Here is a 140575-nt window from a genome sequence, read left to right on the forward strand (position 1 = left end):
CATCAAATGCTGTGATAAAAGGTGTTAAGAGCAGAAACTGCAGACGGCGAGCCCCACAAGCAGCAGACTGGGGCCTCTAGATAAGAGCAATCCAAGAAGGGTTCTAGATAAGGGCAATCTAAGAAGGGGTTCTGGATGTGTGCAATCTTTCAAAGGTTCTAGATAAGGGCAATCTAAGGTGGATTCCAGAGAGGAAATCTAACCAGGGTTCTAGATATGTGTGATCTTACATGGGTTCTAGATAAGGGCGATCTAAGAAGGGTTCTAGACAAAGGGACTCTAAGAAGGGTTCTAGATAAGGGCGATCTAAGAAGGGTTCCGGATTAGGACAATCTGAGCAAGTGTAGCAGACTGCAAACCACGGTTTTATAGCTGTTATTCATCAAAACCTGGAATACAAAGGCATTTTAAAAGGCTGCCTGGTAGAGCTATTCCCAACAGCTCCCACTTACAATGGGGAAAAAAAACAGGTGCGCAGCAGAAGAATGCAAATAAGATAGCCTTGAGTGATACACACCTGAGGACCTATTACACACACACACACACAAACACATATAGGCATCTCTCTCTCTACAGAAGAGAGAAGAACAAAAAGCCCCAGCTGACAGCAAATTTGCTTTCGTGTCAACACTGCCTAACTGTTCCATGCTAAGGCGCCTCCTTCCCCAGCTGATCTTCCCGCAGCTTGGACGCTGGGATGCGCGGATGGCGTTTGTGGCGTTTACCTGCTTCTCCTTCTTGCTCTGGTGAGCATTTTGCTAACACGTTACAAAGTTACTGTGTCATGGTTGTCTGGAGACCCACTCCAGGCCGTCCGGTACTGGAACCGACACCCGTTCCAGTCAATGCTCTTCACTAAGGACTTTTTACACCCAAAAACAAATTCCCTTTGAACAAATGAAGCCTGAAAATCGTTTTGACAATGCGAGAGAGCTGGCAGAGGTGTGGTCTTCTACAAGTGGGTGAGGTCATCGCAGGGTTCAGTGACCGTTAACCCTTTAAGTGTTGCACTGTGATTCTGTTTGCAAGGCTATCAGCAAGTAATGCACTGAAATTTTATTTTATTTTTTCAAGCAGCTACATGTGTGATGCTCACAAATGTTCAAAAACAGTTCTCATGATGATTTATGCCCTGGTAGAAACCTCAAATTTAATCTGTTTAATCTTCATTAAAAACCACTCGCTCTGGGTCTTTTCCACAGCATAGAAAAGCCCTCAGCAACTCCCCTCCGTCTCGCAAGATGACGACTTCATGTGATTTGCTAAGGTTAGCATCTACTTTGCCCTCAGACAAAGATATTACGGAGTAAGAAAAAGAGTTAAGTTACAGGATCGGGGGGATATGCCTGTTAGGATGTGTGATAATTACATACAGTACATCTGGGGTGGTATGTTTAATGAACACAGAATTTATATCGCTTTCCCGTGCAAGTGATGTGAATTATCATCGCGTGTTGAGATCTGTTATCACTGGTGGGACTAAGGTCTACAGCCGGTACATCTGGCAGGACAGGGGGGATGTTTTGACTGCGAGAGTGGCTGTTTTATCACTTATCGCGGATGCCAATGATGCTGACGAGGGGTATATCTTGATCTGCAGATCATCACTAGGTCTTGGCGAAATATGATAGGAAGGGGAAGCATCTTTGCCGAACACCAATCTTCACCTTTCCGGAAGATGCCACAAACTATCGGACTTTCTGGCAGCGAGAACTCCAGGGCGCCCTGACGGACAAATATCAGCACCACCCCACTGCATAAGAAGGTCCCACCATCTGTGGGCAGGGTTGAAGATGGAGCCTGTTACAGTCATACACTCATCCCTTGTGGACAAGCCTAGCCGCTGTAGACAGGAATCTAGTTCAGTGGAGAGCTGTGTGCTGTGGTCAGAAACAGGTCCATCGTTTGATTAACGGAGAACCATCAGTGGTGCGTGGGAAGCCCGGGAACACCTGAGGGTTTAGTCTGAGGTTTGGCGCACAGAGATCTGAGTGAGTGTTAACTTCACAATAGCCAGCAGAGGGCGCTAGTAGACAGCGAGCTAAGGCACAAAAGTACATTATTATAACAACTAGGTTTTGGAGGTTCTGTTGGTTTAGATGAAAATAGGTTTAGACGTCTGACTACTTACTGTTTTGTGCCATCATAGGATGTCACACCTAAAAATGGAAGAAAAAAAATAGATTAAATGCAGTCCTGATTTGTTTTGCAATTATATCTCACATCCAAAGTTTGATCATACTGATATGTAGGACATCCTAGAATGTGTACAGAAAGACAAGCTTTGAAAACACCCTTCCATGTCCAATATTAATCCTAAAGCACTCGAAGTGAAAATCACACTGTTTTAACTTTTTTGCTTTCGTTATCGCGGTGTCTGTGTTAGATGAACCAGCTTTTCTCCTCTTTGCTTATATTAAATATTGACAAAGGCTGATGTGTCCATCACACAAAGGAATGACTTGCATGATATCCTTATTCCACCTTCTCATCTGCAATGGTTCATATGAACTTTAACCACTGCTGAAAGGAAGCAGGATTCCTTAAAAATACGCTATATTGCCAAAAATATTCGCTCATCTGCCTTCGCATGCATATGAACTTGAGTGACATCCCAATCTTAACCCACGGGGTATAATATGATGTTGGTCCACCCTTTGCAGCTATAACAGCTTCAACTCTTCTAGGAAGGCTTTCCCCAAGGTTCAGCAGTGTGTTTATGGGAATTTTGGACCAGAAGTGCATTTGTGAGGTCAGACACTGATGTTGGCTCGCAGACTCTGCTCTAATTCATCCCGAAGGTGTTCTGTCGGGTTGAGGTCAGGACTCTGTGCAGGCCAGTCAAGTTTTTCCACACCAAACTCGCTTATCTACGTCTTTACGGACCTTGCTTTGTGCACTGGTCCTGTTGGAACAGGAAGGGGCCATCCCCAAACTGTTCCCACAAAGTTGGGAGCATGAAATTGTCCAAAATCTCTTGGTTCCTTTCACTGGAACTAAGGGGCCGAGCCCAACTCCTGAAAAACAACCCCACACCGTAATCCCCCTCCATCAAACTTTACACTTCCATTCTCCTGGCAACCGGCAAACACAGACTCGTGCCTCGCATTGCCAGACGGAGAAGCGTGATTCGTCACTCCAGAGATCACGTCTCCACTGCGCTAGTATCCAGTTGCGGCGTGCGTTACCCCACTGCATCCAACACTTTGCACAGCTTGGTGACGGAACGCTTGGATGCAGCTGCTCAGCCATTAAAAGCCATTCCAAGTAGCTCTACGCACTGTTCCTGAGCTAATCTGAAGGCCACATGAAGTTTGGCGGTCTGTAGCGATTCAAAGTTGGCAACCTCTGCGCACTGTGTGCCTCGCTGCTGTCATTCCCAATCGCTTCTATTTCGTTATAATTCCACTGACATTTGACAGGGGAATATTTAGTAAAGGGGAAATTTCACGACTGGCCTGGTTGCACAGGTGGCATCCTATCACGGTACCCCGCAGGAGTTCACTGAGCTCCTGAGAGTGACCCATTCTTTTACAAATGTTAGTAGAAGCAGTCTGCAGGCCTAGGCGCTTGGATTTATACACCTGTGGCCATGGAAGTGATTGCAGCACCTGAATACGGTGCCTTGGATGGGTGGGTGAATACCGTTGGCTATATAGTGTAATGCAGAAATGCTGTTTATGTTATTTAACTGTCATTTCAGTCCTCTTCATCTTGACTTATTTAACCTTTAATTACTCCATTGCAGTCTAAAAGGAAACTGACCACAGAAACTCTGTCGTGTTGTTTGTGTTAGGGATATAAACTCGCGTTGGTAGAGGGTCATATCTAAGTGGAAATAAGTCTTATTCACGCTAGTGTTGCGTAACAGGGTCAGAGGTGGCCGGGTACTGAGGCATGTCAATCACTAATCGTCTAATCCTCTACCCACAATCAAGACCAAATCTCCTTAGAAAAGGTTTTAATGAACCCTAGTTCAGCCTGTATCTCCACTAGCCAAAATCTTTTCACAGCTGTTAATCAAGATTTTCAACTTTTGCTCTGTTTTTTTTGTTAACAATCAAACCTGTAAGTGCAGTTGCGTGTTGTTTTATGTTCTTCTGAGGGTCACTGTCTGTGTCCAGGTGTGAAGCGGCCTCGGCTGGAGCAGATACGTGTGAAGCAGTCATGGGCGGAGCGGCCTCGGGCAGAGCGGTCTCAGGCGATGATCCGGCAGCGTGCAACGGCGGCGTGCTCTCGTCTTCCTCGCTGTCCTCAAACTCAAACTTCTCCCCTTGCTCCTCTTCCTCTGTTTCCGCATCCTTTACATCCCCTCCCGGTTGCCGGGGGGACGGCGGTACAGACATAGACCTAGCAGAACCAAAAGAAGGTGAAAGTTACACACCACCTGTGTTTCACTCTCTCCATCTCAGTGCTGCCTGACTGCACCAGCTGGAGAAAGGTCTGATAAATCATGAAGCCACTGCTATTTGTGGCTAGCGGCAAATCAGAATCGTCTAAAATCTAGTCATGGCTGGGTATAAACCGTGACTTGTTGGCATTGGAGGCGTCCTCTTTCCTTCCAAGAGACAACACTCCCTGGCAGGTTATTTTGTGAACAGCCCTGGAATGGAATGCAGTTAATTCTGTTTATTTTTTATCTTTCAATTATTGTTTTATCAACGTCTACTTTCCTTAAAATAATCATGTAGCGATACACTGGTTCTTTGCGACAAAGAAATGTACATTTTGGGGGCATCACGTTTGAAGAAAGGGAAAAAGTCATTTTCTTTCTTCTAACACCGTCTGTAAACACAGCAAAAAAAGTCAGCGGGGGCCATCCCACCATAATCTGACGCACAGCTGCAAAGAAGATATGACTAAGGAAATAAAACATTTCCGTCTGTTTTCTTACAGTCAAAGACATCACTAGCTACCATTAACAGGAATTAGCGACTGTCTGTCCAGTACAGTCCTGTATTAGTTAACTGTGTATTAGTAGCAGCTTGGTAAACTTGATGTGCTAATGGTGCATAAAACCTACGACGCAATAGTGAGGGTGAGGAATGAGGAAGAGCAGGTCTTTAGCTCTCCAAAAACAAAAAACCCCAGTATATGTGGCTGCATTCTGATTGGATAAAGCAAGTGCATTATCTGCAATTCAGGTGATGATTGGTCACAGCTCCTGTTGGCAGCAGATGTCTATTCTACAGCGGTGGAACACTTTGACCTCCTCAAGACAAACTGTTTTTTCATTGCACTGGCTAAATGGGTGCTGGAAGCAGAAACAAAGGGACAATGTGACCTGACCTGGGTTCCGCAGGAACTGGGCTGGGATCCGCTGGTCTGAAGCGCTGGAGAACAAGATGTTCTGATGATGGGTTGTCTTGATTTCCTAATTGATGCTGTTTTTCTTACTTGCACAGAGAGGTAATGAGCACTTAGAAATTGCCAAACTGTTGAACGGCTCTTTAACGTGTATTTTACCTCCCAGAAGGAATCAGGAGGAACTCAAGATTGTTTTCTAACTGTTGTTCAATTTAAGAAGCGCAGTGAAGCTATGCATTTTTATTCTGTACGAAATCAAAGCAGTAAAACGCGCATCCCTGTACAACATTCTTCATATTACTCCTTGTTATATCCATGCCACTGTGAAAGGAGAGAGATAATCCGGCCAGGTCAGAGTTTGCATGTCTGTAGGACTCTGAAAGGAACTTATTTATACATCTGCTTCTTATTTTAATTAACACTCAACTATTTCCTTTGCCAGAACATTCTTGGCTGCGCTAGTTCTAATCTCCCCCGGCCCCTTGGGGGCTGACCTCACGGCTATGATCAGGGGAGGTACCACAGGCAGAACGTGGAATTTATAGCCGAGGACACAAACAGAAGCAGGAAGTTCTCTCAAACTGGAACTGATCAGATAGTCAGTTTATTGATCAGACAAACATTCTTTTAGTTTAAGATGATGTTTGTCGAGTCGTCTTTATACCACTGTTCCTAACAAAGCTTTCTTTGTTGGATGTGCATTAGAAAACCCTGTGGGGGAATGCCCTGTGCAGTGAAAGTCCTAAACCGGCCACGTCCCCATGAACATTACATGTTCCTGTGGGATTCAATGGACACCCACGTAATGGGTTTGAAGAGCAGTCAAGCTAACTTAACCAAGCATTCTTTGAAAAATACATGACTGATATCAGCAAGCCATGTAAGTTTTACTTGTTTTCAATTCATCCACATCTAAAAACAGAAAAATGGCTGACACGTTTCAACTTCTTAAAGTCTACACTCACTATTTAGCTATTAAGGTTAAGACTCATTATACAGTAATTACTGAAGTAGGTCTTGGAGAGTAGCTATAATACTCATTATACAAATCAGTGCAAACATAATACAACAAACATTCTACCAAATCCAGCTTGTAATTTTATTTCTAGAGCAGACCTCTTGTAAACAAAGCCAGTAATACGTGTGTGGTGGAGTTCCAACCCATAATGCAATGGGCCTGGCCGTCATGCCCTTGCTCAGTAGCTCTTTCTGTGTGGCTCTTTGCCAAGGCTACTGGCCCAGTGTGACCAGTACAGCGGACCACAAACACAGTCAATCCCAGCTGCCCACTCCACACATGGCCACACACAATGGCGCTCTTGTGAACAAAATCTTGGGACACGTTCACAAGGCATTGTTTCAGCATTCGTCACTGGAAATGCCAGGCTGACCATTAGACCACAGGTCAGAGGCATGTAATGTGGGACGTGTGTTTAGCAGTGGACAGTGGATCAAATGTACTGTGTTGGCCGTTTAAATACCAACTAGTTTACATTGCGAATGCAGTATCACATCGATTCTTTGCCTGTACCCGTGTGTAATTGGCTGAACTTCCAGACATTAGTGCGAACACGGGCATATAGTTCACCTGTATTTATTCCAAGGGCCAGACATAGACTACTCAAGGTCAATAAACATTTCAAGGTCGTCAACATGGTAAAAGGCATACCTGATAATGGTGAATAAAGTAAAGTATACCTATAAAAATAAACCAGCGTTCATCGGCATTGCTTTGAGCAACGACTCTCGGAGGGATTATAGCTGTGGCCTATTGGCTGTACCAGAGCACACAGTCTCTGTTTTGTTTTGCTGCGTGGGGGGGTCTGATGCGGAAATATGGTAAAGACCCACATCCCCCATACAATACGAAGAGCCACTACAGTGTGCACACTGCGTGAACACGACGTAGCGATGGGAAACAGTGAAGGCCTGCAACTGTGGGGGGGGGGTGTTACGGCACAGGAATGTCTGGGGGGGGATAGACCCACTTACAGAGAATTCCTTATGTTCTGCTGAGAGGATCTGTGGGGGGGGGTCAACCATAATAAATGACAAAACGAATAAATTATGAAAGTTTCAATGCCACTTGCCTTCATTATGATGGTGAAATGCTAATGCTAATGGAGACCTCGTTTCAAGCGGAACCTTCTTGAAAACAAAAATGATCATGAACTGAATATTTTAAATAGCTGTAGAAGATTTATTTTAAGAACATTTTGGCTAAAATGTCTTCTCATACTGATAGTTATGGAATAACAGCATGTCCTGGGTTCTGTAATCATCAACGAACCATTTTAGCACAGCAGGGCATCGAGAAGAGTAGGCGTGTCTATGGAGGGAGGGGCGGGGTTTGAAGGAAGGGGCTGGACCCGAGAGGCTTGTCTGATTATATTAGCAGGAAGTGCAGAGATATACAGCAACTGCAGTCCAACTCCATGTGGTAGAGGTGAGAAGTGCAATACTCATCCTTTCCGCGATATCAGTGCCTGCTTCCATCACCCTGAGATAAACACAGCACACACGACACAAACACACACATGACCCAGACTCACCCAGTTTATGGCCCTGCTAAACCGATAACATTTTTTAACACTTATAAAGGCCTGCTTAATAAATGTTGACTATTTTATGCAACCGGAAAAGAAAGCAGACGTATGGGTTCGGATTACACAGCGGGTAGAGTACTGTGAAACTGTGACTCCATAGAAACAGTGATATATGCACATACGTGCACACACTCACTTACTCACTCTCTCTCTCTCTCACACACACACACACACACACACACACACACACACACACACAGAGAGAGATTCAGGCAAGCTGTGCTGTCTCAGTGCCGATGTTACTCTGCTCACACATGGACAGATGGTTTACTAAGGCAAGTCTTCCATAGCCATGGTGAGACACTGCATGCCAAAGTCCTGTATCTACAGGTAGGCTGTGCCTTAGTCTGTTTTACAAAACCTGGTGAATAACAGCTGCATCAGTGAAAACACTGGCCACCTCCTTTCCTGTACTTAGGCAGGTTAAGTGTAAAAGTATGAGAAAATGTCCTCTTGTGCAGTTATAACCAGCACGAATGAATGCAGCTCAGTAAGAACAACAAAAGCACCACCAGTACTGGCAGGTACGTCACACGCAACTGATCTTACCTTCTCGTCTCTCGTACCTTATTCCTGTGTGCTCAGGCTGCATTTGACTCAGCACTGACCTGAGATGCACTAAACATACGACCAGAATTTAGGTTAAAGGTTAAAGGTGAGACATCAATCTGGATCGTGACTCGATCACTAGTAGCCACAGATATAGCCTCCTGCTATAGAAATGTCTGCTCGATAGTGTCTGAAGGATAATTACTCTCACCCAGCTGGTTGAAACACAAAACCACTTTATGACAGGTTCAAAAAGAGGTGCATATCTGGGTCACGAACCTGTTTCTGCCTTATCCGAAACCTGAGGTAGCTAGACAGGTTGAAAGAACAGCCCATTTAAAACAATTTGTCAAGACACCCTACATGTTGAGCTGCAGGATGACCCATAGCTGTCACACTAACAATGCAAGCTCCAAAAAATATCCAATATCAAGTTTCACAGGAGGCTCCCCTGATCACAGCCAGGTTGTTACGCACTCTTACACGCAGAGCTGACCCTTATGTCCCAAGTCCAGGCCACATTACTGTATCCAAAATCCTAACCTTAACCGCTACAGGAGAATCTCTAAAACTGATCTGGGATCTTGGACTTCTTTCCGTAGCCACAACCGCTTGTTCTTCTTCCGCAGGAGTGGACTTGCCCAGGAGTAGCCCGTGGCCAGGGTGGGGTGCTGGGGGCTCAAGGAAAGGACCGACAGGCCACGTTTGTAACGGATCTCTACCCCAGACATGCACAGACTGCTAATGACGCAGGATGTTAACAGGAGAGAAGTAGGGGGGATTGAACAGTGCTTTTTATGTCGGAGTATGTTTATGTCGGTGCAATTCTTTAGGAAAACTTGATGAAAAGCAGCAGGGTTAGGAGAGGCAGACTAGAGTCACAGAGCAGGGTGTCCACACGTATACCGATGCCCAAGCAACATCAGCTCAGCTCCATCTGCACATTTAATATACAAAGACACACACATTTTATATATATATAAAACACCCAGATTCCTTTACTCTGGGCCAGTGAGGAGCACAAAACCTCTCCTCCCCTCTCTCTACCCCCCCCTTCATCTCCTGCTCCTTCCAAGAACCCTTTTCATGGTACCCTTTTGTTGCAAGCAGGCCATGCAAAGAGAGGCAGACTATAAGAGCGCGCGTGTGTGTGTGTGTATGTGTGTGTGTGTGGGGGGGGGAAAGTCACAGGACAGAGCAAAGCTCACCTTCCTATCTCCAGTGGTATTTCCAGATGAAAGGCTTCTGCACACACACACACCCCCCCCCCCTCCCCAAGAGAGACTTTAGCTCCAACCTCTCGTGGACTTCCTGCTACGGAACCGCCGGTCTCCCAGAACGCACGCGCTCATCCTGCACCTACCGCCGCACTCCTGCGAAAGTGAGCACGAGCTGTTTACTTTCCCACAGCCCCCCGAACTCCCTGCCGCGCCACACACCAGTCCCTGGCTCCTCCCCCGTGCGTCACACTCGCAGGCGGAGTGAATTGCCTCCCTCGCCTGCTGCTAAACACTTAACATTCCCACTGGGCTGAAGCAACAGCCTTCTGCTGGGTTCAACCAATAGCAAAGCTGCAGGAAGGGCTTTTGTCCAATAACAACAGAGTGTGGGGGCGGGGAGTACAGGGGCTAAAAGGAATACAGAACAAGGCAGCAGGGGGAGAGAGGGAGAGAGAGAGAGAGAGAGAGAGAGAGAAGGGGGGGGGGTTTGTTTGGCAAGCGTATGAGGCAGGGAAATAAGCAGAATTACTTACCTGAGTGACTAAAAAATGGACTGTTATGCCCATCTCCATAGACTGCAATTCAGCTTTAAGGGCAGTATAAAATACAACTGATTTCAGACCAGCAGTTCAGTAGGTAAATTTGGTAATATGGATTTTCCATTATTGTGATTTTAAAAGTATTGGTGTTGCAGTTTTACAACTTTCACTTATTGCTAGAGCCATGGGTAGCAGGCTTCTGTGTGCTTTTACTCTGTGGTCCCTGACCTGCCCTGACGCAAGACACAAGCAACATGGAACGAACCGCAAGAGTGTAGATTTGGTACATTCAGCAAAAGAGCATAAAATTTGACAAAATCTGTATGTGACATCTTCCAAGAGAGGGCATCTATTGATTCAGGACACAACAGTAAAAGCTCGTAATGACTCCCGAGGTTCGCTCTTATGGCTCAAGCCTTTCTCTGTGGGTCCACCTGTAAATTCAAAATCCATCAAGAAACCGACGTCGTTAGTTAATAAACTTCACAGCGGCCCAGTACATGGGGACGAACAGGGCTTTCTTATCGGAGAGAATTTATTAAAACACATTAAACAAATTACACTCAGTACAAAGTAAAATGATGACAATTCACCTCTCTCCTGTTCATTCCGTTATCTTAAACAAGACAGCAACACTGGTTAGATTTATGCTCTAGCTCGTAGCGAGCCCTCGCTAGACCAAAGCGAAGCACGGAGGCGCGCGAGTGCATGCTGGGGACTCACGGCAGCAGCGGCACCGCGAACCACTTCAGCCTTTTGGTAGCTTTTGAAGCCTAGTGTACACCAGTGGTATTAGACTGAAGCTTTGTTTTATATTCAGTACATTCATATTAGCTTCAGTTTGATTGCATTTTAACCAGAGCGCAATGTCAATATCTGCACTACATTTAAAGAGGAAAAAAAATGATGATTATTTAATAGAAACCGAAGCCCAGTTCGTCAAATACATACAGTCATCTTCATGAGCATCCTGCAAAGTTTGGATTTATCGTTATTTAATGGTTTGAGGCTGTCTTTCCTTACGTGATGCGATGTGTAAAATCTGAGGTTTTGTGTGTATGAATACTGAACTATGAGCCCTCGCCCCTCCCACTACCCTCCATGGCCCCTCCCCTGCCCCGCCCACATTCATTGTCTACACATATGAACACCATTCAAGTACTCAACTACACTTTGTGCGATGATCAAGTTTAGCATGTTAGCAACCACTTACACTGGTGGCGGGATGCAAAAGACACAACAGAAAAAAACCCAGACAAACAGTTTAACCTCCATTAGAGAAAGAAAGCCACACAATGGCTGAATACCAAATACTAGAACCAGAAGGTGCAGAGGACATCAGTAATTAAATTAGGTTTCACCTGGCTGTACGTCAGCGTGCCTGGAGACCCACTGAAATGATCGGGAAGTTACAGATTAAAAACACGTAGTAGATTATTTTAAAATTAGACCCAACCTTTTCCGCTTGCGTACTGGTAATGGTAGCAAAAGCAGGTCTGTTCACAGATCCAGTGGCCCACAGCTACAGACTGTTAATATCCTTCACACACTGACATACAGGGGAAAATGCACTATATATAATAAGCAAAACATACTGTTCCAGATTTTCAGGTCCGGAAAGGAGTCCAACGGTCAAAGAACGCCACTCTGGTCTTTGGAGAAAGCGCCTCTTCCGAGTTTCAGCCCAAAGATCGCGATGATACATTCAAAATGAGAATAAAAGTAATGCTATCATGGGAAAATAAAAAAAAAACCCAGAAATGTCCCCCTTACGGAGGAATACACAGCACACGCTATCTCCGTAAATTCAGACGCTCCCAGCTTAAATCAGATGCCAGGAGTCGGCACATTCACTCTTTCTGTATAATCAACAATGAAGAAACAAGGAGAACACTTGGTTTCTGCTCTATAACACACCCTCAGCCTCCTATAACGCCACGGACCCCCAATACCGTCTGCAAAGAGGCCGTCGGAGAGATAAACACCTTGGATCATACGCCGTGCTTGATTATCAACATTCAGATATTAAAGAAAGTGTTTCACAGACAATTCAAACTACATCTATCTGTAGTTGGTGGCTGTTAGGATACTTGTTTATGATCTCATATTTACTTATGTCCATCAAGCAAAGTTCCATTTATATTGTTAAGCAAAACAGAACAATAAAAACAAAAAACCTGACAAGGACCGTATATAACGGATCAGTAATTCCAGGATATGGCTAAATAACTTTCATGATACAGAACACTGTGTTTCTTAGTGCACGCAGCATGTGTTTACACCCATTCTTCCAGTGCTTAGCTAAGCAAATGCCTTTAATTCACTATACAGTGCATTCCAAACAAAAGATATCACATGAATCCGTAGCTAAAGCGTTCGGGTGTCTACTCTTCTCTCATATGCTTTTCACCACTGTGGCACTGCAAGTCCGTATTTCTCTTCTTCGGGATGCACTACAGAAAAAGAACCTCTAGGGGGCAGCAGTGGCACACCACATTCAAGCAGTGGCAAAAGAATGTGTTCGAGGTGCAAGAGGGGAAGATTGTACGTTACATCCAAACAGAAGTGGATACTAGTGCAGGAGATAGTCAGGGTGAGGCTGCGCCAGACCCCAAAGCCTGGGTCAAGCAGAGGCCAGAGAGTTTTCAACAAAACAGGAGACATGGGAGCAGAAGATCGTCCTCCATAAGCATGACACGGGGGGGGAGAGGAGGTTGTGGGGTGGGTTGGGGAAGCCGGCAGCCAGTGCTCGGTCCTCTCGGCTGACAGACCGTTTCATAATCACAGGAGTAAAGCGAGAAAGCAGGTGCCTACCGAACAAACTTAACCGGCGCGTACGCGAGACGAAAGTGCAATGGATACGGTGAGTTTATATCTGTATGGTAGCTAGTCATCTGCAGGACAGGGCGCACCCAAAACGGCGCCCGTTCGTCCCTGAACGGGGTGGAGGCCGGCGGTCAGGGTTAGTCTTCGATGCAGATGACGTCGGTGGGCTTGCCGGATTTCAGGTCGGGGGGAGACGCGTCTCTCAGAGCGTCGCACGGCTTCTTGTCCAGGTGGCTGTTGGGTGGCGGCGGACCGTTGGAGGAAACTGCGAGGAGAGCCAGAGACAGACACGCAGTCAAGCCGGCATCCGCGCTGGGAGGAAGACGAAGGCCGGAACTCGGCTTAAAGCTGAGAGGAGAACGTCGGGTTTGCCACGCTGGCGCCGCGCCATTATCGATGTAACAAGTTTAAAGCATTCTGTTAAGCTACAAACGCGGGCCCGTTGCCATGGGAGAGTTACGGTGCGAACCGGGGCCCGGAGAGTAGAGCTATAGACACGGGCCTACGACTTTCTCGTGCGAAGCGAGGTAGTAGCAGGTACTGCTCACCGCTGATGTACGGGCCGAGGGGCATCTGGCTGTAGTTCACCATGGGTGTGCCGCCAGGGCCTCTGAAACCCCCTCCAAAACTGTTACTGTACATCTGAGAACAGGCGAATGAGCCCTGGGGAAAAGACTACAGCCACAGAGAGAGAGAGAGAGAGAGAGAGAGAGAGAGAGAGAGAGAGAGAGAGAGAGAGAGAGAGAGACAAGACAGAGACAAAGAGGGAAGTAACTAGGCCTCTACGTACTACTGGAGCTGCTGTTAACTTGAAAATAATGACAACCCACACAGCGAGGGAATTAGATTAACGTATCCGTGCTAAAGCTGCCTACAGCTCGTAGTACTAAAGTCATAACTGTGTGCACTATGTGACGGGACGCTGTAGCTGCGACCGGTCCTGGAATCTGCAAATGTGAGATGAATTCTACAGGAAACCTCAGTGTGCTACAAGAAAGTGTCCGCAACCAACCAGGTTTGCTAGCAAAATCTCAGCTCCATGGTGTTGACGCCTTTATATGGAAATGCAGCCTGGGGCTCTGCAGGGTGGCAGTAAGCTGAAAGCGCAGGCGAGGGAGGGCCGGCGGCACAGACGCAGACCTGCTGGGGGGGCAGCTCGTTGCCCCGGCTGGTGAGACGACTGAGGATGCTCCTCTCGGACATCTGCAGGCGGGCGGAGACGGGTGGGATGCGAGACAGCATGGACGGCAGCCTCGTCACGTCGGCCTTCATGTCGCTCAACAGCTCCTCCAGCTGGTTCAGCACTGCAACGACACCCGGCGCGGCACCGCGTCAGCCAGAGGTGGCCAGAGGCGTGGGGAGGGGGCGTCGTAGGGGGTGGCGCAGCGGCAAACCTTTGTGCAGGACGGCGTTGGCGGGCTTGTTCCCGGCGAGCGACTCTTTGGACAGGTGCTGGTGTGACTCAGCCAGGCACTCCACCTCGGCGAAGCGGCTGTGCAGGGCCATAGCTGGGTGGCTGGCGTCCTGGCTCATGTTCAGGTAGGCTGCCCTGCGTAACTGCTCCTCGATCACCAGCGCCTGCTCCAGCAGCTACGACACACACACACACACACACACGCACGCACACAGAGTGAGGCAAGCCAAACGCATCAATACCAAACATGCATACGATTGGGAAGAACCTCATTCATTACAACATGCATATAATTATGAATTACTAACATACAAACGCATAGAATAATTTAAGAATGGGAAAATGCATGTAATGTAAGTGAATAATTTCACGACATAAAATATGTAATAATAAATAAGAAAATCCTGTATATAATTCTAAGCAGAGTGATGCACTTTGAAACGGCGAGCGAGGAACTTGTTCTTCATCTCCAAGTAGTTCCCTTTATTCATCTCCGTTTTGAAGGGCTCATTGAGGATGGCGTAGCGCGGGTCATTCTGGATGTCCTGCCAGCGCGCGTAGCCGTGTCTGGAGGCACGCAGCAGGTCAAGGGGCCAAACGTGGCTAACGGGGGAGCGAGGAGAGGGGAACCCCCTGACAGCAGCCTGCCCGTCTGTCTGACCGTCATCCCGCCTCCTTTTCTCTGATTCGCTCTGGTTCGCTCCTGTCACGGCGTGTGACAAAACGCAGACAGCCCAGTGTCTGGGGGGGGGCGTCTGCCAGAAGCTCCGCGGCAGGAGTTCAAAGGCAGCGGAAACCGTGATGGGGGCGTTAGAGCAGGATACGTTACTATGCCAGCCAGCAACCAGTAGTCATGGCGACGGTGCCAGATGTCGTACATCTTTCCAGATGACAGGGCCACCCGCTCTTCGTTCTGCCACAGAGTGTGTAGTTCTGTGAACACACACACACACACACACACACACACCACTGTGTCATTCTCCTGGCGTCCCGTGCGCGCGTTTTTGAGGCGGCACGTCCCGCGTCGCTGGCGGGTGGGGTGGGGGAATGTTAGGGCGTCGCTCGGCTCACCCGTGAAGCCCCCATCGGCGATGTTGAACATAAAGCGCGCCTTGCTGGTGCTCCTGTCGTCCTTGGCGCTCTCGTCCACCTCGTCCCTGGCCTCCTTCTCTCCGTTCAGCTGAGACTCCGCAGGGTCCTCGCACTGCGCCTCGCGGGTGGCCGCTGCAGAAATCAACACGCGCGGGGCGTCCAAGAGGTCAGCAGCCCCGAACGTGACGACTGCAGAGTAACATTAACGCCTGGTTTCATTATGGCTTACGGGCGTCTGCGGTACCAGAAATAACGCGATAATGAGCTTTAGATTGTACGGTTGATTCCGGAACAACTCGCGCCGGCTTTAATTTGGACCATAAGTCCAGCTTCACAGGACACTCACTGTTCCTCTCGATCCCTTTATACACACTAGTGAGTCTTACTCTCACCTGGTTTTTGCTCTTTGTCTTCTCCTTTCGGAGGAGCAGAGTCATTCTCTGTTTTCTCAGGCGAGTTCTCTGGATCTTTATTTTGCTCCCCTACAAAGCAGCAGAATTTGGTGTCCCACTGTTTTTCTATCAGCTAATATGAAAGGTGAAATGAACCGTGCTCGCACCTGTCGGCGTCATCTGATTGGCGGGCTGTTCCGTCTTTTTGGATGATGGCTGGGTTTGATTGGACGACGGCTCCAACTGGGAGGGCGGGTTGTCTTTTTTCTCGCTTTCCTCGCTGGACTTCTCCTCAGAGCTGGCTCTCTTTGGTTCTTCACTCTCATTGGTCGTCTCCGGCGTGGGGGAGGGCTCTGACTCTTTGGAAGGCTAAGGGCAGAGAGAAGGCCTTTCAGAAAAAAAGTACCCGAAGGAAGAAACACACCTAGGGGCTTGTGGGAGGTTTTTGCAATCACGTCACCTCGGAATCCACTGCTTTGGCGCCGTCCTGGTCAGCAGTCTCTTTGTCTTCTTGGGGACCAGGACCACAGTCAGTCTTGTCTGTCAGACACAAACTCCAGTCGGACACTGCTTTAAAAAAAATCACTGGTTCCCAGTCATTGGTTCCTGTGGCCAGTCCCTCTCTCTCACACACACTCACACACACACCCCCCCCCCCCCACAGACACACTCACACTCACACACACACTCACACACCCCCACAGACACACACACACTCACCACCCCCCCCAGACACACTCACACTCACACACACCCCCACAGACACACACACACTCACACACACACACCCCCCCCCCACACACTCACACTCACACACACACACACACTCACACACACACACACACACACACACACACACACACACACACACAGACACACTCACACTCACACACACCCCCACAGACACACACACACTCACACACACACTCACACACACCCCCACAGACACACACTCACACACACACCGGCACTCACCTGACGGAATGGGTGCACCACTCACACAGACCTCTACTCACCTGAAGGAACAGGTGTGCTCGGCTGTGTAGGGGCAGGACTGGCTAGAACAGGGGTGTTTGGGTCTGATGACAGACTTTCAGTGAGTTTCTTTAGTTCTAAGCCAGCAGGAATCAGATCTGGAGTGCTGTATTTCCCATTCACATGCTCAAACTCCTGCACCTACACACACACACACACACACACACATTGCTTTGTCAAATTGAACACTTGAATGCAGTTGTAGCAGATATGCTATTATCTTATCTCTAGGGCCCTACCAAATTCATGGCCGTCATAATTGCATCATGGACTATGAAATTGGCCTTTTCCCATGAAATATCCGATTTTTTGTGAAATGCAGGAAAACTGGGGGAAAAAGATCAGCTATGTCCCTTAAGCTAGTCTGCCAGAGCTTGTCACTTTTTTCTAGAGAGTCAAGAGAGACCATCACACCCTTTCTTTCCTAAAAGTCGTAACTTAAGGTTATGCATTTTCGAGTTTTCCTGATTTCTGAATTTAAATCCGTAAACAGTGACGTTCCCGATTTTGACCAACTCCTTTAGCTGGAATTGGAAACAAATGTGTCTGTTATGTTTTGGAAGTTGTTCGAGGCTCCAGCATTGTTATCATGCTTATACCTATCTAGGGGCAACAGTGTTAAAACGCCAACAAGTATTTTTACCTCAGGGACAGAGAATGATGCACAACACTGTCCCACGCAGCGAGTAAGGTAAGCTATTAGATTAGCATGGCAAGCTAGCCTGGTGAGGCTAAGCTTCCACCCTAGCTCTGTAGTTAAGTGTTTATTTAATAAATTATATATTTTAAAATGCTCTGAAATGTGCCGATTGACTTCTAATATCTGTGAAGTCTGCCATTTTTGAGAAACAAGGTCCATAAAATTAATAATTTTTTTCCCCCGTGAATTTAGTAGGGCCCTTACAATTCTTCGTACGTGGCTCTAGTGCCCTCGTCACTCGGAGGCTTTCCCAAAACGCCCTGGGTGCCGTACCTTTTTCCGAACCAGAGACATGACCCCAATCCTGGTGAGGACGTGCTGTCGGGACAGCCCCTCCCTCGGCACGCCGTCTGCAAACGTCTCAGCCCCGTCCGCTCCGGGTTCACACAGGTGCCGCATGAACAGGGATACGTACGCCCTGAGAGACACGCGCACGCGCACACACACATACACACACCGCTAGCTAGCGATGCCAGGTAAACTAAACGGCTGGACCGGGCATTGCGGCGTACCTGAACTCTTTCTCGCTTTTGCCTTTGAGGTCCCTGACGAGCCAGTGGGAGTTGAACGCGTCCTGCGGGGGCATGCCCCATCGCATGATGGCATTCAGGAAGGCCTTCCTCTGCCGTGCGTTAAAGCCAAGTACCTGGGTCAGCACCAGGCCCCACACACGCAGGCACGCACGCACACGCACACGCACACACACACACACACACGCATTCATACACACACACACACACACACACGCATTCATACACACACACACACACACACACACGCATTCATACACACACACACACACACACACACACACACTCACACACACGCATTCATACACACACACACACACACACACACACACACACACACACACACACAAAAAGCCTTGTGAATAACTTTTAGCCAGAGTACTGCGAAGAAACGACTCAGCTCATTGGTTATAAGATTCTCTTGAAATGCATATGACTGTTTTCCGAATCTCGCTGTTTGGAAACTACTAGCGTTGCAGACGAGGATGAGATGCCCACCTCAATGTTGCCCCCTACTCTGGCCAGCAGTGGTGGGAGCGGTTTATCCCGGTCACTCTTCAGCTGTCTGCGAGACTGCCGGCGCCCTCCTGGTGAAACAGACGCTCGGTCAGAACGGAGGATCCTGCAAAGAGCTTATGGAAACCATCAGAGATGCCGAGCCAGCACGAGTGGGTGGGGTTGGGTGGGTGAGGGAGATGGTAGGGTTGCGGGTGGTAAGGAGGTGGTGCCTACCTTCAGGTCTCTCCTCGAAATCTTCATCCTCATCCTCGGACCCCACTGAGTACTCGGACTGATTGTCTGAAAGGTCATCTTGCCACTCTGAGCCCCGGACCATAAGGAGACGGCGCGCACACACACACACACACACACACACACACATACATACACACACACACACGCACCCACAACCACGCACAAACACGCGTGCACACACCCACCCGCCGCTCGCCCGCCCACAAACACACACGCAAAGACAAGCACACACACACACACACATGCACACACGCATGCACACACACACACATGCACACAAGCACAGACACACACATGCAAACACAGACAGACAGACACAGACAAACACACACATAGACACAGACAGTACTGCAGGAAGCATCATGATTGCTTTCCACCATGCTTTGTGGCTATAAACAAAGGCTGTGTGTGTGTGTGTGCGCATGTGTGTGGTTGTTCATGAGTGTCTGTATTGCTGCAGGTGTGTGTGCATGTTTGTGGGCATGTGAATGTTTGCAGATTGTGTGTGTGTGCGCGTGCGTGTGTGCGTGTTTTTGTGTGCATGCATGTGTATCCGCGTGCGTGTGTGTATCCGCGTGCGTGTGTATCCGCGTGCGTGTTTGTGTGTATCCGCATGCGTGTTTGTGTGTATCCGCATGCGTGTTTGTGTGTATCCGCATGCGTGTATGTGTTTATCCGCATGCGTGTTTGTGTGTATCCGCGTGCGTATCCGCGTGCGTGCATGTTTGTATCTGCGTGCGTGCATATCCGCGTGCGTGCGTATCCGCGTGCGTGCGTATCCGCATGCGTGCGAGTGTATCTGTGTATCCGTGTGTGTATCCGCGTGCGTGCGTGTGTATCCATGTGCGTGCGTGCGAATCCGTGTGCGTGCGTATCCGCGTGTGTATCTGTGTATCCGCGTGCGTGCGTATCCGCGTGCGTGCGTGCGTATCCGCGTGTGTATCCATGTGCGTGCGTGTGTATCCATGTGCGTGCGTGTGTACCCTTGTGCGTGCGTGTGTACCCTTGTGCGTGCGTGTGTATCCGCGTGCGTGCGTGTATCCGTGTACGTGCATGTGTATCCAGGTGCGTACGTATATGTGCGCGCGTGTCTATGTATCTGTGTATCCGTGTGCATGCGTGCGTGTGAATCCGTGTGCGTGCGTGCGTATCCACGTGCGTGCGTGCGTATCCGTGTGCGTGTATCCGCGTGCGTGTATCCGCGTGCGTGTGTATCCGCGTGCGTGCGTGTGTATCCGCGTGCGTACGTGTGTGTGTGTATCCAGGTGCGTACGAGTGTGTGTATCCGCGTGCGTACGTGTGTGTGTATCCGCGTGCGTCTGTGTGTGTGTATCCGCGTGCGTGTCTGTGCGCGTGTATCCGCGTGCGTGCATGCGTGCCTATCCATGTGCATACGTGTGTATCCAGGTGCGTACGTGTGTATCCGCGTGCGTGCGTGTATCCAGGTGCGTGTGTATCCAGACGCGTACGTATGTATATGTGCGCGCGTGTCTGTGCGTGTGTATCCAGGTGCGTGTCTGTGCGTGTGTATCCGCGTGCGTGTCTGTGCGCGTGTATCCGTGTGCGTGCATGCGTGCCTATCCGTGTGCGTACGTGTGTATCCAGGTGCGTACATGTGTATCCGCGTGTGTGTGTATCCAGGTGCGTGTGTATCCAGACGCGTGCGCGCGTGTCTGTGCGTGTGTATCCAGGCGCGTGTGTATATGTGCGCACATGTCTGTGCGTGTGTATCCAGGTGCGTGTCTGTGCGTGTGTATCCAGGTGCGTGTCTGTGCGTGTGTATCCAGGTGCGTGTCTGTGCGTGTGTATCCGCGTGCGTGTCTGTGCGCGTGTATCCGTGTGCGTGCATGCGTGCCTATCCGTGTGCGTACGTGTGTATCCAGGTGCGTACATGTGTATCCGCGTGTGTGTGTATCCAGGTGCGTGTGTATCCAGACGCGTGCGCGCGTGTCTGTGCGTGTGTATCCAGGCGCGTGTGTATATGTGCGCACATGTCTGTGCGTGTGTATCCAGGTGCGTGTCTGTGCGTGTGTATCCAGGTGCGTGTCTGTGCGTGTGTATCCAGGTGCGTGTCTGTGCGTGTGTATCCAGGTGCGTGTCTGTGCGTGCGTATCCAGGTGCGTGTCTGTGCGTGCGTATCTAGGTGCGTGTCTGTGCATGTGTACCCTGGTCCTCCTGCGACGTGTCGTTGTAGTTGACCTGCTTGCGGATCCTCTTTCCCTTGCCCAGGTTGCGGGCCAGGTCCTCCTGCTGCTGCTCGTAGTGGTGGCGCAGCAGCTTCTCCCAGTAGTCTGGGTCCACGTTCTCCTCCTGCTTAATGATCTCCCTCTGCACCTCTTCCTGCAGGAGCAAGGGGCGGGGCCAGAGCCCAACCACACAGGAAGTTACTGGGATCAAAAACATGCATGACATTCTAAGCTAATTATCTGAGCAATACGTGTGTACAAAACAAAAATAAACAAATACTATAATGAAACTGTTAAAAATTAGCAACATAGCCGGAATTATTTGACAACTACCAATCTTTTCGGATCGGTAGAACAATACTTTAAATACACTGCGCACCCATAGACTGGGCAGGACAGAACGCTACCTTCAGTACGACAGAACCTGTGTGGGGTCAGTGGGACCGACAGAACAGACAGAAGAAACTTTATAAAATGTACCATGGGACCACTATTTTTTTTTGTGCAAGCATTTAAAAACTAAGTCCCGATTTGCGTAAATGCTTTCTTGGGTGCCATTAGACGTTTGCAAAGCAGTCCAGTTTTTAAACTTTCTTTGTGTTCACTCAAATTCATTCAAATTCAATTAATTGGCCCCTTTCTTCCCCTGATCCGCGAAACCCCAGGACCTGAAGGAGAGCAGGGCAGTGTGGCTGCTCACCTCACCATCTTCCTCACGCACCACGTACTGCGCCACCTTAAAGGAGCTGAGGTACTCGTTCATGTTCTGGATCTCTGTGTCCTCCGTGGCGTCCTGGCTACGGTCCAGCAGCTTGGAAATGGCGTCATCGTCGTAGTGGATCACGCTGCCCTCCTCACCGTCCTTGCTGTCTCCTGGAGGAGGGACACACCGGTCAGGACGGACGCCGGCGGGGCTCGGGGGGGGGGGGGGGGGCGCATTTTGACGTAACCCGGGCCGAACCCGGTGGGACGCACCGGGACTATACGTACAGGCGTGGCGGAGCTGTTGACGAGGGTAAAATGACCGTACTGGGACTGTATTGCTAGACGTTGCTACGGCAATATGCCTTACCCTGCGTATTCTAATAAAACCCATTACCCGGGATCAGCCTGTATCGTTGGTCGGATCATATTGAAGACATGAGTCACAAAAGCACGCACAGAGCACATTTACGTTTACGGCGTATAGCAGATGCTCTTGTCCAGAACACTCATCTGGAACGCCCGAGAACGGCCAGAGCACTCCGGAACGATCCGCGTCGGGCAGACTTTGCAGTATCGCTACGGCGATGGACAATATCGCCGACTGGATTAGCAGCGATGCGCCGAACCCGAGGGACGACGTGCAAAAGGGGCGCACGCAGGACAGGGACACACCGATGGCTTCTACGTCGTCTTTGAAGAGCTCCTCCGTGCCGAATTTCAGGATGTCGTCCAGCTCCTGCTTGGACATGGAGCCCGTCTTGGAGCCCAGGCCTGGACGCACCACCAGGTGGGTGAGCATCATCTTACGCTTGGCCACCTGCGTGATGCGCTCCTCCACGGACGCCCGCGTCACGAAGCGATAGATCATCACCTTCTTGTTCTGCCCGATGCGATGCGCTCGGCTGAAGGCCTGGTGTGGGCGGGGCAGGGGGGCGGAGCCAGATAAGGGGTGGGGGATGATGGAGAGAGACATCAGAGATGAGGGGCAAGATATGGCAGATTCTCTGATATGTATTTCACATTTCACAAATCGTGTGTGTGTGTGTGCGTATGCACGCGTATGTTATGGTTGTATGCACCTGAATGTCATTATGTGGGTTCCAGTCGGAGTCATAGATGATAACCGTATCGGCAGTTGCCAGGTTGATTCCCAAGCCCCCCGCACGCGTAGACAGCAGGAAGCAGAACTGCTGGGCCCCCGGAGCTTTTTGCACACAAACAGCCAACCGCCATTAACGTGTTAATGAGCTAATGAGCCGAACACCGCCCCCTAGTGGAGTTGCCCATGTTCCGATCTCACCATTGAAGCGATCGATGGCTTCCTGTCGCAGCCCCCCCGTGATGCCGCCGTCGATGCGCTCGTATTTGTAGCCTTCGTACTCCAGAAAGTCCTCCAACAGGTCCAGCATCTTGGTCATCTGAAACAGCAGGGAGCACCCGTTTAGCACGCCGGCACGGCCACTAACAGCCCTGTCGCGAGGGGCAGCCGGCACGCTAAAGGGTCCGCTGACGAGAACGCGTACGGTAGCAGGAGAAGAGAACAGCGGCGACAGAGAGCGACAGAACACCGCTGCCATCGGTCTGCGGATTTATGCAGAAGGGAAAGACGTGAGAGTCAAACGTGACGCTGCTGTTTTAAAACGCCGTCGCCTCCCTCGGAGGAACGCGCACGTGCAGCTCACTGAAAACTCGTCGGGGGTGCGGGTAAAACATTGAGGTGGGGACATATATATACATAGATAAATACATTATATATATATATATATATGCAGGGGCTTTTAATTTGTCAACATGCATTTAGAAAGACGAATGTGCTCCGTTCTGGTTTCCAATCTGAGCCCAGCTCGGTAATTAATCTTCTACTCCAAATAAGAGGCGTGCGTGTGGAGGATGGGCTGACGTAAACACTTTATTGTTAGTCGCGAGCTGGTTAATGACCTGCGAGAAAATGAGGACTCTGTGCCCTTCGTCTTTCAGCTTCTTTAGCATCTTCTGGAGCAGCGTGAGCTTGCCGGAGGACTTCACCAGCAGGTTGCCGTCGTAGGAGCCGTTGGGCGACACCGGGGCTTCCTGTAAACAGATCGGCCCGGCGGGGGGGCACGCACACCTCACTCCCATGTCTGTAAAGAGCTGCAAAGCTTATTACAAAGATCCGACAGGAAAGATTCACGGAATCACTGCGGAATACAGTGATTTTAAAAAGAGGCATGTCAGAAGGTCTCTGGTTCTTGACAGACGGACGTTAAGCTGTCGGTGACGTGTGTTTTTGATGTGCATGTCTGTATATAGCTGTATATGTTTACACAGGGTGAAAAATGGCACTATCCATTTTGAACGCATGCTTTAAAACAGTGTGCTTCAGACGTGTGGTTAAAGGAGCTTTAAACACGTGCTTTGCAATTCAGATTCATCACAAGCTAAAAATTCTCTAGAAAGGATTCTTTCCGCTCAGGTGCAAATTGAGGGCAATGCACCTGCATTCATCCATCCCACCTCCTTAACCTCCTCTGTACACCCCCCCAAACACACACACACACACACACACACACACTCACCACAGCAGCCACGGGGAACAGGTAAGGGTGATTGCAGCACTTCTTCAGGTCCATCATGATGTTGAGAAGAGAAACCTGGTTTCCTCCGCCCTTGGAATTCAGCGCCTCAAAGTTCCGTGTCAGGATGAACTTGTAGTACTTCCTGCGGAGAGATGCAGGGTGGTGGGGGCGGTGTGTGTGTGTGTGTGTGTGTGTGTGTGTGCGCGCGCGCGCGTGTGGGGGGAGTTTTTTAGGGGAGAGGTCAAGCCTGGCGCCAAACCTTGCGTTTTATGACGTAAAAACTTTCCACGCAAGTAGGTCACACAGACTCGCGGTTCTTTTTATAAAATGTTATCGGAGCACTACGACAACAAGCACCTCGACATTTGTTCACCTCTAGAGAGACCTAAAAATGTCGCGTTTAAAAGCGGCACTGCGGAGGAGCGCGCGGGGGCGAGGCGGACTCACTTCTGCATGGGACTCAGCTCCACCCGCACGATCAGCTCCGTCTTGGCGGGCATGTTCTTGAAGACGTCGGCTTTTAGCCGTCGCAGCATGTGCGGGCCCAGCAGGTCGTGTAGCTTCTTGATCTGGTCCTCCTTCGAGATGTCTGCAAACTCCTCGAGGAAGCCATCCAGGTTACTGCATGGTGGGGGGGGAGAGACGCGGAGGGATGACTCGGCGCACGCCGGCCCGTCTACGAAAGCCCTGCGCTCCCCGAAACAGGAGCTGCATCGCTCTGGTTTTTCCCGGGGAGGTGGGGGTGTGGGGGGGTGTCCATTTGCTGTGAATCAGCGTGTGAATCACTTTCTCTTACTTGAAGCGCTCCGGCGTGAGGAAGTTAAGTAGGTGGAATAACTCCTCGAGGTTGTTCTGGAGGGGGGTGCCGGTCAGGAGCAGTTTGTAATAGATCTTATAGCCGTTCAGGATCCGGAAAAACTGAGAAGAGATGGTACGCGATCAGTAGAAACCCATGCACTGATGTTCTCTTATCTGGAGGACCCGCAGACCACAGAATTCACACTACTGCTGCTTCACCACACAGCGCTAAAACTGTGTAAATACAATGTAAATAACACTATCGGTTTATTTAATAAAAAACTGTACCTTTATTAAAGAGTAAAGAAATCGTATCAGTCCTGTACCTTAGACTGATTGTTTTTGAGCCTGTGGGCTTCGTCTACCACCAAACACGCCCAGCTTATGGACCCCAGAATGGCCTGGTCGATGGTGATCAGCTCGTAGGAGGTCAGCAGCACGTGGAACTTCACCGGCGTGTCTTTCTGCGTAGGTGGAACAACCGCGTAAGGCGGACTGACGCGCACACGGGCAGCAGGCGGGTGTGGCCTCCGGTAAAGAAGGCCGCCTACCTTCATGCGGAAGACCTTGCGTCCAGGCTTGACGGCGCTGTCCTCGAAGGTGAACTCGTTCTCCCGTATCACACCACGACTCTCCTTGTCTCCAGTGTAGGTGACCACGTAGAAGTCGGGCGCCCACATCTCGAACTCCCTCTCCCAATTGATGATGGTGGACAGAGGAGCGCTGACCAGGAACGGGCCCTTGGAATGACCCTGGGGGCAGAGAGAGCTCCTTCAGCACGCGGCAGCGACATGCACTTCTCCTGCTTTTCTATTCTTTACTTTAAATCACTGGCATTTGTGCCTTTAGATTTGACTTGTTTCTTTCTTTTAAATCATCTCGCGTCCTTTATTCTTTTGTTCGTCTCTGTAAAGTGCCCCGAACCGCCTGCCTGCACAAAATTGCATGCGCGTATTTCCGCATGAACCCTTCGCTCCACCCAGGTGCGGGCTGGGGTCTGTTTCCCACGTTTGCATGCTCAAAACGAGTCCGCGCGATCGAGCGCTACATCCGTGCGTCCGGAGAGCGCTGGTGTGTGGAGGAGGGACGTCCAAAGTGGAGCGAGTGTGTTCTGCGTACCTCCTTGTAGAGCGAGTAGAGGAAGACGATGGTCTGCACGGTCTTGCCCAGGCCCATCTCGTCCGCCAGGATGGTGTCGGTGCCCTGCGCCCAGGAGAAGCGCAGCCAGTTCAGGCCCTCCAGTTGGTAGGGGTGCAGAGTGCCTCCTGTGGCACTGATGTACCAAGGCTGCTGGTCGAACTTGACCGTGGGCTGTGTGGTCAAAGCCACACACACACACACACACACACACACACACACAGGATATGAAAAGCAGAGTTTGGAGCTCTGCGGCAGTGAAACGATCAGATTGATTCTACTTCGTAAACTCCGGCGGATGCCGCGGAGATGTGGAGACCACGCTGGACGCACGTCCACCACTGGCGTTTCCAGAGGAGCCTCTCTCCTCTTCACTTCCTCTTTGGGGCGCTTGGATTTCCTCACCACCAGGGGGCGATGGTCCTCCCCGAGCGTCTGCTCTCTTAAATAAAACCGTCCCGATTGGTGATTGCGAGGAGTATTGTATATATGAAGGTCTGAGTGAAAGTATCTGTGGCAGGTGTGCTCTGCGTTGGTTAAAGGGAACTTACCTGTGGTCCCAGTAAGCTTGTTTAAAGTTCTCGTAGTCAGGGATGTCAAAGTCTTCTACCTCCCAGGTGCACTGGTCATATGGGAGATCTCTCCATTTGATCAGGTAATGTATGTCTCCATCCTTATCAAAACTACAACAGAGAGCAGAGCTAAAGTGTAAGGAACCCCACAACTGGCACCCAGGAGTCATATGTGACATATCGGTCAGAAAAAGCCCACTTAACTAAAGGCCCCCCCCCGGAGTGCGTTTCGTCTCTTGGCCGCGGCCCACCTGTGGTTGAGGATCCTGTGTATGATGAGCCACTCGGGCTTGATGCCGTAGCGGTAGAAGCGCTCCTCCATGGCGGCGTACTGCGGATCTTTGCTCTTCCTCTTCTCGTTGTTGAGCTCCTCCTCGCCGGAGCCGTAGTCGTACGGCGGTGGCTCCTCCATGTCGTTCTTGCGCTGGTAGTTGCGGTACATGACCGTGTGGTAGAGCTCCAGCTGGAGGGAATCAGGGGGTGGCGTGAGGAGGCGAGAGGAAAGCCCTCGGAAGGACGTCGTAAAACAGGGCAACCGATTGGGACAAGCTCTCTTCCCTGGTCACACCGGTTGGTTTGCATGCACGTACCACGTTTTAGCAAATTCGTTTTTGAGCCGCAAAATGTGCTGAAATCTAGTGATTGAAGAAATTCACCTCATAACATCTTAAAAAAAAAAAAAAATCACATCACACAAAACATTTCCCAGAATGCAGCTGTACCTGTAACTCGTTCACCCAGGAACAGTGCCAGTAGGACAGGCCGGCCCACTTGACAAACAGCAGCCTCTCCGGTCGGCCCTTGAGCGGGGGTTTGGCCACGCCCTCCGCCTTCTCTCCGTCGTGGGGGGGCGGGGCCTCCGGGGGTAAGGGCGGATCCCCCCACATCCAGTGCAAAATCTTCTGCACTTTCCCTTTAAGAGGAGGGCACTAGGAGAAGAAAAACGGAGTTATCCGGCAATGCCACCTGCCGCCGTCGTGAAAACAAATTACGATTCGAACGGAAAATCCCACAAACAGATCAATTCCAGTGTTTCCCTCAAGCGCTGGGCTGAGGGGTGTGCGCTTGCCCCTCACCATGCAGCGGGGGCAGAGCCACTCGCCGTTGGGGATGTCTGCCAGCGGCGGGTTCAGGCAGTGGATGTGGTAGGAGGAGGGGCAAGCGTCGCAGCACAGAAGCTCGCCACCGTCCTTGCACACGCGGCAGAACTCCATGTGGTCGTCCTCCTCTTCGCCCGCATCATCCTCCTCCTCTTCCTCGTCATCCTTGGCCTCCCACTGGATGCCCTCCTTCTCCTGGAAGAGGAACATCCCAGGAGGCGTGAGCGGCGGTGGGCAGCCGGCGCGGGAGCAAAGCAGCCCATCCGAGCTCCGCCGAGGGCGTCCACGAGCCGTCAATACACACAAAACCCGCGCGCTGCCGCACAACGTGATCCGGAGGTTGTCCCGAAATTTCACCACGCCGCGAAATCGGCCCTGCTGCCCCGGGAAGATAAAGAAGCGTCACGGGTTTGATAACCACGAAGACGTGACGGGGGCAGGATATGCCGTCGCCCCCCCTTCTGGGCTTGGTGCAACCCATCCGTCAGACCAGAGGTCTTCATTTCCACAGCGGAACGGCGGCGGAGTCGGCGGAAACGAGAGCCGGCCTGGAGGCTCTCATCCCCGAGCACACGCCTGGTTTGGACTACTTTTGTCAGACCCTCCGGGCAATAAATGGCAAGTGTGACAAGCAAGCAAGAGCCCAGTGATGGCGTCTGTCCAAGCATGTTGGAGAGAAGGAGTGCAGGTAAGTGCCTGCTGTGTGTGTGTGTGTGTGTGTGTGTGTCTGTTTGGAAAGCTAGAATTCATTAAGGGTCACTCAAACACAGTGGAGGTGTGTGTGTTGCTTATTCATGCTGTGTGTGTGGAGCTCTGTGTGTGGGTGTGTGAGGAGGGGTCATTCACACAGTGGGCATGTGTGGGGGTCACTCACGCAGTGGGGGCAACTCCATTTGCCCTCAGGAGCCTTCTCCAGCTCTGGGTCGAGGCACACCAGGTGGTAGGCTCTGGGGCAGGTGTCACACAGGATGATCTCCCCGCCCTGCTGACAGACCTCGCAGTAGTCCTGATGGTCTGTCTCATAGCCGTCCATGTCTTCTCCTATTCACACACACACACACGTTTGTAACCCGATTTTTGTCTACAAAGTGATGTGGCGGTGGTGTTAAATACGGCATCAAACATGAGGCATTCTTCTTCAAAACACACAGTCCACGAACTAATGCTTAGCTCATACTGACACACAAATGAGGAATTTAGCTAAACTCAAAGAGATTATTACACATTCAAACGAATAAAAAAACAAAACAAAAAAAACCACTCATGTAGAAAAAGGGGGAGGAGCCTGAAGAGAGGAGGAGGAGCTTGGCATGAGGGGGCGGAGCCTTGAGAGAAGGAGCCCTTTACTTTTCCTTTTTTTGCGGCCTCGTCTGGTTTTCTTCTTGGGTGCCCCTGAAGCGTCGGAACGGACGGAGGCACTGTGGATGCTGACATCATCAAAATCAGAGAAGTCATCCAGGAAGTCCTCCTCGCTCTGTTAGACGAAAAACAAGCATGCTACAACCGGCCCACCAGACAGACAACAAATGAATCGGCGAGTGCCTTGGGGCAGAGTGCGAGTAAAAATAAATAAATAAATCATCAAAAATGACGTGACGAATAAAATCGCTTCGCAGGACACAGGTGACAGCAGTCGCCGAGCAACAAACCAGACTGAACAAATTCCAAGCGTTACTGTGGAAACGGGAACCTCCTGTTAAGGGAAAGCAGTTTCCGGGGAGTAGGCTCTAGACGTCTTACCGAGGATGCCTTTTTCCTTTTGCCGCCCTGGCCTGACTTGGATTTCGGCTTCTTGGTCTTTGCTTTTTTCTTGGTGTCCTTGGGCTGCTTGGTCTTCTTCTTAGCACCAGGCCCTGTGGGGGTGCAATTCAGATATTTCACACACTGCCCTTTACCCTCTACCTCATACGCTACAAAAACCACCCCAAATTAGCGTTACTTGTAGTCTGTGGATGAATAAGGAAATCCTGCATCTGATACACTATTAAATAAGGCACCCTTTGGAAAAGGCAGAGCAACAGAGCGGAACATCTAAGCATTATCCTACCGTCGTTATCTGATGCGCTAATTATTCATCTGGACCCTGCCGGGGTCCCGAGTCACTCCAGCGGGACAGCAACACTACCAGCTGCGTGACAGACGACAGGACAAAAAGAAGAAAAACAACCTTACCCTTGCCCTCTTTGGTTTTGGCTTTTTTGATCGGCCCTGCTGGGGAGACCTGCTGGATGCCGCTAACTGAGATGGGAGGGGCCACATTGACGGTTTCCACGGCGGCGGCCACGGCGGCAGCCACGGCCGTGGCGGACGTGCCCTTGAATGGGTTGTTGGCGCTGAACTCGCGCCATTTGGCCCCCAGCACGGTCATCATCTTGGACATGGGGATCTTGGGGTTCTTCTTGGCAATGAGGGGCCTGACCAACAGAAGTAGGTCATTTCATTAGTCGTGCAGACGGGGTGGGTTACTGGAACATTTAACAACAATGGGCGACACTGCTCTTACTACACTTTTTGATTTGTTTTACAAAAATTAAGGAAGTTGTACAGTTAATCTAGATTATAGCTATACTACATGCTAGGAACAGTGACATACAGTATAGTTTATTGTCTGAAAACAGCAGTCGGTTTACACTCATATAATCCAGAATTGAAAACATTTCTGGCGGTGTAAAGATAAAGCCCAACCGATGCAGCACTCGGTCAGTAATATCAGCCAATCAAATCTTGCCGGTGCAGGTGGATTGGGTGGATTTCCACTGCAGTAATCAGGCTTTACTCAGAAGTTACATCACTTCAAACTGGCTTAGGGAAGAACAGAACCCAGCGAAAGAGAAGAAGACGGGACCCAAGAGGAAGCTTCTGGAAGGGTGACCTGAGAAACTGGCTGAAGGCCTTGTAGTTGGTGATGGTCCTGTAGTCGTCCTCCGAGAAGGCATACTGCACGTCCTCCAAGCCCCACTCCTCCATCAGCTGGCCGGACGACTTGGGTTCCTGCAGTCAGAAAGAAGCAGGGGGGCTAAGGGGCCGCGCGGGGGGGGGGGGGGGTCGGAGCAGGAGGGCACGCGCCGCGCTACCTTCGCATTCCCGTCCTCCTCGTCCTCCTCGTCCTCCTCGTCTTCTTTCTTCCTCCACTTGGTTTTCTTCTCCTTCTTCTCTTTGGGTTTCTTCTTCTTCTTCTTCGGCGTGCCGCTGCTGCTGCTCTCGCTCTCGGAGCGCCTCCTCCGCTCCTCCCCGTCCGACACGTCCTCGCGCTCGCCTCCGCCGCCGCCCTGCGGGATGCATGTCAACAGGCTGGGAAAACTGCTAGAGGGAATATTAATGGTGGAGGTTAGGAGGAAAGAAAAAGTCACTGTCATGGAAACATGAGTGAGGCTCACCACGCTGACGGTAGCAAACATGCTACAGCTGCACTTGAGAGATGTTGTACGAAAGTGTGTCGAGCTACCAAAACAGTTTTGCCTGCAACCCAGTGTTGGCTTTCACGCTGCCATCGCACAGTCTCCCCGCGTGGCCCCAGGCCCACTCAGTATCCCAACGCCCGATCCAGCCCCGTAGTCCAGGAGTTTGACAAAGCCCTGAGTGGCAAGACCGGGAGCGTTTGGAACGAAACTCGGCAGCAGGTGAGGATCTCCAGGAGCGGGGCCGGCGAACCGGACGTTCGCGCGCGTTTTGATGTCTCTCTGGAGCTCCTCTGCCACAGGAAGCCCAGGCCGGAGAAGAGGAGGCCCCTCAGCCCCTCGCCGAGCTGCACCGGGCCGGACGGCCGCGCCGCATGCCTGTCACGCGGCGACCGTGCGCGCGCATCGCTGGAACGTGCAGGGGAAGCCGCTGTTGCCGCAGCACGTTCTAGCCTCGCCGGCGGGCCATCTGTGTTGCCATGGTAACCAAACTGTGCAGTGCTGTTGGTTGGGGGAGGGGGGGGGGTTCTCTTTCACTGCTGCAGCAGCCAATGGAACATTGCCACTCAATCAGACACGTTTGCATAACGAGCGTGTTTTGCAGAGGCCCAGTGAAGGCAGCGGCACTGTGCAAGAGGGCTGTCTAGACGAACCTCAATTACACACGTGGCGAGAGGGAGAGAGAGAGAGACAGAAGAAGTGAGAGAGAAAGGAAGGAGGGAGAGAGAACATGAGAAAGGCAGTGAGAGAGAGAGAGAGAGAGAGAGAGAGGGAGAGAGTGTCGAAGCAAAAAAAAAACCCAAAAAAAAAACAGGATCTCTTCTAATATTCAAAGCAAATAAAGCCATTTCCGTTCATCACAAAGAAACAGGACTGAGCAGAAGCAACAGCCTTCACCACGCTCACGCTTCCCTGCCCTGCAGAACTGCTGTACTGGGTGCCATTGTGCAAGGCATTCTACACTTGCTCTACGCAAAAGCAAAATGCCGTGACTCACATCCCAAAAAAATTCCGGAAATAAAAATGCTCCAAACTGCAGAAAGTGGCGCTGTCGGACCCCGTCATCGCCGAGGAAGACCCGCAGGGCGTCTGCGTCTGGACGGACAGGGCAGCGGGCCCGGCTGGCACCCGGTTAGGGAGACTGCTGGATGGAGCGAAGGTTTGAGTGCCCTGACCCCAGATCAGTGGGGCAGGCGTTTATTGGAACGTTTAGAAGGGATGATTAGGGGGTGCTAGTAGTAGAGATGACAAGAAAAATAGAGAGAGAGAGAGAGAGAGAGAGGGGGGGGGGGGGTGTAAGGAAGGTGTGGGGGACCAGCCTGTCAGACCACTGACTGGTGGACAGTGGCAGGTCCAGCAGAGAGTGACCGGTGTCGTCCCCCACCCCCCGCGGGGAGGAAGCCCCACACACGGACAGAAGGCCCATTTGCGCGCGACCTCGTCCAAACACCACATACACGGCCCGTGTGATTTTTCTAGATTTTTTTTTTTTTTACATTTCTAGACTAGATTAAACATCGATGTTTACTATCGGCACGAGAGCGCAAGGCGGCCCCTGTGAGCCAAGGTGCGGGTTCAGACAGACCCTCTGTGATGTGAGGATGGCTTAGCGTCAGTTTAATCCCGCTAAGGGCATGTCAGGATCTAAGAGCAAAGAGAGTTCAGCTGTCAGGCTGTTCCCTCGTCTCCGCCGACAGATACCGTCTGTAAAGCCGAGCCTAAGCTCCGCCCACCCCAACAAAGCCCTAGAGCCATTCATCGAAAACTGTTCGTGTGCTTGAAAGACAAACCACATTTAAAATGTAATTTCTTTACATTTTTTACATTTAAAAGTGTGATGTGGTCAGAAAATGGCACACCATTAAGCTCCTGAGTGGAACTGTCTAAGGGTTCGCCCAGCCAACAGGCGACGAGATCAAATCCGAGTCCAGCCACCAGGCTGGACGTCCGTGGGTTACCCACAATCCCCTTTTCAAAATTGCACCTACGGCGCAATAGAGGGACGCCTGACCGGTGGGACGGGACTGGCGGCGACGAAAGCCACGGCAGGCGAGAGGCTTCGGACTGTGACGGACGGCGCAGCAGACGCTGCCTCGGTCCCGCGCCGCCGGCGGGGCCGTGCGGGGAACTCACCTCTCTCTTCTTGCTCTTCCTCACCCTGGCCATCTTGCCTTCCTTCGCCCTGCCGGGTTTCTTCTTCTTCTGCTTGACGGCGTCGTCGTCGGAGAAGAACCGCTCCAGGGGCGAGAGGAGCACGCCATCACGCTCGGCGTCCTCGTCCTCGTCTGCACGCGGACACAACCGCAAACACAAACACAAACACGCAGCGCGTTGTCAGCTCTCTTTCGCACCTCTCTTTGTGCATTCTTCCTCTCTCCGCCCACGCCTTCTCTGATGTTACTCCGGAGTCATGACGGCTGCGTGTCTGGGGTTCCGGGGGGGGTGTGGGAGAGGCAGAGGGCACAGGAGCGTTCCCCAGACGACGGCGGCAGCCGCCGACAGCGTGCGGGGAAGGCAGGAGAGAGGTGAGGTGGCCCGTCACCCTCTGAACTGCGAATCTCACACTGTAAACAAAAACAACGTGCCGGTGGCACTCTGCCGTGGACATGAGCTGTGCAAGCTGCGTCGGACGCACCGATGGAGCCCCTCCCACCCTCTACGGTCTACCGCTCGGCCCACCAAACATGCAGCTCGCGTGCCGGGGGCAGCTGGCTAAGCCCCTGCCCTGCAGCCCAGGAGCTTTCCCCGTCTCCCGCACCGCACCGTCCTGGCGACCCATCTAAGCCCCGTTTCCCTGCGAATACACGGAGCACCGCGCAGAGCGGACCCTCCGCGCTTCCGGCTCCGCTCACCGTCCCCCCAGAGCAACCGGGAGCTGCTGTCTAAGGAGGCTGGGTCCTTTTTTTTTTCCCATCCTGCATATGAACACACCGGAGCACTGATGAGAGCAGATCTAGGGACCGGCGCCCGCCGGGATGCAGGACGGGACGAGTGCGAACAGGCCAGGTTGAAAGGAAAGAGTGGGAAGAACGCCAACGCTCACGGGTGTCTGTCCGCGGCTCCGGAGCCGTTAAGGGCCCCTTTTTAAGGAGTCTTCCAGGTCAGTGCTGTTCATTTTCTGGAAATCTCTCGTCTACATGTTTGTGGGCAAAGTTTATACCGTCAGGATCAAGCATCGCGCTGGGAGCGCGAGCAGGTGAATGACCCCGGGCCACGGATCCGGCGCGCTCCGTTAGAGTGGAGACGCGCGGCCCTGGGGGGGTTTTACGGGAACGTGCATCGGGCTCCCCACGGGCCCCGCTGTTAACACGAGCAGACGCCGAACTGCGAACTCGCCCCTCGTCAGGGGACGGAGCGTGACGGGGCGGGATGGTTCCCCTCGCAGGGCGATGCGACCCAGGGACCGAGAGCAGGAAGCAACTTTATCCTCCATCCTTATCCGTGCGTGGACCATAACTTCCCTCCAGCCTGCATCACCGAGGCAGAAACTCGCGTGTACCTACACGCGCACATACAATGCCTTCCAGATGGGCCGCTTACGATAAACCATGGCAAATTTCCACTGCTCTGAGCTTGTCCTACACAGGCAAACAGAGTTCTGGCGCATCATCCGAAACACCAGTCCTGGCTTTAAGTGATTATGCAAAGCACAATCTATTCTCAGCAACAGCATCACAGCTAGCCCGCCTAGTTAACTAGAGGAGGGTACGGGAAAAGTGCGTTCCTGCCGTTCTGCGCCTTTCCTGCAGGATTTTTACAGCAGTTTTCCATTCGCCGTAGTCCTACTTTGCAGACCTTTCCGTCGGCCCCCATGACAAAACTTTTGCAGCTGCGGCAACCGCCGATTCCACAAATTTAAGATTTATCATTTATAATCCACGATTATGGAGCGCAACTGCAAATTATAAATGCAAATCGGCCGTCGAACGTGAACTCCGGCAGCTGCGCAACGCACGCCGCGCTTCTAATTTCATTAAACATCGTGCACCATGTCGCAGGGACTCACTTGTGTGATGCAAACATTATACACACATGCCCAATCTCCAGCTCAGATTGGGTGTATGCTTTCATGGTGCAGTATCCAAAAATAGCCCCTGCCGCTCAGAGAGACATCTTCCACAGCACAGGAAAACCTACTGATAATCTTTCAATTTCAAAGGGGGACAAAACAATGTAAGAGAAAACCTTGCTGAAATGAGAGACACGAGGCAAGGACAGAGAGCAGCGCGTGGCGCACGCTGCCTCTCACCTTCAAATACTCGAACAGACAGATAAATAGATGGATAGATATATACAGTTTATTGGTCCCCGAGGGCAAATCTGAATGCAGCACAGTGTGAACAGAGTAGAGGCATGACAGACACGCAATTACGCAGGCACACAACATACGCACACGGTGCAAAACGCAGGGCTCTGATAGGTAAACGGACCCGACCCGGGCAGCAGAGACAGTCAGTCAGCTCTGCGAGACAGCAGAAGTCCTGGACCTTTGGTGAGGAAGGCATCCCTGCCGTAGGTCATTCTGGGAAACGAGAGCACTCCCGCGCTTTTCCTGCGGCCATGGGAAACCGCCCGGACTCCCACAGCCGGCATGGCGTTCCCGGCCCCTCCGCAACCTCTCTGGACCCTCTCTGCCGCGGGACCGCTGACTCGAACGGGCGCACCTCAAAGAGAACCGCTTCGAATGTTCACGCTTGACCACGGGTACCGGGTGCTCAGTTTGAAGGCACCCGATTAAAACATGCACGCGGTGACCCGAAACATCGTGCAGATCGAGCACTTCCCTACAGACAGTGTCGTTCACCCAGTCCTCCTCGCTAACATTTCGCAGGGCACATTATTTAAATGAATCTGATTTAAAGGTTCGACTATTAGAGCCATGTGCCAGTGATCGCTTTATGCCTCTGGCTGCAGGTGACGGTCATGGGTTCTGCAGTGTGCGAAGTGTGTAGTCGGCTCCGTGCACAAGCCAGACTGCAACCCTCCGGTTGCGCTTCCAGTAACCTGCTGTGTCATAGGGGACGCTATTACGCCTGCTAGCTTGTTAAGAATTTAGTAACAGATAATTAATATCTCAAACCCACTCCTTTTAAAACTGAGAAAGCAGCAGTTCGCACTAATGAACACTGGGCTTCCCAGAAGCACAGCGGCCGCAGGTTATCTCCGAACGACCATCCTTGTGGGAAACGGGCACAGTTCGGGGAAGGGTTTGAGTATTAACTCTGCCACCAGGCTGGGATGCATGCTAAAATGCTCAGTTAAAATACATTTTCCTCCTGGAATTCTGCCATACACATCTGATAGTGATAACAGCGGTCTGGCCTCCACAGACACCAGAATAACCTTCACTGGGTCTTGGCTGCATTTCATGAAATCAAGGAAGCAGAGTCCCCGGTGGCAACAGCCGCTCGCAGTGCATGGCGCGCTCTGAACACGGCCTTTCCGCCTTTTAACCGCGATGGGCTGCCGACTCTGAAAACTTCCGCCATTTACTTTCACAAAAACACATGAAAAATCTTTATTTGATGTTCTACTAGTGATTGGATTTTACCTGACCGTATATTTTTGTGAGGGAAAGGCAGCGATGACAGATAAACAGACAGCCAGACAGATAGATTGACAGACCTCAGTCGTTTTAAGGGAGTTTGACCAACTCGCAATTAATACACAGAGCCCCGAGCTGGCCGAAGGCAAGGAACTATGAATGTATTGATTTGATTGAGCCGAGCGCCACGTCAGGGTAAGAAGCAGACAGCCGTGGCTGAGGCCCAGCTACCCAACCACTCCATCACATCCGCCTAGCACGGCACCTGACCCCGGGGAGGTGGGACGGATCCGACCGGGAGGATGCCGATTCCTGTTTATGAGCTGCAGAGGACTGAAAATAAAAACGTGTTATTGGCACGTTATATAACGGAACCGAGAAGGAGAACCAGGCGCCTCCCTGACCTTGGACTCGTGTAATAAGGCTACATAACGCCAAGTGTGCCGTGCCACATGCCCACAGATGTGAAAGTGTCGGTAAGTGTATCGAATCAGTACAAGTGTATGAATTCAGAGTAGTGGTGTGATCTCAGTCCTTTGACATGCAGACAGCAGTTGAGAAGCGTGTAAATCTTAAAAGCCCCTTCGTGGAGGTTGAGAAGTCAGTGGTGTTTCCTCTTTACACGTGGCTCTTGGAAGCATTATTGTTATATTTTAACCACGACAGAAAATGTGTATATTGTATGTATATATATATATATATATATATATATATATATATATATATATAAATAAAATATATTTGTATATATATATATATATATATATATATATATATATATATATATATATATATATATATATACAAATATACATTTATATATATATATCTGTTATCACAGTGGCTTAAACATAACATCTTAGACATCACATACACTACAACAATGTGTTAACTGGTACGTATATAAACTCATGCAAAGTGTTGCACGTGCCAATACGAAAACGGAAAATTTTACAGACGGACTTTATCAGGTCTGATGAACGTGCCCAATATCAACGCAAACTGGTGGGGAAACAAAATGGTGTGCATACATCTAATTTATATGCAAAGAAAACCGCGTCCGTCGATACGACATCAGTGCAAGTCAACTGAAGCCAACTGCTCGTGAAAACCCACGGGCATTGTCCGCGAGACTCGGCCGTGCAAAACCCAGTTTGCGTGTGGAGAGCAGCGCGTTTGAGCTGAGCACGGGCCAGCACGGGTCACGCGCTGTGATCGTTTGGACAGGGCATCACAGCGCGTGCTGCGTCTCGTCGCCCCCCTTCCACAGAAGTGCAGCCCCCTACAGTAAGGCAGCGCGCGGGCAAGCCCTTTTCCCGCATTCAACTAGGCGTAGCAGCGCCCGTGCAGCGCCCGTGCAGCGCTGCTGGATAGGAACTCCCCCTCCTCCTCCTCCTCCTCCTCTGGTACCACCTCGCCTGCCTCACCTGGCATGTCGTCTTCGAAATCCAGATCGTCTTGGCCCTCTTCTTCATTGCTCAGTGACCCGGGCATCTTTACTGCATAACAACAACAAAAAAATCACATCCGAGCCAGCAGTGCAAAGTCCCGCGACTTTAACCCCCCACGAGCGCCGATATATCGCGACGCCTTTGAAGGGCTCGCGGGTCCCGTGAAGGTGAGGATCTTATTTAACAGTCCGCCGAAAGATGGCTGCCCCGTCTCGGAGGCTCGCAGAAAAACCTGCCTCTCTCCTCTCCTCTCGTCCTCTCTCCAGATCCCCCGGACTGGAAACAAGAAAGAGACAAAAATGGAACACACATGCCCAGATTGTGACGTCTGGTCTGTTGCCATGGCAATCCATCCCATAATTTCCGACACGACTAAGTTAGTAGTGCTGCTCCCCTAGTAACCAGTTTGACCAGCAGCGGAACAGAAGCGCGCGCGGTGCGCGTGTGCGTCTCTCTCGCTCTCCCTCTCTCTCTCTCTCTCTCTCTCTCGCCGGCTCCGCGTGCCCCCCGTCTCGCGCTGGCATCGCCCGTGCAAGCGGAGGTTTGCATCGGGATGGAAAGTTGCGCGCGGTCCTTTGCGGCGTGCGGGCCGCGCGCCGTCTGCGTTTCCCTCCCGCGAGTGCAAGCACGCGGCGGGCGGCCGCATCTCTGCCGCGGCGACGTGCGCGGAAGCCTCGCGACGACGACGGCGCGTCTTTGTGCGGATCGCACGGGCGGAATTTTCTCCGGTCGCGGGACTGAAAACGGAACGGGGGGGACCCTGTCTCGCGATGACGTTGCCGGTTTACAGGTGTCCACGGGGCACAACACTGGCCGTCGTCGCATTATAATAGGAGGGGGCTTTTATTTCCGCAGGCAGCGTGAGGTTAAAAACGAGGTGTGCACACGCTTATTTTAGAAACGCGACGGCTGCAAAAAAAAAACAAAAAACAAAAAAAAACCACGAGCGCTTGGTAAATAAACCTAACATTTACTGTACAGCTGACAATACGTCGTACGCGCCATTCGTGCAGGGCAGCCAGCAAGGCGCACGAGCGGTTGTCAAGGTTACCACAGCTGCAAGACGCAGCGCATCTGACCAAACGAAACAAAGAAACATCGCAGGCCACGAGCCCACAGCGAGCATCAGAGGGGGCCCTGGGGTGCGCGAGCGCCTTTTTGCTTGCCCGCGTGAATGGGAAGGGCGCAGCTCGCGGGTGTTGCAGGCAGGGTTGCTGCAGCTGGCCGCTGCACGGGCGACGTCGCCCCATTAGGGAATGCAAACGCGAGTAAAAAGAAAACCCCAAAAGCAGGTGACATCATGAACTGCTCCAGCATTTGTCAATTCAGTGCAACTCAGAAGGCAAAATGTAAGGCAAACAAGGACTGGTTCTTTTGAAAATTTATTGAATTTACAAAAGAATAACATAACAGATTTAATCTTCGTCCTCTTCCTCCTCCTCGTCCTGGTTGATCTGGAAGTAGCGCAGCTCGTAGCTCTCCTTGGTGTTGGCCACCACACGCAGCCAGTCTCGCAGGTTGTTCTTCTTCAGGTACTTTTTGGTAAGATACTTCAGGTACCTACAAAGAAACACAGGAGAACTTCACTGGCAACGCCACGACAGTGGCGTGAAACCGACGCATGCCACGGACACTGTCAACAGACCCTCACAAAAGCCTGAACTTGCATTTGCAAATTAAAATAATTTTAAAACAAGTAAAGCAGTCTTTTAAAGATTCCAAACATGGAAGAGTTGTAAACACAAATGTTTCATACCTTTAAAGCAAATCTGAAGTAAAATCTATTTTCGTGCACTGGCTCTGGAGTTAGCTGGGATCTCAAATAGTTTATTGGCACTGGATTAAGCCTGTATACAACAGTTTCCCCAATTCTGATCTCAAGCACCTCTGAACATTAGCGTTTCTCTGCTCCGACACACTCAACTCAACTCCTCAGCTAATTAACAAGCCCTTCATGAGATTCCAGTGAGGGTAGGGATCAGGAGAAGCCATGCACGGTGTGCAAGAAACACTGGCGTTCACAAGGCCTACAGCACGGTGATCTCATCAGCACTGTCCTGCGACACCTGGGCCTCCCCTCAAAGCACCAAGCTGAAGCTGTGTGAAGGTTTATTTTTGACTCAGATCCTGAAGATCTCCATAATTAGTTGAGTTATATCAGTGTATATTAAATGAGTTGGGATAACAAAAATGCACAGAGTGGTCTGATTAAACAAAAAAACAAAACACTACCACATCATCTGAACAGAAAGACCAGTAGAATCGATTTAAAAGGAACGAATGGCCCACACCGGGTTGAAATTAAACCTAAACTAATCAGAAACCAGGATCTTAATGAACTCCTGGACTGGGTTAGTGCTGCAGTTCGTCCTGAACACAGAAATCCCAGACGGCTACGTCTGCCCTGCTAATCCACAAGAAACCGGAAAAGAGAATAATCTGGCCGGTCATTCGAGTGGCTGGGCTTTTAAAGCCTATGTCTGCAGTGCAGCAGTTAAAAGTTCTCGACAGAGTATGTTGTGAAATGCTTCTGACGTGGCACTGCTCGGTAACAAGCATTTTCACATCAACAAATAATAAATAACCGTCAAGGCCAATTTCAATAACCATGTCATGCTGTCATGAGTTATACTGCAGCCCATTTGTCAACTTACAACATTTTGAGATTTGTCCATTATCAGTCCTCTGTACACCTAGCAGGAACATTCGCACGCCACGACCCACAAGATGGAAACCCGCAAAGAGATTTTCTTGTTGGGACTACAATCACAGATGCTCCTCGTCTGAAGAGTCAGAGTCTGCACTGGTAGCACTGAATATTCACTTAATCACAGAATCATTTTAGGAGAAGAAGCGGATTAAAACAACGATATAACGACAAAGCAAAGGCAGACCTCCCCATTTTGTTTGTGACAAGTGTGTAAATTCACCAATTCCAACATCCAAGCTAACAAGGAGCTACAGGCCATTTTTAGTAGCTTGCTTCAACCTGCTGCTATTCTAAACAGGTCTCGGCAAACGACGCGTCCATGGGGTGAGGCGAGACATGGAGCTATAAAAACAGGTGCAGGTCTTGCCGACCTGAAAAGCAGAGTGTGGGAGCGCGTGTCCAGGCGCAGCCGCTCTGCATTTGCCCAGCAGGAAACCGGACACCACCGAACAAGGGCCGCGCTTTCTGCCCCGTCAGCCAGCGGCAGCAGACCTGCGCCACGCTGCACTCACACAGACCGCAGTCCAACGTCAGAGCCCATTAGAGCAGAGTCGAGAACAAGCCCAGGACACACTGAGTGAGACCAAGACTTTGTAGTAGTCGGGTCAGATGCCAGGAAGAGACTGTGAGATATTTTTGTCCTTCATGATGGTCGCCAGGCAATCACAAAGCCATAAATTCCTGCCGTATCTTAGTGGGGAGTCCTGACGACACTATAAGCTGATGCCCCCCAATCAATGGCATTCTTGTGTGATGTAGGCCATCAGGGAGGAGGGTCAAGAAACCGTCAAAATCACAGCTACAACACATTGCAGGTGCTGTCAACATGGGCAGAAAAGTACAAAAATTCTGACACGCAAGACTTTCCGGGGTGTCGGGAGGCATCCCAGGCGCCGCATGACTTTTCTACGATTACATCACACTACAAGGCCGGTTCTTCTTTCCCAACACTCAAATCTAGTTCTGCTGATGTAAATCTGTCATCTATGACAAGACTGTCAAAGCTGGGCTGAATGTGTCGCAATCTGACCCCAGAGTGCATCAAGGCAAAGATGGAATAAATGACCGAGACTTGAAAGACCGGTTTAAAATGTAAAATTTGCAGTTCAAAGCAAAAGTGAAGGGATTAATTAATCCATGCATTATTCCCAAGTCAAAACGTGAATTAAAACATTAATTTAGGTCTGGTAGTACTGTAAAAATAGGAGCAAAATGTTTGTTGAAACTCTAAGGCTTTCAAAACACTGCCACTGCAACAGTTATGAACAGAACTGACTTGCAATGGTAACATTTTCTGAATTTTGAAATTCACATTTGGCATGAATATGATTCACTTCAGGTGATAAAAAAGGGGTATTAGAGTGTTGGCTAATGGTTTAAGTAGAGACTTGACAAATGTGTGAGGAGAAAGGGCTCGATCAGTACGACAGGGGATTAAACCAGGCTGAATTTAGGAAAACGCAACCCGTGTCAAAGCTTCCAGGTTTGGGCGTGGAACAGTTGTACACTCAGATACTCCAGCCACAATGGGGCAGACCAAGTGTCCAACAGAAACTGAAGTGGGCCCAGTTGATATTCCACTGCTTTTAAGCAAAGCATCATTGAAAAGAGCAGGTGTGTTCCTGGACACTGGAAATGAAAGCCATAATGTTAAAGCAACCGGGTCAATTTGATCTTATTTCAAGACACTACTGTGTTAACGTGGATTAAGGCGAGCACTTGTAAGAAATTGTGAAAAATTAAAATTCATGATGCGACACATTGTGATAGAACATGACGTGGAAGGAAAAACGGATCGTGCCACTTAAGCTGCGTAAGCAGTCTGGGTGTGCTTCAGCAGATGGACTGCAAAAACGACTGGCCTGCTCACGTTACAGAGATGGTGAACGCTTTTAAATGCTCAAAAAAACAAAAAAACTAAACCATATTTGTGGGTTTGACTACGGCCTCAAGTTGCAACGAAACAGCGGCAGTGGACTTGCATGAACAAGAGCCAGGAGTGTGGTATTTTCATGCAATCGACTGCTTTGCACGATTTAGTGCAGGGAGTCCAGTGACCACCAAGAACCCAAGTGTGACTGTAAACCACTTCAGTCATTGCGAATAATTGGGTTATTTTTGTGAAATCAGACTTGAAGTAGCATGAGGAACTTTGATAAAACAAATGTCACAAACTAGAGAGAAAAAAATATTTAAAAAACAAAAAACAAAAAAACAAACCACAAACATCCTCATGGTCCATACTGTGTACGTTTTGTAATGGGTATTATAAATATATTTGTTGTTTTTCGCATTTAAAGTGCAACGGCCGTTTAGAGGCGCGTAATCAGCGGGATGCGCCAACAGAATCCGGAGGGGATTAGGCAAGCAGCCGAGGCCGCGTCTGTCCTGCTGAATGAGAAGGGCTGTGTGTGGTCGGAGGCCACGCCCCACGATCCCGTGACGGAACCTACGCTTGTGTTCTGAAAGTCGGAAGTCCCGCCCCCCCTCACACACAGGCAGGCCAGAATGGTTGCTGAGGATCAAAGCACGTTTCAAGACGTTAAGTCTACTATGATGGACACTTATGCGCATAGCAGACACTTTTAGTCAGAGCAACTTCATATCCATGAGTCACCGAAAGTGATGAGCCCCACGAACGACGATGCAAACTGCATGGCCTGACTCATCACCACAAGCAGATGTAGTTAGAGCTCAGAGTCCACATTTACTCTGAAAGCAGAACAAATTACTTACATAGACAGAGAAACAGGTAAGGCACACATAGCAAAAAGGTCTTGACTGAGCAAGAAAGGCTACGTGAAAACGTAACTGGTGTAATTTGTGAACAATTTTAATTGTTCCACACAATGCAAAATGTTGCACAGACATGCAGATTCGTGTAAACAACGTGCCTGCTGGCAAAGAGGAGTTATTCATTTCGGATAAAATAGTTTAACTGTGGTGGACAATAATAGTGCGTTTGATGAGGTGAAAAATGAACAGGCCATAGCGTCGATACTCATGAGAAAATGACAACGCCATGGATATCAAAGCAGCCTTTTTAACTCAGTCTAAATCCTCCCTCGTCCACAAGCTCGAGATAAGGCAAGTCTGTCAAAGGTGAAAGTGTGTGTATGGGGCTTAGCTGATGCCTCCGTGTTGGTACAACAGATTTAAAGGCACTACGCAGCAGCTGGGTGTTGGTCTGCCGCAGACTGACCCAGGAGCGTTCGGCAGGCTGGGTGACGCGTGCAAAATAACAGAAGTCCTTCCTCTGGGCTGGATCACAAACGTTTTCCACAACAGTTACCACACCTGGAAAAGCCGCTTTTCGAGTTGGTTGCGGCGAACGCGTGAGCTTCGGCTGTGCTGGGACAGAATTTCATACTGTGGATGCAGGGATGCACGTTCCTAAGGACAGGAAGCGGGACAGTGTAATTCTCCTCTCTTGGACAAGCTGACATGCTGAAATCCAAGCTTGGCCAAATCCTGGACCTAATGTAAAATCCATCCTTAGATTCTACTGCACAAACTGTCCACTGCATAAATAAACTAAATATAATGAGAAAAAAAAAACATATCCAAGTTAAATCGTTTTTCCTTTAAGAAGGGGAGATTGTTGTCTTTCTGCACCTGCACTGTGTTCGAGACCAAGTAAAGGAAGTAGAGGAAAATTGAGGGAGTTTGGGCCGGTGGCAATCGTGATAGGGATACAAGTGTCTAGGGCTGAAACGATTCGGTGGGAAACTTGAGCAACTCAATTACTACAAACCAACGATGCAAATTCTTGAAGCTTCTTTTAGTGCTAGATCCACAATTTTCCTACACCCCAGTGTTCCTTGTGCACAACATGTGCAAAACATACATCGAGCCATTCAGTAGATGAATACTAGGCTCGCCATCAACAAAAAATATGGGAGCATACCGAAACATTAAAGCAATATTGTATTACTTCTACTGCAGAAGGGCAGGGGGATAAACCAAAGCCAAAAGTGACATTTTATTTTTGCGCATTTTCTTGAATCATTAACAACGGAGATGCTAACAATAATCGTGAGCCCACAGCAGTGAGGTCGAGCAGGTTCTAGTGGAGAGGACGGACGAACGGGTTTACTTAAAAGTAGCCATCGAGCCTGGCCAGTCCGAACCGGCCGGGCCATCACACCGAGCTCGTCGCTGCAGGGACGGGGTCGTGCAGTGGAGGGATCGCGCATCCTGCCGCTGCCATTTCACAGATGTTTAGCAAAGTAGCCAGTTGGCCAAGTACGCGAGCTTGCTGAATTATACGAGAGCAATTCTCTCGTCATGCTCTTTGGCAGAATTGTTACATTTGACATTTTTCACCTTTTGTGCACTGGGGAAGTACCAAACTGCTCTGCATGCTGAGAAATCTAGCTACTGTTTTCAAAAACAGTTGAGGCTCATTAAGTGCACTGGAAAGATTAGGGAAAGCAGCGAAGGGCAAATCAACTCATTTTACCTGGTTCACATTTTTCAGGCGTGTACACCAAACTATTCTGTGTTTGCCATTTATATCACTTAGCATCACTAATGGACCACAGAGTGCTAATGGATGTGCACATATACTGAAACACGCATAGAGGAAAAATAAGTCACATGAAAAATGTCAGATACCTTTTTTAAAAATAATTCAAAATACATTTTTATAGTTATTTGTTTTTGCACTACAGAAAATGTTCTTTAAAGTATTCTTTAATAAAGAGCATCAGTAAAGAGAAGACGCAATTCTTATCCAGCAGAACACCCGATGACTAAAATAATCTATTGAAAAACATATCAAGAAAACGTAATTCCACATATCCTCTGAACCAACGACACTTCAGCTAAAACAATCTGCCATCTTACTCATGCAGCTGAAAACACTTATGCAATAGTTACTTTTTAAAATCTTTGTTCAACGGACTCGTTCTGAGTTTATTTTATTTTGCAAAGAGGAGCCGAGGCCAGCAATGCAAAAACATCCGAATATTGTTCTTGAGCCTCGACATCTTTATAAGGCTAACTTGCATCACGTTTAACACCCAACATTGCTCAAAAGCTTCGTGACGGGGAAAAGACCGGCGTGAACCGGCGCATCGCGTGTTCACATTTCAGCATCGCCCTGAGTCAGAAGGATGGGTCTAATGTACCATGCGAGTGGTGTGCAGCACTCGATCACGAGATGCCAAACTGACCTCTTGGAGAAGGGGACCTCTGAGGTCACTGAGATTTTACTCTTGCTTCTTTCGATGGAGACCGCACCACCACCCAGATTCCCAGCTTTTCCATTCACCTTGATGCGTTCCTGCAGGAACTGCTCCTACAGCAGGAAACAAGGGGAACAAGGATCACACACAGCTCCATCGCGTCACGGCCGCACCATGCAACACTAACTAGCCACTGACTGTGACCTAAAGCGTGGATTTGAAAAATCTGCAGTCAACTCTGCATAAAACCACTCACTGGAAAGGAAACCTGATCAACAAACCATTTCTGATTCATCAAAGCCATCGGTGCACAGGGATACATCAGTAACAGTTTATATTCACATACACTGTATGAGACCTTACAAAAGGACAAAGCTCCTACAGGAACAACCGTCTGCGTGCGACACTACTATCATTTCACACCAAAGTGGGCATAAATCTGTTTTAAAAAGCAGCGTGCCGACACCCAACACGTGTGGACTGCGCAGTGAAACGGCCCTTCTGCGTACTCACAAAGTTGGCAGCATCCATGATGCCATCTTCCACGGGGTGGGTGCAGTCCAGGGTGAACTTCAGAAGCTGCTTCTTCTTCTTACCACCCTTCACTACTGGCTTCTTCTGAAAGGAAAACCATTTCCAGTGTGGGCATCGTCACCAAACGTTTCAAAGCAGCTCCCATCCCCATACCAGACACCCACACACACACACGCAAGGTTTTTAACGAGAATACAACCACCAACGGAGGGAACCAAGACACATTACAGCCTAGGACAGACGCAAAAGCCCAGTGTCCAGCCCTGATTTAAATGCTGTAAGGATCTGCCGGTCTGGGATCAGTGCTTAACCCCTTCTCCTGCCGCTAACCCAGGAGGCTACAGGTCGTGTACAGCCCTAATTAAGAGGCTGTACGGATCTGTAGGTCTGGGATCAGTGCTTAACCCCTTCTCCTGCCGCTAACCCTGGAGGCTACAGGTCGTGTACAGCCCTGATTAAAAGGCTGGACGGATCTGTAGGTCTGGGATCAGTGCTTAACCCCTTCTCCTGCCGCTAACCCTGGAAGCTACAGGTCGTGTACAGCCCTATTAAAAGGCTGTACGGATCTGTAGGTCTGGGATCAGTGCTTAACCCCTTCTCCTGCCGCTAACCCTGGAGGCTACAGGTCGTGTACAGCCCTTATTAAAAGGCTGTACGGATCTGTAGGTCTGGGATCAGTGCTTAACCCCTTCTCCTGCCGCTAACCCTGGAGGCTACACGTGGTTGGTGCACGAACAGGCCGCGTTTCGCATCGCCCGTAAACAAACCTTTCTAAAACAGCACCGCTGGCGTTTTAACTGATTTTAACCACGGTCTGAGAGAGGTGGCCATCACAAACCAAGCCCAATGTCATTTTCAGCAACCCCTACGGGAGCAGACAAACTATATCGGACTATTTCGGACGTGCGAGTACTTACAAACGGTGCCATGGCCGACACTGTGCGAAGAAAGGAAGAAGGTAACAGCGCGCATGCGCTTTGAACTTGGGTCGCTAAATCGATCACAGATATGATGGATGTAATCGAGCGGTCGGAGCTCTGGGGCGATTAAAAGCCTTTTTGAATGCCATGGGTTTTTTGGGGTTTTTTTGGCTCTTGTTGATTTCGGCTTTTGAGTAATAATTATGTTCCTAATAAAATCCATTCTGTTATAGAGCTACTAAAATCCTAGTGATGGATAAGCTGGCATCGTAGTTATTTTTAAAGCCAAGATAGGATGCGTCGAGAAGCACTTGAGACTGCATCAAAGGGCCAGGTCTCTTTCCCTTATTTATATACCTACAAACTTAGTTATATACATTTACTTATTTATATACCTACAAACACTGGAATAAAGGATTTGGTGATTCTGGACTTATGACTGTTCTAGACTTGCATCTAGTACCTTGGCTCTCAAGACATCAAAAATGCCTCACCAAACATGAAACTCTATTTTCGTGTTTTCTTTCCCCAAATTATAGACATACAGTGTACTTTACTGATCAACTAGGTTTTTATATCCCTTTGGATCTGTTCATAACAGATATCAAGTGTCCATGTTATGACCACATTAAGAAATAAGGTCTCATCTGTCTCTCTACAGTGTTAGCCCACCAAATAGCTGGCCTCAGTCCTGCGTATGCTATGTATGTAACAATGAGAGGACAGCGATGCCCCACAGCAAAAGAGGATTGAAGTGTAGATTTAATTTAGCACCTGCCAGCAGAAGTCCCCGGTATCTGGTTTCTTTTAGGTCGGGCCAGTGGGCGCGCTTCTGCCGGGAGGATGTCAGCTGCTTGGCACCGCAATCCCCTGTGAAAGGTCCCAGTCTTGCTGTCATTCCTCCAGTAGGTAGTAGTTAGGACACCCCTCCCTGCGCGGTTCACCGAGGGTCGCTGGCCGTGTGGCTAGGAAAGGAGTCTTTTCCTCACCTTCACTCGATCCCTGCCGCTATCAGGCCATTCAGAGCTACAAGAGAGGGACTGACTTTTCATTGCCTGTGAGAAATCCTGGAGCCCATCAGCGGCGTTAGGATATGGGATTATCTAGCAATCCAAGACCAAGCTGGACTGCTGTGTTTATTTTGTCTTAGTAATAGTCCTAAAGCAGATGAGGTAAGCGATTTAGCATCTAAAGCTAGAAAGCTGTACAAATTCGATGAAAAATCTCTTGTAAAGAGGATTTGTGTGTGACGTCATGGCTACTTTGATCATAAATTGTATAAAACTGAACAAAGTGAATGGTCAGAAACCACGTTTTTGTGTAAGTGTCACTAGTTCATTCTTAGCATAACATCATATCTCATATTACTGACAACACATGGGTTTTTTATTTTTATATATAAATATATAATACGAATAAGGAATGCTGACTAGCAGTGTTTTTATTTTTAGTTTACTTTTTATACTGTTGTATTGTTTATTCTGTTATGCGGCTGCTAGCTTTTGGTTTCTATTGCTTTAGTTCTGAATGACAAACATTCCTAGGAAAATCAATAAAATCGTATTAGTTTGAGTTATTCTACACAATTATCACCATTGATCTATTTCTTTAAAGGAGAATAATTAACCTCGCCCATTAATTTACAGGGCTCTCCTGATTTATTGGCTCAATTAATATAAGCAACAGGTTCTGGATAAACTGTACTTTAGCATTTTTATTGTCATAAACATGTCATATTTATTGGCACATTTAAGTAAACATAAAATAAATAGAGAAATTGGAATACTATTAAAATTTGTTGATATGAATTTCAATGAGTTCCAATAATGATTTTTTTCCCTTAAATTAATTTTACTTCAATTAAATTTTTTTTAAATGCTTCAAAAAACTCACTGATATTTTGCTAGCATGTAGCAATATCAAAGTATTGTGTTGTTGAAATATTGTCAATGTTACATTATTCATGATAGTATTCCGACATTTTCTCTGTGAAATTTCCTTCAGATGGCAGGCACTACTCTCTCTCTGTCTGACAACCTGTGGGACCTGGAGAGTGCCACCCTCCACCCCCTGGTGTGCCCGCTGTGCCGTGAGCAGTATCGCCAGCCATGTCTCCTGGACTGCTACCACATCTTCTGTGCCAGGTGCCTGGATGGCAGAGCAAGTGGCAATCGTCTCATCTGCCCCCTCTGTGGGTATGTAGAAAATCTCCCTCTCAGACTGCGAGGGCAGATGTGATGGGCGTGTTTATTTTGGCTGGGCCTGCACAACTGTGCAAAGTTGTTTCTAGCTCTGATCTTTAAGTGTTCTAAGGCTCAGTGTCAAGTAACGTGAGCCGCATTGTGAGATGTTCTGAGTAATGGTACCATACCGAAGCTCGTTGTAATGGGAGCTACAGTTAAGTGTTGCTTCTCTTCTGCATTGAAGCTGGTATGACTGCAGTGTGTATCTATCTATCTATCTATCTATCTATCTATCTATCTATCTGGATTTTTACAGAGGAACTGATCCCAGATCACCTTTCTATACCAGCCGCTGGCCCCTTGGGGCCGCGCAGCATTGCTGCTTGTCATTCTCTGAGCTCCCAGCGTAATCACAGGCTAACAGATGGGCTCACCTGAGCCCTCATTAGTGCAATAACAGAATGCAACTGCACCGTGTGTGAAAAGGAAAGCACAACACTTTTTTGTTTGCATGCCTAGCATATATATAGCAGACATCACATCCGAAGCTGAATCCGCCCATGCTACATGTAAACACAAACACATTTATGGGAAGAATCATCTTGGATTGTACATACGGGCAAAACGCAAAAAAAAACAAACCCTGATTTAATTAGACTGGAATGCAGAGAGTATCTTTACATTGGATTTGAGAGGATGAGCAAATGGAAATGACGACAGACACTCTCGATCCAGTGTGGCCCCAGCAGGAAGGAGCCAAGCGTAATGGGTTTCATTTGTGCAATGCTGGCTTCTGCCAGATGGGTCTTACTGACCCAGGGTCCAGTAGGATTAATGCAAAGGCTTTGTCAATGCTAAATTCAATAACTAGTGACTCTGGTGAATCTGACAATCATTTCCGTCTCAAATCTGTATTTTAAACTGAGTAATTACTCCTAAATTCTACTGTTGCCAAAAGCAATGCTAATTTAACATTGTTTCAAATGTTGCGGTGTAAAAGGTTGCTAAAACCTATACTTATTCAAATGTAAAATGTTGTTTTGTTTTTTTTTTCCCCACCTTTATTCTAGGTAATCTGTTACGCATTGCATAATGACGTTAGGAAGACACAGAGTCATTATTTCTCAATACTTTGTGTTTGTTCGTTTGCAGTGCAGCAGCAAAGCCCTTTCCTACAACAGCCCAAAGGCCACTGCGTCCACGTGGGGTGAGAGGGGGCCTGGAATGGTGCATGCTGGGTAAAAGGCAGGAGTGCCCTGCGCTGAGTAGAGGCAACAGCTGCAGCATCAGGTGCCCAGCTCTGGTTTTAGCCCCGTGGCAAACCCCTGGCATGGTGGGCACGCCGATAAGATCATACCTCAATAGACCCACGCGGAAAGCCTCTTGGCAAGTGCACACTGCGATACGCTGAGCTTGAGGCTCGGAGCAATTAAAGGAGATCTGGTGATGACCCATTTCATCTCCTGTCCGGAAGTCACTCGTGACATGTAGTAACATGGCATTCCTCAAAAAAGAGGAATATTGTACACGTTTGGCTTTTGGCTGATGTTAGAAGAATGCTGCTATCGCTGGTATGGTATATCTGTGGTTGTTACAGCGGAGTTGTTATGGTTACGAACCGCATTGTTATGGTTATGCTGTGTTTGTGGGGATTAGAAGTGCACTGCTTTGGATGTGCATGTCTGTGATTGGTGGGATGTTCGTGGAAGAACAAAAGCATCACAACCTGATGAAATATTACAAATTGCTGCCCAGTAATCAATAAAAAGCAGCTGGGAACGGTAGCACATGGAACATATTCTGTGATGTTTAGTATGTCACGAATGAAAAGGAAAAACCTTAAGAGCAATCAAGACTCATATGTAAAATGTCCAAAGAATTTCTATAAGATTTACATATGACATATGCGTAAGTTATAAATATTATAGAATGAGCCTCTACAATTCTTAACATACAAAACAATAAAAAGGAGGCATAAAATAAGTTATTTATTTCCATTTCAAAATTTACATTTATTTCACATTTTCCATTTCACATGAATGGATGTATAATCCTGTAAAATATTCTGTGCTATATTAATCAACACTTATTAAGTCAAATATTTTGTTGTGAAACACCCCACCAAACCCCTCAATGCATTTACACAAGTTATACAGATTAACAATTAACTTTGAAACCACTATTTGTTTATAACCTTAATTGTAACATTGGTGCGAATTATAACTTTGAAGCAAACTATGAAAGACGTGTCTTCACAAGCTTTGGAGGTGAACTCCACGTGTGTCGTAATGTGCTTCTGAATTTCAGAAAAGAAACCGGCTTTGTGCAGTTGATAAAACGTCTACCAAGGCATAAATAAATGAAAATAGAGCGTTAGTATGCTCGTGGGTGCTTGCAGGAATCACATTGGCTTCATTTTGTTACGTTCACTGATCTCTGCTGAAAGAGTAGCCATGCTGGGCTTTGACGACGATTTGAAGGACTAACACAACAGCAGAGCGCCTTTTCACATCTGTCTTATTGTTCTCTTCCTACAACCTGCATTGCTGTCAGTGGCACAGAATAGCTGGTTGCTATGAAAACAAGACAAACCGGAGAATGGAGGTAGCGTCTGGGCGGACATATTTAGGTCATTAGTTTGGGCAAAGAATGGTCCCCCCCCCTCCGATTAGCTCTGATTAATTTTACTGTTCATCAGAAAATCATTTATTTTGTAATTGGATGAAAGGGTACAATGAATTCTGAATCATTTATTGGCGAGGCATAAGGAGAAGTGTGTTAATATTAACAAGGAAATGCGTAAAAGCGTTAGTGGTTTAGTCTGCACCCTTGGGCTTCGTTTGGCCCTGACATCTATGCTTTTCTCAGAGTGACAGAACATGTGCCAGAACATTTGGAAACATAATACATTCACAAATGCACAAACCTGATATCCATAAAAAGTTTATCGTATGCACTTGATTATGTCTGGAAAGTGCTGCCAGTAGTTTTTCCCTCGTGTAAAAATAGTCATGATGCAAAAGTCTGTAATCTCAGAAAACTCGATAACTCAGTGGTTTTCGTACTCTTACTGTTTGTGCATGTGTGTCTGTGTGCGCGCATGTGCGTGCGTGTGTGTGTTCTCCAGATATGCCTCAGTTGTAAAGGGAATAAATGCTCTCCCTCCTGAAGACCGTCTGCTGAAGTTCCTGGTAGACGATTCCACGGACAGTGTAGTTCAATGTGCTAACTGTGACATGGAATGCCACACTCAGGTATGCCACACATGACATCATATAACACCTTATATAACACACACATTTCCAAACTTCAATGAATGAATGAATGAATGAAGTTATGTAAATTATGAAGTAATGTATATGGGATTAAATGACAACGTTATGTAATCCCATATACAACATACCTACAAACCATAAGCCATATAACATTCACATGTTCTGCAAAACATACACACAAGACTTATCATAATCTATCATAAATAATCTTTAAACCAAAATTATGTGCGTTTCTTTACCTTAACAGGCATAGCTTTTATACTGAAATGTTTGAATGTGTGTGTGTGTGTGTGTGTGTGAGTGTGGCCAGAGCAATGGGGCTATGTATTACTGTAACACATGCAGCCAGCCCCTGTGTGGTCCGTGCAGAGAGATCACCCACAAAGCCAGGATGTTCTCCTGCCATGAAATCGTCTCACTAGCCAAGCGCGCCAAGGAAGGTCACAGGAAGTGCTGTGAGTTACCACACCAGTCCCTTCCACACGTCTGTATGGATTTTAAAGGAGAGGTTCATACACTGACATAAAATAATCAGATGTGAATGACTAGACCACAACTTTAAAAAAAAAAAAAAAAGATTTGCTGAAGATTTTTGGGACTGAATTTAAGCCTAATGAGGTGTAGCATGTGGTAAACATATCAGGACTGAAGCCATTAGTAAGGCTGTGCTATATGTAGGAAGTTTTACCGTGCGGTTAACAAAGCGCGAACCTCTTTGCTTTAAAACGGGACTGACAAGCTCCAGTTCTGAAGAGCCCACGTCCAGCCGTGTATTGAATTTTACAGTTCCGTTAGACCTACTAAAGCTGGTAACAAACTGATGTGTCAAATTCTCTGCTTGAACACGAAAAAACACATCTGAACCCTGAGCCCACAAGACCAGAATTTCATGTGCTTGCTTTTAAAAAAAGGTGTCCACAGCAACTCTGTGGTACACATTTTCATTCTGTGGTATAAAATAGGCATCTAATCTTGTTAAAGCATTTTTAGATGCCTTGTGAGCCCAGTACATTCAGGAAATGACACACAACACACTTGAAAATCCGGTAAGATCCGCGTTTCAAATTTGCTTTATTGACTCCTCTCTTAGCCCTTCATGAGGAGCTGTACGTCATGTTCTCGACGGAGAAGAAATCCATGCTCTGCATCAAGTGCTTCAGGGACATGCAAGTGTAAGCACGACAGCGACTGCGAAGCGCGGCCCAAGCCCCGGCGCACTGCTGTAAACATGATCTCTGGCCTTTCTGCGTCGGCAGGCAGGGTCGGATGCGCTGTATGGACATCGAGACGGCATACGCGCAGGGCTGCGGAATACTGGACCAGGCCATGCTGGTGAGACGCGCGAGCGGCTGCGGTCTCGCTTGCCATTAACAAGCGAGTGCCACTTCAGGTTAATGGTACCGGCACTCTTCGTGAACGCGCTTAGTGCCATTCTCTGGAGTGGAAGCAAACTGCAGTGAAGTGTGCAGGGGCCACAAAGGGCGTTGGAGTGTATCGTAGCTTCTACTTTGCCGTCCCAATGAAGTGCGCAGGGGCACGAGGGTGCGGAGTGCAGCGCGTTGCATTTACGCGCGAGCAAGCGGCGTTTGTCCTGAGCCGACCTTTCCTTCCTCCCCACAGGCTGTGAAGGAGCTCCAGACATCGGCGCGGGAGGCCACCATCCAGCTTAAGGCCATGATCAGAGAGGTGCGCACCAATGAGCAGGAAGAGGAGACGGCTATCTGCACCCTGTTCAACAGCATGCAGGTTGGACATTTCGCCAGCAGGGGGCATACATGGCACATGGGTGACACGTTCCAAGTTCGCTTCACACAAATCATTCATGTAGATACTCAATTATTTAAAACCAATTACGGAGTAGGACAAGCTCATAATATACTTATTGTGGATGGATTGTAGATTGTGTGAAATGTTTACTCTATTCTTCATACAGGAGAACCTTGCAGAGAGGAAGAGAATCCTGTTAAAAGCTGCTCAGAGGTAAACTGATTTCTCTCAGCCAAGCTCTCAGAGTCTACCAGGACACCCTCTATTGACGTCTTTCAATGAGGTTTTTTAGCCTCTGCCCTTTTTCCCAATCACTTCCCTGCCTGGAAGTTCCCTCAGGCTGGATCTTCCAGAAACTAAGCCAAAGACTTCTTTTTTTTTTGTCCGTTTGTCCGAGTGCCTTAACAAGACCCGCCAAAGTCGAACAAAAGGAATTAATATATAGATGCATTATGGATGAACGATAAAATCAAAGTCTGCGTGTGCTCTGTGCATGCACGGTTTCATTAGTTGGTGCTAGTGGTTTAAACCGGCATTATCCACAGCCAGCATGAGGAGGAGGAGAAGGTCCTGAAGGAGCAGCTCTATTATCTGGTTGCCCTCCTGCCCACGCTCCAGGTACATCAGCCCCTTCTACACACAACCTCCGTACCCGTGCCTCTGCTCTCGTACCCGCAACACCTGCGGGATCAGGACGGTACCGATCTGATCCTCACTGTCGCAGGTCCACCTGCTCGTGTGCTCGGCGTTTCTCAGCCTGGCCAGCAAGTACGATTTCCTCGACATGGGCTATGTAAGTGGTCTCTCTCTCTCTCTCTCTCTCTCTCTCTCTCTCTCTCTCTCTCTCTCTCTCTCTCTCTCTCTCTCTCTCTCACTGAACCCCCTCACTCCCTCTCATTCTCTCTGTCTCACTGAACCCCCTCACTCTCTCTCTCTCTCTCTCTCTCTCTCCCTCATGCCCTCTCTCTCTCTCTCTCTCTCTCTCTCTCTCTCTCTCTCTTTCTCCCCCCTCACTCTCTCTCTCTGTCTCTCTCACTGAACCCCACCTCTCTCTCTCTCTCTCTCTCCCTCACTCCCCCTCACTCCCTCTCTCTCTCTCTCTCTCTCTCTCACTCCCCCTCACTCCCTCTCTCTCTCTCTCTCCCTCACTCCCCCTCACGCCCTCTCTCTCTCTCTCTCTCTCTCTTTCTCCCCCCTCACTCTCTCTCTCTCTGTCTCTCTCACTGAACCCCACCTCTCTCTCTCTCTCTCTCTCTCTCTCTCCCTCTCTCTCCCTCACTCCCTCTCTCTCTCTCTCTCTCTCTCTCTCTCTCTCCCTTCCTCTCTCTCTATTGGCGCCCGCCCTCCGTTCATCCTGCGTCTTGTTCCTCCACAGCAGCTGATGGACAGGCTGCACAGGATTGTGAGGTTGCCTCACCGACTCTGCCCTGCCCAGAGCTCCAGGGTAACCTCCACCCACGGCGCCACATGAGACATAGATCAGAGCAGTTTATTAGAACCTAGTTGACACCCATCAGGGTCCCACCTATGGACCCCTTATTCAGAACAGAGATGGGATAACATGGCAACAGGCTGCATCATACCAGTCCAGAATTATGACATTAACACACTGGACCAAAACAAGATTAAAATTTAAAAATGTAAAAAAAAAAACCCCACAAAAAAACAAACAAACAAACAAACAAAAAGATATGTATATTGTAAGGGCCTGTAACTGATTTAGACTATTAGGTGGTGGGGCCCAATGCCCAATGTGATATCTTTTTCATGAGGCCAAAAATCCCTGGGTTTATCCCTGAATGCAGGGATAGTAATTTATGAAACAGGAATGCTACCTTCCATCCCACATGAGCAAAGAGGTGGAAAAGATTAGAAGATTCCTTCATATTTGAAATAAGATATTCATATGGGCCTGAAAATGACTTAATATAAGCTTCTAGATAGTTTAACATCATGATTCACCCTTATCACATGACTAGTCAAACATACTCTGTGTGTAAAGGACTGTTTTTCTTTGTGAGACAAGTCTGCTATGTGAAACAATCCTTTCCACAGACGTAATCGCATAGCCGTGATTCACTTTGAACTGAAACAGGCTGTTAATTAGGCTTGTCAGTTTGCCAGCCTGTGAGTCCCTCTCTGTGGTCCTGTAGCACTTAATACAACACTTCACACATTCAGAATGTAAAGCCTGCATCTACAAGCTATTTTTGCTTTGGTGTCGCTTCTAAATTTGTGCACTTTTATAAGACTTTCACTTCCCTGTGTTTCGCCCTCTTCAAAGCATAGCCAGGAATGTTATTAGTATCTGGATTTCCACTCGATTTAAATATCAGGGTACTCGGGTAGATCTTGAAAAATGTGGAATTGGAGGGTAAAATTATTGGTGCCATTGTAAATGCTAATTGCCACCTCCCGTGATGAGCAGGGGTTTGGAATCTGCAGTCCAGCTACCCATTAGCACGTGGCTGTTGCTGGAAGAATAAACAGGAGGGCTGAGGAAGTGGTTTGGAAATCTGGTAAATGTGTGTGTGTTTGGCAGAAAATGGCTGAAAACACATTGCAATTCGGAGAGGTTACTTCTGGCGTTACTTTATTTGCTCTTGTGAAACCTCTCCCGTTGAGTTAACTGCTGCTGCGTCCTCAGCAGGATAGCATGGTTGATGCTCTTGAATCTTGTGGTGCACGTCAGTGTTGTATCTGGTAAGTGGTGTTTCACTGGCAAACTGAAATGTACATTAATACTGTCCTGTGGTTCAGTTTACCATCACTCCGAATATGGCCGTCAACTTGGGAATGTTGATGCGAACTAGGCTGAGGCAGTACGACAACTCTTGAAAAAGTGGGCATGAACTGACAGTTGGGTGACAGTTGCTCAGTGGTCACGTCTAATTCTCCAAGTTCCAGACCTTTAGCCAGCAGTTTTAACCTGGTACAAAGCCAGACTGGACAGGTACATACTGATCCATCGCGAGGTTTCTACCAGCTCATGATGTCCCCCAAGGATGTCGGGTTTGATCTAAGTTTGTCAGATGTATCAAATGGCTCTCTGTGTAGCTTTATAAAACAAGATTGCGCCTCCGGCTCCTCCAGAACTGCCTCTGATGCAGGCTGTGCCCTTCTGTTATCAAGTCTGTGCAGTCTATTGTTGCCAGCCCTGGTCACAGCAGCTACCAATTGAGCATTGGTGTTGGTTATGATTCCATGCCTGTAATTTGCTACTTCCTACCTCTTAGGCTGCCAGCTGGTAACTTTAAGTCATCTGAAGGTAATCCAGGACAGGGCGTCTATCAAGATGGGCCTTTTACCCAGAAGAGTACACATGACTCCATTTCCTCTGTAGTGGGCCCAGTAACAACTGATGAGAAGCCCGTGTGGAGTGTCTTCTGACCTGCAGCAAGCTTCAACATCCACAGCAGCTACAAACGTGCTACATCCATCAAACTATTGTGTGTCTACAGCGCATCTGGAACTTCATATGCTTCAACCTACATGTCCTCTAGCAGTTCCCAGTCAGGCCATGATGCCATCTTGCAAGTAATGGTTTCTTAACCACTACAAAGTAATTATCAAACTGTGCTCTCTTCCCTGAAGTGCACTTATGGTTCTGTTTCTTCTAAAGTAACTTCAAGTGACTCGAAGAATGGCTTTATACAGTTGGGCCGTACATATGGCTTGGGTGCTGTTGCTCCCTCAAGCACCAAGCCATTCACTGATTATTCATCATTAGCCAAAACTTGCAGGTACCTTCTAAGTAAGGGCAGAGCAGATCTCCTTATATCCAGATTGTCTGTACACTTATTCATTGCTTATAAGCCTACTACATTGATCAAGCCATTTGAGGAAGCCATCAGCCTACCATATCAACGGTACAGACTTCCTCCCAGTCTGAACGAAGCCCTTACGTGCCTTCCAGTACTCTGCAACAAAGCCACAATGCCCAGGCTGTAAGCCTTTTCTCCTCTCAAAGCTGCTAACAGCTCTCTCAAAGCAAAAACCTGTGTGTCACATTCGCCCCTCCCTGGCATCGCGGTTCCCACAGCGAAGCTACCCGTTTTGTTTATTTGCTAGTTTGGTTTCCTCGTGCATTGTTGTTTTGGTTTCTTTTGGTTCTGCCCCCTTATTAGTATCTCCACCTGTCATGGTAATCACCTGTGTCTTATTAGTCCTCATTTGTCCTAGTATATAAGCCCCATGTGTTCTTTCGGTCATTGTGAAGTCTCTTCTACCTGCCTTACGTTTCTGAGACGACGTGTTCTTTGTTTATCAGCCTGGTTACGTTCGTTAGTCTGTCTGCCTGTATGTTAGATTTACTCTTTTGCCTGCTCCCTGTTGATAGCTTTGTTGATTACTCTCTGGACGTTACCTTTTACCCATGTCTTGACTTTCTTTGGATTGTCCCTGTTCTCTATTAAACTGCATTCGTTATACTGCATTCGACTCCATCTCTGTTCGCCCATGCCTGTTATGGTGAAGCCTGGTTATGATCTTCTGATTGCTTTCGAGTATTTCCTAAATGGACATCAAGGTGTGGGCTATAAAAAAAGCATCGAGGGTATATTTACACCCAGTACCAACCAACTCAGGCTGACCATAAGCTAATGGCTGCTTCTGGGTCAAGCAGTTTTTGATTTGTATCCAGTAACAACTACAACTATACCCAAAGTGGGTGATTTATGCAGGCTATTCCATCAGAATCAGCTTGGTCTACCAGTAATCATCCCCAACAAATGATGCCTTCTGCATCTGAGCTTATTTCAGAGTGGCTACGACCATGTAACCCAAGGATGTGCTGCCATCTTCCAGCAAAGTCATACTCCTATATGTTTTTAACCCTGTGAACAGCATGTATGGTTTGGGAAAACCTACTGCTCCAGAAACCCAGCCTGCATCTCCAGAGAATTGTGGCTGACCTCATCAGCCAGTCTCCAGTTTTACCCAATGCAGTTTTTTTTCCACACAGCAGCTCCACACCTGTGCAGCATATTTCCTCGCAGTTTACCAGTGCCTCTGAGAGAACTTTGGTGGAAAGCCCTGGCTAGAATAAATACCAACCTACTCGTAGTAACAACTGGTATTGGGCTAATGATGAGAACTACCAAGTGGTGGAAGTTTCAACTAAGGCTTTTCGCTGTGCTTCCATATGTGTAGCAACAGTACTGTAGTAGTGCAATTTTGTTACATTGTCCGATGGAGAAAGAAGTATTTCAGTGTTAATCAATTTTAACCCCCACCCCACCCCACCCCCACCACCACCATTTGGCCTTTTAAGAATTTCACTGAGTCTTTTATCAGGTTTGTAAACCTCTACTGATTGGTCACTTTGAGGTTTTCTGAACCTGAGAAACATTTTTCATGCATGTGTGACCTTTGGGTAAAAAGAGCAGGGTCTCGTAAATCCCACAGGCATTATGTGCGTTTGCCGGATTTATCTGTTGCCAAAGATAGTTTTAACAACCCAGTGATTTTTTTTTTCTGGTTATTTTCAAGTTGGAGAATATGCTGAATTCCTACTGTCACAATTTTTAGTCTGGAAGCACTGGGAGTTTCCCAAACCAGTTAAAAAGAACTGCTGAGCTTCCACGGTAATTTGAAGTGGTGGCAGTATTGAGATATTACAGTATATCCTGAACATTCTTTCATAAGGGATTTACATATATAGCATTTAAAACAAAAAGGTTTTCAAATACTGTAGTCTTATAAAAAATGCCAATATACCTATAGTCTTTTAAATGCAGTAGTATTAAAGGGGATATCAATAGCTAATTTAAAGAAATTGAATGTTTTCCCCCCAAGCTTGATGGTAATCTAATTTCTACTTCATCAGATTGACATCTGACTGAAAGTATGGTGGTGTAAACCCCTTTCTGACTGCGATTTCCTCTCTCTCAGATCAACGCAGATTTCCATGCCGAGTTCGCACGCTGCTTAGCCAGCCTGCTCCCGCTTGGACTACAGAGGTCTGGTGCAGTACCCAGGGGAGCCAGTGGGGGCAGCCTGTGAGTTCCAGCGCCGTGTTTTTGCCGACTTCAGAGAGACTGCATTCACACAAGGCTATCCTCACTATTGAGCTGTATAAATCAAGGAAAAGCTTGTTTCTAGGAAGTTGTTTCTCTTTAGAGAAACTGAGGAATACCATCATATGCTCTGAACCGATCAACACAAAATCAGATAAATGAGTTTGTACTCAGATAAAATATAGCCTTAGTATTCCTGGTATGTCTATATATTGACTGGTGCGTACGTCAGTGGGTTGAAAGACGTCATAAAGCTCTAGAGGTAACTTTTTAAGAAATGATGGCTAAGATTCATTCTCAGTGCATTATTCATTTCCAGTGCATTCACTGAGCAGGTGTCAACAACAGACAACAAGAAGAAGGCAGCGATGTTATCCCTGAAGTCATTCGGTCTGTCACTAAGCTGTTCAGATTTGTAACCCCTTTCTAATGTGGCAGGTATGAGCCAGCCATGGTCCAGAGGTGTTAACACTGGCTCTCGGGTGAGTGGAGCCGGGATTCTAGGAAAGCTCTGATCCTGGGAGCGAGGCTCAATGTTACTGCTGCCTGATCGACTGTCACGAAAAAAAAAGCAAAAAGCACAGCTCCTAGTTCACCTTTGCTTTTTGGCACTCAGTGGCCATGGCTAGCACGAGGAGGAAGGATCTGATCCAGGATCAGATTGATATTCTTTGAAAATAAAGGGGTCGCGTTGGGTTATCTCCAGTTCTCTGCTGTGAAGCAGATGGACTAAATCCAAAAGCGACTCGGGGCTTTGTGATGCCACGATCCCTCTCACTGGCTTAATATATTGGTCTATATTTTTATAACCATTTTCTGAGAAATTTAAGTGTATGAAGTGGTAAACGAAGAATAGCCTCAGACTCGCCGGCTCACACCAGTCTCTATTTTCAGTCCTCGCCGCAGCTGAGACTGCGTGTCCTTTCATGGCAGGAACAGTAGGGTTTCCTTGGGATTTCTCATTCCTGGAATCTGCCACCCCATCCCCCACAATCCCCGTTTGTTGTCTTCTATCTGTTGGCATTAAATCGTGTTTACAGTGTTGCACATGTGCGGTGTCTACTGACAAAGGCAAAGGTGACCGCAAAGAATTCCTCATCCCCCCCACCCCCCGTGGATGGCGGATGAAGCAGGTGCCCCCAGCAACTTTCCACATAAATCCCGTGTGCTGTTCATAGGTTGTCCCGCCCCTCTGCCGCCAAACCCGCCTGTTCCCGCTCTCCCACAGCCATGGCAACAGCCCGCCGTTCCGCTCCTCTCACTATTTATATCATAATTACACGGAACTCTTCAGGCTTTTGTTCCACCCCCCGATGCTGTTGCCAGTGGCGATGTCTTAAATTGGTAGGGGTCAAATGAGTGGGAGGGGCTTACAGATAGTGCACAGTATAGGTGTCCGGCTGAAACGAGCAGCACCTAGAGATTCTTCCCAGGAGGTTCCATCACAGCGCAGGTGCGTGTGTGTAGCAATCAGCTTAATTAAAGACCCTCGCCATTACGGTAATCCACCTTCTCTCTTTTTTAAAAAAAACAAAAAAAAACAAACATTTTTATTGTCGTATGTTTCAGTTGGACATGCACTGCATTAATCGGCTGAGCCTGAGAAAGGAGCAGGTTTCTGAGATGTCGTAGGGAGAGCATTCTTTCCTTTCTGAATGGGCTTGTGGAAGGCCTAGTGATTATGTGCAATTCAGTTTAGTTAACTTCCTTAATTTCTAAAGTGGTTTATATTTGTTGATAAGACTAAATAATTGAATGGATGTCTAGCATTCTTTTTTCAGAGCTGCTAAAAAGTTTTTTTTTTTAAACTATGATCTTGAAGTGTTTTAAGAATAGCCCTGTGAAACTGAGATGCACACAGAAGATTCCTGAATAGCTGTTTGGCACCTGGCATTGTGAATCGGCCTGTCAGAATGCCTGATCGCAGAATACCTACCCATGATTTATAGGCTGACGCGTTGCATGCAGACTGCATTGCCTGAGAATCAGCAAGCGTAAACTAAGGTGAGAGAGGGAGAGGCTGTCAAACAGAGAATGAGCCGTCATGCAAAGACGATCCTGTGATGACACCTTGTTTTCCGCTCCTTTTCTTATAGCCGTTGAAGGCAAACAGCTTTCCGTGACTGTGTTTTTTAACGTGCACTAGCATATGAACCACTGCTGCAGAGGGCGCTTTGTTATATGGCAGGTCAGCACCTAGGAGATGGTGACCACGTTTCCCTCCACAGGCTGTGGGCTGCTCGGTCCATGTCGTGTCAGTCTTCCTGTCTCAGTGCCATGCTGCAGGGTCCATCTCTGGGATACAGAGCCGCTTCTCGTCGATACGTCTGTACCAAAGTCTTGGTGGCCAAGGATGGGGACACACCTTTCGCCGAGCACTGCCGGAATTACGAGAACAGCTATCGGGTGAGATGGTCGGCAGCCGTCCGGAACGCCGCGTCTGGGCCATTATTGTAATAGTGTTTTTGTCTCCAGGCTTGGCTAAACGGAACGCCGAGCTGAAGTCGGGTCGCGTGGTCGGTCTTTCGAGTATTCCGCTCGGTTTTAAGGCTTGTCCTTCTGGACCAGGCTCTGCAGACGGAGGTGCGGAAGCTGAAGAATCAGGTGCAGGCTTTGCACCGCGACCTGACCAAGCACCACTCCCTCATCGACACGGACGCCATGGGGGAGATACTGGAACGCTCCCTGCACGTGGATGGGCAGATCGCGTCTCAGTACTCTGCCGTGCAGACCCACAGGGCCATGCTCCAGGAGGTGAGGCAGCCCCTGTCGCTGTGTGACGAGGTAGAGTGAAGTTGGCGAAAAGGCTTCATCTCAATGCATGTGTTTTTTTTGCATTTTTGTTTGGTTTTTTTTAGATGTGGGAAGAGACTTTACAAAGGGTCACTAATGAGCAAGATATCTATGAAGGTAAAGGATGTTATCAGTGTTCCTTCTCATCCAACTGGTGTTCTTTCAGCCAGTCGTAGAGGTCTGGAGTTACCCGAATGCTTTAGATGACGTGATGTTTGTTGTCTTGTCTCAGCACAGCTCTGTGATCTTCTGCAGTTGAAGCAGGAAAACTCCTACTTGACAACCATCGCACGTCAGATTGGACCGTATATCTCGTCCATAGCAAAAGTAAAAGAACGCTTGGAGCCCAGGTAGCCTCAGCTCTTATAATCCCCTTCGCATCTCTTTCAGCCAAATCTAATCATTTATAACCACAATAATAAACCAGTAATGCACCAGAATGGTGCTGATTTGCTTTTAGGTTCCAGGTTCTGAAAGAACATGAAGATGATCGCAGTGAGACCATGATGAAGATCTATGAGGATATAACAGTGAACACTGAATCACTGCATGGGTAATCTTGATCACAAAATAATAAAATATGAATTTAAATTTTCACAACTATGAGAATTGTATCCATTGTTTAATGGACGTATAAGTGAAGATCTGGAATTGGGAGGAAAACTACTAATTCTCATTGCATTTCTTCCCATAGTAGAAATGACGATGGCTGTTCCATCATCTACAACTGGGATTCGAACAGGAGTAAGAATGCTGTGATCCTACAGCCCAATGAAACCCCAGCAAAGAGCACCGACTGCTGCCGGCCAAACAAGCAGAGAAACGTCTAAGACGCGCTGACACAGAGCTGCCACAAGAAACTCAAGCACGTTTACGCAGTGATGTTTGCTGTGTGATGGGCATCTTACACTATAAATGCTCTTTCATGGGCTTTTATGAGCCAGTGCAAATGAAATGACAAAAGCGCACAAGAATAATCTGCTGAGTGGATTATGCTTTTCTACAGAACATCTCGGAGATGGAAGCGCAAAGGGACGCGATGAGTTATGTTCGTGATTAATGCGGAGAGGAAGTGATCTTCCGGTTCCGTTGTGCACAAACTTCAGGTTAAAAGATGGTTGGGAAAATGTAAGTGATGAAATACCAACTTTTGTCATAGCAATGATATTTTAACTGTACTTTAAATTATGTGTTAAAACAGAGTATAAAAAAGAAAAGGAGTGGTTTACTGATGACAATAGAAATGAAATTCTTTATGGACTGGATTGAAGGGGAGGGGAGTAAATAAAAAATGCAAAAGTGATGTTTGGGGAAATAATTACTGATGCAATTCATAACCAAAGTATTTGATATGAGTATGTTATAGAGACCAAACACTTCCTAAATAATATCTGTGTGTGTGCTGAGACGGACATGTCATTAGCACTCAGTTTTGATGACTAGACTTCAGCAAATTTGAACTGTTGGTTATTTTTAAGTATTATTATTATTATTATTATTATTATTATTATTATTATTAGTCACATTTGTATACCACCTTTCTCAATCCCAAGGATGCTTTACAGACAGAAATCAGCTTTTACATTCAGATCACAAACACACCTGTGAGAAGCGGCAGTCGATTTGTGCAGAGCGTACTCTCTATCAGTTACTATAGCCCTTATATATATATACTTACACAATTTACAATTTACCCCCGTGTTCTTGGTATGCTTTGAATGTGTGTTTATAAATCTGACAAGATTTCATAAATCTGACAGTTGGATTAGTGCATCAGGACAAAATGGATTTGGTGCACAGAATAAAGAAGCGGTTGTATGCTGTATAATAACTCAAACCCAGGACTCAAAAGCCTGGAGGCATTGCTTTGACTTCTTCAAACAAGGAGAGGAGAGCACAGATAGCTTTGGGGTAGCAGATGTTGTGTTTTTAGTTCATGATTATTCAGTGACTTAATTGTGCGTGTTTGTGAGGAATCATCACATCCAGCGTGTCGTGATCCCTCTCTGAGGAGGGGCAAAAGAGAGCATAACATTCAACACACACGACAGCACCCAGGTCGAATAACCAGCAGCACTCGCTCCGCACAAGCTGAAGGCAAGGAGGCACATAAGACACACAACGAGGGAGTGGGTGTTGTTTTGCTGTTCGCAAAAATGGCAGTTGTATTTACTAGATTCATATTTCAGTAAGGAGATCTTAAATGTATTTGTCATCCCCTTGAGGGCAGTAATTTACAAATAAATCATTTCTGCTGTATGCTAACAGTGACATATGTGGGCAACAACAAAACAGACCACTAATCTCTTTCTCTGAGCTCTAGATCAGCTCAAATCACTAACGAGAATATGGGAGACATTACAAAGAGTAGCTCACTAAACAAAAAAACAACAACCTTGTTACTTTACATGCAGCGGCCAGTGACCTCAGTGCAATGCACCAAACAAGCAGCCGTTTTGCAGTGATTGCGCATTGCAGCTGGGTCGATAGCTGATCAGATCATAAATCACGCCGAACTAGAAAACACGACAGCCGATAGAGGCTTCTCCAGTCCAACACCTCAAATCCCCCTCCCTCCCCGGAGTGCTGAGGCGTCGATTCCCCCAACTCTGGCACCTCTGCGTCTCCCCTCCGCTGTTGGTCTATCGGGTCCGTAGGGCAAAATCGGGTCCGCAGGGCAAAATCGGGTCCGCAGGGCAAAATCAGGCCAGGCTCCTCTCTTCTCTGTTGTCTTCACCATCCATTTCTCCCTCTGTCTATATTTCCTGACTACGCCACACCAGGACATTGCAATTACGAATTTAAAAAGGCGTGAAAATAAAGCATCGCCCCCGCGCAAACGTCCTTCAGCGTTTTTTTACATCTTTCACTCCTCGTGGTGTTTTAAGAATGTCCTACGATGGAAATCATTCATAGTTTTAACAGCAGTAATCCAGGCTGCAAACAGCACCCTTTGTTTAAGAGTAACCTTGTAGAATGAAAGGGGTTTAGGGCTGTCATAACTTTGCATACCTAGTGAACATTCTGTGTGTGTGTGTGTGTGAGAGGCTGTTCAGTCACATGGGTGCGCTTGAAGCAATGGGGTCACGTTTACCCTCCAAAGCGAGTCATTCTGTGCTCAGGAGTCAAGGACATCAGGCTCATTAAAAATGCATTTGGTGACAGAACCTGGGTAGGGGGAGGGGCGACTGAGCCCTCCCCGTCGTTACACTCATACATCATTCTCCACCCTTTCATGTCCACTGAGACCCGATGTCCCAATTCTTCATATTACCATGTAAACCCAAGGCAGCCCACGGCACCTCTCTGCTCTTGGAAGAACAACCCCGGCTGTAGCAATCCCCTGCATTTGAATTCTGGGAGTGACGTAACGCACCTGTTTGCAATTAATTTGTAGCCACTGTCCTCGTTCAGAGAAACCACATCAGCAGCACACGCAGTAGGTCAGATGTAGAACATCTCGCTTGTACCAGTGACATAACTGCCACTAATGCTCTTTTTTCCCTTCGTCAGATCTATATCAACAGTGGATGACGGCTGTGTCAGATGTAATTACCATCAGATGCCATTTTTAGGACTCGTAATGACTACAGATGTCGTTTAAGTGTTAATTACGACGGACCAGCATAGAGAGGACAACCCAGTCACATAAACAGTGTAAATCCATCGTGTAAAGGCAATCCTGAGGACTTGGGCAAAGTTATCGGAGGCAGACGGCTTTAATAATGTAGACAGTAAATGTGTGTTACGTTAAATCATGTTTGCTGGTCTAACACCAGCATGTAAACATGCTCTCGGAGGTCATAAGGTTAGGTTGTCTAGGATGGTTTGGTCTCCGTACTGTTGTTGGTGATCCGGTGAAACTAAGCACTTCGTGCCCAAACCGCACTTGCCTCAATCTCATTATCTCTAAAACTATTTGTTTAAGCAGAGCTGTGGTGAAAATCAACAACAGAGTCCAACTGAACTAGCAGAAAAAGGCTCAAAAGATGAGCTTAAAAGGATAGCTACAAAACAACACAAAGTGCAAATTAATTTAATATCACACCACTGAAACCATGCAAGTAAACAATGTGTGGCAGGCAATGGGCAAGTGTGAGGATTTTATTGACTTTGACAGCTAGATAACTGGGTCAGAGCATCTCCAAAATGGCAGGTCTTGTGGGGTGTTATTACCTACGAAAAGTGGTCCAAGGAAGGACAACCGATGTACCAGCGACAGGGTCATGGAAGCCCAAGGCTCACTGATGTGTGTGGGAACACAGATTAGCTCATCACATCCCATATCAGAGCTGGAAAAGCAAAACTATGTTTAAGTTGTGTGAAGGAAACTTTTTCCCACCTGCTTAAAACCAACAGAAATTTGTGAGTACATGATGGGGGTTTTTTTCTAGGCAAAAAAACCAAACTACTAGTCCACCTTAAAACTCTGCCAGCTATGGTCGAACTCAGGAGCTCTTGGCTTTCTCGTGCAGTTTGAATGCTAAAACCGTGGAGTAATTAACTTCATGAAATTAGAGAAGTGCTTTACAGGTTCACTTTTTCTTTTTCCCTCTCTGCGTCATTCATCACTAACCTGGGGAAGAGATGACACCAGGATGCACTACGGGCAGAAGGCAAGCCGGTGGTGGCGGTGTGATGCTCTGGGTAATGTTGTGCTGGAAAGCCTGGCATTCATGTGGATGTTATAGACAGTATTCCCTAATGACAGTGGCCTCTTTCAGTGGCATAACGCACCCTGCCATGCTGCAAAATTTGTCAGGGTTGTTTGAGCAACGTGTCGTACAAATTCCCAAGATCCGAATCCGGTTGAGCATCTGTGGGAAAACAAATCTAATCCATGAAGGCCCCACCTCACAACTTACTGGACTTAAAGGACCAGCTGCTAATATCTTGGTGCCAGATACCACAGGACTCCTTCAGAGGCCTTGTAGAGTCCATGTGTCTACGTATTATTGAATCAAAGGCCTTGCAGTGTCCATGTGTCTACGTATTATTGAATCAAAGGCCTTGTAGTGTCCATGTGTCTACGTATTATTGAATCAAAGGCCTTGTAGTGTCCATGTGTCTACGTATTATTGAATCAAAGGCCTTGTAGTGTCCATGTGTCTACGTATTATTGAATCAAAGGCCTTGTAGTGTCCATGTGTCTATGTATTAGTGAATCAGAGGCCTTGTAGTGTCTATGTATCTATGTATTAGTGAATCAGAGCTGATTTTGTACAAGGGGGACATACCCAAAATAATATAATAGATGGATGGATGGATGGATGGATGGAGTAAGGAGAGGGGCCGAGGACTAGTGAGTATCAGAGCCACTATCCAGGATGAAACAATCAAGATCCAGGAGTACACCAGATACATCGCCCCAAGTGATGAAGCGATGACATTCCGACGCAAATGCTGTACACCCTGGGGTGATGACCCAGTGAGACGATGTCCCGAGGTGGCTGATGGTTGCTCTATTCACCTAGGTAAGGTCCTTTACGCAAGGTCCTGCTGACCTAACTCACAATGAGAGCTAGAACCAAGAGTCGCCACGTCGGACGTCGCCAGGGTCAACAAAGTCTGTCAATTACGGCAGTTTAATATTCAGGTCCAGACATGCCCACTCTTTCATAAGGTAAAGAAAAGCACTTTTCACCTCAGAAAAAGATGACAGGACAGGTGTCATTCATCGTTCATGGTGCTGAAGATGCACAAGCAAGAGCTCGAGCCGACTAAATTCGAAATTAATTAATGTCAGCATCATCCTGGTGGACATCAGGGCGTGCTGCCCATTTAGCAGGAAGAAACCATTAACAGATCAGCTACTCATTAATTCAGATCTCTCCCAGGCAGAGAGAGAGAGAGAGAGAGAGAGAGAGAGAGAGAGTGTGTGTGTGTGTGTGTGTGTGTGTGTGTGTGTGTGTGTGTGTGTGTGTGTGTGTGTGTGTGTGCAATTAAAATTTCCTTGGGAAGCTGGCATGAAATTTGGATGTAAACTTTGTAAGTGTCTATAAAAACAATGCACATTCCTAGCGACCATGTTCTGTTTCTCATTAACATATGGACAATACATTGTAGAAATCTCAGCATAACCGTCATTAAATTTGAACAAATCAGTAGATGGGATGCCATTAATATTACGGTGGAGGGCTACAGCCTGTTTGAGCGAGATGGAGAGAGGGCACGATCAGGACTCCCATGGTGCCAAACACCTCCCTGCTGGCTGTCCGTTAGTTATGCTTAACATGTAAACTAGCAATTGATGTTGGTTCAGGTTTTTTGTATGTGTCTTCTTAAGTTAGGCTGTGCTGTTTTGTAACCTAATAGCTTCACTGAGTCAACTACCATTTTTGACATGTGTTTATGTGTTCCTCTTTCTATCTTCCCTACAGATTCAGTGCTTTGTTTTTCTACTGTGAGCATGTCAACATACTAATTAGCAACATACTAATTAGCATTGAAAATGTGGTCTAATGGGAACTGTTCTTTACTGACGCTCCAGTACTGTGGTGTTTTCCTTTCTGATGACTTTAAGTGTGGCCCATCCCTTGGGATAACAACACGGTCCAAATGATTTCAATTACTGTGTTACTTGTAAGTAAAATAGCTTTACTATAATAATTGTAACAGCAAACAGCATCAGACGGATCCTTGGCGTTAGTCTGGGTGCATTACTTTAAAAAAGCAAAAATTATTTGGGATTAAGTAAGTGGATGAATCTTCAATAAAATTAGCAACAACAACAAAAAATTAAAATGAACGAAAACTGGATTCTGACCCCCCCCCAAAAAAAACCAAACAAACAAAAAAAACAAAAACAAAAAAGAAACCCACACTGGCATATGAGAAGACTGGATGTTCTGGGGGACTGTTTTGTGTTTTGTTCATTACTCCTACATCCGGTAAACATATAACGCAAAATAAAAGCCGTTCACGTCGGCATTAAGCACCAGCCAGGGTCTCTGAGCAGCGAATCAGGCACTGATGGTGGACGCGGACACCGTATAAACGATCCCCGCTGGCACGGACAGGGAAATAGCACGGAGGCATAAACTTGTTAAGCATCCCAATAAGCGCCACCTTCCTCTCGCTATTAATATCCGCATCGTCCATCACTGGCGAGGAGCAGCTGCGCATTATCCAAATGACAACGTAGCGTACGTACAGGCTGGCACAACACCGGACAATCTGCCGTCTGCTTAGCATGCTATATGGTTCCTATGGAAACCATTACCGTGCTTAATGGGAGATGATAACGCAAACACAAGGGCCCAAAGTCTGAAAAAGGCTTAAAAGGCCGCTAAAAATGTAAAAAACAAAACAAAACAAAAAAAAAAAACACAATGGGGAAAAAAGAAGCGAAAAAGTAAGAGATAAGTGTTGGAGACTAAAACTAAGGCAACTGAAATTCACAGTCCATAGCAAGTTAGGCAGAACCCAGGCCTCAACACAGGGCAGACTTGCTCTGATCACAATGAATCACCATTACAAACCCACACATTTCTCTGAGATCTTTCCGACCAGTGGCTAATAGGACACCTTCCCGAGACACAGCTTTCCAGTCCTATTGCCTCACAGCAACCTGCAGTTAGGTCTTACCAATAAATAAAATAAATAAATAAATAAAACCCACAAAAAAAAAAAGCAGAACTGAATACCTTGTACTAAGAAAGACAATTAGCACTCTGTGATCTGTACATAGCAAATGTGAGCATATTAGATGCACTACAGAAAACAACAATAATAATAATATGCCTCTTTCAGTCTCTCGCTCATCATTCTCAGAGTTGCTCACAGCTCTACCTACTCAGTCCGTTTAATCTTGGTGACAATACTGTTGACTTAGTTCTGTCTTCCAAGTCACACAAACCGCTGCCCCCGACATGGAATTTTCAACCACAAGCCACTACACAGTTATTAACTCAACGACTAGGTTTCATTTGTCAGCAGGCAACTTCCTCCACAGGCAGGAACAAAGAAAGACCCTTCAATGAGTGATACCCAGCAGGAGGACACTACTGCGTTACCAAGCAACAGCGCGTCTCATCAAAAACATTTAGAGAACTGGCTAAATACAGAGGAGTGCAGGGTGCATGAGAAACTGGACTGAGAGACCATTACCCAGTAAACAGGCTCAGACGTTTCAAAACAATGGTGAGCCTGATGGGAAAAGTTTTATGTGGATATTTTATCTCTTAAGTTGAACTTTACCATCAACATTTGGACTATAGCTCATTGCAAATTTTCAGTTACATGAAAATGACAAAATCCATGGCACAGAACACACGTTCTGGTTGTTTACTGATTTATTTACAGAATTCTTTCTTTCTTTCTCATTAAATGTATCGTATGTGATTTATCTACAAATCCTGCAGCTGACCATGTGCTTAGAAATCAATGTGTGCTCTGTCAATGCCCGGCTGCCATAGTAACGTCTGGCATCGTTACATACCCAGTGGGCATGACTAACCAATACATCGATACATCAATACATTAGTATCCATCATCCCATTTACCCACAAACGCAAAAGTTTTTTGTTTGTTTATTTGTTTTGTTTTGGGTTTTTTTTACGGCTGAAGAGTAAACACTGAAAACTACCAAAAACCCAACGTGCTCGTTTGGTGAGCGTCACTGCCGAGCAGTGCTGGCCTTTAATCGGAACTACTCCTGCACCACTAGAGAATACACCGGCAATCACTGAGAAGGGGAGATGTCATTCGTTAACAAGGCCGTCAGTATGAGCGGACGCTGGGATGCTGGTCCTCGCTCTGGACGAAAGGCTTGGCTGAGCTGCCCGGTGGGTCCTGTTGCTCGATGGACTGGTAGGCGTCCCTGTTGCGCGTCACAGTGGGAAAAGCTAGGACAGAAGACCAGTGAGAGGAAGGGGCCGTTAAGCTTTCAGCACGTGTCCACACACACACACACACACACACACACACACACACACACACACAGACACTCTTCACTCAGTCAGCACCAGTATCTCACTCAGTTCTCCAAGAACGTTACAGAATACCTTTCCAGTAAGTAACATTCAGCTTAGAGTTCAAAAATCTTTTGAAATCAACAGTATATTATTCAGTAATGCATATATTTTTTGACAGCAAGTACTTACAAGTTTTGTATATAATCACTTTTATAAAACTACTTTTGAAATACTTCGAGTACAACTGAAAACCCAATTAAATTACTTAGTGTTTAACTTAATTAGTTAATTATAAAGTAAAGGAACTGGCAAATCTGCCCTGCGCAAAGCCTAACCTCTGAGCGGCTGGACCATGTGAATAGGTTCTGCTCAGAGGCACGGTCATGTGTCTCCTCAGCTGATGTGAAGCATGCCAGCAGTACTCTGCTGCGGTCTGTTGCATGTCCACTTTTATGTTACCGAGCGGCAGCCCAGCGAAGGACTGTGACGCAAAATTCAAATTTCTGACATTGTAATGAACCTCACGGACCCTCAGAGGTCCAGAGTTATTTTCTGTTGTTGAAGTTAATATATAGGTCTTGGTATACTGCATTTTACATTCTGATTGAATTATTGCTGTGTTACAAGGTGCTTTTTTCATCACCAGTGATGGGTTAGGGTCTCAGAGGGTTAACCAGAAAAGTTAAAGAACAGAAAGTTCACAATCAACAAGGCCAAAAGAACAAAACCTCATTTTCTTAAAAAAAAAAATTTATTAAAAAGAATATTGGCCAATCTAATTCAGAAATAACTTAGCAGAATAAAAACATTCTTTCTTCAATCAATGGCACAAAAACCCACCACCAACAAAAATCCCTTTAAATTCCAAAGGCATAAACCACCAAGACATCCTCTTTGTGTATATATATATTGGTATCAAGAGACTCACAAGCTTTAGAGTTTTCAATGTATTATAAAAGTTCTTCACTCTATAGAAGAAATATGAATTAAACTTTAAAAAAAAAATCAAATTCAAAACTTGCAGACTCAAGCATCTCAAAGCAATAATCTCTTTTCTGATCTTCTACACAACTGTCTGCCTTCCATCAAACTTCTATTTACAGTTTCCCTTTTTTGATGCACAACATTTCACAACAGATTTGATAGTAAGCCTGAAAGACCAGCGAGGAACGTTTACATCTTTGGACTCCAAACTAGAATTCAATCCCTGCATTTTTTTTTTTTTTTTTTTTTTTTTTTTTTTTTTTTTTTTTTTTTTTTTTTACAGTAAAGCAGTCCGGATGTCAACTCGCATGCATACTGACACCATGACAGTCACATTCACACAAATCATAAACAACGGAAACAAACAGCGGCACAGGAAGATCGGTGAGAGGAAAATCCCACCGTCTGTTCACAGCGCACAACGCTAGAGGAGAAGAATAGAGAGCAAAACGCAAACACCCGCACAGAGACATCGACAGCGGCACGCGGGGTAAGGAGAGGGGACGGAAGCTCTCAGTAACGGCGGCCCAGGAGAGTGCTGTCAGCACTGTCAGTGGTGCACCGGCTGTCCACGGACGTCTCCAGGTCTGACCAGCAGAGACGGGAACACGGAGGACAGACGGGCAGCAGAATAGGGGACAGGTGGGAGAGAGTGAAAACAAAAGCAGAGAGGATGGGTGATGCATCAGTGACAAAAAGCACACACAACTTTAACTACAACATCAATTCGTCCCATCTAACATGTTAACACCGATGAGACATGTCAATCTGCACCCTTGAGCTACGACAGCGACTAAGCAGAAAACTTTGCCAATGATGAAAATTTCTGCATGCCATAATAGCTGAGTTATTTCACGGCACAGCGCATCAGCGATTCTATTGGTTTCTTCCGTCCTGCATTTCCCGGCCTACGCCTGTGGTGGTCACATTCTGCACGTGGAGGTGTCCCTCCTGCTCTAATGCTAATCTTTTTTAGGCTTGTGAGCTAAATCAGCCGTGTCAGGCTGGGGTGACCATCGAACTGGGCTGTTCAGGGACACTCCATCAGCGGCACTCTCGCATCCGAGATGAGCCACGGCCGCTTGCAGTGGGGGCTTGCCTTGGTCACATTGGGCACAAATCTGGTGCGTGGCAGCTGTACGCTACTTCATATCAAGACATGTGACATTTGTGCCATGCATGTCGGGAAAGGAGTAAAAGTGTAAGAAGTAAACCCTTCTAAGTTACATCATCAGAAGTCTGTACCACGCCATCAAAGGGCTGCTGTATACACCATGAATTATACTTACAGTTCATTAGTATTTGTGATGAGAGTTCACATTTTCAATGAGTCGATGCTTACAGTACGGCCCTTATGGCTATAATAATCTGTGCTGATCCCCCATCCCATGTGGAGTTGTTCATGCTCGGTGGGGCACTAGCCTCAGCCTCTTTGATCCCACATCAGACATTTGTCTTGTGACCGTCTCTCTAACCTAGCCACTGTCCTGCTTTGACTCAATATACTACAGTCTGTTTCAGAGAAACTCCCTTCCAAGGGCTCACAGAGAAAGACGCAAAGCAGAAAACCCCCAAATACCTCCAAGCACGCAGCCTGAGGTGGCATTTAAATGAGGCCGCAGACAGGAGAGCAGCACTGGGCTCGCTGCCTCGAGATGCTCAAAGGCAGAGCTCCCCACCGACCGGCTCTTGCCGAGAGGACGTGCACTTACCGAAGTGAATATTGTAGTCCCCCCCCCTCTCGCGGTACATCTGGTAGACGAAGAAGCAGGAGAGAGGCTTTAGGATCAGACTGAGGATCGCCATGCCGATGCTGAAGCGTCCCGTGTGCGTAATTCTCGCTTTCGCGGGGTAGAAGAGCCCAAAGTGGACGATGTCGGTCACTATGGTTACAGTCATTCCGAGCAGAAACTGAAAGCAGAAGTGAGAGGAGAGTTGTAGCACAATGTGAAACCTCAGACTAAAGCATATGTGACTGGTATTATAATATTCTCTCTCAAATACAGGTAACGGGTACAGAGGTTGTTTAATGGTTTAACGCGGCCTCACCACCGTAGGCGCTGTGTTAAACAACAAATTCGGGCAAAGGTGTGTATGAGGTCATCTTCCCTGTAACTAATGGCCAGTACCCTTGAGGTTTCGTTCGAGAAGGAACTTCTAACATTGCGACACGTTATTTCATTCATTTTCCAGAAAGCCTTCGGGTTTTTATACTGAAACGGAATGACCTACCATCAGTATGGCATCTACAGAGTCCCGCTGAGCCATGGCCCACACCCCCATGGCCAACATCGTGAAGTTCCCCCACGTATAAGAGGGAGGAAGCCAGAGCATGCAACCCCTGTTATTACACACGGAATTATTACACAAGCCAACAATTTAGAGAAACAGAACAAAACAATACAGAAAGAAGTCACCAACAAAAGTAAGTCTAAAAGACTAGCATTTGTAGGGCCGCGTATGGGATTTTGGAATTCTTGCAGTTTTTGTTCCACTGAGTGGACCATTTCAGTGACGTTTGATATTTGAAGCATGACAAAAGGTCAGATTTGATCGCAGTTCTGAACAACTGTAGCGTGCATGGGTGGAATATCCAGCATACACAGTCACAAAGAAAATACGATTATGAAGAGAGACATCTCTTTGTGATATCGAGTTTGTAAGTCCTATTATTTTGTGTTTTGATCTCACCACAGCTTGGGAGCTTGTACCATTCATTCAATTCTAGTTGGGCATTTTCATTCTAGTCGGGAGTTTTTCAACAGAACTTTTGTCTCCACCACAGCAAAAACTCCAAGTCTTTGAGAGGTGGAGGCTGGGGTTGGGACAGCTTGAGAAATTCCACAGGAATGTGGGAGAAAAAAGCACCAAGTAGAAACATAATTCACTCACCAGATGGTCAGCAACCAGTGGATAAGCAGGATGGCCTAGACAGACAGACAGACACACACACACACACACACACACACACACACACACACACACACACACACAGACACACACAGACACACACAGACAGACAGACAGACACAGACACACACACACACACACACACACACAGAGACAGACAGACAGACAGACAGACAGACAGACAGACAGACACACAGACACACACATCAGTGGACTTTCACGTGTCTCCGTGTCAGCTGTCTCGCGGCACAAATGAACCGAAGAGCTAAAGCAAACGGTCGTTTTAAGCACTTGAGTGGAAATCCAGAACGACTGGATGTCAATACTGACAGATAAACTTGATGGAAATGTCGCAGACGAGCCCGTTTCTTTTTTAAACATGTCAAACCGAATGAAAACACTTGAGAGAAACGGGTAACTCCCGGAGCTCGGGCCCGTAAACTTTCTGCTAAACTTCAGTGTCGGAATAAAGGCAAAACAGTTACCTTGAGGTTTATGGCTGGAACTTCCATTTCCACGGAGCGATGCTCGCTCTGCAGCCTGGCCCCGCGTAGCTCCGGTGGGCGGACTGCCTCGCGCTACCCAACGCTTGCATAACAAACCCATGTGACCACGTCCTGACTCGCTGCACGTGACGCGAAATTCCCCTGCCTAAGTGTGCAACTGGTGCTGAAATCAGGGCTCTTAAATGGGTGAATTGGGCGAGCGGTGTATCTATGCATGTAAGGCTGGATCAGCCTCTAAAACAACGCAAACATGAACACCACCAATTAAAAAACCTCCCCGGTGTCCCAGTGGCTAGTGAATTCCGATTTATATCCGCAAACCTGCTGCGTTCCGTATTTCAACTTAAATCCCTCGTTATGAGCCTTTGCCGAGTTGCGTTGGATCGTGACATTTTCTGTTCTATCAAGGGATTCCTCAAATAGAAATGAGTTGGTTGTCCTCTGTGAAATATCAGCCATGTTCTTTGTTGTACTTGGCCTATGTTATTAGAATGGTTCGAGTTTCAAAGGCAGGCTTGTCAACCAAAAGGAAAACAACCTTCCCTGAAGTAGTATCATATATATGTTAATATGTTAACAAAATGTACATTTTAAATGAATGATTCAATACTGTTCCCTGATGTACAACATTTTATTTAGCAGGAGAACATCAATTAACGTTTATATGTAACACTGTCAACAATTTGATGGATCATGCATTCTTTTCAATTAGCCAGATGTGGCCTGTAGGCTATTGTCCATACAGTGACAGTTCATTAGACGTGTAAGTCACTCTTAAGGTTTGATTGAATGAATTAGTCGAGGTTAGTCAGCTCCGTAGGGAAGGAGGGTTGTTTCGGGGCTTCACTCCTGCCCTGAGGGGAATCCTCCCCTTTGTTTTGTGGCACGCGTCTACCAGATGGGTCCTGCCTACTCACTCAAGCTTGCTGTGGCAGGTGTGACCTTTGGCCTCTGATTTCCGTTAGCCCTCGGCTGAGTAATACCGTGCTGGGGCTTCGGGTCCTAGAGGAGCTAGCCTCACGATTCCGCCCGCGTAGTGGATATTGGAGCTTGGACGCATTGTGGATTTATGTCTGTGCACAAATCGTAATCCGCTGCGTTAGTGCACGTTATGAAAAGAGAACCAGAGAGAACCAGCGGGGCTCATTATGAAATGCCTCTCTCATCAGATGTGGTAAAATTTCCCTGCGTGTTGCAATTGACATCATTACTTTTTAGATTTAAGTAATACCCACTGTGATGGTGCACAATGTCATTGCTCCTGAAAGCCTCTCTCTCTCTCTCTCTCTCTCTCTCTACCTCTCTCTCTCTACCTCTCTCTCTCGCTCTACCTCTCTCTCTCGCTCTACCTCTCTCTCTACCTCTCTCGCTCTCATGCTTTATAGGGTATTTTACAATTCGCAGCAGGTCCTGGAGCAATTCCTTTTTGCCAGTCTACTCAGCCAGTGCACGCCTGGGTGTGATCCATCACAGTCTGGGCGTCCCTAGCATCCAGCACAGTGCAGCATGCAGAGACAGTATTAAAAATACATTAGGAAAATGGAATCAGCTGCATGTAAGTCAGTGTGCTGGTCTCTTATTTCTTTCCTTTTTTAGGGCTGGGAGGTGACATGGCCAAATGCTAATATTATTCTTGCAAGCATTTAGTGGTACTGATCACGCTGATTAGCGTGTGTGTAGTAGAGGGACAAATACAAACTCTGAGGGAGATTTATGTGCAAGAAAGGCAGGTCAAACCTGTGTGTGTGTGTGTGTGTGTGTGTGTGTGTGTGTGTGTGTGTGTGTGGGAGAGAGCGAGAGAGAGTAAATGCCCTTCCTGTAACTTAAAAAAAAAAAAATTGGGCGTTAACAGACAGTGTATGAATGAGAGTGATGCATCAGAAAGGAACACAAGACGTGCTAGAAAATTAATAAGCAGACGGAGAGAGAGAGAGCGCAGAAGAAGGTTGTCAGCTGTGCAGGTGGAGTGCGTGGCAGTCCCTAGACGGCCATATCGGCACGCGTTACTTCTCAGCACGGATGACATGCGGGTACGCGTCGCTCCGCCGTGCAGTCTGTGTTGCAGTTCCTGCACTGCCCAAGGTCCTCACGACTCAATGACAAACCCTGTACCGCTCAGACCTCCCAGACGGGGAGGGGAACTGGCCGTGCGCACTCGCAGGCTTGTGGGTAGTCACCTTTAAACACCCCAGTGCCTGGAGACCAAGGGATCCTGGAAGGGAAAAATAAGCTTTTAAGCCAATTTAATTCCATGGTGGGAAAGATTGTGGTCTGTATCTTCCTTTGCTGTAAAGGGCAACAGGAGATGGGTTCTGTTCGACCTTCTCCACGCCTCAGTGGTCTTTTGGCCATCGAAAGGGTCAACGGCTCAAATGTACTTCTGCCTATGTGCAATAAGAAAATCGATGAGTCACTGTAGAAGTTTAATTAGGATACTGAAGTCAAAAAAGCACAAATTCAGTTTTGTTCCCCAGGGTGAAGTGTAGAATAGCTAACAGACTACACAAAGACCAGCCACCCACTAAAGTAAACTTCATTAAAGTACTGAACAGAAAAAAATATGCACTCCACTTTAGAGTGAGAGACCATTCACGTCTGCTTCTCCATCTAGAGGGGCTTCTATTGCTAAAGCCAACCTTGGCAAATGGCTCTTCTGTATCTTCAAATAACGAGCAGCACCATAAATAAAACTTTGAAAAACAGGTAAACATTCACTACTGGGAAAAAAAAACAGCAATGTGCCAGGATAGGGCAGCCTGTAGAAAAAAAAAAGGCGGGGGGGGGCTTTCATTCTCCTCAGACACAAATTCATAAGTACAGTACAAGCAACATGTAGGTAAGAAGTGGACCTCTGACTGTTAACACACAGCGTATGGTCACCACCACGAGCAGTGGGCCAGACAGCCTGATCTATTGACCCACTCTCCTGTTATCTTGCAGTCAATGGGACGGAGGGTTGTAGGGCTGTGCTCAGTTCGACGTCTCTCTCGGGCTTAGACAGTGATGAAGTCTCCTTGGTCGCCGTCGGCAGTCTCGGGCTCCACGCAGCGCCCGCGTCTCCGCGTCACCCTCCGCTTGCGGTGGAACTTGGCGAAGCAGCGAAGACCTTCGCAAGAGAACGACAGCATTTCACGTCGCGTTCGATTTCAACCCGAGACCGAGCCGCGGACGCGCGGGCTTCGCGGCCAGGTTCGAGTCGTGCGAGTTTACGGCCAAACAGAAAAAGCCGCCAAGAGCCCCACAACAGGCTTATCTCCTTCTGGAGGAGGAAATAACAATGCCCACAATTCTTTAGCTCGCGGTACTGGGGGACAGGAATATGCCCGGTCCTCCTCAACAAGAACAAAAGGGAACTGTTATAGGAAGTAGATGCACGGGTGCTGTTACTGCAATGATGCCATTAACAGCGTCACACCCACCCTCTTCACACATGCAGTCATCGTAGCATTTGTTGTTCAGTCCGCGGTTGTGGGCCTCACACTCGTGCTGCCTGAGGTCACAGCAGGAGCCTATAAAGGTGTGGCAGAGGGAAAGGAAGCTTCAGAGATCGGCCGGCCGCAGGTTTCGGTCCAATCATGCCGGAAGGCCGCTGGCCGGTTTGTGCCGGTACTGACCAGAGAGGCAGTCGAGGTGATGGTCACACGGTTCGATGACATCAGCGCCGACTGTCCTGTTGCCACTGCTCAAGTTCTTGCTGCGTCGCTTGTCTGCTCCAATCAAATAAACAAACAAATAAACAATATGCAAAATACAAACAGTAATAAAAACAATATGGGAGTCCTGCTATATAGAAACGCTTTACAATGGTACCCAGTTTGATTCCTGTTACAGCTGGAACTGCATCCTCAGGTTCCCAAATCAATAGTGGATATTATAAAAGACGAATGTCTGCTTTCCTATTGCTGAGAACTGAAATTGCTTGTGTTAATTAAACATTTGTATTGATTTCTCCTGTGGGCTTGGAAAGGCAGGGGTGTACCCTTTTTCTTGGTGGATGGCCAGTTCTCCACAGGCCTCATATCTTCGTAGTCTGTCCAGTCAAACATAGCCATGTCCAATGTAGGCGACACCTCACCCTGACCTCGTCCATGGCCTGCCTTCTGGGTGCACATGCACACACGTACACGTACACGTACACACACACACACACACACACACACACACACACATCTCTGTATAATACAAATCAGGTGGTTTCCACTTCATTATACAAGACCAGGCAATCATATGGGATCGAGCACTTATCGAAGTGTTAATTGAACACATGACTTAGTTCCTGAGAGCTGATATTGGATTTGTTATAGAGTTGTGAAAGCATGCCTTCATTCTAAAGTGTCAGAAACGCTGCAGTTCCTACTTCACGGTTGGCACCCAGCAGAGAGAACTGGGCCCACTGTTGCTAAGTGTCATTCATGCTCTTGGTGTGCGTTCTACAACTCGTTCTATCCTTGCGTCATATCACCTGAGGCTCTGTCAGCTCTGTCATTTTTTTGGATGTTTACGTTCCCCACACTCACCCGTACTCAGTTCTGTGAAGTCTGCATGTGTGTGTGTGTGTTTACTAACACTAATGACAATTACACAGATTGGACTGAAAATGGCTTTAGAAGTAAGCCACTTTCAAACATTAATAGTACAAAATTAAGTATTCCCACAGTGAAAAGTAAATTAATACATGTATTTCTACAAGTTAAGACAGCAAAGTTAGCCTATAAACCCAGCAGACAAACCTTTGCTTATGTCTCATTTAAGACAGTTGTGATTTTGTATTTTTTTTTCCACTGAAAAAACCTGAAATGATTCACTTCGAGATTCTCCGTTTCCCCTGCAGCTTACACTCATCATCGGCCCTCTGTGACGTCCCTCAGAGCCAGCTGCAGTTGTGGGCAGTGAGATTCATTACAAAACGAACTGCGGTTCACCAGGCTCTTAATCTGAGTGCTGGCACTGACCGAAGCTTAATTAAGAGGAGCTCGGGTGAATTCACGGCACTGATGCCAGATCCGTGCAAGCACACGACGTCTACCGGGAGCACAAGTCTGACAGTTCTCTCACGCCAGGGGAGAGGGCATGCTTTTGTTACCCAACAGGCTGTGCACCAAGTCACCACGCACACCCGCCCATTCAGCCAGCACTGCTAAAGACACGCACGCACAGCCGCACCCAGCCGTCCACTCAAACACAGTGTTTGGTGCGGCGTGTGCGCGTCTGCCTGTGCTCACAAGCTCACTGCACAGCCAAACAGGATCCTCATTCTGAATACACGAACGGCAACGACGGGACTCCAAAAACAACACGGTCGGTAGTCTGTGTACAAAAAAAAAAGGGAGGGGGGGCGTGTTTGAGAAAGAGCCAGCAAAAGAGGAAGAGGAGAACAGATGGAGGTGGGGGGTGGTGGTAAAACAACACCTCCCTCCTGCCCTGCTGACACAGTGCACCTCCCCTGTACATACATACACACATACACACACACAACCTTACACACACACAAGCGCCCCCACCCCCTACCCTACCCAGCATTCACTGGGGGAGCGGGGTAATTTGGCTCATGTAATAAGAAGCGAGAGATCCTCCCACAGGCCCACTCCATACGCACCATATACTGTCATACAGAAACAAGGATTGGACCAAATAAACCTGTCACATCTAGTCCCATGTGTGTAGTGCACCTGCAGTGAAGGAACAGCAGGAGGATCTATACGTGAGGTGTGAGCTGTGCGTCTGTACCACACACTCCAGTGGACAACAGCATCCGCCTTCTCACAACACATATATCACGCAACGAACTGTAAATAAACTAAAAATCATTAAGAAAAAAAACAAACCCTAAATTAAAAAACGTGAACTTTTTTTTTTTTTTTTTACACGAGAGTATGGAGACGAGGGAATGCTATAAAATCATGGCTTTAAAAAGTCAATGAAACCAGGCAAACTGCCAAATTTGCCCAATTCTGTTCGTCAGACAAATGCACTGTTCTGTCCCACCCTCTGTTCTACAATAACACCACCATTCTGAGACTCGCGTCATGTGGAAAGCACAGATCTCAGTGGTGCGTTAAAAACAGGGATACAATCCCTCCACGAGCTCCAAAAAAAGCCCCAAAGTGAAGCTTTTAGAAACACCCGGAGCACAAAAGAGCTCTGTGTTCAAGGACACTTTGAGCTGAGCGGGATACCTGGGGTTTGGTGGCGGCCGGAGGGAGAGTTGGGGGATGCTCGTTGGTCGCTGTGGCAACCGGGATGCGAGAGGTGGGGGAGGGCACTGCGGCGGGTGTGGCTGCGTCATGATTGGGTGAGAGGGTGTAGGGGTTAAAATCCAGCCTGCCCACGCCCTTCATCAGAGATCCTAACCCTGTATTAGGGTCAGGAGCGGCGAGAGAGAGAGAGAGAGAGAGAGAGAGAGAGAGAGAGAGAGAGAGGGAAAAGTAAAAACACTCATAATAGTAAAAATGCTCATAGCTATTGCCATTGTGAAGAGATCTGCATGCATGATTGAATTTATTCAATAAATCAATATATCAGGCCTGGAGCCAATACCTTTTCGCCTGTCAATCCAGCCCTATAACATGTGATCATTAATCCTAATGAATTCGTTAATCAATATATAAGACCCATCTGTACAGGCACCTTTCTCATGCATCTTGTCCCTGCGGCCGTGTCGCCTGTGCTCAAGCTGGTGCCCGTGTCTCTTGCCGTTGCGTGGAAACCCTCCCCCCGGAGGGTACTTGTCCTTCGTGTGCGAGGCGCCCCTGAACCCACTGCGACCTCCCTCCCTCGCCCTCGCGCTCGCGCTCTCCCCGGGACCCATCTCCAGCCGCACGGGGCTCAGGCCATCCAGGCCCGGGGCATCGTCCTCAGGCCGGAGGGGTGGGCGCGAGAGCAGGCCGGCGTGGAGCCTCTGCACCCCAGGCTCCTGCAGGGCGTGGCTGCGGACAGCGGGTTCGTGCCTCAGTCCCCGCCGGGTGTCCGACCGCAGCTTCTCACCGCTTTGTGAGGAAGGGTTGGAGGAAGTGAACAGCAAGGCCAAACACAGGCACCATCCGGGCTTCATTTTCACACAGAGCGCCTCCTGTTGGTCACATAGATGAACACGGGGAGCCAAATGAGGTGCTAAAAGAGACATGGCAAGTGGGTAGACCTCTACAACTTATCCAGAATGCAGCAGCACGACCGGTCTTCAATTTTCCGAAGTTCAAACATGTTACCCCACTGATGCCTTCATTGTCTCCCAGTAGCTGCACGTATCAGATTTAAAACCTTGATGCTTGCCTACAAAGCCAAAAATGGACCAGCTTCTCATACATGAAGTCAATGGTCAAAGCCCGATGCGTACCTCGAGTACTTCGAACCTCAAGTACGGCTCGGCATGAAATACCGTGTTTCAGGTCTTATGGACGACAAGCATCGAGACTATGCTCCAACGCTCCAAGATGGTGGAATGAACTCCCACTTGCTATCCAGACAGCAGTCTTCAAACGGAGACTGAAGATCCATCTATTTGCATAATATTTAAAGGACAACCGACCCTGCTCCCATATTGACTAAGTAAATTATTACTTATAGTAGGGTACTGTTTGTTGTTTAACAAACACTTATTGTTTATTGCACTGATTGTTGTCTGAAATAGAGCTTATGCATTTTGTACTTCTAGGCATCAGCAGTGATCCCTGTATTCTACAGTATTCTAGTTCATTGATATGTTGGAGTCTAACCTACTGTACTGTACTAGGATATTCTATGAGTAAATGACAAAGCACTTTTTTAAGTCTCTCTGGATAAGAGCGTCTGCTAAATGCCGTAAATGTAAATGTAATGTGGGGTGAATCTGCTATTTTAACACCACTGTATAAGCAATCAACAGCAATCCAAAACTCCAAAATCAACTGAGGTTCAGAATTGTGCCCTCAGACTTTATTTAGGCCATAATTGTACTCACCAACATCCCGGGCCCTGTTTCCCAGCCTACCGTTTAACGATGATCTCAGTATTATGATGACTAACAAACTTGGCCCTAAATAATGCTGTCAAACTTGTCAAGTGCTTTTCACCAACACAATCCTTGCCAAGATTTTAGAACACTTATTGTGCTTCTATTACACGGGGGAGGGGCAACTTAGCAATGTCTTTTGGGTATTGTGTCTGCTACAATCACTCCCTGGGAGAAGAGATGAAGGATATGACTGGCTGGTAGGAGTGGTGGAGGACATGACTGTATAATTAATGGTGGAGGAGGACATGGCTGATTGGTAGGAGTGATGGAGGACATGACTGTATAATTAATGGTGGAGGAGGACATGGCTGATTGGTAGGAGTGGTGGAGGACATGACTGTATAATTAATGGTGGACGAGGACATGGCTGATTGGTAGGAGTGGTGGAGGACATGACTGTATAATTAATGGTGGAGGAGGACATGGCTGATTGGTAGGAGTGGTGGAGGACATGACTGTATAATTAATGGTGGAGGAGGACATGGCTGATTGGTAGGAGTGGTGGAGGACATGACTGTATAATTAATGGTGGAGGAGGACATGGCTGATTGGTAGGAGTGGTGGAGGACATGACTGTATAATTAATGGTGGACGAGGACATGGCTGATTGGTAGGAGTGGTGGAGGACATGACTGTATAATTAATGGTGGACGAGGACATGGCTGATTGGTAGGAGTGGTGGAGGATATGACTATGATTGGTAGTAGTGGATGAGTAGTTACGGTATGATTAATAGTGATATAGGATATGAATGCATGCTTTCGGGGCAACCGACTAGCACAGAGCAGAAGGGTGGGAACCAATGGAATATATGACGCCAATCTCTTACCCCTACCATCTTTTAATTGGTACTGCAAAGCTGCGGGTCACATTAGCTTTAGGTTCTGAATATCAGCCATCTTCCTAAAGACACATTTAATGAGAAACAGATCCCAGTGATGGCAGAGGCACTAAAAAAGATGTGACACGTGATGGGCCATTACTGGGCCATTATTCAGAAGCACAGAGGGCAACATGAATGCTGCCCAGTCTTTAGTAATGCACTTGAGATGAGCTGGTGGATCTAGGTCAGGCCTCACATGTTGTCCAGGCTGGATAAGTGTGGTGAAATGGTCACAAGGAGAGGGAAGGAGGCTAGAAGAGAGGGGATCGTACTACCAGAAGGTAACACAGCAGATGTTGAGGACAGCTACAAGTGCCTTGGAATCCCACAGGCAAACGGGAATTATGAAGAGGCCACAAGGAAAGGCAGGGTTGAAAGACAGCACGGAGGCACTAATCCTGGTATCACAGCAACAAGCTCTGAACACAAGATCAATGGAGGCAGATATCTACCACACCAGGCAGGACTCCAGATGCAGGCCTTGCCCCTTAGACAATCCAGCACATAACAGTGGGACTGCAAGATGCTAATAGGCAGAGCATACGTGGAACGCCAGAATTAAGTAGCAGGCATAGTACACAGAAACCGAATACAGGCTGGAAGTTCTAAGGTCAAAGTGGGATACACCCTCAAAGGTGGTGGAGAATCACCAAGCTGAGATCCTGTGGAATGTCCAGATGTGAAACTGGATGGCTAACCAACCAGACATAGAGGCTAGAAGAGCTAGAAAAGATGTGGAAGGTGAAGGCACCAGTGGTTCCTGTGGTAAACAGAGCACTAGTTGTTGTGGCCTCCACACTGGGCTCCAGCACATCCCAGGAACAACATCCGAGATCTCCATCCAGAAGAGTGCAGTCCTGGGACCAGCTAAGATACTACACAGGACCCTCAAGCTCTGAGATTGAAGGAAATAGAGGATGAGTGAGGAATTTATATATATATATATATATATATATAAATAAATAAACAGCCCTCTGTGTAAGTGTGTGTAGGCAACCAAAGGCATTTATTGAGGAATATTTAAGCAAAAGATAAGTGGAGGAAATTGCATATGAGAAAGGAGACGTGAACGGTGCCAGGGGAAATTTGTAGTGCTATTGTAGGAGCTCCTTCTGGGAATTCAAGCTGACCACTTCCATTTGTCTTCTGGCAGCTGTGTACCTTTCACAGCCATACAGAGTGGATTTAGGCTGCTCCGTACATCTTCCCAAAGAGGACAGTCACAGTTATCACAGCTCCACAAAAATGAATGGTGAGGCCTCAGCATGACACAGACTTAGAAAAGTAATTATGGGAACACATAGCATCTTTGCATGAAAGAGCACCCCAAAGCCAGTGTTACCTTTTTGAGAGGCTCTCAGTTCTGACAATGCCTATGCACACACGGAGCCACACTGGGACACGCCCATTGGTGCGCACAGCTCGCGCTCGCAGGGAAAAGCCACAACGCCTCGAAGCAAAGAACAGAGGGCGCTCTCTCTGCCTCCGGCAAGCCCGCGCAAAGCCTGCGGTGGTGCATCGCAGACCATGGTGGGCCTTTCAGATCATGCCAAGCAGGTGGCGCTTTGAAAACAGGTCAATGCCTGAAGCAAAGCGCCACAGAGTCCGCTGGGGAGGGGTTTGGAGAAGGTGGCTGTAACCGCCCCACTGAACATGGCAGGATGTCCCATGGCCTGGATCGCAGGCTCGTAAACAAAAGCTACCGTGAGCACATATAACATCTGCTACAGCAGAGTAGAGGCATGTGGAGGCCAGGCAGCATTCAGCAATGCTTTGGGCATGATATGACCGAGGGATGGTCTGATTGATGTTTATATATATATATATATATATATATATATATATATATATATATATATATATATATATATATACACATATATATATAGGTAGTGAAAACACTGAAAGAAGCGAAAGAACACAAGGTTTCCAGACAAACAAGACATTTCGGCCAGAAACAAATTGCTTGTGAAGTTCTAGGATGTGAAACCGGTGTGGTAGAAAAAGTAGATGTTTAAATCATGAAGTTCTGAGAGTGTAATGGTTAGCATGCTGGACTTTGATGCCAGTGATCTCAGTTCAACTCTCCGTAGACCCTATCCTGGGCAGTGATGGCTCAGTGGTTCATGTACTTGACTAGTAATCAGAAAGTTGCCAGTTCAAACCCCAACGCTGTCAAAATACAACAGTTGGGCCCTTGAGCAAGGCCCTTAACTCTCAATTGATCAAGTTGCGTTCAGCCATAACTGTTGGTTTGGATAAAAATGTCAACTAAATGTGTAGCTCTTTTCTTTGATTTTCCGTACTTAGTTTTTCTAATATAAACTGCATCCACCTCCAAGCACTTTACTTGCACAGCTGATGAAGGACCTCTGTCCCAAACATCCTGTTTCTTTGGAAACCTTGTGCACTTCACTGTGATTCTGAACATCTTTACATATTTTACTACAGTACACTGCAGTTGCTCACCTGGAATCTTCTTCAGATTTATATATGGTTGAGAATTTGACAGATTTGTGAAGGTTTATTCATAATTCAGTATTCAGTAATTCAGAAATTAATAATTCAGTTAATATCTGTTGAACTTGAACACTTGGCTCCATCAAAGGAGAAGTAAACAGGCAGAAATGCAGCCTTTATCACTGGTTAGTCCATCATAAATGAACGTTTTGCTTGGAGGCCATCGCTCAGCTTCGCTCTCTTATGCGTGTGTCTAATTAGCCTGTTCTATACCTGCCACACAAAGACAGGAAAGGCAAGTACCCTAACCTCCATCTCCCCTGAGATCGACCCACTTAACCACTCATTGTATGTCCATGTGTCAGTGCAAATGAAATTTGCAGGGCGAGCGTATCTCTCTGAAAGATCAAAACAATACTCGCAGCACAAAAGAGTTCTCCACAAAACTATGAAAGCTAGGAAAACCGTTCCCAGCTCACCTTTGGAGATTTACTTGTGTCTTATTTCACAGCAGGCAGCCAACGATTTCGTGTGTTATTCAACAAAGCGAGACGGCAGCAGGGGGTCGGATGGGATTGCTGGGAAATTCAGCAAAGAGGGAGAAACAAGGACTCAGGAAGTCGGTCTGCTCCAATGAAATAATTAGGCTTCAGTTGTAATTGCTCAGCACGCTGGTAGAGCATCCATTACATTCTTTCTCTGAGGTTACTGAAAGCAACACTTTAAGAGGAGCCTGTGTGACCCGTGAACTCGGGGCCATCTACAGAGGCTCCAGAGCCTTGGAATGCATCGCAGCTTAAGGCGCGGTGTGATGCGGCCACGCCTCCACCTTCCAAGGGCGGCTATGTCTGTGCCTCCGCCCGCCTTCTGCTGTAGCCTACTGTTTCTATATGCCACTGGCAAATAAGATCGGAGAAATGAACGTCAAATTACAAAGAAAAATAAACAAACAGAATAATTGTAATCTTTTGGAAAAATGGGATGATAAAATATTCTCCTTCTCTTTCAGTTCTGTGCTCTCTTCTGACCACCCTCTGTAGTACAATGATATATTTTCCACACTGCTAACTGATCTTCTTGAAGGGGAAAAGAACCCAGAATAGCATGACACGGTTAAGATTAATGCTTATCAGTTTAATATTTATCAGACTGCAAATTTCAGCTAAATTCTCATTAACCTACAAGCAGCTGGTCCCCCAAAACCGAGCTTTAAGCACACGGAGGGTCCAAAAATGAAGTCGGGGGGGGATCTTAAAGCAGATCCCCCACCAACATCACAGCTTTGAGAGAAATAAAACATTAAAGAACTGGACGGAGGGCAGATTTTGCTGCATGAGAGTCGCCTTGTCAGTGAGATAAAGAGGCAAAGTGCTCGGCAGAGTGCCAGTCACACGGTGAACAGATTAGCCACGGTCAAGAGACAAGCCTGACAAATCTGGCACAACCAGAACAAAGGCAAAACAGAGAGCTCCAACAAAACTGAGACAGAAGACAGAAATGAGTGAGACATTGAAAATTCACTCCTACAGGACGTCAGAGGAATTTCCATGTTTCCATTAGCGAACTGGTTTAAACGATTTCTGCACTGTGCGCGTAACTTTTGTGAATCTCCTCAAGAGTTATTTAGTCGGCTTCTGCAAACCATAGATGATCTGAGCCAGACACGGACGTGAGAGAATAAGCACATCTGAATACGAGGCACGATCGGGAAACAGAGCTGTTGTCTCCTCTCAGACAATATCAGGGATTTCACACCCCTTGCTGCTACTTTTGGCAGCTTCAAATGTGTCTAAGACTCGAAACCCAGTGGCGCAGCTTAGGTGTCAAAACTGCCATAAGGAGAGCCCATCTGCTGCCAAGTGCTCAGAAGAGAGAGAGGAAGAGAGAGAGAGAGAGAGAGAGAGAGAGAGAGAGAGAGAGAGAGAGAGAGAGAAAAAGAAGCTGCAGTAGGTATAACAGATGTGGAGTGCAATCAGTTGTCACTGTTTCCCAGTAGCACGACTGGACTGTACTGGTCTTCCCATGATGTGGGCCCTAATCATTTGACTGAGAGCCCTGGCAGATTGCTTCAGACTCTCCCAGCAGAGGAACACACACACACACACACACACACGACCATAAATACAGGACTCTGTATCTGAACAAAGGAAGTTTTGCTGCCTGGCTAAATGGTCAGAAAACTGAAGAGTGACAGAACATCCACTTTCTGGACCAGACGAGCACAAGCCTCTTCACTGATTCCCGAGTCCGAGTGTCTCATTCATGCTTATTGATGCTTCGTCTGACCTTCAACGTCTTCTGGAATGTTAAACTTCCCCTCCGAGACTGAGGCTTTCAGCTAAGGAAATAAATTGACCTGAAGGATCAATGCATGAAGCATCTGGGAAATAATCCCAGACCAGTGGAGCCCTCTCCCTTTGTTCCAGCAGACAGTCCTGGACCCGCGTCATGACTTTTGCATGCCAGTTTCCCACCGCCAAAGAATTATTTCAGAGAAAAATTCAGAAACTTTCTGACATGTCCAGACAGGGTCCTGGACACTTTTACTGGCATCGCTCTTGGAGGGAAGGCAAGCTGCGCCCGTGACTAAGATAAATGCGTGGCGGCCAAAATTAACCCTGGCACCGGCTGATGTGATCATAGACTGGCAATAGACTGTAAAACTGTACACTGCGATCATAGACTGTACAATACAGACGCTTACTAAACCCAGCGCGGACAACTCACTACTGGCGCCGGCTAAGAGTTTCCGCAAAACAAGTGGGTGCGTGAAAAGCCATATGTAATGTCAGTTATATTTGCATGAAGTTGATAACGTTCCGCAGAGATTAGCGCTGATTACGCTGGCGTGTAATGAACGCTGCGTTTGGAAAGCAAGAGCGTCTTATCCAAATTCACCTGTAATTGCGGGATATCACACCGGGAGACCGTTTCTAAACAAAGCGCTTCAAACACGCACGCAAGGTGTTGACCGCAGAAGAGCCATTGCGCGAGTAAGTATTTTATATCACATATACTCACTTTGTTGTTGTAAATGTTAAACGCAAACGCCTGTGTTCTGTAAAAATATCGCTAATGAATGCGAAAGACATGACATGACCGCGACCAGTGCAAGGGACACGCAATTAAAAATAAACAAGTTTAGGAAATCAACTTTAATGCAGTTCATAAGGTTCACGAAATCCTAAATATTAAAATGCCCGACAAAGTTCTTTAGCCTTTCTGCTTTCGCGCAAGCGGACAAAAGACACCGAGGGATGCAGGTATTCCTAAGAGCACATGCAAAAGCCCGTTTTCTACAAAACCCTGGAGATAACGAGTCATCTGCGAGCGCCAAAACATGATGAGCACGACCTCACCCGGGTTTTCTTCCTCCGTCTCGGGTCCAGGACACTGAGGAAGACTCTCGGCTGCTGAATGCGAGCACCGTCACAGCGCACTGCTGGAGGTAGCAAGGGTCCGAGCTGTAAGCGCGCTCCCCAGCGCGCGTCCGCAAGAACTGATGTCAGCGATGCTCGCAACAGGAGACCAGACGCGCAACCCCCCGCCCCAAAAAACCCAGTTACTTGCAAAATAAACCGCGGGATAATATTCATTATGGTGCAGGGCTTCGTTAATTAGCAGCTGAGATTCAGCACTATTTCGCTTGGATGCGAATTAATTTTGACTTCGGGACATGTTCCCAATGCAGTATAAAGTTAAGAACATATCCCAGATAGCAAAGAAGCGTTGAATCATCGTTATTAGGTTCAAAGCAGAACAGGCTAAATCAATGCTTATTTTCGTCAATTTGTAAGCTCTGATTTAAACATAAACCTGTATGAATGCTGATTAGCCTATATGATAATCTTTGTCAATACAATGCAGCCTACAATGGTATTTATATTTTAAAAGTAACCTCTTATTGTTACAAGTAGCTGATAATGAATAAATAAATAAGAAATAATAATAATAATAATAATAATAATAATAATAACAACAGCAGCAATGACTGAGCTAAACAATTGCAAGAACATTTATTTTCAAAAATGTTTTCTTTGTTCTTTTCTTCGTTCCTGGAGGAGGGTGTGGGATTCACAAACTACAAACACTCTAGTGACATCTAGCACAATAGAGACATTTTCCCAAGCCAGTAAAGCTAGAACATATATTGGCTGCATTTTCTAACTACAAAGAAGGGGACAGGATAGCGTTAAACTTCCAAACTAGGCTATACGATACAGTGAACAACACTACGCAGAGCAGTGGATTGTAGTTTGGGGCAGCGACTTTTAATCGCCGTTAGGTTCTGATGAGCAAATCAGGATGTATGGAGTTCTGTTTTGACCCCTTATGGCTAAAACACCTCGGCTTAGTTCTAAAACACCTGTTATTCTATAAGTTCACTAGACCATGTTCATCTTCTTAATCAGCAACCACACAAAATGTTTTATTGTATTTTACTGTCTATAGTAACCTTGTCTGGCAATAGGCCATAACCTTTATGTTACAAGTAAAAACGGACCCTTATGCTACAAATGAAACACGAGTCATTAATTTTTCCTTAAAGAAAACCATTTTAGCCAAAGAGTACATTTTAACGAAAACACATCGCCATAAGGTCAGCACAAGATCATTTTTCATTGTGTGTATAAAATGCCACTAGATTCCATCTATTGCAGCAGGGTCTTACAGCATGTATGGGAGGAACGATGAATCGCATAACCATGACACATTCATTCATGTGCACGTGGCCGTTGTACACAGGGGCAGGCCACGCACCAGTCTGCCCGTCCTGTGGCCTTCAGCAGCCAGAGCCTGTGCTCTTCATTTGAATGGCCCTCACAACGGTTTCAGAGGACAGGGATCTGGGAACATCCAGTTTTATCTGTATATAAAATGGCTCCTTATGGATTATTCTCCACCTGTGAGGTTTCTCACTGTTCCATCCTGGATCAGCATCTTGTCTCCATTACACTGTTGCCGTGGCAGCAGACTGAAGAGAGAAAGGCGCTGTCCAGCACAGAACCCTCATATCAGTTTCGCCTCTTCACTGAAATTAAGGGTTTTTCTCTGTGGAAAACCATGAATGGCTTTTTCATCATCTATCGTAGGAAAGGTATATTGTGTGTCAGTATGGGATGAAGAAGGTTAGCTAGTTAGGTAACTGCCATCATAGTTTATATTACAAATAGCTCAAGATAGATGAACCAACAACTGCAAACCAATTAGAAACTGGATTGACAAAAATTAAGTTTGGAAAGTCCAACTGAAAGAAAGAACAAAAAGGACAAGTGAAAACTTCAGTAACAGGAGCGTGCGTCTCGTGATGTCAGTTTAACGCACAACAGCATTAGCCTACTATTTAACGATGTCATAATTTAAATGACCAATGCACACTGTTCTCCCAAATATTACCAAACACGTGGAGCATTGCTGCTTACCACAGGGCAGAAGAGTTGATGTTCAAAAACTCCTGGCTGACACCAGCGAGAGTAAGGCAACAACCTCAGTCATCTATTGTGCAGAGACTGTGTTTAAAAAAATGTTTTTACATTCATATCATTACTACAGGAAGTCACCAAGTTTCATGAAAAAAGGATGAGTAATATACAGAGGCTGAACCCTGAAATATGATAGAACAGATAACAGTGCGTTGATTAGCAGCAGGGGGTGCGACAGCTCACTAGCACGGGGGGTCTGAGAGATCTTGTCTGTGACTGCTTTATCAAGCGCTCCCTGTGTGGGGGTGAGGGGTCGCTGTACTCCACTCAGACTAAACCGCAAAACCAGCTCTGCACTCAGACCGCTGCTCAGCCTCTATCTGCTCTGGATGTCCTGCGGGCCCTGGCGCTTAGTGGTCACACCCATCACCTTCGACCTTTCAATCCACTGGCTTGTGGGCGAGTGAGTGAACCACACACGCACATGCATGGGCATCTACTGACAGTGGAGGTGGGAAAATACATTTTGTATGTTGTTCCTTAAAATTTACCTGAATTGTCAGTTTAATTAACAATGCCTGGAGGCAACTGTTTGTGTTTAAATAATTAAAAATTTAAAGGTATAGGAATATAAAAAACCCCACAAGATATCTGCAGTGCTAAAAAACGAACCACAATAACGACATCTTAAACAAATGAGCTTAGTTTCTTCCTGCCCCCCAAAACCCAATGTATTAATATAGTCAATAAAAAAAAGACAAGTTGTTGTGTAAACACATTGTAAAATATATTTAACACTGAATAACATCTGATTGTCAAGGGAACATATATATTTATATTTGTTTTGTTTTTTCTTTTTTTGCTAAAATATTGTACATCTCAAACATTTGCCAATGTAAATTAACCCAACAATTATGTATACACATATTTACACATGATTTTACAAAATCTCATAAACTGAGGCTACAGTTAAAGCAAGACAATTTATGAACACAGGAGACAATAGCGACAACTTTGGTCTGAGAGAGCGAGCGAGCGTGAGAACACTGATTTTACACATTTTCAGATGGTACCTTCAGGACCTTTAAAGCCAAACTGAGGACTTTCTTACTTAAATGAACACATTCCACAGCAAACATCTGGTATAATGCCTTAGTTCACCCTAAGAGTACAGGGGTGAGTGTGTTCCCCAAAAGGCTAACTGGCATCAAAGCCTGTTTCATGTTTACAAAAAAGATTGAAGTTGAATTACAACCAAGAAGTGCGACACTGGCAGATACCAGTGACTCTTGTTAAATGACTGCAACTGATATTTATGATGATTTGGTAACAAAATTTCATAGATTGCTCCTCTGTTTTGTCAGCTGCCCTTAAAATAATATTCAGCTTGTCTTCCTCTTAAAACACCCACACCCATACAATAATGATACACCGTAGCAGAAACATTACAAGTGCCTGATTCTGTGCAATCAGATGTTCTGGTCTGATTTTATCCACATAACGCTACAAAAGTGTGAGCACAAGACCCGTTTGATGTTCAGCCATACACTGCCTTGAACACAAACACTTCTTTAGGGTAGACAAACATTTTCGAAAATGCGCCACACATGCACACACACACACGCGCGCGCGCGCACACACACACAGCAATGTTGTGCTCAACAACCTTGAAGTGGATTTTTTTTTTGTCCGTTTTAAAACAAGCAAAATTACCAGCACCAAACTGTCTTGAGTGCTGTGTTAAGAGCTGTAAAGCGCCAGACGGTGTTGGTTGACGACAATGTCGCTGCCACTCTAAAAGCAGTGTTCCCCTTCCTGATTAAAAACCTTTAAATCTAGTCCAGCATGGCTTCAGCGCGCCACACCATCTACCACACACGGACTCGGGTCATGACTCGGACTAGGTGTGTTCAACGACTCTGCACAGCATCCTGCCCACGTGTGGAAACAAAACAATGCCAAAGGCAGAAAAACTGCCTGCGTGCCACACTGCTGAAAGCAGCAGTTCAATCAGAAATGCAGCAAAACAAAACCTCCATCGTTCACCAGCAGCTTCACGTAACTGGTGAAATACTGACACTTGGTGGTACTGCAGAGCTCCAACAGTCTGAAATCACCCAAAAAAATGACTTAAATGCATGAAGTGAAACTTTGCATCAGTAGCATCTCTGAATGGCAGCGAGAGATAAAATAATGCATACATATCTAACTACAACTTCTCTGGAGGCAATGAATACCGATTTCTCTTTTTTTCTCAGATTATTCGGATTTGTCACGGTGCATCTTCTTCTCAAACTGCTCAGCAGACTGACAGCGGCTCAAGGCACGTACACACTAGGCAAAGTTTTACCTATCGAAATCAAAAAGTAGCCCAGAAACGCTTGGTCTCTGGAGCAAAAATACTTCCCGCCACCATGCCCCACCAAAACCGCAGAGTAAGCGGAGGTGAGGGTCTAGTCCTGAAGCACCACGTCAGCAAAAAGGGTTCGAACGGAACTCAGTCGCGTGTATACTGGAGCCATGCTCACTGAAGCGCTGCGTAACGTGGAGAGCTACACAGGCCTCCAAAGACGTCCCGTTAATATTTAATGTTTTCATCAGTGTTTCTGTCAAAGCTGGTTTAATACTGAACGTTTGCTCATCACCAGCGGGTTTACCTAAGGTCGCGCAGCTCGTGGGCCAAACTTGAAATCTAACGTTACGCGAGTTATTTCATTCTTACCAGAATCTTATGGCGTGTCTTTCACTGGCAGAATCTGGCGCAAGAATAACTAAATTCAATCTCATCACCACCCACCCTCCCACCCACCCACACAGAACCCTGCTATCAAAATGTAATAACAGTGGTTATTTCAGAAGCACATTCAATTTCAGAGCAGGTACACACGTGACAACCATAGCCCACTTATTATTGATTTTAACTGAAAAACCAATTCCACCATCTCATATACAATCACATCAACCTCAGGAGAAGAACAGATATGCAGGAGTGGCTACATGCTCCCCAAGGCCGCTAGTGCTTACCATGGTAACCTCCCAACCGAGTTGAGAAAAAGTCCTTTAATGGTGCCCCTGGATTATGGAAGGAACCTCATACTTGAAGACTACACTGAAGATCTTGCCTCCAAGGCGGTCGGCCAGCCAGGAGTTCTTGATGACGGCCAGCTTCAGGCTCTCACAGCTCAAAGCCGCATAGTAGTTGGTGTGGATGGCGCGACCCATGCCCTCAATGACCACCAGGTCCGTGCCGCGCTCGCGCACCACCGTGGCCAGGACCTTGTCCAGCCGACTGGAGAAGGGGAGTGGTGTCTGAACGGGGTATTCGGCTTGGAGTGCAATTGTACTGAGAGACTCTTCAATGGTTAAAATCCCAGAGCAACATTCTTACCTCAAGTCTAAGCAGGGAGAACTGGAGCCGCTCTGAACCAACGTTAGCCTGTCCTCGCTCAGACTGGCCCTGGGAGCGAAAGGAAAAATAGACCATCAATAACATCACACAACACCCCGGAGCTCTGCTGCGAGGGCTGGGGTTAGGCGAGCAAGTGCATACTGAATGGCTGGATCCATGGCTGCTATTCTCTCAGTGAGGATCTGGAGCTCTCCGTTAGTCACGTCGTTCAGAGCAGGGCCCGAGTTGCTGGCGAGAACAACCTGAAAGGCAACACATCCGCATGCGTGACCGCGGGCAGTGGGGTGCGGCGGCGTGGCCATACACGGGGGGGGGCGGGGTCTGAGCGTGGCATCTTACCTCTGTTCCTCTGCTGAGGAGTTCTCTCACAAAAGGGAAAACTCCCAGAATTATGTCCATCCCACTATTATCTACGAAAAACAACGCACATTTATGAGGGGGACCCTGCAAAAGAAAGCCAGCGTTTGCGTTCAATCACGACCCTGCCGAAGGACGCAGCACAGGAAACAGGACATGTGTGAAAGACAAGTCTCGTGCTAAGCAGGCCCAGCGGGTAATGTGCTGGTCTGAAGAAAGACTACAGGGCTGCAGGACAAGTGCTGCGTGACACACCACCTTCTCACCTTCAACCTCTCAATCCACTGGTTGTAGGTATCGACGAGCCAGGGTCGCTCTGGGGGGGGAAACCGAGGCACAAAATAAAAACATGGCCTGCTTTGTTACTGCCTTTCACCAGTATTCCTTCACCACTATGTTTCACCAATAGTCTCTCCCCCTGTTAAACACCCTGTTAAGGATATAAAGTTTAAACTGAAGTCTGTAAGGCTCTAAGACCTAAAGGTCAAGGTTAAGGCTGTAAGTCTATGCACTCACATGCTACCAGCATGTCTTACTCAAGATTGACTAAGCATTCTACTTCCTCAAAAGTAAGCGTGACTGGTCGGGTGGGGAAGACCACATGACACTGGCCCGTAACTATTCTGTGTTAGTAGAGTGCATGGATCTCCTACACAAAACTCCTCCAAAAGTTCTCAATGGGTAGTCAGTTCAACCAACATATTGGCAGGAGTTTATGAAGTGTTGGGAGAGTTTTTTCTTTCTCTCTCTCTCTCTCACACACACACACACACACACACACACACACACACACACACACACACACACACACACAACGAGAAATGTCAGATTTCCTACTTCGAACTACTGGCCCTGGTTCCTTGTAAAGAGATCTCAAACGTTTTGCATATCTTTTAATACAACATAGTGACTGAATATGGTTCTATGAAGCTAATAAATAAATAAATAAGAACAAAAAAGCCATCACTTCATGGATCTGGAGCAAAGTAAACATCCTGTACCTTGCAACTGCTGTTTTGCCTTTTCGAAGCCAAACTCCGGATCTGACTCAAGCACGCTGGGAAACAAAAAGTTTGGCGTATGAGAACATACTTTTCTTCGGCATCCAACACTGTGCGTCCCCCTGCCGTGCTCTTCCCCTGTGACTCACTCAGACACGGCCTTCGCTCCCCAGTCGAACACGTTACCGGCCAGAAGGCCTCGGACCAAAGCGATTTGCCTCTGCTCCCAGCTCAGCTCCTCCAGGGTCTTCAGGACCCTCTGATAAGACTTCAGCGCCAGGTCGTTCTCCTTCTGCTTGATCTACGGGCGCACACGCGCACACACACACCTTTTGAAGGCCTGAAGCTTATAGTTATATGAGGAAACTATTTCCAATAAGTACAAAAGCTATCCCGCCCCTCAATGCTTTTACAGTCTTTGATGGCTTTTTCCTTTCCCAGTACACCAGAGTGATAACCTACACTTTTTAAACTCTGATTATCTACACATACTGCAATAATAAAATGATTTTTAAAAACGAAACAAAAAGAAGCCAGAGGCATTAAGGCAAACCTTAGAATAGGGGTCAGGAAAGTTAAATTCATTCAAACAATGTTCTCGTGTGTCCAGCAGACTTCGAACAGTAAGGGATCCATAAGCACTTCAGAAAAGGGAAAAGAAACGAGAGAACGGTTAAATGGACGAGAAGGTAACGGAGAGATGTCAACATACCGTAGGTTAACCATTATGGCAATATTGCCTGTATGCTGAATGCCAGCGAGGAGCTGCAAGTAGGTCTTAATCAGGCATTCAAACCGCGTAACACACAACTCAAACAAGCCGCCCCAGGGTCTCGTTTCATCTCTAACCGAGCCAGTGAGACACAAATGAGTACAAAATGAGCGTGTGCCCCCATGTGCTTCGTTGTATTGTGAAATACACACACACAAACACATGCACTCATGCACACGCCAAATAGAATGAACGTGGTCACTGTTGAAGGCCGCAGGGCAGCGGTGAGACCGCGTTCCTTTGCGTGGGTGAGCAGAGCTTTCGAGGGTGAGGGCGTGGGCGTGTGTGTGTGTGTGTGGGTGTGTGTCAGGGCCGCGGGTGGGCTGCTCTCCTCACAAGGGCTGGTGCCGCAGCGTCTGCAGCTTGTCTCGATACTTCTGCCTGAACTTCTCGGCCCTCTCGGCTGCCTCCGGCTGGTCTTTCTGGCTGGCTATAGCTCTCTTCACCACCTATGAGCGCACAGCGCAGAAAGAACTCAAAACCCCCTACAACCTCCTTGCATACATATTTGGATTTATCTTGAACAATTAAAATCAATCAATCAATCAAACAAACAATCAAAAGAAATAAGGCAAACACCACAAGAGGTCAGGCCCATCCTGTTACTGCCCTTCTGTATTCCAGGCACATAAGACAGACAAAGTATGCTGAACCGTTCCCGTTTTTCCTTATCCTGTTCAGTTTTAAGTAGCCTGATATGCTTTGTAAACAAAAGTTCCAAAACCTGCAGATCTAATGTATATAAGCTAACACAAACTTTTTTAATGTACCATAAGGAAAATAAATAAAAATGTCAACAGATAAATAATCCCTAATAAACATACAGGGAAGGCTCACCCCATCCAGCGCCTCCTCAAAGCAGCAGAGCCAGTACTCTCTAGCCAGGGTGTCCTCCGTCAGGTCCACCGTGTCTGGGATGTAGGAGGAGGAGTCCTGGAGCAAGGGCAGGTTGACCAGCTGCCGCTCCAGACGGTCCATCTCCAGCATGTCGAACTGGAGCCGGGAGGGGAGAGAGGCCAAGGGTGGGGTGGGGTGAGGTGTGGTGGGGTGGGGGGCACACATAGGCAAGCCTGTAACTGTCAACCCGTCGGCAGGGGCAGCGCGGCACAACTGAGGGGCAATGCCGCTCCGAAAAGAGATGGACTACATCACGGGGCGGCCAGGATGGCAAATAATAAAAAAAGTTTTAAAAAGCCCGACACGTCTAGCATTAGTATGGGAAAACTGCGGTGCGGTGAGCGTGAGCTTTTGCAGCTGAGTAGGCAATATCTTGGTAGGTGAATACGCCCTGCCAGTACTCATCACAGGCAGTGAGGGCCACATCCACACCAAGCGCACTTCAGTTATTTATCGCTTGGCTCGGTTGGGCCGGTGGCCGTGTACATTACGCATCCGCTCTGGAATGCTGGGAATGAACTTAAATGTGATGAGTGGTGAAAAGAGAGAACGAGGGAATTAAGACATAATTATGACTCTATAATTAATGCCAAAAGCATATGCATAAATGCAACCCAAAAAAAAGCCAAAAGAACGGAAGCCACAAATGAAGCTTGCAGAGCGGTACTTACAAGAAACTGATGAGAAAAGTTTAGGGAAAGAGGGAGAAGATGGATGAATAGAAAAGAAGTGAAATAAAAATGTTATGGGCAACCCAAAAAAAACCACGATTGGGTAAGTGAAGGTCAATCATCTCAAATCATATTTACAATGTAGAAAATGTTTGCCATGCATGTAAAAGGAAAACAAAGGTCTTTGCATGGCTACTGAAATGTGGTTCTCGGGCGGGGAGGGAGGTGGGGTGCTCACTGTTCCACTGCGTTCCCGCTGCATGGGATTCAGCTCGGGTGACACGCTCAGGAGCCCGGAGCTGCCAGCATAGTTCTCCCCCCAGCAGTACTGATTTGGATCTGAAGAGAAACGGGAGAACCACGGCTCTGACATCTACTGAGGCAACTCATAATCCGACGGCCTTGTGCCTCTGCCCAATACCACTACCTAGTGGCTTACCCTATATTTCACAGCAATTCTTATCCTTCGTTTTAGGATTTGTCAGCTTTATCCCATAGACTTATTTGAAAAATCTTACGCTAAACCTGTATTTAACGCATCAGAGAGAGCCACATACTGTCTTCTTCTGCACCCTTGAGAAAGGCGCCGATGGCACCCAAATAGCCCTCGTGTCTTAGAAACAAGGCTTGCACCTCTCCCTGCAAAGAAAAATACAACATGGCATTTAACGGTCCTCGAGTACGACAGCGTAACACATTAACTCTGCATCAGAGCGTCTCTATATGGAGCAACGCGTGCTGCTGTGCTTTCAGCGGTCAACATGCTGGTTATGCCTTCGATATCACACTGGACTGAAATGAGGCGAGTGGATACCTTGGTGAAGTAGTTGATGCTGTAGGTGATGGTGTGCATGGTGACTGGGTGTCCGCGAATGAAGAACCCGCCGAAGTACACCCTGCTGAGGTTGTGTAGCCTGGCGTACAGGCAAGCCAGCTGCCCGATATCATTACTGATCATGTGCAGCAGGCTCTTTGCCATGTCCTCTTTGGAGAACTCTGATCAGTTAGCACAGAGCACAAGTCAAACTCACCAACCATCTTTGCAGACAGAAAGGTCAGAGAAAGGCAAGGTCTATAAAGGTGCTCTAAGGTTTTTTTTTTAAATTCCCAAAAGTACATACATTGCCAGGTGTCTCAAGTCCCTTACAGTAGGGTGGCAAATCACGTGTAACAAACAGCACACTACTAGGATGTTACGCTGCACACACCGTTATATGCTGCTATTTTTGTACATTCTTGTTCCAGACTTATGTTGTCTACTATCTGCAACTTCCCTGTGATATTTCTGAACCCGTAGCATACTGTCAGAAAAACAGCACTACATGGAAAAGGCAAGACCCTTTGCTCCAATTCTTAACAGGAATGTCAAAGAGGTCTGACACACAACTGGGTGAAAGGCCATCGGCTTTTTTTGGCAGCGGGAATGTAAAAAAACTGTTGCAAAAGTGTAGTTATTTGGTAACAAAGAATGAAAACAGCCACATCCAACACACACGCTTGAGGCTCGTATGGATCACCTTTCTCTGCTGTGGCAGACTTCCCAAAGCTGCTTGCTATGAGGTCACCAGTCAGTCCTAAGCATCCATATGCACCTCCATAGATGTCTTTAACCAGCATGTCCACACTGGTGTGCTGCCCTCTGGAGGCCAACTGCAAAAGCTCATCAAATCTCTGGTATTGTGGGAGGGAACTTGAATGAATAACTACTACAGTATGGAAAACTATGAACATGAAAATTAATCTGGGACTGGCATAGAATGGATGTGAGATCAAACAGACACAGTCAGCTTGCAATTTACCTTGGTTTTAGTGAGCAAAGCTCCAAGACCCCAAAATGTCCCACCACCAATAGAGCTTCCACCAATGCGCTCAAACCTGTCCTCCGCTTCAACCTTGAAAGATAGAATAAATGACTACCTTAGAATGCCTAAATCACTAAATGGAATTAGATAATCAAAGATGGATACAAAACACTGCAGGCTCAGGAAGTTACCTTCACTATCGAAACCCCGGAGCCGATGTTAACCAGCAGATAGGGGAAGATGTCTGGGTGTGTATTTTGGAAGCGGAACTCAGAGTCTCCATGCTTTGCGTACACAAAAACCTCATGAGGGATATTCTTCAGCACAAAATTACAGCCCTTGATAAGGCAAGACATCTCGTCCTCTTTATCCACCCTGCGAATCAACAAACATCAACCTAGATTGACCTGCCCCTGACGCGAGTTATCGCAGAACATCAACATGTCTAACAGCTTATCTACAGAGAGCTAATTTGTCAGTGTGCATGTTTAACTCCACTCACTTAAGTTTTAGCTTTTTCTCAATTAGGTCTTTAAACTTGTAAGCCCCTCCGCCTGTGGCTTTGATGACTTTGGTTTCTGTGTTGACCAGGTGGTCTTTAATGAAATCCAGGCAAGTTTCGATGTACGTATTCTCAAACTTGATGAAATGAAGACGAGCTGTAATCTCCTCCTGCACCGAGATCTCATACAGAGGCTCTCCATCACTCTCTTGCTACACCCCCAGAATTAGGGAAACAAGTCAGAACATAAATGAGGACACAACTGTCCTTACATTATCCTGCCTTAAACACAAACCAGTCTGTGACACGTGGACGTCTAATAACTACAGAAATGTGAGCTTCAGCGTGTATTGTACACAGAAGGACTTAAAGTACACCTTGACCAAGTACACCTTGACCACTTGTTAGTACAAAAAAGTACATCAATCTGATTTCCCCCCCAAAAAATCTACCCACAAAGGATGCCCCACCTCTCCCAGTGAAGCAGCTATACAGGCCTAGATCAACGCGGTCCAAAGCCATCACAACAGAAGCTTGAATGTAAGGTCATTTCCTTAACAGTGGAAGCACAAGAGCCTTACCTGAAAGCTTACCTTCGCTGCATGGTCAAAGGACCTTACTTTGGCAACTTTGTGCTGAACGGTGGAGTAATAAGCAAGCTTTGTCAAAGAACCACCTGTCAAAGAAATCCGCTGTTACTAGAGCACCCTCTGTGGGACTAAACGAAGCAATCTGCTGAGGGAATGTTTGCGGCCGACGTTAAAGGATGTTCAACAAAAGCCCCTTTCTGTTCCTTAATCGTTTAAGTAGCTAGCTATGCTAGCTAGCTAGCTAGCTAGCATAAATGACCCCAATACCACGGTCTGATGTGTCATAGCTAACTACACAACTCAGGAATCCATTTATCGGCTTTACCTGGACAAGATAGCCGGTTATTAACGACAACCTCGCCTACATTTGTCAATACTGTGCGTTTGTTTCAGTCAGCCAACATCTCTGCCTAGGAAACAACTCTCAGCTTTTCTCAGACAGCAACGACCCACCAGAGATGCACGCAAAAACATCTTATAAATGTTTCAAAAAACGTCACCGTTCAGTGCTCGTTAGTACCTATATCTATTGCGAACCTCTTGGCATTTTCCAAATTGCGAAAAATTTCGTCCGGTGGGAGTGTGATGCTTTTGTCCATGCTGTGAGAGCCTCGGACGGCCTCCACATACGTCGCCATCTTCCAGGCCTTGTTTTTGCACACAGCAACGGTCGAGAGAAGCTAGCCTCAACGTGCACATACGACTCCGACCTTCCAAAATAAAGGTCTCCCTCGTTCGCGTGAAATATGTAACACGGGTATTAGTAACGTCTGAACGCGTGAATGAAATAACATATGAACACGAGTTTATAATTCAGTGATACTGTAAAAATAACAACAAAATACTAAACTTATAGCCTAATATAGACTACGCGGTCCTAAAGATTCCTAAAGCTCCCTTTTACATGATAAATCACAATCATTGTATTCAATTATTAGCAACGTAATACAAATGTTATTATCATATAAAGTCGATGGATGAAATATATTGTTTCACTGTTTTTAGTGATTAAATTAAAATTATGATGGTTATGATAGTTGCATCTGCAAAGGGTAGAACTTTGTCCGCCTGCCTGATGGAAGTTAGTCTATATGAGAACTAACTTAACAAATACAACATAGATACGGATGTATTTTAAAAAATCTAAATCATAAGATAAGATAACATAAGATAAGATAACCTTTGTATTGCTACAGCAGCAACATTTACAGTAAACAGACAGATAATAAGAGCATGTTTTACACAGAAAGGTACAAAAGGTGTAAAATCTAAACTATAAATATGAAAGAATAATAATATACGATACACATCTATCATCAAAAATATAGTAAAACAGAGCAAAATTATACACAATTGCAGAATTCATAGCGAGGGAAATTGCAAAGCCTAAATATTTCTGCAGTGTCTGACAGTGTCTATGTGTACCTAAAATAGCAGTTTTGTAGTTTAAGCGATGAGTTTTGCAGTTGTCGTTTTAGCGTCCGTGACAGACGTGAAAAAGCTAATATTTAGAGAGGCGTCCGATAGCATTGTATTGCTTATATGTGGCTCAAAGCACGGCGGAGTCTGAATAATTAGACCTGTTTTTGATTACCAATTCAGTTTGCGTGTTTTCGGAAACTTTTATTATGACAAATGTGTGTTGTTCAAAGAAATCCCATAGCTAAAACATATAGTTACTTTAAATTGAAATTATATCAATTCTTCATGTGAAAAAATCTAATAACTCCTACCAATTCAGTACTAATTCACTCCTCTCTGAAGCTGAACTGTAGGATAAAACACTTTCCTTTATTAGTGGCGTCCCACAATTCCGCTGTACCGGAAACTAAAGCCTGAATGACAGACGGAGGCTGGGGCAGAAACGCTCATCCAAACACAACCCGGCTGGGTTTGTACTTTAAACATTTAAACATCTGTAGGACGAGCTAAAGTCCTGAATGACAGACGGAGGCTGAGGTAGAAACACTCTTCTACAAACACAACCCGGCTGGCTCTGTACCTTAAACATCTGCAGGCCGAGATAAAGTGTCTTTGGCAGGTCTCGGGGTAGTTCGTACGTGGAGTGCCCCGCTCCATCAACGCGAGGAGAGGTGACCATTAGTGACCGTTACCGACCGTTACCGTTAACCCCGGTGGGTTCCGTTACCGTGAGCGTTAACTCCGGTGGGTTCCGTTGACCGGTTAGTACTCTTACTCATCCCAGAGAGCCGGCCAAACCTGCGGAGGAGTACTGATCTCCTACATCTGGTTTGTCTTACCTTTGTCTCAACCATCTCCCTGGCTTTTAGCAAACTAAATTAAATTAAATTCGCTAGCGTAACATGAACTGTCCGTTTTGTGGCTGACTGTACGTCTACATGTACTGGGAAGCCCTTCGGGTTAATTCATTTGAGTTATGGTTCATTTTAGGTAGCTAACGTTAACTACAGACTTGAAATGTGCTTTTGCTGATTTTCTCGTCTTCTGTTTCTTGTTCTTTTAACTTCTGCTTCTTCTCCGTATTCTCGTTACTGTGTTGCTGTATACCGGTTCCGCTCCCTCCACCCACTGAATAGCTAGAAATGGCAGAAATCTTAAGTTACCATCCGATGATCCTGCTTTCGGTGGGTTTGGATATAATGAAACTTAGATTAAATTACTTTCTGCTGGCTTTCCTTCTGCTGTGCTACACACCTATTACTTTTACGGTTCTAGTTCAGAAATAGTTCTCGGGTAGCTGAACAAGTATGTAATGACATATGATGAGTATTTGTTTGCCAATAACACAATGGTCTCAGAGAAATAATCTCTTCATGGTACAGACAGGGAATTGACATGAATTCCAAGACTAAATGATTTGGCCTGGCTTACATTGTTGTTTTAATCAGACATGGCTGTTAAAGAAAGCAGTGTGTATGTTCTAATGTTCTTTTTAAAAAAGGTTTCAAAGTGAGCAGAGACGTTAATCGGGTTGTTTGCATCTTTGCGCGTTGGGGTTCTATGTATAGTTGTTGCTAAATTTGGGTTCTCTATTTGAGGAGCCCTAACCCAGGTTTTGGGTCCATCCCCCTCTCTCACTTGCTTGGTAGTTTACAGTAATGCAATTCTTTCTTACCACCCTTCTTTATCTGCAGCCTATCATGCATTCATACTAGTTCTCATCAGTTATTGCTCATCAGCGATTCTCCCAGTTAGCAGGGTAAGCATGTAGCAGATGTCCTTAAAGGAAGGAAGTTAGGAGTTCACAAGCTTTTTGCAAGGTGGGTTGTGGTTTTCCTGATATATGTTATTGATGATAAACTATCTGTAACATTGTTTGAATTTACAAATGGTGCTCTCGCCGGCTTAACCAATGTCTAATGCGTTACTCCACCTGTAGTATGACACTTTGTCATCCTGAGAAACAGAAAAATAACCGCATTTCTAGATATGAGGTTTCAGCTGAGAGAAATGACAGGATGAAGAATTGCTAGTTTGACTGTGTTTCTTAGCCTGACTCATCAGGACCCAATAGGCTGACAGTGTGGAAACTTTTATAGGGGTAATCCAAAGTTGACACTTGATTTCCTGACTATCAGTAGACTTTGTTTTAACAACTTGCATGTTGTTAATTGATTTGGGATCCTAACCAGCTAGCCAGTTCGTACTGTAAAAACAGTGATCTTATTGTTTCTGTACATAGAGGCAGCTGATATTTTGCTTGGACTATGCAGTTATTGTGCTTTTCTTGCATTTACTACTTCTCAGATATCAGTTTGACGTTCACAGGAAATGATGATGGAAACTTGGTGGGGTATCAAGTAGTAGTAACAGGCTTCCACATGGTTCACCAACCCAGCGATGCCATATATAACAGAACTACTCCTCATTTGCTCAGAGTCAAATATAATTTTTTTAGGACCCTATTATAACTGTGTGGAGAAGTTGTTTCTAATCTTAGCATGGTCATTTATAAAACCTATTGTCACGTTCTCTGGAGACACACTGCACTTCTATGTACGTTGATTGAGAACACGTTCATTTCAGTCTCTTTCAGCCAGACTGTTAACACCACTTCCTGGCAAAAATGTTTTGACACCTTGATTGAGTTATTCTAACTTCACTTTTTATTGAATTGTTTCTACATTAATTTGAATGTAGCCTCCATTTTTCATGAGCTTGCTGCATGAGTAAGATGGAAGACAGGTTTTTTACATAAAAATGGAAATCATGAGTGATTTTTAGACTGGCTCGATGTTGAGATAGTTATATCATTATGTTATTTTGATTGAACTGTTCAGTGACATCCAGGTGGGCCAAAGACTGACAAGGTTTCTGCAGAGGTTTCTGACTTTGTGAAACTGAAACCCTGTGAATAGACCCTCCTAAATGAGGGAAGCAAGTCCCCAAATGCACTGCTGTTCCAGAATACAGTCTGTCTCCTTCACGTGCTGTGGCTTTTTCACCTAAAGATTACTTTGTGTCCTGTCGAAGTTTGAGTATTGTTTGACCTCACTGCAGATCATTATTGGCAGTTCTGTTTGATTTTTGCACTTTGTTTGTTCTGATTTTGTGTTGTTTGCTGAGTACATGTGCATGAATTAGGCTCAAGATTAGATTAGGATGAAACTTAACAGTTAAGTGTGTTGATTGAGTGTGTGAGCTTGCCAAAGACTTGCTTTACCAGTCTGACACATTCACTTTCTGTAACCCCCCTCCCCAAGCTTGCTATGGAGTGCTCTTAGATGGCTTACATGGAGTTGCAGCAAATAATTTCTAAGAAGGAGACTGTCATTTAATCAGCTGCAGTCCGGCTTGTCGTGGTAGTGGTCTCCCTAAAGGGAGTTGTCATTGAGCGTGCTGGAGCAGTGCCTGCCTTTCTCTCTTCTCCAACCATAAATGGGAAAAGTATTCCTCAACACTGCTCCATGAATGTACTTAGGTAATAATGAAAGGGAAAAGCTGAGCTTGTGCAAGGAAGTGTTGGCGTGTGACCCTGGGGAATTGACTGTTACTTAGTCGTCAAGTTTGATTTTTTTTGGCAGGAGTTGAAGGCGTGTCACCCTACTTGTCCATTATTGTTGACCAAATTGCTAATGTAATTATTATGAGCCATGTTATTGTGGTTAACAGTCCTGCACATGTTTGGATGTGGGCTCAGATTTCTGATCACCTGTGGTGTTCCACCTGCGTAAGTGAAACATCTTTGTTTGCTCAGTGCATTCAATAGCTTAGGTGGCTCGTTTGAGCAGAGACGCTCATAACTACTCAATTGCAGCATGATGGAAACTAAAACAGCGTCCTTGCTGTCCATACTGAATTAATTGCAGAGGCCATAATTGTGATTTTTTGCTAATTGTGCCACTCTAGTTTTAAGAGTGTTTGTTTGAGGGATACTCAACTCTTAAAAGCAAAATCCACGTATGACTCTTTACTTTGGTTAATATGAAATAGGTAGAGACCAATATGACTGATCAGTGTTGAGAAAGACAGAACAGTGTGTGGGCTGGCTATTACCACCCCCACACACAAACACAGTATCTTGGTGTTGCCATGTTAAATGCCTCATTGATCTTATCGGGCACGCTACTGTCGTAGCATTCCCCACTGCACCAGTTTAGTGCTTCTGTAGGTGACTGGTGGTTAATCATTACTGAATTTACTGCACCCGCACATGCAAACAGGTACGCCACCCTACCTTCTGCCTCTCTCTAGACTTCTTCTACCCTCTTCCCTATGACTCGCATAGCTTTAGGCAAAGCAGGGCAGTGTTCCGCTTGGAGCAGACTGTGATGCGAGATGTTGAAAGGACTCTGGTTCCGGCTCTGCTCCAGGGCGATTCCGATGACGTAGCCGCCTTGCCTTCATGCACACATGCGGGCCTGATGTATCTAAACGCAGAGGATCCGTTTCCCCTCTCCGCTTGATCCCGCTCCCTGATTGCTTTCTTCTCTGTCCTCTCCTTTAGGTTGCTGAGCTGTGTGGTGAAGTGACTTCGCAATGCGTGAATACAAGCTGGTTGTGTTGGGCTCCGGAGGGGTGGGCAAGTCTGCACTGGTGAGTACGCCATCTGGTCTCAGCCTGTTGGGACCCCTGAAGGTCTGCGTTGCCACTCCCATCAGTGGCATTACATATAGTGCATTCACTGATTTGTACCGACAGTGGGCATGGTTCTTGTTCTGGTTCTGAACTCTAGCATGGCTAGACTATGAGATTGAACAGAAACTTGGAAAGTTTTGTGGATTGCATCATTAGTTCAAGCACAGTTCGTGCGAAGAGCTTACAGAAGATCTAGAGTTGATTCTGGATGTGCCGCTTGCATTCGGAGTCTGTAGCTTAGTTGACCAAAGAAAAGTGAGCGCTAGAAATGCAGGCCATCGCGAAACTAAAAGGGATCGAGAGTAAAGGAAATGTAAATGTTACCGAAACTCGCTGCCGATTTTAACAATAGCAAATATCCTGCAAGACTGCACAAGACTGCAGTGGTTGACCAAATAAGCTTTAGTCATGAATATGCTGTTAAACATATTACCAACGCTACACAGAATACTGAATCAGAGGTCCATTGATTGCAGCAAGATGAATTCGATAGAAGAGTCCCAAGGGCATCATAATGTTGTGATCATCGTATATGAGAGAATGAATGTCTACTGAGATACTTTACCATTTAACGATGACGTTTGTGTTACGATGCTTTTGGGTAACTCTGCCCTGATCCAGCCAAATGCCTGAAAGTAATTTTCATGTACTGAAGGCAACAAAGCTTAAGAACTTTCTGGAACTGAAAATGGCGAAGAATCAGCAGGGAAGATTCTTCAACATCTGGTGACGCTTATGGCTTGTAGACTTCAAGCTGTTGCAAGATTAGCATCATGTGTTGAACATGACAATATTTAAGATTAATTTCCCAATTACCTATGGAGTTCTGAAATATGGTTACTTTGTGTATAATAAGGGCAGTGATGTTTTTCACTCAGTGTAGATGGCAATACCTTTAAAATAAAGCTGACATTTTTGCCATTTGACCTTTGGTCCTCTATGCCTGTATGAATTCCTAAGTGTTAACTCTTTTCCAACATGCTAAATTAGATGCGTTTAGATTTTATTTTTTGCTGTTTATTTATTTTACATCAGCTGTTTTTTTTTTTCGTTTTTACAAGCGTCGGTTGTATAGTCTGTACAGATTTTTTTGTGTAAACTTTCTATGTCTCCCATGGATCGATGTGGATCTCCTGCAGACGGTACAGTTTGTCCAGGGAATCTTCGTGGAGAAGTATGACCCTACAATAGAAGACTCCTACAGAAAGGTAGAAGCTGCTTCTCTGCTCTGCTCGGCTTCAGACCCTGTTCTTCATATGTGTATATTATTGCCCTGGAGTGGATTGTAGACTAACATGATCCAAAATATTGCTGCTTTCTCAAAGCTGTTGTTGGTCTTGTTGACAACACAGGCAGTCCATGATCTCAAGTCTGCTCAAATGTGCTGAATTTAGCAGTGCTCCTTGCACCCGCTTCTTTGGCAGCAGCCCATTCAAACAGAAGTAACACTAATAGTAAGAGCATTTGCAGTATGCATGTTGTGAGCTAACCAAAAAAACCTCTGGAAAATCTCAGGATTTTTTCCTCATAGTGGGCACCATTTTGGTTATTGTGGAATTGTTTGTAAAAGGTTGAAGACAAAAAAAAAAAAGTAATACAATTTTGTGCAGTCGCACCTTGAAAACAATGCAGAAAATGTAGGCTATTCATTTGTGATTCTTCACACCTATACACAACTTCACAACTCCTTTACAATGGGTTGGGAATTTAGAACCATAAAGAGTGTCGAGCTGTACTATAGGTATACTTGGCGCTCAAGAAATATTTAAATTGTATTTACAGACTATTAAAAAGGGCCTTTTCTCTATTGCGGTAGTTAATGTAAAGGGAGCAGTGGACTGCACACAAATGGCCATTAAGACCCTGTCTAGTCAGAAGGTATGAAGAAGGGATATTGAGCTCTCTCTCCTCAGCATTATCATTGGCACAACTGAAGCACCAAAATGATCCTGTTTGGATTTATGACCATTGATGATCATCTTCTCTTGCATTTAAGCAGCATATGAAGAACCGGGCCCAGGCGTCTGTGTTTTTGTTTTTCCGTACGTCTGTTCCTAATAAGTCCACGCCGCCTCTCCTCTCCTCTCCTCTCCTCTCTTCTCTTCTCTGGCCTCTCTCATTTCTCCTTTTCTCTTCTCTTCTTCTCCATTCAGCAAGTGGAAGTAGATGGACAGCAGTGCATGCTGGAAATCCTGGACACGGCAGGCACGGTGAGTGGGTGGGGCATAAGGAGCAGTGTACCAAGTCCCTAGCTACAAGTCCCTAGCTACAAGTCCCTAGCTACAAGTCCCTAGCTACAAGTCCCTAGCTACAAGTCCCTAGCTACAAGTCCCTAGCTACAAGTCCCTAGCTACAAGTCCCTAGCTACAAGTCCCTAGCTACATAATTGCTTTTGTGTTGCTTATTGGTAAGTTCCATTCAGGCTCTGAATGATCTCAGACACAAGCACACAGTGCAGAGTAACTGTAGCACCCAAACTGAAAACAGCATGAATAGCAATGCTGTCTTTAAATCAGCCATTTCCTAGCAACAGCTGGTGAGCTGCTGAAATGCGATTAGCAAACATGGCAAAACTCCTGAAGTGTTATAAGCCGCAGTATGAAATGGGACTGTCTAATGAGTATTTTGAACACTAAGCTCATCAGTAGATATTTAACAGTTTCAGAGGGCAGTTTTCTGTCTCCAAGTTGGAGTGCGAATGCCAGCCTTTTGTCAAGAACTTCAAGTTTTTTTGCAAGTGTGCATGTGCGCATGCAGTTCGCATAAAGAGGACGGCTAGTATTGTTTCAAAAGCGTCAGTGAAAAGAACAAAAGCAGAGCAAAAAGTAAACAAATGTGTGTAAACTGTCAGTCATTTTCACAGTACTGATTTTTGAAATAAATTTATAATGGCTTGCTGTTCAATCTTCTGTCTCGCTCTATGAACGGAAAGAAAAACGGCACACTTTTTTTGTTTCTTCCCACAGGAGCAGTTTACAGCGATGAGAGACCTGTACATGAAAAACGGACAAGGATTTGCTCTCGTGTACTCCATCACAGCACAGTCCACCTTCAACGACCTGCAGGACCTCCGGGAGCAGATCCTGCGTGTGAAGGACACAGAGGACGTAAGTGTCTGTGTGTGTCTGCGCAGTTCCCTGCCCGGGGGCTGAGACAGGTGCAAACGCCTTCTGTCGCCGCACTGCCTCGGGCTTGGCGACACAGGGAACGCCTTTTTTTGGCCATGTGTGAATGGAAAGCACTTTGAGACATGGGTAGACCCCTTGTGCAGTGGAGCACGGAGCTGTAGCAGTTAACGGAATTGGACTTTTATTATTTCTTCTTCTTATTTTTACAGCCAGTGGAAGGGATGCACAAGTTGTCCACCTCAGTCTTGAGTCAAAACTGTATTCTTGTGTTCATTTATTTCCCGATCTGTATAGATCTAACCAGTAGACTATAACCACTTTCCAGGGTGATACTGTGTTGTGTGCCTGCACCCCCACCCTTAGCCTTAAAGGTCGTTGCTGTGAGGTTTGAAACCAAGTCAGGACATTCTTGTCTGGACGGCTCTATACAGGCCCCTGTTATAATACCTGTGGCTCTGTGAGCGTCCCCTGGGTTACTGCACTGGGCTTCCTGCCCCTGGCCTGTTTGGATTTCAAACATTCTCCATGCAGCCAGTCCAAACATGGCACCACGTAGCTCAACTAACAGTTAAACAGTGGTGGGGGAGCCGAGTCACTCGGCCCGCCTGTGACTCTCCTGTGAGGCTGCAGTTAAAAGCAGAGGAAAATATTTAAGAGTCCCGCAGTAGCGTCCTATCAGGACACATGAAGCATGCTTCTGCTGTCTTACAGTACACGGTGATTTTGCAATGCCACACTACAGATTCCATGCTCCATGCTGTTAAGGCTAACCAGGCTGTCTGTATTCCTTGTGCCTTTTATTAACATTTATTTCACTGCACCTCATAGCAGTAGAAGATGGAATACCAAACAATATAGGCTTTTAGCAAACAAAATAGCTTCACACGTGTGTGTGTGTGTGTGTATATATGTATATAGTATGTGTGTGTACATGCGTATATATACATGCGTACACATACACACATGTTTTTTAATTATTTATTAATCCTCCCTGTCATGTTAGAGTTAACATGCAGACAGGAAGCAGATTTGTATCCTGCAAGGGTGGAGCTGGGAGTTTCCTTTTTGCTTCCTCCCTAAACATTCCTTGTGCATTTTTCATTTTTCACACTTCGCCTTTATAGCCAAAGCTTGGTAACCGTTACAAATCCTTAAAACATGAGCCAGATCAGAATGAAGATTTAAAACACACTACGAGTGTACATAGTACTTCACCTTACTAAACTGTCTCTCAGTCTGATTCGTAGAGCAGCGTGTTCTGCCTCAGGGTACCGTGGCCTGATGGTGCCCCGGTGGGTAACGCCATGTCTCCCTGCTGTTTGGAGGCATCGCTTGCCTGGCTTACTTATTCACTGCTGAGTCTAAGCAGGAAGTACTGGCTGTTGATGTGAGCCAAAGCGGCACTGTCGTGAGCTCTAAACATACTATGTGTTGGGGCCGTGTGCGAACGTGTTCCCGTGGACGTACTCGGCTGATCCGGAGCACTCAGCAGCTGGGGGGACGTGGTTACAGCATGATGGTAGTGTTACTATCATCACGAAGACCTGACTGGAGAGTGGAAACTGATTGGAACTGTTTAGTTTTGCAAGAATTAATCTACAGAAGGAGTGATGAGTAGAAATATGCACTTGGTCTAACAGATTCCATGTTATATATAACAGGTAAGGTTTGCTATTGACTAACTGCATGGTTGTATTAGCTCTGTAGGATGATACTGCTCTGCATGCAGAGAGTTGACTATATGCCACGTTGCCACCTTCACTTTGTCTGTGTCCGTTCGTGTGTGTCAGGTGCCGATGATCCTGGTTGGGAATAAGTGTGATCTGGAGGACGAGCGTGTTGTAGGGAAGGAGCAGGGCCAGAACCTGGCCCGCCAGTGGAACCACTGCGCTTTCCTAGAATCCTCGGCAAAGTCGAAGATCAACGTGCTCGACGTAAGTGTGTGCTGGTGCACCTTCCTCGACATTGTTACTGTGAAAATGTTTTAATGTGTTGCTTCTGCATTTGTGAGCTCTCCTGGATTCATTTTGTGACCGTAAGTCAGCCTGTTGTTTTCCTCTTCCTGTCTGTAGATCTTTTATGACTTGGTCAGACAGATAAATAGAAAAACGCCCGTGGAAAAGAAGGCGGCGAAAAAGAAATCCAACTGTGTGCTCCTGTAGAGGTCTCATCCTTACAGCAGCTCTGCGCAAGGTACATTTAGAGTGCCACTCCCAGCACTCAATTCTTATTGCATCTGTTCTTTCTCTGCTCAGGAAATGCAGTGTTAACTTTAACTATATTAAGTTAAAAATACATTGCTAATTACTGTGGAAAAACTTGCAGTTTTTAATAGTGATGGCAGTCAGGGTGGTGTGGTTGGATGGTTTTTTCCTCTAAGCAGAGGTGGCACTCCCTCTACAGGTCAACATGTGCTATTGACATTATAATATTTGATGCCCTGCAGATTATGATGTGTGCCCTTCAGACGGGTGTGTTCGGCAGTTGCCTCAGGCAAAAGTAGCTCTTCACATGTGTGGAGTTCTTACAGATGCAAAAGAATTGCACCTTGTATACAGGGACGTTTTCCTATAATGTCCAGCAGGTGGCAGCAAATCACAGTGAAAATAAAAGAATGCTTTTTTTTATAATATATTTTCTGTTCTAGACCTTTTCACATACCTTTTCGCTCCTATATTCCTTTGTCATTTAGTTTCATGATTTATTTGTGCTAATCGTTGTACCTGTCCTCCACCTGCAGATTGCTGTAATGAAGAACTGCAACCCCATGTGGAGTGTACCAGCAATGCCATCCTCAGTGAGTGAAGCTATGGATCAGATGACTTTTATGGAGTTGAAGAAAGCCAGAACAGACACACACACACACACACACACACACACACACACACACAGAGAGAAAGAGGGAGAGAGAGAGAGAGAGAGAGAGAGAGAGAGAGAGAGAAAGAAAGAAAAGAGGACTGTCGTCTGTTTGATTCCAGAAAATCTGAGGAGAAAGCTTCATTTACCTGAGCCTGAGTAGAACTATTCAGTATTGCTCAGGAACGTTAAGTAAAATATCAACCATAAAACCAAGCAAAAACTTAAAGAATCTTTCATTCAGAGAACCACGGGACAATTAAATCACACAAACGTCCAGCAGCTTTGGAGTCAAATTTTTTCAAAGTTCTTTACAAAAGGGAATGTAAAAGGACAATTTTTGAATCCTACAGCATCCTCATGAGGACTGAAAAGGGACTTTTAGAGAAATGAGACTGTTACAGAAGCCTGTACTTTGGTACCACAGCTTTTCTGCTGTGAACTGAAAATGAAAAATAATTTCTTGGTTCCATTTGAGCTCACAACTTTGCAGTGATGCCATATCCTGTTCTAGAGAGAGGAAATAAGTATCTGATTAATCAGTATTTATCTCCAGTACATCTTATTTGAGCAAAATGGAGACAACAATTTGATTGATTATAGGTACCCTAATGAAAAACAGCACGATCACACCATTTCGAGTGTAGATGTTGTAAATGAAAGTGTTCTCACTTAAAGGTTGCACTCCATTCTTAACACCAATTGTGTGAATGTTTTATAGACTGAAGTTCATTAGCTGCATATAAATAATATTTCCCACATACATCGTGCATGGATGTTTTGAGCTAGATTCTCACCACTAACCTCATCATTTTGTACTTGGTCACATGGCTTTTGTAGTACCCATAACGTATTCTAATACCAATTCTAATTTGTTTAAACACATGTAAGATTATGGGCCTTTTTATAGTGGGACCGGTAGGTAAAATGCAGAATGGTTTCTAGGTTCTTGAGGTTTAACTATATTGTACTATATCTCCTCTACTGCTTGTAGTGTGTTTTGTCAAAAGATGTTCTGGCTTATATGGTTGATTAAATTTTACTATGTTTTCATTATACTGAACAGTCTGCGTTATCTTCATCCTGACTGCTTCTGTTTGAACGCTGTCTTTGGCGGGAGAGATTTTCACAGCCCAGCCATGAACCTTTTAGCGCAGACAAAAATGATCAACATTATCCTATTAGTCAGTGCACAAATGACCGTGATCTTAGCAGTCCTCTCATACTCATCATTCTAAAATCAGGCTGACAGTTTCTTTATAGTTGATTCTCAGTTTTAATACACATTTTTATTCCAATGTTGAAGTCAGAAGTCTAAATAAAAGTTATACTTTAAGAATATGGGAAATGTATATGGGCCTAAACCATTCAGTGCTTTATAAACTTGTAGTGGTGCTTTATAACCAGTTCTGTAACTATCTGAAAGCCAGTGTAGAATTTGGTGTCTTTGGCTTGGTTAAATGTCATTCAGAAGCTTGGAGAATAAGCTGAAGATCCTGTCTGTGCTTTTTGGAGAGTCCACTTTTAATACACCGTTACAGTACTGAAACCCTGATGGAAATAAAAACAAGTTTATGTTTCTGTGGGCCTTTGTAAGGATATAAATCCTTTACTTCTAGATATATTTACATGAATGTACACAGTGCACGAGAAAACAATTAGCATGTGGCTCCAGCAGGTTCACCTATAGCAGCACAACCAAAAGGCAGAACCTGAGTGTGACCACAGTCCTTTGGCTCTGAGACGCGTGTGGGGGTGCATCACAGTGCGTCAGCAACACTCACATAAGTACTGATGAGTGGAGCTGCGCCAGGTTGCTTAGTAACAAAAGCTTGAGCCCAATGAGTTCAGTGAGAATGCGGCTTTGAGAGGAAATATGGACGTAGTCCATGCTTCTACTAAAGTAGGAATAGTTTTAGGCCAAAAGCTTAAAAAAAAAAAAAAAAACCCTCGCAAAACAATGTCTCGTGCGTCAAAGTATTTGCAACTGCGACGGCGGAGATAGGAAGGGAGTGAGACGCGCGAGTCTTATGAATAAACTTGATTTTCTTCTTTACACTTCCCTCTGAGTCAATTCATAGCGCATGGTTGTTGCTGCAAGCATTATATCGTTTTTCCAACCTTTTTTTCCAAGCTCTATTTTTCACATTGTGTAACGTACAGCCAGCAGTCGGAATCGGAGCAGATCCTCTCTGGAGTTAATCTGCACAATAATAATAATAATAATAATAATAATAATAATAATAATAATAATAATAATACCAAACAAACAATCCCAAGCCACCAATTATTTGGGACGGGAAGTTCGGGTATTAGACGCCATGTGTACGCGTCTCAGCGGACGGAAACGCGCATGTGCAAAGGGCGTGCCACCTTAGTCTCGCGCTTAGATCCCCAGAATATGCGTCACGTTTCCTGTGATCATATAAGTTTTATTGGTTAAATATATAAACATTAATCTTCACAAGATATTCAAATGTGTAATCAATATCTTGCTTTTTCGTCGCTTTGCTCATCTCCCGAAGCAGGGGTTCAATCTTTCAGTAAAACCTGTGGCTGGTTTGACATTCATAGGACTCTTGAATAGTGGTAGTGGTAATTTTCGAGTCTCCAATATGAAAGACGTTTTCGCATCCACTTATTGGCCGTGTTCACACCTGGCTTTAACTCCTGGATGAGTGGGTCATAAGTGTTCAGCACAAAGGACAAGTGTGCCTGGGGAAGCAGGGCAGCAATAAAATGGTTAAGTGGTTAAGGTACTTGATCAGTAATCAGAAGGTTGCTGGTTCAAGCCCCACTGCTGCTAAGTTGCCACTGTTGGGCCCCTGAGCAAGACCCTTAACCCTCAATTGTTCAGGTTGTCTCAGTCATACTTGTAAGTTGCTTTGGATAAAAGTGTCAGGTAAATTTAATAATTCTCAAGAGAAGTAAATAACCAATATGAATAAAAACAACAAGATGTTTAAAAAAATGCTCCTGAACATTGGCCTAATCTCTGTTCTTCACTCCCTCTCTCAACACACACCCAGACACATAGTTTTATTCCTTATCTTCACTCAACTTTTCATACACTTTGCCCTTCTCAGTCTGACATTTCTTTTTCGTGTCTGGTGAGAAATCTGTTTTGTTTAGGTACACGTCTGCATGGGCTTAAGCATTTTTACCTTGTTTATCATTTCACTGTTTATTATTGCACACTTTTATGAGTAGCAAAGTACTAAGAGGCCATTTTATTCACAACTTTGATTTGGTCATAGTTTTAGTAACAAATTTAGTTGCAAATTTAGTTTGCAAAGGTTTTGAGCAGCAGCATTCCTGCTCCTAAAGCGTTAGTTCACCAACCAATCAGCACTCGTGAGCAGAAACGTGCTGAGTTATACTGCCCACAACCCATTTGCTGTAGAAACCTTCCAAATAAAAAGATACTGGCCAAGTGTTTAGAAAATATTTCCATTTTTTGGTTTTTAGCTGTTTAGCTCCAGTCACTCACATTCATTTTGGACTCTCTCACGTGCACTTCTGGAGTCTAACAAACATAGAAGACATTAGAGTGGCAAACCTGCTCCCTGGAAATCTTCTGGTAAAATATACTTTAGCTCCACCCATTGTGCAATGGATATTACTAGACAAACAGATGACTGGCAGTTATATTGTGATTAAACAACGCTCTTTAAGCTCTGCAGATAAATTCCTCAGCAAGTAAGTAACTACTACTAATAATGGAAGCCCCGTTTCTCACTGGGATATGGATATTTCCTGAACAGTTTGCCACTTTTTGTTTTAGCCTAGAGAACTTTGAAACCAACACAAGACTTTGAATAGAGAAAGTGCAGTGGGATGAAGTTAGGTATGCAATTTGTTTTGCTTTCATTTTATGCTTATAATGTGATGTTAATATTCAGTGAAGGTGTGAATTTTATTTTTTAATGACTGAGAAAATACAACATTAAGTACATTTTTAATTACTTTTAGTTATTAATTATTTGTGAGGGGCAAAAAAAAAAAAAGAGTTTTGACCATGATTCTTTGTCTGTCTTTGCATTTGAAGCCCTAGGGTGACATAACATATTTCTAATCACTCCCCTAAATTTCATCACATCGACTAATTATTGTTGCGAATGTTTGTGATGTCAAAGATAAGAAACATGCCTCTGAGTACTGCTTTAAATGTTTGCCAAGCAAGAGAGGAGTAACAATTCAAAATGCTTATATGTGAAAACATGAAAAATAATTTCATGAAAAAAAAAATCATTAATGCACATAAGAAAACTAACCCAGAGATCTGTAAAAAATTGTATGGCACACTGAAATTTAAAAAGGTAGCTGAGGTAGCTTTAAAATATAGCATGGTCTGTGGGTTATTTACACCATAAATGTTTGCGTAATAAGTGAACATGTAACTAATTTAAATGATGTTTGACAAAGTGTTCCTGATGCAGTAATGTATCAAGTGTGTAACTTTGGAATAGTAGATTGGAATAGTAGTGGCCCCAAATTTGTTATTAAAAATGATAAACCTGGGCCTAATATATTTAGACCCAAATGAGTTCTATTTATGTCTATGGTATTTTAAGATGCTAAAAGACATCTTATAGTTCCACTGATCCCTTGTGTATACCAATCACTACGTATACTTCTCAACTAGTCTGACCAGTCTACGGCAACACCTTTGTAGTTAAACTCTTCTCAGACACAGGCAATGAAACAAAGAATCTCTGGCAAAAGAAAAACAGGACAAAAACTGTAACACTATATGCGTTCCCTACAGAAAATACAATCACGAGTTAAATGTGACAAGAACCAGTTATCACAGGACAAAAGATCAAATAGAATTTAGATAAACACTTAAAATAAAACAATTATGGCACAGCAATAGAGGTCATAACCTACACAAGAAGCGAAAGATGCATAATTGTAATCTAAAATCACTGAAAAGCATATAATTGTAAATTATAGAAACATAATTCATGAATGAAACTTATTGACTAAATGGAAGTCAATACATCTTACAAACTCCAAAGCAAGGGGTTTTTGTACAATATGTGGCCTGTAACTGACACACTTGAAGGAACAGCCAAAGAGACAAAGAAAACGATAAATATAGAACTATAATTTAAGCAAAACATTAAATGTCCCGTGCTAATCTTTCATAAAAAGCGACTGAAAAGGGTTAGAAATTTGGCAATGACGAGTTGGGAGCCTCTTATTGATCCTCATATTCTCGATGTTTACTTGTGTGGATGGAGAAACTTCAGATCAGATCAGTGTTTGCGTGTGAGTGCTTGATGTTATTGCTAATATTATGTATACTATTAAAACACAATGCTGTAGTACCACAGAGCCCATAAGTGCCAGAATTGGTACATACAATATCAAAATGATACAAGTACAAATGGATCTTTATTTATATAGTTAATGAAGAGGCGTTGATTGGTTCAGCATAGTTGTTTACTCTGGCATGTGTACACAGATCCTCGAAGTAGCATAGTTCAGTAGAGTAAATGTACATATGGTTAAGTTCCAGAAGTTCCACAAGACTGGTCTCATCTTTCAGCTTGTTGATCTTGTAGTCTCGTTTCTCAGGCAATAGGCTGCCTCAAGGTGTGTGGATATGGCTTCTTATCTGTGACAGTGACAGAGAAGCAGAAGCTGAAATGTGTGTAGCAAACTGTTCATCACTGACTTGGTCATTTTGAATTATTTTTTTACTTTTCTTTTGGGTCCCACCTCTTTTTCCCAGTGCCTGGGACAGTATTCCATGGCCACACCACCACCCCCCTTTATGAGAGGATTTTCGTTTTTCCTTTCATTAGTAATGCTGCACAGATCACCATTGGTATATGGTCATGCACATACAAGGTGATGTGGCACAACCATAGCAGAGGTTTGGACCCAGGGAGAGAGGGTGCATAGCTCCTTCCAAGTTCAAAGGGTAGTAAAATGCACCCCCTCCTTCCTGCTTACAGGACCCTTGTGATTTCATTTTTTTTTTAACAATGTGATGTGTTTTCTCTTGCTTGTTAGAAATGGCCAATTATTATAGATTTTTAAACAGTTATGCTGACGGGAGCCCTCATCACGGACAGCTGCTATTGATTCATAGAGAACTACCAGAAGCATAAATGCTCAGCAGCAATTCTAGAGTGTGTTGGGGCCATAGGCAAAAATTCACAGGGACCCCTCCAACAGGAATGAATTGCCATTGTTATAATTGTCATGATTAGTTCCTCCCAGCTTCCATGTTCCATGTTGTCCCTGTCTTGTGTATTTTAGTTCCATGCCATAGTTTCTTTTTCTCGTTTGGGAAACGTTCCCGTTTGATTTTCCACACATGTCCCTCATTTAGTTCATGTATTTAAACCCTGTCTTGTTCCCTATGTCTTGACTGTTCATTGGGCTTCATGGCATTTATTTGTTTGGTTGTTTTGATGTTTTTGCAAGCCCATAAGTTTGCACTCCGTGCCTATGTTATAGCCTGTTTCCCCTGTTTGCTTTTGTGTGTTTTGTTTGTTTGATCATGTATCCCCGTGCTCTCTGTGTTGGCTCTATGACCCTAGACTACTGCAACGATTCTGACTTTGGATTTGCCCATAATAAATCTCGCTCTTCTCTGTGATTGCGTCAGCTTCCTCACCGCTCACCGTTACAATAATGACACCAAGAAAACTGCTAAATATAAACTTTTTATTTCAAACAGTACTATTATTTAAAATTATAAACATTTTAAAAGCTTGTGATTCCAAAATATGAATACAGCTATGGAAAATGCAATAAAATACACAATCCACACTATACACTGTGTGCACAATTATTAGGCAAGTTGTATTTTTGAGGATTCATTTTATTATTGAACAGTGCTCTCGATCAATCCAAAATGTTAATAAACCTCAAACCTGAATACTTAAGAAAGCAAAAGTGAGGTTTTGGCTTTCCTAGGACAATATCTGTGTGTACACAATTATTGTCAAATATTAGTGTGCAGAATTATTATACAACTAAATGAAAAATGGAAACTTTCCTTATCTCACTTGTTTATTTTCATCTGTTAAAGTGAGAATAAACAACTCAATTTACAAATAAACATTTCTGACATTAAAATAAATAATTAACTAATCAGTGACCAATATAACCACCCTCCTTTTCAATAACATAAGCAACCACAGCCTCCCAGACACTGTTCAGAGAGTTGTACTGTTTACCTTCACCGTAAATCTCCTGTTTAAGAAGGGCCCACAAGTTCTCGTTAGGGTTTAGGTCAGGTGAGGAGGTGGTTCATGTCATTATTCTTTCATCTTTAAGGCCTTTACTGGATAGCCACACAATGGAGTACTTCGATGCGTGCAATGGAGCATTGTCCTCCATAAAAATCAGGGTCTTCTTGAAAGATGCAGACTTTCTCCTGTACTACTGCTTGATGAACGTGTCTTATGAAAACTGGCAGTAGATTTGGGAGTTGATTTTGAGTCCATCTTCAACCCAAAAAGTTCATCTCCAACTAGCTCATCTTTAATAAAGTTGGCAGTTAATTTACGTCTTTTTTCTCAACACATTTCTGGCGACCCTGTTGTCTATTTGCAACAAAACAAATTTATGGTTCTGTGATCATGCCCCAATAACTTAGCAATTTTAAGAATGCTGCATCCCTCTAAATGACTTATTACAATTTTTGACTTCAGAGTCACTTAATTCTCTTTTTTGGCCCATTTTGCCTGAGGAAAAGAAGATGCCTAATAATTCTGCACATCTTGATGTAGGGTTGATCTCCTTAGGCCACACCCTCCCTCATCATACATCACCTGATATACTTAAATCCAAAAGGCATTCAAGTTTATACAGCTTGGAGTTGGAAAATATGCATAAAAATGATGGTCAAAATACTCTCTTTCCTAATAATTGTGCACACAGTTTACATATACCACAGTAATGTATATCAATAGACTTTAGTAATTTAGACTACACTCTTCCAAATTTCATAACTTAGCATTCATAGCTTGACAGGTAGCTCGGTTTATCAGGTACACAGAAAAACTAGTCTGCAAACGAGCTGATTTCCCCCTCCAAATCATTCCATTACATGTATCATAAAACGACAGGTACATGTCTCTAGATATTGAAGAGACCAGGCTTATTTCAGTAACCCGGTCTCTGCCCAAGGCCAAGTTGGCTGGATATGAAGTGTTAATACAGTAGGTTCTGCCAGCCTGCTCCACTAACACGTCAACTACAGGTGTCGCGACTCTGACTCAGGTAATGGCCAGCGGAGCTGGACACACTGGTATGCTCTACTAGCTAGGTTAACTGATGTTAAACATCGACGTAAACAAGATAATAATAATAATGAGTATTATTATTATTATTATTAATAATAATAATAATAATAATAATAATAATAAAAATAATTAAATATAATAATAGTTATATTTAATCATTATTCTCTGCTCCATTCCCCACTGTTGTGCTTTGTTTTCTTTTCTTTTTTTCTGCCAGAAGGATAACTCCATCCTGGTTGACTGGTTTTCCTTGTTGGCAATTTGTCATTATTACAACAACCAGGCGCAATACTTGTAACGGGAGTTAGTGAAGTGGGGTGAGGCCCCCTTAGGGAATCCAGGTCTCATACCGCCAGTGGGCACTTTGCACACTATCCCTGCTATCGCTTAGGGTCCGTCAGGCCTTGGGGGTCCCAAGGAACATGCATGGCTGACTGGAGGCCTCTGAAACAAGTTGGTCTCTCTCTGTCAGAGAGACTGTTGGACTTTCAGATTAAAGCTGGGATCAGTGTCCTGTGTAAATGAAGCACTGCTGTGGGGGTGTCATGTTTAATAAATAAAATAAGTCATAGAGGAAGAATCTCACCATTGCAGAGAAAAGTAATTAAGTAAATAAGAGGTAAGGCCAAATTAAAGAAAAAAAGTAATATAATATGGAGAACAGACTAATTGGGGCAAATCAAAAACATACTACTACTAGGTAGAAGGGAAACCTTAGGAAACAAAGGAAAATAATTGGGTGTTTAGAATATACAGGTAAATCCTAGAACTAATAAACGAGAGATAGACCGGAAAAAAAAGGCTACGTGGTGCGACGGAAAGAAACAAACCTAGAGAAAATGATGAGAGTTTAGCGAGACTTGGGGAAGCACAGGTAAGAAGGCAAAAGGCAGAAGCAAGAGAAACCTGAATAGCTAAAGGAGCCACATCAGAAACGAAAGAAATGAGAAAAGAAATGAGAGAAACGAAAGCGAGTCACTGCAGGGCGTGAGAGGAGTATTCTAGAGGAGAGAATATTTGGGAACCAGTTATAACATGGAGAGAGGAGAGACGGTGAGGAAGACGAATGACTAACCCCAACTGAACGAATGACTTAATTCTAGATACATACGACGGCTGAACGAGGAACAGGTGAAATAGATCAGGTGTGTATACAGGACAATGGAAATCAACACGGACATAGGGACAAGAGGCAGGTAAGCCAACGAAACCATGACAAAAACGAATGACATGCTCTGTAGGTTTCATTTGTTAGAGTTATCTAGCTGACTTGCATGGTTTTGTTTTGTTTTTTTAGGTCTAGCAGACCCCTCAATACCGTGTTTCGTCAACCACAGAGCAGCTACATGTGAGCGTGTACCTGTATGTCTGCGGGACTCAAGTTTGTCAATTTACCACTGACCTTCTGTTTATCTGGTGTGACACAGGTATATGGAATTATGTACAAATGGTAACAAATAAAAATAAGCCAAGGGGATGAGACAGTGCGGCCCAAAATGAGGAAAAAGTAAAGAAAGACATGTTAAGATTTCAGAGGGAACTGTGAGCAGGGCTGTAAACTATGCTTTCGTTCTGTTTTCCGTGAGACAGTGCAGCCAGGTTAATTGGCCGTGCATGGAGGTGAAAGAACTGAGGTCCCAATGAAATGAAACCCGCACCATGGGTATGACAACCCTCTCATCTTCACTGCACCCTACAATGACGGATACGTGTCTCTAGAAATCGAAGAGACCAGGTTTATTTCAGTAAGCCGGTCTCTGCCGAGCAGAATCACGCCATTGCAGAGAAAAGTAATTGGGTAAATAAGCGGTAAAGCCAAATTAAAGGAAAAAGTGATATTATACGGAGAACAGACTAATCGGGGCAAATTAAAAACATACAACCCATGGAAATAAACAGGCGACCTAACCGGTTAGAATGGAAAAGATGATAAGATACAATTTAGAGCTACATTGAAATTGTTACTTGCTGCAACGCTTTAATTTCTATTAGCTCGTAAATTTGAAAGTAGTGCAATTTTACTATGGGGCTAGCACTAGTGCATACTAGTACTAGGTAGAAGGGAAACCTTAGGAAACAAAGGAAAACAATTGAAAATTTAGAATATACAGGTAAATCCGAAAATGATGAGAGTTTAGCGAGACTTGGGGAAGTACAGGTAAGAAGGCGAAAGGCAGAAGCAAGAGAAACCTGAATAGCTAAAGGAGCCACATCAGAAACGAGAAAAGAAATGAGAGAAACCAAAGCGAGTCACTGCAGGGCGTGAAAGGAGTATTCTAGAGGAGAGAATATTTGGGAACCAGTTATAACATGGAGAGAGGAGAGACGGTGAGGAAAGCGAGTCAGGCAATGGCCGGTGGAGCTGGACACACCGGTATGCTCTGCTGGCTAGGTTAACTGATGTTAAACGGCCAAGTAAACACAAGAAATATCATTCTAGTGGAAGTGATTTTATTCAGGTGCATCATCCTCACAGGCTAAACTAGCAGCACTTATTTAGCATTATATTTAATCGTTATTCTCTGCGCCACTCCACACTATCGTGCTTAATTTTCTCTTCTTCCTCTTTTTTTTTTCTGCCAGAAGGATAACTCAATCCTGGTTGCTTTCGTCACACACATGACTTAATCATAGCCACAAACGAGGGCTAAATGAGAAACGGGTGAAATAGATCAGGTGTGTGTCTAGTCGAAGGCCAGCCAGTCACAATAAAGGGTAAAAGCATGCCAGGTTGGCATTGGATACATTTCTGACAGTAGTCAATAGTATTTATGGCACATTGTTGCTACAGGGGCCCCCAAATCAAATTCTGTTTAGGGCCCCATAAAGGCTTGCATATTAGCAATGTGCATGGCAGTTCCTCTTGCTGTGGGATAGGCTTCTATCCAACAAGAAAATCTGTCAGAAACCACCGAGACTTTGGCAGTGTAATGTAGACTACCTGTAAAATGGTGGAACAGATCTGGAGATGCTACTGTTCTTTTAGCATCAGGCGAATATCTTGTAAAACAATAGGTGTGCAGGTTTCAATACATTCATGTTCATCCGTCTCCTCAGAACACTGTGTTGACCTCATAAATGAAGTGGGGTTGTTCATGGGCGCTTTTTGAATCACAACATCGGGCGTGGTTAACACAGCGAGTCGGTTGCCCGTTGAGGCTGTGATTGATCAAACATGACCAGGGTTTAGCAGTGCAGTCGCTGAATGCAGGCCTTTGACTGACTGTTCCAAGGTTCGAGGTGCAAAAGGAAAAATATCACGATACAAGTACAAGGCCTGTACTGCATATTATGGTATATAATTTAGCTGCCTGACATTCTACAGAGCAAAGAGGATGTCATGAACCCATAATCTCCATGCACAAACAGTGTATGGTTTGCCAGGGTGCAGACACCAGAGCTGATTTCGTCTTTTTGAAAGCTTTGTGACCAAAAAATCCCAAAGTATCATTAAATCTTTTTCATGTGGGTTACATTCCTCACTGGTTAAAAGCACATCATCAACATTCTGTATAATAACAGTGGAATGCAAGATGTGTGTACACTGTGAGAGAGGCTACCAGAGAGCTTGAAATGCCGATGTTGAGTAGCAGGTCTGCTGTCAAAAATGGTTGACGGGTTAGCACTAGCAACTTTTCAATAAGTTGATTGGCTATGTGGTAGTTCACTGTGAGCCATCACATGCAATTAACAGGCCAATGTGGGCTGTTGGATGATCATTGCAATTAACAAGAATCCTTTTTTTCAAGTTTATCTGCAGACCAGATTGGGTTAAAGGAGAAATCAGAGGAGCAGTGCTCCACACACAGGAACCACATTTCAGTGACATCACATTCCAAGATGTTGTCAACCTTTTCCACTGAAAACTGCCATGAAATGATTTTAGGGCCAAGGCAGACATCAACTAGATCAGACTGAGTGAGAAAAACTGACATTACCCACAGTCTATGCAAGAACACATTTGTATGTTAACAGCACTCCTAAGGTAGCATAACTATCCTCTGATAGAGTAGTAATTTGAGCTTCTATATCAATCAAAAAGAAACGTCAAGCTTCCCTGTGTGAAGATGGTTTTCTACACATTTACTCTCATAAAGATGGGCAGAAGCTCCCTACAACTTCTCACTATGACTCTGGAGCCGAGAGCCGCTGCCCTATCTTAGCCTTAAGGTTGTCTCTGTCTCACTCTATCTCACTGGACCTCAAAGGACTCAACTCGGAACATGTTAAGACCTCCTTGCCTTAATACCTGCTTTCACAGAGACACAAGGTGCAGAAATAAAAGACCTTCAGAAAAAAATGATTGAAGTATAAACAATATAAAACACAATTAGAAACAATGATGAAATAAAACAAATACAAGAGGGGGCATATTAATTCCTTCACAAGTCATAATTGTGTTTTGCTACTAGACGAACTGACAGAGATGGATAGAAAGTACAGGGCCTCAGGAATTTGTCCCAAACACTTGGCTTTACTGAATACCTCAGAATTAATTTGTGAAATCAACTGGGTAATACATTATGGAAAGACTATTAATTTTGAACTTCCACTGCTAAATTGTGTAACTAAAATGGATATTCTATTAAAGAGATCAATAAATGATATGTAAAAATCACCTCATTCACAACACTCACAAGAAATATATTTATTTGCATCATTAAGTTATTGTTTTTGCTTTACTCTGACAGGTATCACCCTCACTATTGATGGTGTTGTGAGATTAAGATGGGTGATGAAAAACATCTCTGCAGAGGTTGTTTTCTAATCGCAATAAAAATGTCCTGGTGTGGTTTGCATTCATGCAAGGATCATTTGCACTGGTGAATAACATTTAAATAACGTTGCATTGGTAAATAACATTGCAAGAAAGGGCATGCCCTTTCCTTTGGCAATAGGGAAAAAAATTGTTACAGCTGGAGGGTGTTGTCACTGCTTTGGCAGGTCCATTAGCCCTGTCCAACTGCCCCAGGTCTGTTTTTATTAGTGTATATGTTGTCAGTGGAGAACTAGAGAATTTTCATTTTCCTTGTAGTTTTGTCATGGGATTTTTGTAAAAGACATAACTGAGTCAAAGCATAACTCAGCAGTAATTTTTAATCTAAATCTTAAAAAGCAGGATATAATAGTATATATGGTATATAAGAGCATAACAAGTAGTCACTAAACAAGTAATCACTAAAAGCATCTGAAAATACTTTTCAGTATTAAGGCGTGAAGTACAACTGGTGATGTAGTGGATTTGTGATATGTGAAAAGAAGCATTAGATTTATAGAAATTTGCCTATTTTTTTGTTTGCTGTCATACCACTACAGGCAGGATATGTCAGACCACCAAAGTCAGGAGGTACCAGAACATCACAGGAAGGAGGCATCAGACCACCATATTCAGGAAATGATCCAAGAAAACCACATTTCAAGGAGACACTGGATACCTTTTGTTATGGGTTTTCTACACTTCATTATTGTTTGTTATATTTTAAGCAGTTATTTTCCTCTGGATGCGAACAACCCTTATTACAAGAAATGCTCAGTTCATACACCTACTGAGACTCTAACTTTCATAAGGGAGGGAAAGTATTTCATAGTTTCTGCATACAGAGATCACAGAGAAGGAAGATTTATACGTGTCATAAGCATCATAAATCGGGACCACCTGACCACTCCACTTTTCTGCACTTTCTGTTGTGCTCAAGAAACAGTTCAAGCTACAGAAGCGCAGGTCATGTTTCACAGTTTGTATTTTGGCTTCACCTATGCTGCAGCTTATGTCATTTGCCCGGATCAACCATCATGCAATGCGACACATGTTAAAGTTATCCCATATTTGCAAGGTGGAAACCCAGATCTTCCCTATTTGCCAGTCCAAAACAAAAATATTAGAGACCAAAGTTTTCCTTTTGACATTACTGTTTGTTTTTCCAACGTGCTTGGCTCTGTCAATAACAATGTTCTTCAGTTAATCCAAAGCATAGAGCTCTATAAGCTTCTGGGTGTGCAGAAGATGTTCATCTACAACAATAGCTGTAGCCCAGAAGTGGAGAAGGTCCTACAGTACTACCAAAAGGAACATACTCTAGATATCATATCATGGCCAATAGATCAGTATATTCAGAGTGGCACTGACTGGTCTTTTAAGGGTGAGGTTCACAACTCTGGCCAGCTAGCAGTCATGAATGACTGCATCTACAGAAACATGGATCAGGCCCGTTACGTGTTGCTGGCCGACCTACAGCAGATCATTGTTCCTTATAAGCATAGCACTTTGCCATTGCTACTGAGCGAACTCCAGAAGCAGCATTCGGATGTCACAGAATTTCTTTTCGAGACACATGTTCTACCCACATCGGTTTCATACGATGAAGGGAGATTTGATCTTCCAGAATGGAGGTCTGTTCCTGGAGTTAATATCCTTAAGCATGTTTACAAAATTCCTGTAGGGCCAGAAGATTTTCTGTCTACCAAGATGATTGTGAACCCTAGAGCGATCAAACAGACAGCTGTGTTTTATGTCATACGCAAGTCTGGTGAAACTTTGCATGTTCCTAATGATATGGCTACGGTGTTGCAGTTCAGTGATGTGGAAATCAGAGGCTTGGGAAAGGAGAACTTTACACTTGATTACAGGATTTGGGACTTTGGGAACCAGCTCATACCAAAAATAAATGAAGTTCTGCAAAAGTCAAGTGTACATGACTAGGTTTCTGATCTTATTGCATAACATTACACAATCAAGTTTTTTTAAATTGTCTAGTTAAATTTGAAAGGTGCTTATCACATGACTGTATTCATATTTCAAACTACTGCTGATAGCAAAATTTGTGGAAAAAAATATTGTTACACGTGTATTCCATTCTTTCTAGGTAGGTGGTCTGTTTTTTAAGTATGATTTTTAGTATGGTTGAAAACATTCTTTTAAATTGTTTTATTAATGTTAATATTTCTGTTTGTTTACATGTGTGGTACTGTTAAACTGTTTCTCCTCCATTTACATGATGTTGTTTTTTTTTTTTTTTTGCATAATCCCAATAAAATATGTTTGGAGGATCACTTCATTTTATTTCAAAATTACATGTATGAACAGCAGCAACAAATGCACACACACACATACACCATCTCAGTCAAAGCTCATGACACTTCCCACACATGTCCCCATTCCCCTTCAAACAATTCCTTTCCACCCTTCATTTCCCGAACCTGGTGGCAATTACCCAAAGCAGCACCATTCGGAATATAAATCTTAATCTTAATGATGGGTCCAAAAATGCACCAAAGCAACTTAGAAAAAACACAAATATGGACATTGGAAAGCACATTTGAACTATGGACAGTATGGATAGCAGTCTCTCCTGTGTGGCATATATATCAATTTCTGCAGTACAAAGTTAATGCAATGAGATAAATTCCATCAGCATCCTGTAGTAGGCTACAAACCATTGCCTGAGGAAAAAGGACATTTGAGTGATGGAAAATCACATTATCACAGTTTACCAGGTGCTCTGGTAAGTCGTCTTAAATCACCTCTTGGCATCAGGGATGAGATCTCTGTTGCTGAGTGTGTCTGAGAAGGTGAGGAGATGCTGTGTGATGTAAGGTCCTGTAATGGAAATACGGGTTAGCACACCATGCTCTGAAATAGCTGAAACGACTTTTGATTTACATACATTTTCCTTTTTTATAAAATGCACTTCTATGTATACATATGTTCATTTTTATTGCTATAACAATGTGTACATGCTGATCCAGTAGATCCTTCCCTCTGTCCTTTCTTCCTGGTGGTTCTTCCATTGTGACAAATCGTAACATGGTGTTGTACTCTGTCTATATATGCTTGCCATTGAAGGTTCATGTGCTGCACCTCTGAGCTATTTTAGAGAACTGTTTAATCGTTGGTTAATCTAACACTTCACGCATTCCACTTCATAAGTGAAAATCAGGAATTACTTGAGAGTAATTTATCAGTTCAGTAATAGAAATGTATAAAAGATGTTTGACAGATTATGACCACTGGTTCAACACATATGAAGGTAATGCTTGGTGGTTAAGACCATTTAACAAAGAATAAATAAAATACGTCTTGATCAACGTGACAAACAACTGATAATGTATAAGGCATTGACATTATGCTTTTTCTTCTAAAGAATGAGAAATTGGTTTTATGACATGCACAAGTGACTAGATGATATGGAGGTTGAAGAAGTAATTATAAGAATTATGACTCTAAGCGCTGTTCGGCCCTGGTTCTTTTGTTTGCAACTCCCTCCAGAGGAGTAGTGCAACTCTAATGAGCCTTTAGCAGTGAAAACCAAACAGTCTTGGTGGCAATGATTGGTGGTGTTGTAGGTGCAGAAGAGTGTTTACATCTTCCTTTAATGAAGAAATGCAGGTAAAGTCTGAACAAAATTGCTTGGAATTGATGAAACTGTACCTAGTTTAGCATTACTTTTGGCCATTTTCATTGGTGTGAGGGTATCAGTTATCTCTAGATACCCCCAAACTAAATGATTCCTGATTCATAAGCTGGTGAAGTGTGAGGAGATAGCAGTGTGATGACTTTACTTTACCGGTTGCATCATTAAATCCATTTTTAAAACATATTTTAATCTGGTCACACAAAAAAGCTTACAAATGAAAGCTCTACATAAAATGCTAAGACAGAAGGTTTCTTCAGCCAGATTCAGCTAGAAGTCCAAATTTATGGCCCAAAATGAGAAATTGCATCAATTAAAAGCCTGAAACAGATGCTCCCTGTGTTGCCTCAGCACCCGGGATACCTGAGACACGCCTAAGGACTTTACAGATGCTGGAGTTAGAATGGAGCAGGGACAAAAAGACACGGCGAGAAAGAATGAAGAAAGAGAGATAGAAAGACAGACTGGAAAAGAACGGAAGAAAAGGGATAGAGAGATTTCTCTTGCGTTCTATTGTCACGCCTCAGTCTGCACACATCCACGAATCCACCAATCACACATCACAACCGTACCCAGTTACAAATCCCCCACATGCACCTGTTTGTACCCCATTCTCCCTGTTTAAGTCCCACAGGTGTCTGCTACTGCTATTTGCTGAGCTCTCTTCTTGTGCATTCGACATCACTGCATTTGTCTTTGTGCATTGCTTTTTCCTCTTTTGTTTGCTATTGTTTATTAAAGGCTGATCCTTGTTTTCATCTCTCGCGTCTCTCTCTGTGTCTCAACATGTCAAACACGACAGTTGTAAGGAAAAATGTCAACCCATTTTAACATCTTTTAACACTTAAGAGTTTATATGTCAAATCTCTGTATGGGTCAACAACAATTCAAAGCACTGATCGTGTGAATTTTTTTAGCACATATCAGTGTGGTTCAAGCAGACGGTTTGGTGTGAAGTCTTGCTGGGTGGCAGCGATTGAGCAGACTGCATGCGTGACACGCTGGAGAGAGTTTCTACTCTCATTTCAGAGGGGAACTCACACAAACACCAGCTATCCTTAAAGTGGCCTTTCTGGAATACATTTCACTATTCACAAGCATGTGAAGCAAGTCTTTCTGAATAGACACATGACTAAATAGACCATTAATCTGGTTTTTAATTATTAAACAGTTTATACATGTAAACTACACATTATATCAAAATATAAAGAAAAAAAAAAAGAATTGAACTCTGTTTTGCTAAACACATTTATCCTTAAGATGCACTTGTAATGTATTTAATTCAGAATAAACACCCAGGCACCAAAAACAGAAAGAAATAACAGAAGGTAAAACTTAGCTATTGTCCCAGGATTCTGAAAAGTAAGCTCTTAGCATTGAAAAAGCACTGAGACTGCTTTAGCACTTACATATATCCATGTGTGACTATAAACGCTGGTCATTAAATCTTTTATTGGTGGTTTGCCTCTGAAGTTACTGAAGAAACAAATGGGGTCACTTAATGCGACAGCCAGCACAAAAATAGACAAGTAAACAAATACAGGAGACTGGGGTGTGAAGCAGCTGAGTTTAGCTTGGAGCTTTTGGGATATTTAGAAGTCCAGCAGGAGCTACGTGAGAGTTGTTAGAGAATTTGGCTACTACGACGCTACACATGTTGACAGGATGAATGTGAGCATATTCCCTGCTTCACTGAGTCTGGGTGAAATGAGTCTTGGGTTTCTGTTTGTTGTTTATAACCAGTAGCGTATGGGAGCAATTGTCCTTGCTTACAGTGGTCTGAAGGGGGAGAGGGCTGTCCGTTTTTCCACTCTGGCTGCATGAAAACAGCCTTCATGACAGTTCTTCGGTCAGCCTTTGAAAAGACAGGATGGAAATCGATAATAGTTCACAATCCTGGAGCTTTCTCTGCTGTGTGCTAAAACACTGTACCAGCTTTCACCACAATGCTTTTGGATCCCTTGCGACTGTTTCAAGTGACTCCAGGAGGAGCTCTTTTCTCAAAAAGCCCACGACCACATCAGAGGTCAGAAAGCCCGCAACCACATTAGAGGTCAGTTTGTAAGAGGTGCGACAGATTTGGAAATTGGCCACATATATTTGCACAGGAAGGCTCTGGAGCTGCTGGTGTCTGTAATCGGCGCCTGCAGCGGCCGGGCCGGCTTGCAGAAGTTGGAGCTACAGGGGTTCAGGTCGTAGCCCACATCTTTAATTTAAGCTGCATGCAGGAGGGCGTGCCACCATAACCATGGCATGCACTAACACCCATGCATGCTGACAGCCTCTCCGCTCCGCTTCCATGCAACAGCTGCTGCCTCCTTCCTGGAGAAAAAACGTCTTCACCCTGCACAGGCTGGACACTACACAGTACAAAGCGGTGAGAGAAGAGCAAAATGCACTATGTCTCAACTTTATCAAGTGAGGGAACAGTAGCTGTGTTCCTAGTGACTGTAGCTGTGGTTTGCGGGGACAACCTTCATTTTCATTTAAATCAGAAGCTAAATTTGAATGAGAAGGTGGTATTCCATATTTACTTCATTTCAGTAGTTTCAACTGCTGCAAATGCCTGTGATGAGGAAAGTTATTCATCTGAGCTAAAGGCCAAGAAAGAAATATCTTTCCCATGATGAAAACTATATGCTACACTGAATAAAGGGATAGTAATAATTACCAGTCTGGTGTGCTTCAAGCAGTAGAATGGAACCCCGGACAGAAAGAGGAAGTGGGCGGTGCCCTCGTTTTGCTGTCTGCTCTCACAGCACAGCTCAAAGCTGCTCATTTGCATCTCACTTGCATCTCATTTAGACTTTCAAAGTAACAATCAGAGTCAATTAGTATTGTGGGCTTGGGAGGAGAGGGAGGGGGTGTGTAAGGTCATAGGCCTCTCTGTAATTGCTAGAGGCTCTTGATTACACCTAATGTCTGAGGTTTACACATAGGTTTGGAAAAACGCAGCTCTTCCCTGCATGTCTACATATGTATACCCTGTCTCTTATTCTGTGCTACTCTTCCACTTGGCCACCATATGCTTCTTAGCTATTGTGAACCACAAGTGGTGCGCCATGTATACATCAAAAACCAAACCGCGGTAGTTTTGTGCACCATTTGCTGCGCTGGATCAGAGGCGCAGAGAACGGTGCAGTGTTACTCTTTGGGTACCTCCCCCACAGGGTTCTTTGCTGTAATGTTCCTGAATTTGTAAAGCCATGTTCAGGCCTTTTGTACACCATCTCTGCTCTGGGTTTCTGACTCTCAGGTCTGCCTCCTCTGAGTGGTCACTGTCCACTCTGTGTTGCAGAGCAAGGCTTCCATGTCAACCAAACAGGGTGCATTTACATGTACGGCAGCTGACAATGCTTTCATCTAGCGCGACTTAGCCGGCATCCTATGAAATTCTGTAGTCTTCCATTTCTAATGTCTCACTACAAAACAGCTTGCTCATGTGCATGTCTCGTGGGGTTGTCCACATGCTTCTCTATGACTTCAGATGCTAGGTGTCAGCTCTTTTCCATTAATATCCGAGGCCCAGCTGGCTGTGGTAAACCGCGAGGCTGAAACAGATGGGCTGACCAGAGCGCAAGCGTGAGGTGGAGCGGCCCACTCACGAAAGCTCTCCACCAGCTGTGTCCTGCATGCCCACAAAAAGAGTGAATTATCCACCACATGCTGAATCTACCATTTTGACACCCGTGAATAATCACGGCTTAGACAAAGTAATCCGGTGAAAATGTATTTTTATTGAACTGAAGTAGTTTGATCTAGAACTAAGGGATAGGGCTGGCTTTATCCAGGAGTTTAGGAGGGTTCCTCAAGGTTATTACTGACAGTATTGCTGGAAGAGACTTAGATTAAAAGGTTACATCAGCGGTCATGTCCTTGTGTCACTTTTTTATATTTCAGTTGTTGAGATCTTATTTTCTTGTCCACAAAGATGTCTGCACTGGGAAAACCACCATGTCTAAAAATCTGAATAAAAGTGGACATGCATGTGTGTGTGTGTGTGTCTGTGTGTGTGTGTGTGTGTGTGTGTGTGTGTGTGTTTTACAAGATCTCAGATTAGAAGTGTGCATAATGTGCAACACACAGCAATACAAGGCCAAAATTTCTTAGTGATCTTCAACAGTGGAAACCACTAATCTGCAATAGTAGATTGGTCTCTCCACTTTGGCTCACAAGGTTTACATGGCCGATGTTTGCGACGTATTGTGTTAATGGCAAAGTGTGTTTGTGATTGACAGTAAAACATGTCTAAGTCCATGTGAGATGGGTTGATCAGGATAAGAGCCACATGCCTGGGCATGCTTTTCTTGGAGTTAACAGACCTGTTGGAGTATTTGTGCTGATGTACAGCACACTGATTAACACTTGTACTTTTCTTTTCTCTGTGTTGTACATTTGGCAATTATGGATGTTACCCCATGTTATGTCCGCCTGTGTGTCTGCATTCTGCGCTCCATGTTTTGCCTCTGCCTCTCTGGTATGCCCCATCCCAATCCACACCAGGTTTTCCAGTGAGCGGAGGACATTATAAAAGGAAGAGGAAGAGACAAAGAGGCTTGGCTTGGGGCTCATTGGAGAAGAGTTTGGACTTTGGATTTTTCCCCTTGTTTGATTGCTGGATAATATATGCTTCTTGTATGTATATTGTCCTGTATATAGTTACACACTGGTGATAGGGAGTGGCTGTCATTTTGTTTGGCTGTGGGATTATCTTTGTTTGTAACAGTGTAGTCGTTGTAAGTTTTGTTTTGTTGTGTTAGCTTAGTCAGTCATCTTTTAGTTTCTAGTGTAGTTTTGTTTGTGTTTCATTGGTCACTCCTGATGCAATTGCACCAATTTCTTGTCTTTAAACACCAAACACTTGTAAATACATGAGACCTTTTGCTGTCAACTTTGTCTGGTTAATCATTCCGTTGCTCACTTCTACTGCTGCACTACTCAAAACTCCATGTTACAACCTGCCAGCCTAGACGGGGTCAGAACATCACTGGGGGCTCGTCCTTTTGTTCTCTCCTTTTTTTCCTTCTTTCTTTGCCCCTTTTGTGTTTTGGTGTTTTTTGTTTGTTTTTTTCTCTGTGCTGGTTTGTGGTTGTCTTGTGGGTGGGGTGGCTGAATGTGTTGTGTAGTTTGGGTTTTGCTATTGTGTGTTGGGAGCATTTGTGTTAGGATGGTGAGTTTTGGTTTGTCTGGTTTTACTCTTTGTCCTACTCTGGAGCAGTTTGACCTGTGTAGAAAGGCAGACCTGTTACTACTAGCAGATTTCTTTGATGTGGTGACCCATTCAGCCACAAAATGGGAAATCAATGAAGTCTTAGAGGCCTGCTTAGTATGAGGTGGAATTATTCCAGAACGAGGTGGTCCTGTTGTTGTGGTGAACCTGACACAGGGCATACCAATGGTGGAAACCAGAGACGACTCTGTGGCTGATACCAAAACCATACCTGCCAAGATCACCCACTATTCCTGTATCCGCTACACCGGTGGCACATGGATTTGTCGTCAGCTGGCAGATAAGTTTGGTACCAGCTTTTTGGGATGAGGTAGATGCATATTTTTCTCATGCTCCAGAGCAAGTTGGTGGGAAAAGCGCAAGAGGTTTTCTCATCATTAACTTTAGAGCAGAGCTTTAGCTTTGATGCCGTGAAAGTTGCAATACTGCGTGCTTATAAGTTGGTGCCAGAAGCCTATAGGCAGAATTTTCAGCATTTGAGAAAATCCCCCATCCACACAGAGTTTGCAAGGGAGAGAACTTGTTTGAGAAGTGCTGTAGTGCAAGTAGTGTGAGAACATTCGACCAGCTAAAAGATGAATGTCCTACCCTCAGATACAATTGAATATGTAGAACCTGCTTTTCAGCCCTCCATTTTCCAAGGTTCTGTCTCTCACTGAGGGACAATGGTCAGTTATGGAATTAAGGGATACTGGAGCTGATGTATCCCTGATATTGGGAAGTGTTGCCATTGCCATCAGACACATGTAGTGGTAATGATTTGTTGGTGTAGGATTAAGTATTATGAGGCTCCCTGTACATCATCTGTTCCTACGCTCAAGTGGGTATTTAGGGCCCTTTAAAGTCACGGTACAATCTGAACTGCCTGTCTGTGGTGTATCACTTATTTTAGGTAATAATGTTACTGGTGGTATGGTGTTCCCTGTTCCTGAGGTAATGGAGAATCCTGTGGAGGTTAGTGAGTCTGCAAATGAGTCATTAGGCACATTTCCTGCTTGTGTTTTGATCCATGCTCAAGCACAGAAACTCATTGTGGTTCCCCTGAAAGGAACATTCATGTGTGATGTGCCAGTAGGTGTCGCACATGTTTGCAGCACCTAAAGAAAGTTGTGCCCATTATTCCTGATCCTGAGATGCCGGATCTCATGTCACAAAAGGAGCTGGCTGTGGCTCAGAGCAGACGGCACCCTTTTACATTGCTTCAGCCTCATAAACAAGGAGAAAAAGCTATGGGCTATATGAGTGAGTTTTCAAGGTAATACTAAGTGTTAATGTGGAAGTGGTCTTCGACTGACCCTAGTGAAGAGAGGAACACAGTGACAAATAGTGGTACCAGCTAAGTACCATGCCCCTATTTTGTTTTTAGCACATGATCACCATTATCAGGTCATCTGGGTGTGTGAAAGACCACACAGAGGATTTGGAGACATTTGTTTTGGCTGTCAATCTGAAGAAATAGAATTAGTCAGTTTTGTAATACATGCCAACGGGTTGGGAAACCAAACCAGGTTATTCCCCCTGCACCTTTGGCTCCAATTCCTGTGGTGGGTGAACCCTTTGAACGAGTTCTCATAGATTGTATAGGTCCACAGCCAAAGACATGGGCAGGACATCATTACTTGACTTTAATGTGCACCACCTCTAGGTACCCAGAACTGATCCCCCTTTGTTCACTTAAATCTAAAGCTGTGACTAAAATATTAAGTTCTGTACTACCTTTGGCCTACCTAAATGTATCCAATTTGACAGAGGGACTAATTTCACCTCAAACCTATTCGCCCAAGTAACGCGTGAGTTAAATATCCAACACCACTTCAGTGCATATCACCCTGAGTCTCAGGGTGCATTGGAAAGGTTCCATCAGACTTTTAAAAATATGCAGAGGTCTTTACTGTACTGAGTATGATAGATTGTCATGAAGGTGTTCCTCTGCTCCTTTTTGCTATCCATGACAGTTCAAGAGTCTTTAGGGTTCAGGCCAAATGCATTAATTTTTGGATGCACAGTGCATAATCCATTGAAGGTTTTATGACCAATGGTTGTCATCCAGTCACTGAAATAACGTCCCCCTTTGTGATTTCGCTGCCCAATTACATAATTGATTGCACTTTGTTCAACAACTAGCCAAATACAATCGAAATGACTTTTAAGCAGCTATGAAGGCAATTTATGACCAAAAAGCTGTTGGTCGTTCATTTGAGGTTGGTGAGAAGGTATTGGCCCCTTTGCCCATGTCAGGATTTTCTTTAAGTGCAGGCTTTGCAGGTCCCTATGTGATGGAGAAAAGACTGTCCCCTACCAATTATGTTTTGGCTACACCTGATCGTAGACGAAAGATGTGCATGTGTCATCAATTTGCTAAAGCCCTATATGGTTTCCTCGTCAATCCCTCGTACCCTGGCTATGGTTTTGGTTGCTGCTGAGTATTCCCCTGAGCAAGACAGTTGCGAGCCAGGTGTAACCAGTCTACCAAACTCAGAAGCCCTATGATGTCTCCTAGAGAAGCTGTCAGACTTGTCATCCTCAGCTAGGGATGACCTCCTTGCTCTGAGAGATACCTGTCACTATTTTCTGATGCGCCTTTGTGTACTCCTGTTCAGCATGACATAGATGTAGACTCTCACCCTCCGATTAAACAACATCCCTATCGAGTAAACCCCTGTAAACGTGCTTTGTTGGAACATGAAACAACATATCTGCTTGATAATGCTTTAGCCATCCATAGTAACAGCCCTTGGTGTCTTCTGGTT

At 45.6% G+C, this 140575-nt stretch overlaps 8 protein-coding genes across 36 annotated transcripts in view; 2 read left to right on the forward strand and 6 right to left on the reverse strand.

The window, feature by feature from the left end:
• arhgef10la (Rho guanine nucleotide exchange factor (GEF) 10-like a) overlaps positions 1-9904 on the reverse strand; it is an 83369-nt gene extending 73465 nt beyond the window's left edge. Inside the window, exons 1-3 of one of the 2 annotated variants that reach the window (XM_027025307.2) lie at positions 9671-9904; positions 4067-4350; positions 2132-2159 (exon numbers count right to left, since the gene is read on the reverse strand). In XM_027025307.2, coding sequence (XP_026881108.2) covers positions 2132-2159; positions 4067-4346 — 308 coding nt within the window. In that variant the 5' untranslated portion in view covers positions 4347-4350; positions 9671-9904. Of the gene's footprint in view, positions 1-2131; positions 2160-4066; positions 4351-5289; positions 7246-9670 lie in introns of those variants that run through there. The other variant, XM_027025298.2, reaches the window with a different exon arrangement.
• Positions 9905-10738: 834 nt separating this feature from the next.
• Positions 10739-38862, reverse strand: chd5 (chromodomain helicase DNA binding protein 5). 7 transcript variants are annotated; one of them, XM_035520466.1, is made up of 40 exons: positions 38387-38862; positions 33548-33699; positions 31091-31285; positions 30889-31007; positions 30189-30430; positions 29757-29869; positions 29364-29490; positions 28891-29057; positions 27993-28211; positions 27639-27845; positions 27168-27379; positions 26896-27027; positions 26678-26786; positions 26327-26518; positions 25759-25959; positions 25534-25671; positions 25206-25327; positions 24857-25030; positions 24410-24551; positions 23793-23924; positions 23155-23272; positions 22934-23058; positions 22527-22764; positions 21850-22022; positions 21129-21303; positions 18943-19008; positions 18709-18797; positions 18193-18326; positions 17954-18098; positions 16962-17121; positions 16406-16515; positions 16113-16314; positions 15946-16035; positions 15533-15742; positions 15286-15394; positions 14896-15028; positions 14442-14637; positions 14188-14351; positions 13596-13722; positions 10739-13312 (listed from the first exon to the last, which is right to left on the reverse strand). In XM_035520466.1, exons 1-40 carry the CDS (start codon positions 38451-38453, stop codon positions 13185-13187), a joined length of 6054 nt encoding a protein of 2017 aa, XP_035376359.1. In that variant the 5' UTR covers positions 38454-38862; the 3' UTR covers positions 10739-13184. The 7 variants fall into 7 exon arrangements, with proteins under 7 accessions (XP_035376359.1, XP_035376362.1, XP_035376360.1 ...); XM_035520469.1 differs by having other exon boundaries at positions 15533-15685; positions 16406-16485; positions 18943-19029; XM_035520467.1 differs by having other exon boundaries at positions 16406-16485; positions 18943-19029.
• Positions 38863-39776: 914 nt separating this feature from the next.
• Positions 39777-47843, reverse strand: rpl22 (ribosomal protein L22). Of its 2 annotated transcripts, none has more exons than XM_027025090.1 (4): positions 47761-47843; positions 46823-46927; positions 46298-46422; positions 39777-39970 (listed from the first exon to the last, which is right to left on the reverse strand). In XM_027025090.1, exons 1-4 carry the CDS (start codon positions 47770-47772, stop codon positions 39826-39828), a joined length of 387 nt encoding a protein of 128 aa, XP_026880891.1. In that variant the 5' UTR covers positions 47773-47843; the 3' UTR covers positions 39777-39825. The 2 variants fall into 2 exon arrangements, with proteins under 2 accessions (XP_026880891.1, XP_026880900.1); XM_027025099.1 differs by having other exon boundaries at positions 46823-46924; positions 47761-47816.
• Positions 47844-48559: 716 nt separating this feature from the next.
• Positions 48560-65101, forward strand: rnf207a (ring finger protein 207a). 11 transcript variants are annotated; one of them, XM_027023944.2, is made up of 19 exons: positions 48565-48935; positions 49768-49958; positions 51099-51153; positions 53074-53200; positions 53523-53676; positions 54312-54393; positions 54478-54553; positions 54842-54967; positions 55155-55201; positions 55534-55606; positions 55713-55781; positions 56364-56432; positions 60881-60987; positions 63234-63411; positions 63574-63759; positions 63864-63915; positions 64031-64148; positions 64259-64351; positions 64496-65101. In XM_027023944.2, the coding sequence occupies exons 1-19, from the start codon at positions 48931-48933 to the stop codon at positions 64626-64628; spliced, it is 1941 nt and encodes a 646-aa protein (XP_026879745.2). In that variant the 5' UTR covers positions 48565-48930; the 3' UTR covers positions 64629-65101. The 11 variants fall into 11 exon arrangements, with proteins under 11 accessions (XP_026879806.2, XP_026879797.2, XP_026879745.2 ...); XM_027023930.2 differs by having other exon boundaries at positions 48566-48935; positions 64493-65101; XM_027023935.2 differs by having other exon boundaries at positions 48566-48935; positions 56367-56432; positions 64493-65101.
• A 6973-nt stretch (positions 65102-72074) lies between these two features.
• agtrap (angiotensin II receptor-associated protein) lies at positions 72075-77199 on the reverse strand. Of its 2 annotated transcripts, none has more exons than XM_027025264.2 (5): positions 77093-77197; positions 76590-76624; positions 75930-76038; positions 75410-75608; positions 72075-72644 (listed from the first exon to the last, which is right to left on the reverse strand). In XM_027025264.2, the coding sequence occupies exons 1-5, from the start codon at positions 77117-77119 to the stop codon at positions 72520-72522; spliced, it is 495 nt and encodes a 164-aa protein (XP_026881065.2). In that variant the 5' UTR covers positions 77120-77197; the 3' UTR covers positions 72075-72519. The 2 variants fall into 2 exon arrangements, with proteins under 2 accessions (XP_026881065.2, XP_026881074.2); XM_027025273.2 differs by lacking the exon at positions 72075-72644 and adding an exon at positions 73446-74284 and having other exon boundaries at positions 77093-77199.
• Positions 77200-77728: 529 nt separating this feature from the next.
• On the reverse strand, positions 77729-96984 carry draxin (dorsal inhibitory axon guidance protein). Of its 3 annotated transcripts, none has more exons than XM_027024690.2 (7): positions 96894-96984; positions 83741-84182; positions 83290-83465; positions 81093-81213; positions 80728-80820; positions 80533-80622; positions 77729-80219 (listed from the first exon to the last, which is right to left on the reverse strand). In XM_027024690.2, exons 1-7 carry the CDS (start codon positions 96894-96896, stop codon positions 80107-80109), a joined length of 1038 nt encoding a protein of 345 aa, XP_026880491.2. In that variant the 5' UTR covers positions 96897-96984; the 3' UTR covers positions 77729-80106. The 3 variants fall into 3 exon arrangements, with proteins under 3 accessions (XP_026880491.2, XP_026880482.2, XP_026880476.2); XM_027024681.2 differs by lacking the exon at positions 96894-96984 and adding an exon at positions 91806-92047 and having other exon boundaries at positions 81093-81210; XM_027024675.2 differs by lacking the exon at positions 96894-96984 and adding an exon at positions 91806-92047.
• pank4 (pantothenate kinase 4 (inactive)) lies at positions 96910-104522 on the reverse strand. Of its 5 annotated transcripts, none has more exons than XM_035520156.1 (20): positions 104391-104522; positions 103874-103956; positions 103281-103492; positions 102970-103153; positions 102776-102868; positions 102494-102647; positions 101791-101972; positions 101534-101615; positions 101215-101315; positions 100977-100982; positions 100246-100401; positions 99745-99857; positions 99190-99277; positions 98786-98937; positions 98637-98692; positions 97902-97951; positions 97618-97722; positions 97420-97520; positions 97258-97326; positions 96910-97158 (listed from the first exon to the last, which is right to left on the reverse strand). In XM_035520156.1, the coding sequence occupies exons 1-20, from the start codon at positions 104506-104508 to the stop codon at positions 96930-96932; spliced, it is 2334 nt and encodes a 777-aa protein (XP_035376049.1). In that variant the 5' UTR covers positions 104509-104522; the 3' UTR covers positions 96910-96929. The 5 variants fall into 5 exon arrangements, with proteins under 5 accessions (XP_035376049.1, XP_035376047.1, XP_035376051.1 ...); XM_035520154.1 differs by having other exon boundaries at positions 103862-103956; XM_035520158.1 differs by having other exon boundaries at positions 103862-103956; positions 104408-104486.
• A 1168-nt stretch (positions 104523-105690) lies between these two features.
• On the forward strand, positions 105691-116972 carry rap1ab (RAP1A, member of RAS oncogene family b). Of its 4 annotated transcripts, none has more exons than XM_027024704.2 (8): positions 105691-106120; positions 109800-109888; positions 111070-111138; positions 112084-112140; positions 112897-113037; positions 114849-114992; positions 115131-115251; positions 115799-116972. In XM_027024704.2, the coding sequence occupies exons 2-7, from the start codon at positions 109832-109834 to the stop codon at positions 115218-115220; spliced, it is 558 nt and encodes a 185-aa protein (XP_026880505.1). In that variant the 5' UTR covers positions 105691-106120; positions 109800-109831; the 3' UTR covers positions 115221-115251; positions 115799-116972. The 4 variants fall into 4 exon arrangements, with proteins under 4 accessions (XP_026880505.1, XP_026880513.1, XP_026880527.1 ...); XM_027024712.2 differs by having other exon boundaries at positions 105691-105829; XM_027024726.2 differs by having other exon boundaries at positions 105692-105761.
• The last annotated feature ends 23603 nt before the right edge of the window (positions 116973-140575 follow it).

The sequence above is a fragment of the Electrophorus electricus genome, chromosome 20 (genome assembly GCF_013358815.1).
Source record: "Electrophorus electricus isolate fEleEle1 chromosome 20, fEleEle1.pri, whole genome shotgun sequence".
Classification (NCBI taxonomy): Eukaryota; Metazoa; Chordata; class Actinopteri; order Gymnotiformes; family Gymnotidae; genus Electrophorus; species Electrophorus electricus.

What these genes read in the sequence shown, in the direction of transcription:
- chd5 (XM_035520464.1), bottom strand. Translation starts at nt 38,453, where the DNA reads ATGCCCGGGTCACTGAGCAATGAAGAAGAGGGCCAAGACGATCTGGAT. An exon ending in TCAAAAACAATCAGTCTAAG is followed by an intron (nt 25,328 to 25,533) that starts GTACAGGACTGA and finishes ATCTCTTCTCAG; the next exon opens with TTTTTCCGGATCCTGAACGG. An exon ending in TGCGTGAGGAAGATGGTGAG is followed by an intron (nt 21,304 to 21,849) that starts GTGAGCAGCCAC and finishes TTGCTCCTGCAG; the next exon opens with GAAGAGGTGCAGAGGGAGAT.
- rpl22 (XM_027025090.1), bottom strand. An exon ending in TCATGGATGCTGCCAACTTT is followed by an intron (nt 46,423 to 46,822) that starts GTGAGTACGCAG and finishes TTCCTGCTGTAG; the next exon opens with GAGCAGTTCCTGCAGGAACG. An exon ending in GAGGTCCCCTTCTCCAAGAG is followed by an intron (nt 39,971 to 46,297) that starts GTCAGTTTGGCA and finishes GTTTCTTTGTAG; the next exon opens with GTACCTGAAGTATCTTACCA.
- rnf207a (XM_027023930.2), top strand. An exon ending in TACTGGACCAGGCCATGCTG is followed by an intron (nt 54,554 to 54,841) that starts GTGAGACGCGCG and finishes TCCTCCCCACAG; the next exon opens with GCTGTGAAGGAGCTCCAGAC. An exon ending in ATTTCCTCGACATGGGCTAT is followed by an intron (nt 55,782 to 56,363) that starts GTAAGTGGTCTC and finishes GTTCCTCCACAG; the next exon opens with CAGCTGATGGACAGGCTGCA.
- agtrap (XM_027025264.2), bottom strand. Translation starts at nt 77,119, where the DNA reads ATGGAAGTTCCAGCCATAAACCTCAAG. An exon ending in CTGTAGATGCCATACTGATG is followed by an intron (nt 75,609 to 75,929) that starts GTAGGTCATTCC and finishes TTCTGCTTTCAG; the next exon opens with TTTCTGCTCGGAATGACTGT. An exon ending in GGACTACAATATTCACTTCG is followed by an intron (nt 72,645 to 75,409) that starts GTAAGTGCACGT and finishes CTTCTGTCCTAG; the next exon opens with CTTTTCCCACTGTGACGCGC.
- draxin (XM_027024675.2), bottom strand. Translation starts at nt 92,042, where the DNA reads ATGAATATTATCCCGCGGTTTATTTTGCAAGTAACTGGGTTTTTTGGG. An exon ending in GGACAAGATGCATGAGAAAG is followed by an intron (nt 83,466 to 83,740) that starts GTGCCTGTACAG and finishes ACCCTAATACAG; the next exon opens with GGTTAGGATCTCTGATGAAG. An exon ending in CGGCCGCCACCAAACCCCAG is followed by an intron (nt 81,214 to 83,289) that starts GTATCCCGCTCA and finishes ATGTGCACCCAG; the next exon opens with AAGGCAGGCCATGGACGAGG.
- pank4 (XM_035520154.1), bottom strand. Translation starts at nt 104,508, where the DNA reads ATGGCGACGTATGTGGAGGCCGTCCGAGGCTCTCACAGCATGGACAAA. An exon ending in GAGGTTCGCAATAGATATAG is followed by an intron (nt 103,957 to 104,390) that starts GTACTAACGAGC and finishes TTTCTTTGACAG; the next exon opens with GTGGTTCTTTGACAAAGCTT. An exon ending in TTCCTGACCCCTATTCTAAG is followed by an intron (nt 98,938 to 99,189) that starts GTTTGCCTTAAT and finishes GTGCGCCCGTAG; the next exon opens with ATCAAGCAGAAGGAGAACGA.
- rap1ab (XM_027024704.2), top strand. Translation starts at nt 109,832, where the DNA reads ATGCGTGAATACAAGCTGGTTGTGTTGGGCTCCGGAGGGGTGGGCAAG. An exon ending in GGGTGGGCAAGTCTGCACTG is followed by an intron (nt 109,889 to 111,069) that starts GTGAGTACGCCA and finishes GATCTCCTGCAG; the next exon opens with ACGGTACAGTTTGTCCAGGG. An exon ending in GTGTGAAGGACACAGAGGAC is followed by an intron (nt 113,038 to 114,848) that starts GTAAGTGTCTGT and finishes CGTGTGTGTCAG; the next exon opens with GTGCCGATGATCCTGGTTGG.